General features: G+C 41.6%; 1 protein-coding gene across 1 annotated transcript; it reads right to left on the bottom strand.

Moving 5' to 3' along the window:
• Positions 1-42,656: 42,656 nt before the first annotated feature.
• On the bottom strand, positions 42,657-116,620 carry LRRC8C (leucine rich repeat containing 8 VRAC subunit C). The gene is made up of 3 exons (XM_081145567.1): positions 116,350-116,620; positions 78,676-78,817; positions 42,657-45,104 (listed from the first exon to the last, which is right to left on the bottom strand). Exons 2-3 carry the CDS (start codon positions 78,811-78,813, stop codon positions 42,831-42,833), a joined length of 2,412 nt encoding a protein of 803 aa, XP_081001693.1. The 5' UTR covers positions 78,814-78,817; positions 116,350-116,620; the 3' UTR covers positions 42,657-42,830.
• Between the last annotated feature and the right edge of the window lie 27,559 nt (positions 116,621-144,179).

Here is a 144,179-nt window from a genome sequence, read left to right as displayed (position 1 = left end):
CCTGGGATCCAGGAGATTGGGGTTCGATTCCTGGTCAGGGCACATGCCCAGGTTTTGGGTTGATCCCCAGGGGGGGCATGCAAGAGGCAGCTGATCAATGACTCTCTCTCATCATTGGTGTTTCTGTCTCTCCCTTCCTCTCTCTGAAATCAATAAAAACATATTAAAAAAAGAGAGACAGAGATGGTTGCCACAGTTGCACACATCATTCGTCCAAAGACAGAGACCTGCGGGCAACGAGAGAGAGAGAGTGCCTTTCTCCTTTTAGCAATGAGGAGAAATCTTTTCTAAACAATTTCCTATCAGAATTCCTCCTTAGATCTTACTGGTCACACTAGGCACATGGGCACCCCTAGGTGCAAGGGGGAATTGGGAAAGTGGGTGTTGGTCAAGGGGGCATGGGAGCTGCATGATTGGCTTAGTCATGTTTCATCTTTCTGTGCTGGGCATATGGCTTCTCTGAACAAAAACATGGACTCTAGCAAGAATAGAGAAAAGGGCAATAGCTTTTGGGAAGCAACTAGTGGTATATGCAACTGGAAGTTTTGGGTTGAATATCAACAAAACTATTCTTGACTTATCAATTATTAATAAGGTAACATGAATTGAGAGTATACATGAATCCAAACCATCAGTTATTTAGCCAGTGCTCTGCCAGGAACTGGTGCTCGATACTGTATGTTAGATACTATGCATTACCTGTGATCAGCCCAGCCCTGCAAGACAGATATAATTGTTATTTTCAGAGATATTAGGTTACCTCCCCATTAGGGAAATCAGTAACTTTATTCTGACTTCTATTGTTAAAGTCTTTGCCTTTTTTGAACTTTAAATCAGTTAAATCATATAAAATGTTCTCTTTTGTTTCTGAACTCTCTTGCTCAATATTAAGTCTATGATCCATTTGTGTTAAGGATGCCAGTTATTCTTTTATTTCTTCTTCTGTGTATTATTCCATTGTTTGAAATATCACTATTAAAAATATAAAGAAATATCACTATTTATTTATCCATTGAACTATAGATTGATAGTTGGGTTGTTTCCAGTTTGGAGATATTATGAATAAAATAGCTATTAACATTCTTCTATGTGTCTTTCGATGAGTAAAAGTGCTACTTTCTGTTGGGTTTACATGCAGGAGTAGAATAAGGCATTTAGCTTTAGTGGATCCTCTAAAAGATTTCCAAAGTGGTTGAACCAAGTTATGAGAGAACCATCCAGCAGTCTATGAGAGAACCATCGTCAATGTTTGGTTTTGTTATACGGAAGGTAGTAGGAGGTAAGGAAAAAGAAGAGTTGGGCAAGACAAAGGGAGTTATTAACACTGGGGAAAAGTGGAGCAGGTTGAAATTTTAAGTACAGTGGCCAGGATTTAGGCTTTTTAATTTATTTATTTGAAAAGGCAACATTCAAGCAAAGTCATTTCATACAGGAACGAGCAAAGCAGGCATATGAGGAAAATGTTCTAGGCGGGGGGAAGAGCCAGTGCAAAGGCCGAAATGCCTGGGGTGTTGAAGTCAGTGTCAGGTCAATGTGGAAGAAGGGAGTGAGCGAGGTGGGAAGGAAGAGAAGGTGATGAGACAGGCAAGTAGAGGCAGAGCATTCAGGGTCACTTAGGACACGGAGAAGACTTGGGCTTTTACTCTGAGTAAAATGGGAGCTATAGCAGGTCTTTAAGCAGAGGCCTGACATAATCTAACTTACATTTTAAAGAGACTATTCTGGTTGCTGGGCTGGGAATAGACTGCAGGGTAGGAGCAAGACCAGTTAGTAAGCTATTGCAGGAGGTGACGGTGACTTTGACCAGGACGGCGGCAGTGGACATGTCCAGACTGGTTAAATTCTGGAAAGTCATCATTATTATAGGCATCACCAGCTTTATTATTAGCAATTCTATGCTAATAATGGTAGTTACCATTTCTGACCTCCTACTATGTTCATACTTTGTGTTTTACTATCCTCATGAGCTAAAGTTCAAAGATGCTCAGCAACCTCCTGAAGGACATACAGTTCCTAAGGGCTAAAGCAGGGGCTCAATTTCAGCTTTAGCAGGTTTCAAAGCTAATGCTCTATCACTAGGTTCAGTTTCCTGTTTGCCCAGCCCAGTGCCTTGTACATAATAGGTGAGCAATATCTTTATTTAAATGAATGATACCACTTACCTTTCCTGGACTTGCTGAATTTAATTAAACTATGTGCTTGCTTCTGAGGTTTAAAAAAATTATTAATTATTTTATTTTTATATTAACTTTACTATTTTGGTATATAGCTCTCTGAGTTTTAACACGCACATACATTTGTGTAACCACTATCACAATCAGGATACAAAATGTTTCATCACCCTGCCTCCCAGCCCCAATTTTCTCTCTCACGTTGCACCTTTGCAGTCAAACTCTTCCCCAAACTCTAATTCCTGGCAACCACCAATCTGGATCTGTTCTTCGTCAAAGGGGAAGCTCTGAAAATTCTTAAATAGAGAACATAGACAATAACAATGAGTGTCTGGAGGACAAATTTGGCAGCAAGGCGCAGAATGGATTAGACACAGGAGTTGGGGGCAGAGTCCAGGGAACAGGCTACAGCAGCACAACTACGCGTCGGTGATAAGGCCTGAGCTGGGGCAGGGGCAAGGCAGAGGAGCTAACTGGACACGGCGGAGTCCCTGAGCCCCAAAGCCTGTTATCACACCACCCAAGGCCACTAGAGGGCTTCACGGCCTTGTCTGGAGCCCGGGCTGCTTCCCACCCCGGGAGGGCCGTGCTGCCGTTTAAAATCCAAGTCAGGCTAGTGCCTGGAGCGCTTCATCGAGCTTGGGCTCAGAACAGTTGAGCTTCACTGGAAGGTCTCCCACTCAACTGACAGCAGAGGGAACAGGGCCTACGATGTAGGAATGAATGACAGAGCGGGTGCCCAGGGGGCCTGGGGAGCAGGAGGGCGGGAGGGCCAAATAGCTGCCTGCAAACCAGCAGCAACTGGGAGCTGTCCTGGCCCCAGGCAACTGAGGTCCCAAAGATCCTGAACATCATTTCTCTGCTTGCCGTAGGTGACTCAGTTGGTCCAGCAGTTGTTTATGTCTCTCTCCCAGTCCCAGGTTTGAATGGAAAAAGGAGATATAGATGCTGCTAGTCAGCTGAACCCCATCCCCTGGCTGGAGCAGGTGTGTGTGAGTATGTGCGTAAATGTGTGTTTGGGTTTTTTAAGTGTGTGTGCTTATAGGTGGTGTGTGTTCATGGGTGAGTGTACGTGTTTGTGCATGTGTGGATGCATATGTGTGTGCATGAAGGTGTACACTGAGTGAATACACGTGTACATGTGTGAGTATGTGTACATGTGTGCATGCCTCTGAGAGTGTGGTACATGGGTTCAGGCTTCAGTGTGTGTGTGTGTGTGTGTGTGTGTGTGTGTGTTTGTCTGCTCTGCAGGGGGAATGTTAATGTTTGTTGCTTGACTTCAGCCTGAAAGAAAAACAAATAACGAGGTGAAGGGAAGGGAACTGGAGACTCTGCCTCCATGCCAATTAGCCCGCATCCGTTTTGATGGAGAGGAGATACGACAGATAGACATGAGCAAAGGCTGAACATCCCAGGGACCTGGGTTGTGCAGGGTGCTGGGAAGCCATTTGGGAGGCCCGTTGGGCAGGAAAGGCCAGCTCAGAAGCCCAGGCGCCTGGGTCAGGGGCGGGGGTCATTCCTTTCCCTCAGACAAAGGCCTGTGCGTCATCCCAGCCCGGCGGCATCTCTTTAGGGCGGTCTTACACGACAGGCCACTTCACTCGCTGAGGGGGTGACAGTCCCTCGCTCGCTCTCCCGGGCAGTTTTCTTGTCCGCATTCCTCGGAGCACTCAGGGCGCCCACTCGCCAGCTGCTCAGACAGCCCCGGCTGCCCCCCGGCTGCCCTCAGCGGCGCTGCCCTGTGCGCCGGCCCCGCTTGGCTCCCTGGATGCTTGGAGCAGCGTGGTGAAGGCAGAAGCACAAACTGCTCGGAAGCTTGGTGAGAAGGGGCTGCTTCCTCACCTCCAAACCTGTGTGCGTATTCTGTGTGAGTGGGGGGGAGGCGGTAGGAGAAAGTGACGGGAGAGACCCCCGAGGCAGGCCGTCGCCCGTCAGCAACAGTGGGAGTCCCTGCCTGTGGGTTCTCCACAGGCCAACTTACATGGGCTCCAAAGATGCGGGGTCAGTAGTGGAATGATTGTCCCCCAAATTGCCAAATTCCATGCCCTGCTCTTAGAGAATAGGGTCTCTCTTGGCCTCCCACACCCCCTTGTGAACCTGTCCTAGGGGCACCACACCCTTCAGGCAGCATGGCTCTGAGGACTCTTTAGAAATCTCTCCACACACAGCAAGTTCTTCTCACACTTGTGTACCTGAGTGTGAGCGTGTGTGTGTGTGTGTGTGTGTGTGTGTGAGGTTATCATTTTATTCATATCCTAATAAATCCAAAGAGCGGCGGCTTCTTAGAAAACGCTGCTTAATTACATTCAGGTTCATTGATCGTCCCTGTTCTTGTTTGTCCCTCAGGACACTAGTGGTCCAGTCCCAGTTTTCTTTCTGATATGGCTATTTCTTACAGTTTGCTATATTAAACAGCAGTGGGAGTCCTCAAACTTTAGTAAAAAAACAAGTCTCCCAAGGACTTGTTTTAAATGCAGATTTCTCAGGACCCACTCAGATCAGAATTTCTGTAGCGAAGCACGGGAATTTGCACTTCCCAGTCCCTCCCCTGTCCCATCTCTGTCCCTCCCCATCCAAGGTCCTCCGTCAGGTGGTCCACAGCACATATAAGCACAATGCTGAAGGAAGCCTTGGATCCATTTTTTTATAATTTTGAATTTTGAAAGTTTTTATATATTCTAGACTCAGACCTTTGTTGGATATGTGATTTGTGAATATTTTCTCGCAGTCTATAATTCATCTTTTCATTCTTTTTACAGGGTCTTTTACAGAGCAAACGTTTTCATTTCGATGAGGTCCAATTTATAAATTTTTCCTGTTATGGATCATGCTTTTGGTATCAAGTCTAAGAACTCTGCCTAGTCCTAGATCATAGAGATGTTCTCCTATGATTTTTTTCTAGTTTTATGTTTACATGTGAGTCTATGATCCATTTCAAGTTAATTTTTGTATTAGGTGTCAGGTTCAGGTCTAATACCATTGAAAAAGCTATTTGTACACCATTGGGTTGCTTTTACTCCATTGTCAAAAATTAATTGGGCATGCCCTGGCCCGGTAGCTTAGTTGGTTGAAGCATTGTCCTGATACACTAAGGTTATGGGTCTATCCCTGGTCAGGGCACATACAAGAATCAACCAATGACTGCATAAATAAGTGGAAAAACAAAAATCTCTCTCTCTAATCAATCAATAAATAAAAATTAAAATTAATCGGGCCTATTTGTGTGATTCTATGTCTGGGTTCTTATTCTGATCACTGGTCTGTGTGCCTGTTGCTTGCATCAGTACTACACTGTCTTTGTTTTCTTTAATCCTTGCCCAAGGATACGTTTTTATTGATTTTTTGAGCGAGAGGAAGAGAGAGAGAAAGAGAGAGACAGGGAGAAACATCGAACCCAAGACCTAGGTAAGTGCTGATCGGTGTATGGGATGACACTCCAACTAACTGAGCCACCCAGCCAGGACAGTACCACACTGTCTTGCTACTGCGGTTTGATATTAGGCTTTAACATCAGGAAGAGTGTCTCATCCCAATTCTTGTTTCTCAAAATTATTTTGGCTATTCTAGAGGCCTTTCGCTTTCCATATAAATTTTAGAATAAGTTTGTCTAGGCCTGCAAAGAAACTTGCTGAGATTTCTATAGGAGCTGCACAAATATAAATCAGTTTTAAGAAAAGACTTTTTTTTTTTCTTGCAGTAGAATTTTTGGGGAGCAAGGTTTAATCAAAGCAGTTCTAAAGTCTTACCTTGTTAAAGGTTTGTTGCCTGGGATATATTTTTTCTTCCCTCCAGCTCAACCTTTTTTCTGGTTACAGAGGAGAAACTCTCTGTGGAAAGTTAGGCAGCTGGAGTTGGTGTAAGATTCACTGATAAACTTTGTTCCATCTAGAATCCTGGAATCTAAGGAGACTCGATGCTCTAAGTTGGCCCCTTTGGGGCCCACTGTAGCTTTTGGGGATTCATATACTTTTTTTTAGGAAAACAAAATAGAGATGTCTTGAGAGAAGTAGGCTGTTATTTCTTGAGTCTGTGAGAACCAAATGTTTCCTTCAGTAAAATTCTCTCTACTTGGCAGAGGAGAAAGATTCCATGAACCTGAGCGATTATTGACACGCGCCTCCCACCAGCGCCGTAAGGAGTCCTCCTGGCCGCGGGGAAAGAAGAGGCGATGGTGCGACAGCTGGGCTGCTGCGGGTGCCCAAGCCCCCTCCCCGCTCTTCGGTCTCCTTTTCTGTTCTCTTCATATTTCTTATCCAGGAGGGAACACGCTCTCAACACTAGTGCCTCCTGCTTTTGAGTCCTTTTTGTCAGTGTCACTACTTCCTCCTAGTCACCCCCTTTTCAGTTCTCCAATCTGCTGTCCTTTTTTTAGTCAGTGACCCGGATGTCTGGCATGTTGACCTTCATTTCAGTTAACACCAGATGAAGTAAATCCAGTTTCACATCTGTTCTCATCCAAAGTTGGCCCCAAATTAGTTTTTAAAAAAAAAATCTCTGAATTCTTCTCTAAACTACATGTGCCCCTTTAGTGATCTGCTTTATGCTGGCTTTTGTGATGGGTGTCACATCCCGATAGCTGCATTGTTAAAGGATCATTTGATAAGAGGGACTAACTATTTACCTGGAGCTTGCCCTCAGAACAGGGAATCTTGACTTCCCGTGAGAGTTTTGTGTATCTCCCTGATGCTTTAAAGGCTATTTAATTCTGAATTTTATAGAGGCACTAAAAAGATTTGTTGAGAACGACAAACCCCACATGTGGAATGAGAACTCTATCCAGGTAACTGAACACTTAATTGCACCAGTTCACATTTAAATGTGTTATCTACACAACAGACTTCGAGTAGCATCCTGTGTGTTGTAACTAAGACACTTTCATATTAGGGAATTAGCGATACCCTTTAGTCAGAGCTGGCTAAAGAAATGGCTTTACCCAAGCTCGGAGAAGGCCTCTCACCCCAAGTCCTCCCCCCATTATCTTTATTCCATGTTGTTTACCTATCCTCTTCTGTGTCCTCTGAGTGTTGTTCTTGAATGGTTCCTTCTAGACGCAATCTGTAGCTGATAGGGTCACTGGGCCCATTGTCTCCCAAGAGCTCACTCTCAATGAGAGGCATATGCAGGGCCTGAACGCTGAACCCAATGACAAGGGGGTGGAGAGTTGCTGGTGGCTGAGTGGAGCTAGAAGCAAGATATTCTCCCTATATTCTCTCCTTAGACCCCGAGAGCAACCAGCTGACTTGCTTGGGGATTACAGAAGCTTGTAGGGCAGGACTCAGGACTACAAAAACAAACCCATGGGATTAAGGCATGTACTGTCTGTTCTTTGTTAAATGTGCTCCCATCGCCAAAGCAAAAATCGTGGTCATCCTCCCCCGCACCACCACCATTTCTGTCCCGATCAATCACCTCCTCGTCCGTCCCCTGAACTCTCCTCACATTTGCTGGAGGAAGAAGGGATCTGTTTTTGTGTGCACAGAGGAATGAGTGCTAAGCTTTCCAGATGCGCCATCCTGTCCTTCCTTTTCCCAAGCTCCACTACTAATCGCAGAGTTCCCTGTTCATGGGGGCTTGCTGCTTTCACGGCTTGTTCTCTGCAGAAACTGGCCCAGCTGCTATTTGGGGGAATGGAAACTCCCACTGAGATCTGCATGGACGCCAACCCTGTCCCGGTGGTGGGGTGGTGGGCTGCTGGGATGAGAGTGGTTTTGAAGACCCTGGCTTTTTGGTAGAGAGTGAGAAGCTTTCAGATTGAGTGTAAGCTAAAAACAGGTTTTCCCCTCTGAACAGAAATCATGGAGACTTCCTTGTTGCGAGAACAAACACCTCCTACCTGCTGCCTAATATGGGTTTTTGGCTGTTTAACACCTTCAGGCTCACTTGGGAGATAGGTGGAGCTAGCAGGGTGGGAGGGGGAGCTTCACTTGCACACAGGCTCCATCTACAGGGCCCTTTCTACAAACCCCTTCCTGCTTCTGCAGCCTGGGTCTCACCGAGCTGCCCTGATCCCTCTTTGGGGAGCCCTGCCTGTGCTCAGCACGTCCTTTGCCCTCTCACTTCCCTCTTCCTTACAAAATCCAGCTGCCTGTTGAGGCTTCTTGGCCTGTGTTTACAGCTGTCTAATCAGCTGGTAATTTATTTGCAATCGGTGCCAGATTGTGTTCCTGAGATGCAAATCTCCACTTTCACTTGGTGAAGAAATGACTGCCTTCCCTCTGTACCATTCGTTTTACATCTGAGCTGCCATGCTGTGCTGATTAAATAGTTTGTTGAATGTGAAGATATAACCCAGCAGTTCAAGAGAGCATTTGTCCAAATGTCAGACTTATATCACAGTCAAGCCCAATGCCTGGGACTGGAGGAGAGTCTTGTGCTCAGTCTGATGCCCGGTGTCTTCAGTTCTTCAGTTGTCAGTGTGACATCTAGATTTCTAGAAGCCCTTTGTTATTTCATTCTAGACAAGAATTAGTTTCCCTGAAGGCTGCCTATAAGATCTTCCTGAATGTTTAGGGCTGATGAAAGGGCGATGCAGGGCTGTGCCAAAGGTTCTGTCCTTAAGACTGGAGCTGCGCCCAGCCGGGTGTGGCTCAGCGATTGAGCGTCGACCTAGGATCCAGGCCATCGAGGTTCGATTCCCGGTCAGGGCACATGCCCGGGTTGCGGGCTCACAGCCGATCAATGACTCTCTCATCATTGATGTTTCTATCCCTCCCTCTCCTTCTCCCTTCCTCTCTCTGAAATCAATAAAGATATATTAAAAAAAAAAAAAAAAAAGACTGGAGCTGCATCAGTTTGAAAAGTCTGCCTGATAAAACCTGAAAAACTGCAGTCCAAGAATAAGATTAAGTTTGTGGCTTGTGCAGCTGGTTGAGTTGAGCAGAAGACAAATTGGGGAGATGAAGAGAGGGCAGGTGAGAGCAGAAAGTCAGAGACTGAACGAGGGACAGATGGCTGAGGGTCAGTGGCAGCTCACCCACCCAGGCTTTGTCCTCATGCACATCTGGGGATGCTTCACTGGCCAGGGCACGTGTTCTCAAACAGGACTGAGATTAGGAACCTGTCAACTTTTCGCCTCTTCTGAGAAGGATTCTCCTAGTGGGACAGGATCAAGGCTGGGGAACCCTTGACCTCTAACCACCCCTTTAGCTGCTTGTTCTTGCCAGAAACCACCATACTCACTGTGGCTTTCGGGCCTCCCAAAAAGAGCTCTCCCTCCTCCCAATCCCCAGCACCTCCTGCCTTTGTTTGGCTCATCTCCAAGGGCACTCAGAAATCTCTCTGGAGCAAGGGCTTAACGGTGGCCCTGTGTTGAAAGCAGGTGGGTAAAGTGATGCTAAAGGACCTGTTTCCAAGTTGCCTGGCATAGTGGGAAAACTTGCAAGAAAGGCGGGATAACAGCGCGGATCTTGCAAGCAGACTGCCTGAGTTCAAGTCCCAGCAGCACCACTTAACTTGGTGACCCTGGACAAGGTTCTTAACCTCTGTGTACCTCTGTTCCCCACATATGAACCTAGGGTAACAATAATACCTACCATACAGGGTTCTCATGATGATTAAATGACTAAGTGACTATTAAGTGCTTAGAACTGCATTTGGTATTTGTTGAATATTGGTTAAAGTTACTTTTTAATTTTAATAGCTTAGCATGGAGAGAGGAAAACGATGGAAATTTTGGGAAAGATACAGTTACTCCAAAGCACCTCTAGTGGTGCCTCTGCTAGACTCTCTTGTGTGTGTGCGCGTGTGTGTGTGGTCTCAGTGTTCAATGGGAGATTCTCCAGGCTATTCTCCCTGCCTCCCGCACCTCCAGGCCCTGCGTTAGGTGCTCCACCTTTACGCCCCTAGAACCTTGTGCTCATAGTTACTCGTGTCCGTGTACCTTTTTGTATCTCCCATTAGATCGTAAACTTAATGTGAAAACCAGGAGGGATGTATCTTAGTCATTGCCATGTACCCAGCACATTGCACAATGTTCCTGCAGATAGGTGTTGAGCCTGGCTATGGACATGCAATCAGGTTGGTGCAAACAGTGTCTGGAGGTCAGGAAAGCGCTCTTCTTGAGTCAGGTACCAGTTTCTGAAGATATTTCCTGACTAGAGTGTCCTGGTGGGAAATTGAAGGTAGGGGGTGCTAAGGAAAAGGTAAGTGAGCAGTCATTTGGGAGACCTGTTCTCAGAGCTTAATGTCTCAGCCACCAGACTGGGGTCTAGTGTCAAGGCTCCTCTCTGGGGAAGGACTGGCAAGGGTGTGAGGGAACAGCAGGGCCCCAGCTAGACCTGGTCCTGGGAATGGCACCTGGACAACACCAGACAACACCAGAGCCCACTGGCTGCCACTGGGGTACTGGATCCCGGCTGAGGTTAGCAGCAGAAGTGTGTCCATCAGCTATTAGATACTGTGCCAAGGCCTTGGGTCCAGGAAGGAGACTAAACTACACAAAGTCAATTAAATCCTTCCTGCTTCTCATGCTTCAGAATTGCCTCTAGTGCTTAATAATAATCAGATTCCTAGGCTCTACCTTGGAGTTACTGAAATAAAAATATCTGGAGTTTAGGTCTGAAGTCTGAGAATCTTTAGTGAGATAATAATAGGCTCTGATGTGAGGAGCTAGAGCAGGCAGAACCAGGAGAAATGAGGTGAAATTCATATTGGAATCAGCCTGCAGTTTCACATCTTTGGACTAATTCTGACTTTTAGTTTGGTAGGGCTGCGGCAACAAAGTACCACAAACTAGGTGACTTACACAACAGGAATTTATTGCTTCACAGTTGTGGAGGCTCGAAGTTCAAGATTGAGGTGTCAGGAGGGTTGTTGTCCTCTGCAAACTGGGAGGGAGATCTGTGCCATGCCTCTCCCCTAGCTTCTGCTGGTTTGCTCCCAATCTTTGGCATTTATTGGCCTACAGGTATATCACATCCATCTCTGTTTTCATGTTCACATGGTGGTCTCTTTATGGTCTTTGTGTCCAAATTTCTCTTCTTATAAAGACACTAGTTATAATGGATTAGAACCTGCCCTTATGACCTCATTTTAACTTGATTGCCTCTGTAATAACCTTATTTCCAAATAATGTTACATTCTGAGTTACAGAGGGTTAGGGATTTCAACATATCTTTTTGTGGGACATAATTCAACCTATAATGCTGACCACGTGGGAGAACTGGTTGGGTAAGAGGGGGAGTGAAGTCTCATCTGAGAGTCCAAAATTGCTGAGGGGGGATATCTCAGCTGCTTTTGACATGCTCTCAAAACTTTAACGATAAAATTTGAAAATTCCAGAAAAAGAAAAACTCATAGAGTTATAATCTGAAGATCCAATCATTAAATATAAGTAACTTTCAAAAATTAAATTCTAATAACACCAGTGGAAATAATCCTGAAGAAAAAAAGTACAGTGGCTGCAAAGAGACCCCTGTGGTGAGTTCTTGTCCTAGAGGATCATACAGAACTGTTATCTTCAAGAAAGAATGTAACCTGCAGAAGGAAGCTGAGAGTGCAACCCATCTTATAAAAATTCTAAGATGAGCTTTCTAAAAACAAATTTCTGTCCTAGGCACCTCATTTCCACTTTTGTTGGTGTTGCTGGGTTGGTATGTAAGAGAAATGATGAAGCCCATATTCCCGACCCTGGCTCCTACCTGCCACTCAGCTTTGACCTGCCCCAGGTTCCTTCTTCTCTCCTGTAGCCACTTGTTTTGCCGTTTACTTCAGTGTCTTGAGGATTCTCTCTGATGCTGGGCTTTTGCACAAGCTCTTTCTTCTGTTTAGGATGCTTTCCCACCCTGTCCCTGTTTCCAGGCTAATTCCTCAAACATTTAATCTCGGTTTTCTTAGGGAGGACTCCCCTGACCCCCTAAACAGAGTTAGATCCCCTTGCTTAAATACCGCGTGCCCCATGCCCTCCCGCTTGCAGACACTCAACACCCCTGCAATCGCTTCTTACAAGAGCCCTTTCCCTTTCCTTTGAGACTAAAAAATTCCTTGAGGCAAAAGCAATGTCTGCTGTGCTTACCACTGAGAACTTAGAACAGTATGAAGTAGGTGTTCAAATAATATATGTTGACTAGAATTGTGTAATAATAATGTTCCGGTGCTCACCTAAGTGGGCTGCAGATTTTCAAGGCCCCCTCTTTGTCTTCTGCCCTTTGCAGATTCTGGGGACTTCCTCCCTGCTGCGGGGCTCCTCAGAGGCGACCTGCAGTTAGTCTTTGTTGCAACAGCAAGTTCTTTCCGTAGTCTGAGATTGGCATTGCTTTAATGCCGGGATCTCCAGCTACAGCCCCGCCCAAAGTTAGCGAGCTGCCTGTCTTTGTAAATAAAGTTTTATCGGAACACATTCACACCTATTCATTTCCAAATTATCAATGGCTGCTTTCACACTAGAAAAGCAGAGTTGAATAGTTGAAGCCAAAATCGTATGGTCCATAAAGCCTAAAATATCACCTTTAGAGAAAAATTTGCCAAGCCCTGGTCCAGTATAAATACTTGAACTTGTTTATGTGATTTTTTTCTATCATCGCATTTGTATGTGGCTTCTTTTCCTCCTTACCAATCTTTTATTGGCCTTAACAACTGAAAATTTTCTTCTATGTTTATTGCTGCATTATTTACAATGGCCAAAATTTGGAAGCAGCCCACGTGCTGCTTAGATGAGTGGATAAAAAAGATGTGGGACATTTATACAACTTGGCCATAAAAAAAGAAGGAAATCTCACCTTTTGCAACAGCATGAATAGATCTGGAGAGTATTATACTAAGTGAAATAAGCCAGTCAGAGAAAGACAAATACCATATGATTTCACTTATATGTGGAATCTAATGAACAAAATAAACTAACAAACAAAGTAGAGAAACAAACTTATACATATAGAGAACAGACTGACAGCTGCCAGAGGGGAGGGGCGTGGAGGCGCTGGGTGGAAAGGTGAAGGGATTAAGAAAACAACAACAACTTAGAGACAGACAATAGTATGGCATTTACCAGAGGGAAAGTGGGGGTAGAAAAGGGCAAAGGGGGGGTAAATGGTGACAAAAGGAGACTTGACTTGGCGTGTTAAACACACAATACAATATACAGATGATGTATTATAGGATTGTACACCTGAAAACCTATATAATTTTATTAACCAATATCACCCCAATAAATTTGATAAAAATAAAAATAAAATGAAATTTATTCTTTCTAATAAAGAATTAAGAACAAAACAGACAGCTGCTGCCTACTGTCACCTGCTGACAAATATCTTTTGCCTCATGCAGTGTCTCTTCCACATTTGTTTTTTTTATAATAAAGATCATTTGTTAAAAATAAAAATTGATGTTTTATTTTTTTAGCTATTGGAAGAACATTTTCTTTTCTCTTCCAGTTTTATTGCAATATAATTGACATATCACATTGTATTTACTTTAGGTATACAACAAAATGATAGATAGATAATAGTTAGATAGTTAGATAGATAGATAATTACCATAATAAGTTTAATTAATATCATTACCTCTTCCACATGTGTTCTCCTTGCTCTACAGATGTATAACAAAGCCCATTTTATCGGCCTTAGAATTTTTATAAGATGGGTTGCACTCTCAGCTTCCTTCTGCAGGTTACATTCTTTCTTGAAGATAACAGTTCTGTATGATCCTTGATTTTGCCACTGACCTACCTTCCGCAGAGCAAGGGCAGCTAACGAGTCTTCCTTTGCCTTCTCCTGCCTGGTGTCCCATACCACCAAAGGGAGCCTAGGACGTCGGGCCAGCTAGAGAGGAAGAAGGAAGCAGCATTCGCCAAGGAGCAGTGCAACGCCGACGGCTCAGGCGGTGAAACCATGGCTTTGGGCTCCTTGGCCCTTTGAGCTAACCAAGATTCAACAACCTGTGAAGGCTTTCAGGGAGGAAAATATGGCCACGGTTGAGCTGACTCCAGAATGATTCAATTCCAGTAGAAAATAGCAGAAAGCTAGGACCCTGACCCACAGATGTCCTGTATAATGGCTTCACCCCTTCATGGTGATCTTAGAAAAAACACACACCCAAATCATATCACTCCACCAATGCTCTCCGACTGTAATTATAATAATATCCAAACTCCACGCCATGGCTTAAATGGTCTGAATCCTGCCTGTTTCTCCAACCTCATCCCATATATTTATTCTCATATTTATTTCTTGAGGGCAGAAACCTTTTCTTGTGTCAGGCATCTGCAATGTTGAGAACAGTACTTGGCACATGCTTTAAGAACTATTTGTTGAATAAATGAACCCAGACTTGACTTCCGAAGAACTTTTCTAAGTTCATATAATGGAACCTCTCATCACTAAATTCTTAAGAAGAATCCCGCTTTAGAAGTTCTCTCCCCATATCCCCATCATGCTTTGGAGGTGAAAAGCATTAGTTTGATTAATAAGAGGATAGCTGAAGAAGTGAAGGATAATGTCATGTCCAGTTCACACCCCTTGGGAGAATTTGCTTGGGAGAATGGAATTACCCAACTTGGACTCTGCCCAGAACACCAGGCCTAAGTTTTTGGGTAAGAGTACATTAGAAAAATGAATTTGGCAGCTGACAAAATATTTTCTTTAAGTGGAAGTAAGTAACCTTGGATTTAATTTCTTTTAAAGGCTGGCTTTCTCTGGCAAGGGCGAGAGAAGATACTCCGAAGGAGCCGGGGTTTTGGAATGACAGCAGCAGTGCCAGGAAGCCTGCGGGTGGCTGTCGAGCGCCCAGTTCTCAGCATCCATTAGCATAGGCCGGAGGCATGCGGTGGACCAAACACGCTTTCTGTTTGCCAGTGTTTGGCCTTTTCGTTTGGAGAATCATCCACGATTATAGCTGACTGTATTCCAAGATTTATGAACTTTGGCACCTGAATCAGATCCTCATGGACAAAAAGGAAACCATTTATGTATTCCTTTCTTCTTTCTCTTTTTTTCCTTCCCCATTTAACTGTCCCAGATTATTAACGAATGAGTCGAATGTCAATATCTTTTCCACAGAAACGGACTTTGGAAAAGCTAACAGAGTCCATCGTACCGTCTCTCAGTTCATCGTGACATTCTGGGATTTTGAAGACATTTTCTTCCGTGTCAAACCGTCCTAGGGTAGCTCACACCCCTTCGTTTGTTTTTGACAAGATAGATGGAAGGCAGAGAGATAACACAGCAGGATTGGAGGGAGATAGGGGTTGGATGAAGGGGGCGCGCATGACATGGGGGTGGGGGGTGGAGCTGAGGCAGCGAGTGGTGAGAGGCCTTCTTGCCTGAATAGCCCTGATTCCAGCAGGTCCCTAAAACTGAGAATTTTATCAGTGAAGGCCTTCTTTAAGGTATTTGTATTCTTGGCTAATAAGGTAATAAATAATCGCCTCTATTGTGAATCCAAATAGAGTATATGATGCCAGTGGGATTTGGAGGAAAACATCCCCCAAATACTACCCCATCAGTCTCCTGCCTACAAGCTCTACTCACATCCTTTTTTTCACATAAAAGCCCTGCCTCTCAAAGACCCTGAGAAACTGCTGGTATGTCACCTGGGGGGTGGGGAGGTGGGGGAGCAGCAGCCATTGCTCTCAGTGGAGAGCTCTGGGGAGGCAAGAACAGCAATAAAAGACACCTGTTTGGGGAGCCAGCAGGGGAGCCAGCAGAGTGGTGGCAACGCATGTGAGCTGCACAATGGCTATGACTTCACTCCTCCCCTTCAAATCTCGTCCAAGAACATCTTTTATGGCAATACTAACCAGAAATGATCAGGGAAGGGAATTCTGGGAAGTGCAGTTTGGTCTTGCCAAGTTGACACTTACCAAGCCACCGTTCTAGGTCAGCTGATTCCATATCCTGTGGCCTTTCCACGACACCACATTGCCCGTCTCCAAACGGCCTTTTAAGTTAACCCATAAGAGGCATTCTTCTGAGTTCAACCTGATTTAAGTATTAACAGCACAGGCCTCCGGCAGGGCTGGCTAATGGCTAGGGGGCAGCATGGAGGGGAAGGACTAGTAGATGAGCACCTTCTAGAGGAGATATTGAACCCCAACTAAAAAGGAAAAGGGGCTCATCCTTGGGGTGTATACAGTAGGGGTCAGGCTTTTTTCTCTCTCATGTATTCCTGGACCTCCAATACCTCGGTCTCACACAGCCAGGCACCAGGTAGAGTTATGCGGTTTCTGTCCCGCACAAAGAGGTCCAGCCCAGGGGGAGGGATGAGAACAGGCTGACATATAGCCCTGCTTCTCTCACCAGGCTCAGAGATGCTTCGGACTCGGGGAATGCAAACTCAGCATTTAGGGCGTCAGTTTTTGTTTTTTAAGTATGTCTTTATTGATTTCAGAGAGAGGAAGGGAGAGAGAGAGAAGGAGAGAGAAACATCAATGATGAGAGAGTCGTCATTGATCGGCTGCCTCCTGCATGCCCCCCACTGGGGATCGAGCCCGCAACCGGGGCATGTGCCCTGACAGGGAATCAAACCTCGGTCTCTTGGATCCTAGGTCAATGCTCAACCACTGAGCCACACCCGGCCGGGCTAGGGTATCAGATTTTATGTTCCTGGATCCTCACTAAATCTCTCTTCTCTGCATGCCTTTCTCTCCTCTCTGGAACTTCAACATTCTTCCTTTTAATAATTTTGCGGCGTGGAACAATACAAATGGTAAAAGTTAACGTGTAATATAGTATACACTTGGCACAAACCAACCATTGTGCTGAACACTTGACATGAATTATTTATTCAATAAATATTTACTTAGGACTGATTCTATATTAGACAGTGTTCCAGGTGCTCGGGATATAGAATAAAGCAAAAAAAATCCTTGCCTTCTTGGGATTTACATTCCAAAGGGAGACAAAGAGAATTTGAAAAGTAAACTGTATGATGTGGAGATGATGATAAATGTGTTGTAGAAAAATAAAATAAGAAAGGGTGCTAGGATGTACTCGTGAGGCTTGAGGAGGGGAAGGTGTAGCTATTTTTAAATTGGGTGGATGCTGAAAATTTCACTGAAAACAGATCTATATGACAGCTCTGTAAGACAGATAAAATTGTTATCTGGTGGTGGTGGGAGCAGTGCCAGATGTTAGCCCCGAGGGGTCAGACTGGACCTGGGTTCAGCACCCTCAGTACTTGGGTTCTGGCTAAGAAAGAATTCAGAAGTAAGACCCAAACTATAAGAGAACATTTATTTATAAAATCACAGAGGTAGAAGAAATAATTCGTAGAAGAAATCAGCTTTGGAAACAAGTTATAGAGGTAAAGAAAGGGCCCTAGGAGCTTGGGAGTGAGGAAGGTAATGGTAATGCGTTGGGGGGGGGGGGGGCGTGGGGCATGCTCTCTGGAGGGAGAGCGCCCTGGGTCCTCCATCCTAAGGGTTTTAAAGGTGGAGATTTTAGGGGAGGTCCCAGGGGAAGATCTCAATAGAAGATTCAGCAGCTTTCCAGGTGTGTCCTTTCAGGGTCTAGGTCTCCACTAATTGATTGTTTAGCACCAGTCAGGGAATCATTATCCAGCTGGTCCTGAGGTCAGCCATGGGGTCACTGGTCTGGTTTTACTGCTTTTCTGGGCCTGGAGCTGCAATACAGCTGAGGCCTAGATGTTATCTCCAGGAAGGAAAGGTCAGGGTGTCCAAACCGAATGACCGGTGATATGCTGGGGGGGGGGGGTGTCACCCTAGGGGCAAGCCTACATTTGTCCTTTGCTAGGCACCAGGGCTTTCCACTCCAGTGACCTTCTGTACTTGGCCCATTGTCCTTGGTCTGCTCATGTCTGTCTAATGCCTACCACACATCCTCATTTAACAGATGAAGAAACTGAGGCTTAGAATATAAAAACTTTTCCCCAAGAATAGATCTCTTAGCTATTCATATGCTAGAATCTATCTCTCCCAGAACTATTTGCTATAAGTTTATTCCTCACTGTAGCGTTAGAAGGAATTGTACACACTTAAGGAATTGTAAGACCACTGGATATGCCTAAGGAGTGAGGAAGAGGAAAGGTCATGACAATCATGACGGCTCAGTAGGCCTGCTGACCTGGCCTCCCTCGTGAGCTAGAACAAACCTCAAGATTCTGTGTTGGGTTTCATAGCCATAGGACAGACTTAAAAAAAAATCTCAGCCCTGGCTGGTGTGGTTAGAGCTTTGGCCTGTGCACCCAAGTGTTGAGGGTTCGATTCCCAGTCAAGGGTTCGTACCTGGGTTGCATGTTCAATCTCCGCCTGCTCATGGTAAGCAACCAATTGATGTGTCTCTCTCACTTTGATGTTTTTCTCTCCATCTCTCTTTTTTGTCTCCCTCCCTCCCTCCCTCCCTTCCACTCTCTCTAAAATATCAATGGATAAAATATATCCTCAGGTGAGAATTAACAAAAAAAAAGAAAGAAAATCTCAGTTAATTTTTTTTTTAAATAGACTATTTTTTAGAGCAGTTTTATGTTTATATACACAGCCTCCCCCACTACTGACATCCCGTTAAACTTTCTATTTACAGGGTTAACTTCTTTCCTGTCCTGCTCCTTTCTCGTGAATCCAATCTGGGCTACAGATGCAAATAGCATCGTTCCCTGGAGGCTGAGTCCCCCCGCGCACACCTGGGACCTGCTGTTCTGTTCTCCCTTTTACAGATGGAGGAGCCGGAGCCTGCAAAGGACCTGCAGGGCACCCTGCGCAGGTGGCGGGGTTCTGAGTGCTTGCAGGGTGGTGCGCAGCTGCGGGTCTGCGGCCATCCCCGCCCAGCAGCCCTGCCACCCGAGCAGCGTTGTCCTCCCAGCCAAAGCTATACATTCTTTTCTAGGAATGTCTCAAGCCTGGATTTCCCCTTTTGCTTTTTAGTTTATCATCCTGAGTTGGCTCATCTTGCCCTCCAGGCTTGCCGAAAAACTCCTTATTTAATATTGAACCTTGAATAAATATGTTCGTTACTGCGCTGAGTCACAGTTTGTCACTCGTCACTGGCTCTGAGTGCCTTTTAAGCCAGAGGGCTTGCCCTGAGGCTAAGAGGAAACAGTGTCCAGCCAGACGCCCACACCTACGGCACAGCGGCTTCTGAGAAGCAGTCTGGATGCAAATGTGTCATCCGCCAGGCGGGCGGAAGAGAGACAAGGGGGGGCCGGGGGAGATGGGCAGTGACATCAAGCCCGATCTTGCTGGATTTGAGGGGAGATCATGCTCGACCTTGACTTTTGAAGGAAAAGGAAATGAAGTCATCGATGAGCCCTCTTTACTTGAGATTTAAGGGGTGAGGTCACACCTGGCTCTGTCTTCTTTGGGAGAAGAAAGAATGAGAGCACGGTTTCCCTTATTTGGGGTCCGTAAGGACAGAGAATATACGTTACTAGGATGTGCCTTTTTTAAGAGGCTGGGGGAGCAGGGAGCCCTTCTGCCTCCGCACACAGGGGTGCGTTCCTCCCGCAGAGCTTGCTGTTCTCTGGGAAGGTGCTGGAGGGCTCGGCCCCTCCCAGGCCCGCAGCAGGCTGGGCTAATGTTGCCATTCTGCCCAGGACACCCAGGGCCACACTGTGACATTCAAAGGCCCTGGTCGTTTTTTTCCTTCATGAGCTCCTTTCTCCAGAAATAAATAAATAAAAATCAGAGCTTACAATTGTGTTGACATAATGATGACTATCATCTAGGCTGGAATCATGATTACATAAGCATTATTATATCCACTTTTTTATTTTAAAAGAAATTAACATTAAAACATTGTTGTGGGCCTCTGAAAGTAACATGGGCCTGAGGTCCTCTGTGCCTGATTGATTAATTGGCTCTGAGTCCAGGGACCTCCTCACCTTCAGAATGGAATTGGGCTGGAGGGAGAGAGAGCGCCCCCCCCAGATGCTCGGCCAGGGACTAGACTGGGCTGAGGGAGTGGCTCCGAGCGGCAGCCTGCCTCCTTGCACAGACAGAGGGCACTGTGCAGAAGCAGGACGGTCCAGCAGACTGAAGGCTTGCTTAACAGGACTGACTTCAGGTGAAGTCCCCTTTCAGGCTAAGGAATTCATCCAAGGGCAGATACTAGCCATTTCCCCACGCAAGGGCAGAGTCAGAGCACCGCTTGGAAACTCAGTGTCATATGTGATCAACCAGTGTCAAAAAACAATAGAAGGTAGTAGTGATCATATAAATTATTCACATTCATTCATTCATTCAACATATATTTATTGACTATCAGTTATGTGCTGAGCACTAGGCCTTATGGGATACAAATTCTTGCTTTCATGGAACTTACATAAATATTAGACACTGTACATTTGAATTTTCCAAGTTATCTGTTTATAGCCACCAATAGGAAAAGGGGGAGGGAGGAAACAGAATTAAATTGTTAGAAGTCTTATCCTATTATATGCCGGCACCTGACAGGCATTATGTCACCGGATCCTCCTAACCACCCTAGGAAGCAGGAATTCTTTTTCTCTTTGATGGGTGAGGCTCATAGAAGTTAAGAAACATGGCCATGATCACACAGTCTCAAGTGTGGGAGGGAAAGCAGTTCTCACTCATTCCAAAGCTTGTGATCTTTCCACTCGCCCACTCTGTCTCACTAGTTATTTATGTTAAACAGATATTTGATTTACTAATAGTTTTCCAAGACTATTTATCATGCAAAGTTAAGTATATACCCTTTTTGCAAAGGTAAGGGTCAGTTATCTAAAAAAAAAAATATTAAGTTCAGAAAAGAGCCTATATTAGGAGTGCAGGGAAGGCAGAACCTTCTTGGTTCATCTGGGCAGTAGTGTGTGAAACTGAGGCGATGGGGTCCCCAATGTTTGGGGAAGAACACCATAGTCAGATAGAGCAGTAAGCAGTCACTGAAATTTGGGGAGATATGCATTTTTATATAATAAGTATCCGTTAAGGTGTATCCGGTTAAGATATGTGCAGTAGTGACTATGAGTGCCAAATTTCCAGTGTGATTGCCTCACTAAGATACAAACAGCAACTGAGCACAGTAGCCAGAAAAGCATTAGGAGCCTGCTGGGCAGGAGAGTTCTGCAAACAGAAGTCAAGTTTCAAAAAACAAACCTAACCGGAGTCACAATCCTGGAATGTAAAGACAAGACATTTCAGATCAGCTGAGTCTTCTTCTTTTAAATTTATCTTTATTGTTGAAAGTATTACAGGTATCTCCCCACCCCCCGTTGATCCTCTCCACCCTGTGTCTGCCTTCCCCCCAGGCCTTCCCCAGACTTGTTTGTGTCCCTGGGCTATGCACATATGCATATATGTTCTTTGATTAATCTCTCCCCACCCACCCACCCCTGCCTTCCCTCTGAGATTCGTAAATCTGTTCCATGTTTCTATGTCTTTGGGTCTATTTTGTTCCTTAGTTTATTTTGCTCGTTAGATTCCACATATGAGTGAGATCATGCGATACTTGTCTTTCTCGGACTGGCTTATTAAACTTAGCATAATACTTTCCAGGTGCATCCATGCTGTTCCAGCCGAGTCCTCTGAAGGTGGACACCAAGGATTTGGGCACACATGGCCCAGAATCAGTCAGAAACAGCTCCAGAGACCTGGACGCAGAGGTGAATACCAGTCCTAGGGCTGGTGCTGTTTGCTCTTGACTTACTTTTGCCACATGCTAGTAGTGTGCATGTGCTGGTGTGCATGGGGCACATCAGCTAGGGGGGACAGGGAACTGGGTTCCACGTAGTGACAGGAGCCAGGGATCTAGCCTCCGGATGAAACCTGCTGCCCTCTGAGGTAGGGTTAGATTTACTGTGTTGACCTCTTGAGAATGGGAAATAGTTCATTCATTTTACACTACCTCTGCTACAGTGTCTACTGATCACAAATATTTAAAATGTAAAAATAGTAAAAGTAGACAGATTTCTTCGCAGGCCTCTTATACTGTTCTTGTTTTTTCTTATATGCTGAGATTCATATATAACCCAGGCCTGACCCACATAGACTTGACCACAAAACAGTAACTCTTACAGATTAATCTGCTGAGGCCCTTTGTTGCGATCATCTGTCCATCTGTTTACCTCTATTTCTACTTCTGAGCCAAAATTCCATGACCCACCCAAGTCACTTTAGAAAGAGAAGATTATTTTTTCTTCTTTCCCTTCTATCTGCTCAAACCATGAGGATATAAGGGGAAGTCATTGTTAATTCATGAAGTTTTCAAATGCTAAACAAAAACCATTCTTGTCGCTCACTAAACACAACTGGAAATGAAATGTATGAGCAGAACTGCCTAGACCGTTCTTCAGGAAGATCGTCAAGGTTGATCCGTGAGCAGAGAAAGTCTCCTGCTGTGATGCTAAGGCAGGGGAAGTGACTGGCACAGGAGGAATGGTGACAGATTCGCCTTGGAATGTCTGAACCTACAAGCTGGAGGAGGGATGCATGTGAGAGCAGGGCTCTCCCCAAGGGAAATACCAGACAGAGTATGACACAGTGGCCCCCCTTATCCATGGTTTGCTTTCTGTGTTTCAGTTACCTGTCTTCAACCTCAATCTGAAAATATTAAATGGAAAATTCAAGAAATAAACAATTTGTAAGTTTCCAATAGCACTCTGTTTTGAGAAGCATGATGAAATCTTGCGCTGTCCCAGCCTGAGTTGTGAATCATCCCTTTGTCCAGCATATCTATGCGCTGCCTCCTGTTAATCACTTAGTAATCATCTCTGTTATTAGATTAATTATTAGAGAGAAGGTGTGAGAGAGAGAGGTCACATAACATTTATTACAGTTTATTGTTCTAATTTTTTGTTTTATTATTAATTGTTGTTAGTTTATTATGGTGCCTAATTTATAAATTAGACTTCATCATAAGTATATATGTATAGGAAAATACATCGTATATGCAGGGCTTGGTACGATCTGCAGTTTCAAGCTTCCACGGGGGGTATTGAAAGGTATCCCCAACAGACAAGGGGGGACTACTGTGCTGGACATTTGACCAAGGTACACAGAGGTGTAACAGACCCTTGGAAGCCAGATCTCTGATGCTGACATGTGAGTCTTTGGACACAGTCACTCTCCCTCTCTTTCTCCCTCTCTCCCTTCATTCATTTTTTTCATTCCTTCCTACATTCCTGCTGCCTTCTTCGTAGTAAGTAAAGTATATAGAACGTACTTTAATCTATTTTAATAATAAAAATCCTTTTGGAATTTCAGATTCACCATTGGAAATTATTTTTATTGGAAGAATATATTGATATAGAAGTTTGCAGACTAGCCTGAACTGGTAAAACCTTGAAAACTATCTGAATGTTGGTTATGAGTAATTCTTAATTCAGAGTCACTTTCTTGAAATTTCTCATTGTCTCCTAAAAATCAAAGGCAGGAGGATTTCTGATTGGCTGAAATTTCTGGTTGTTTGGTCTCTGGTTAAAGCCCTCCTTTCCACTCACTTCTTTTCCAAATACATCTGAGTTAAAATATTAGAAAGAACCTAACAAGGGGAAACTTCCTTCTATTTATATAAACCATCTGCATATCTGGCTGCAAGATCCTTCTCACATACGTAATTATCTCTGGTTGAAAACACTTTATCTTGATTCAGTAAAGCACTTCTGTTGCTACCAACAGCAGGGAAGAGTTTCTGAAAAGGACTCTGAAGTCACTTAGCCTCTTTAAAAACTCTACTGTCCACTGTCTAGACTAGCAAATGCCTGCCACCAACCACTTCAATTATTATATGCAGTGTAGCAGCAGTGTGGCAATTATACACTTCTGTATACTTCCAATTACTTCTGTCACAGTTAAACACTGTTGCCATACTTAACAACCTCAACTTAAAAAGATGCTTTTCTATTTTAAAAGTCATAGATTTTCACTGTGAAAAATACAGAGAAAAATAAAGAAGAAAATAAAGATCACCTACTATCACAGTACTAAATGATAAACACCATTAACATTTTGGTAAATATCCATCAAGTATTTTTTTCTATTCCTCCATTTTTTCTTTTAATATTCAACTGAATTTTTACATTCTAATAGCAATTTGATTTTTTTGCCACTAAAAATAGATATCACACACATTTCCCCCATGTAGTTAAGTATTCATGCGCAACATGACATTTAATGGCTGTGTAGTATTCAGTAGTGTAGATGTATCATAATTTATTTAATAAATCTGTTGGGCCCTCGCCAGTTTGGGCCAGTGGTTAGAGTGCTGGCCCTGGGGCTGAAGGGTCTTAGAGGTTGGTTCTGGTAAAGGGCATGCACCTCAGTTGCAGGCTCGATCCCTGGCTCAGTGGGGGCAAGCGTGGGAAGCAACCGATTGATGTGTCTCTCTCACATAGATGTTTCTCTCTCGCTCTCTGAAAATCAATGGAAAAGATATCCTCCGGTAAGGAAAAATCAATCAATCAATCAATCAATTGGGAACCACAGTTAGGTGGTTGTCATTTAATGGGGTTCAGAACAGACCTCCCCAAGATGTGCTCCTTTGGTATGTGGATTATTTTGAGCTGAAGGAAATTGAGAGCATGTGGGCTTAAGAGTAACTTCTGCGTCCACCCCACCAACTACCTAGAAGAATTTAAATTAGGAGCCTGGCCCATAATAAGAGTTATTACTAGAGACAACATTTTATGACTTATCTATATAGCAGGGCAAACACCTTATTATTGAACTTCTGCTCTTACTCTCCTGGCCTCTGAAGCCACGAGGTGCCTTGCCTCATTCCTTAGCTCAGGATGTCATATATACCTCACTTAACCTTTCTGTCTCTGAACTCTCACGTATGTGGGGGGTCTCTGAATCTCTCATATACATGGGGTTCCTGTGCCTGCATATGTGATTACATTTGGTTATTTTTCTCTTATTACTCTGTCTCATGTCAACTTAATTATTAGACCAGCTGAAAGAACCTAGAAGGGTAGGAGAAAGTTTCTTCCTCCCCTCTCCCCCTCCCTTTACTGTATGCTGTAGGTAATTTAGACATGAACAGCCTTGTGCAACAATCCTCAATGACTCCTTTATGGGAAATTCCCAGAAATGGAATAGCTGGCTGGCAGGACTTAAATATTTTCAAGTCCTTGGCTAAAATATTGCCAAACCTGCCTCCAGGAAAGATGTACCAATTTATTCTCTTAAAGACACTTAAGAGAGTGACTTTATCTATATCCTCAACAATATACCATGTTGAAAGTAAAACTAATTTGGTTGTTGCAAAGTGGGACTCTCACTGTCATTGAAACCTCTTTTTTGAATACTAGAGAGGTTGAACACTGTTTTACCTGCTTAATTGGCCATTTGTCTGTGGGTTCTAGGGAATGGTTCATTAATGCCATCTACTCAGTTTCCTTCTGTGATAGCTATCTTTTACTTATTGGTGTGTAGTTAGCTAATTGGTCATTTCCACTATCAGATCATTTCCAATGGTGATTTTTATGGCAATGTTTGTTTTATATGTGTCTTTTTTTCACCTTCTCTAAGAAGGTCATGAAAAGTGAGGGCATGTTGCAGGTTAAAAACTGGCCAAATTACTTTGCTTTCAAATTTGCAAGAAATATTCCTTCTAAGTTTACTCATGTAATCATTCTGTTTTGAAATTTTGCTGGGACTCCTTTTCACCTTTAAAATGAAAACAAAAGTTACTAGCAAAAAACGTCTATGATCTAGCAGCTGATCCCATCTAGAGCTGTGCTATGCAATGCTGTAGCCACAGTAGGTCTTCTGTTAGGTGTTCTTATCACACACAAAAATAATCAGACTTAAAGAGGGCAAGAGGAAACTCTTGATAGAGATGTTTATGGCGTAGATGTGGTGATTATTTTACAGGTAAAATACCTGTCTCCAAACTCATCAAGTTGAATACATCAATTATGTACCCTTTTTGTATGTCAATTATACCTCAATATATGGTTTAAAAAACTACAGGAACTAGTGGTCATATGTGGCTATTTAAATTTAAACTTAAAAGATAAAATAAAATTAAAATTTCAGTTTCTCGGTTGTTCAATAGCCACTGTTTTGGAGAGCACTTTTTCATCATTGCAGATAGTTCTGGACAACACTGATCAACAGATTTAACTTTTTCTAACCCTTGGATCTGCTTTCTTTTCCATCTCCTAGCCTCTGCTTAGATGCCCTTCTCATTCCCACACAGCCTTCAACATACAGCTCAAATGTCACTTACTCTGGGGAGGCATCTCCTAACCACTCATGGCCCCCAAACTGTACTGATGCCCTCTGTGGCCCAGTGGAGCCACTGTAGTCAACTGCAGACATCAGTTCTCTGGTCCTTGCCTCCTTCTGATTCACTGAGGGAAGAGGAGGTGTCTTCAACATCTGATTCCCCAAGACCCAGCTTAGTTTCCAAAAAATGGGCAAAGCTTAGTGTATGTTGAATAAAAGGATTGTCCACCATTCGCCTCACCCTGTACAAACGCAATTGATTTATTCTTTAAAATTCTCAAGAACTAAAAAGCATAACAAAAGAAGTATTCAAGGGGCGACATATTTATTTTAGGAACAGTAAAGTAATGGAATACATGGGCATGCTGGATGAGCTGCCTCACAAAAGATAGTTGGAATAGCAATACTATAAATTCTTTCTTGTTAGAGATATAGACATACCGCCTTATCCTTCAACAAATATAATCATTTGGAAAAATTACAAAACATATCCTCTTAATAATTTTCACCCCAAATAAAAGCCTATAAAAGTTTATCTGTTATCCTTAGTCTTCCAGAGTCTCCTTGGGGTCTTCATCTCATTTCCCTTCTAAAGTTACAGCATGTTGCTGGCCAAAAGAGCATTTGCAAGCACCAGGTCCAGGATACTTTTATCTTTTAAATAATAATTTTAAATATCACTATAATATATATTTTATAAAGGAAAAAATTAAATACTAGTAGATATAAAGAATAAAGGAGGCCCTTGCTGGTGTAGTTCAGTTGGTTGGAGTGTCGTCCCTGTACACCAAGAGGTTTTGGGTTCAGCTCCTGGTCAGGGCTCATACCCAGGTTACAGGTTCAATCCTCGGTTGGGGTGCATGCGGGAAGCAATAGATTGATGTTTCTCTTTCTCTCTCTTAAAAAATATCAATATAAAAAATTTTTTAAAAAAGAATAAAGGTAAACTCATAATCCTACTTCCAAAGGACAACCTCTGTTTGCATTTGGTGTGTAACTTCCTCCAATTTCTCTATACAAAGGTACATATATACTATATATATATATTATATATATCTTTGGCTAATTCCCACACATCCCTCAACGTACATTCAAATGTCACTTACTCTGGGGAATACATAGATATTTGTTTCTTGCAAAAGTGAGATCATACTGTACTTAGTTTTAATTTCTTTTCAATTAACATTATTAATAAGTGCATGTCAATAAATATGTCTATAATATTTTTAATGTGTATCTAGTACTTTGCTGTAAAAACATATCATTTATTAAAAAATGCTCCATTGTTTCTGAAGTGTAGGCTGTTTCCATCTTTTTCCTTCCTCTTCTTGGTAGTGCTGCGATGGCTCTCCTTCTGAATCAGTGTTTTCCACAGGTCTGTAGGTCTGAAACTGTTCGCCTTCAGCACAGAAACAAGGACTGACCTTTGGGGCTTTTAGAAGGTGTGGGGATAGGCGGTTATAAACCTGCTTAGGCCAACTCAGGAACAAACCAATCCCATTAATGGGTCCCAAGTGTTATTCTGAGGTCAGAGGGTCTCTGAGTCCGGATTCCCCAGAAGACTGTCTGCGGCAAAGCTTACCTGCTACTGCTTCTTTGGAAAGTGCAATGGCAGGGTTGGAAAAAAGAGACTGAAGGAAATCAAGGCAGGGAAGGAGGAAAAGTGAAAACTTGTTAACAAATTGATCATAGCTTCACAATAAAACACAGCTGGTTTCTTGGTGACACGGGCCATCCCTGGCAGGACATGCCAAGCCAATGATTCACAGGAGGGAGGGAAAGGAGTAGAATGTACTGGCCAGCACCCTTGGGTCTCCTTGCCCTCTTTGGTCCGAGTTCACCCAGTGGGGCCTGAACTTCCCTTCACTTCAGGTTGTGTTACCTGGTCCCTCCTGACAGCCAGCGTGGGGCAGCCTCCAACTCAGAGGGGCAGCGCTTGCTTTGTGTTTGACGGTGGCTGGAAGAGTGACGAGTCCCTGCGCTTAGTCAGGGTGAACTTGGGGGACAGAGGTGTTCCCACCATGCTGGGCTTGCCGGTGTCCTGCCAGAATCTGAACGTCCCCCTGGGGGAGGCAGGGAGTGCATAACACATTAAGAAATGATACCATCAGGGGAGGGGGAGGACCCCAGCTTTTCAACCTGTGCTTTTCCCAGTAGGCGCATGAAAGCCCTTGGCTTTGAGATAAAAGGGATTCCACAGAGTGCTGTTCATAGAAAACACCAAGTGCCAGTCTCCCCCGGAGGTAGGACAGGAATGCAGTGTCATAAAGAATGGAAAAGAGAAATTAAGTTCTGTGGCAGGAAAGCTCCACCTTTCCTATGGGGACAGAAAAAGAGCAAGAGGTCAGGCAGGGACACTTGGCTGAGCTACGCTACACCCTCCTCCGCACCTTCTGGTCTGAACCGCGCAGCCGCATGACTCAAGCGGGCGGCCTGGGCGCACCCAGGAGCCGGCTTCCGAGGGGACGGGCAGACGCAAACCGCGGGCATCCTCGTGCGCCCTGAGCCAGTGGCACCACCAAATGAGCACCCCAACACCACAAGGGGCAGGCCCAGAGGGAGGAGGAGAGCTTTGCCCTGAGAAAGGCACTCAGAGTTCAGTGCAATTGAGTGGTTTCCTTTATGACTTTCCAGACTCTAAACAGGGCAAATTTCCCACAATCAGCTGGACTATTAAAAAAAAAATTAAAAATGGCAGCAAAGCAAAGGAAGAAACTAGGGTGTGAAAAAAAGAGGAAGAGGCAGGCACAAAGGAGAATGAGTCTGCTGGATGGTTTCCCCGAGGTGTCCTAACGCCAAGGACAAGTTAAAGCAACACACTCCTGCCGGTGCGTCTCATTAAGCGCGGCCAAGTTCACCCTGGGCATTGTCGGTCTGCCTACTCTGGCCTGCTCGCTGCAGCCTTTAGTTCTCTGGCAAGACCAGATTTTTTTTTTTCTTTTTACAAGGATTTTAAAGCAGAAAGGAAGGTCTTAAACAAACTCTAAGATTATCCAGGCTTTGAATGTAACTGAGGACGGGCCTAAATTCCTTCCCATTCCCACTGCCTGAAGGAAAAATTAACGAGCTCTCTGATGAGAGCCGTGCATACGGGACACCCTCAAGCTGACCTAGTATGTCTGTCCATCTTCACCTCCCATTACAGTGGCTCCTGGTCCTTCCCTGACCCCAAACCCTCCACTGATACCACGTGGTCTTTCAGGCCTCAGTGTTCACTCCCTGCAGTCCTCTCATTTCTGTCTGGGGTTCACCTGCATCAAGACTCAGCTCAGGCTCACCTCCTGAAACCTCCCCTATTGCCAGGTGAACCTGCACAAAGCCTCCCTGTGTTCGTGTGTAGTGTGAACAGACTTCTAGGTGAGCTCCCGGAACACACATAGCTATTGAATGCACGGCTGTCTTTTCCTATTAGACTGTGAACTGTTTGAAAACACAGATCATATTCAACTTTGATTCTTTAGGACTTAGAACAGTGTCTGTTACCTGGAATATGCTCAGAAAATGCTGGTTGGTGGACAAGGCACCTGTGTTTCTAGAGCACTGGATTTACACGCTTGCTATTCCGCTCATCTTGCTTCCCAACGATAAATGCTCCCCCGTGACTGCCCTGGGATGCTCCACCTCCTTGAGGGGAAAGGTACAAGCTTGCTGCTTCCAAAGCAAGGCCCAACACATTCTCAGTGTTAATGAAGTAAGTGTTGCCTTAGAAAAATGTGCGATATTTTAAGCCACTTTTTCCATTATCCAGAGCTCAGTCCATAGTCATCACAATACTAGAAAATTACTTTTCCTTAATTTTTATTTTTCAATTACAATTGACATTCGATATTATCTTAGTTTCAGATGTCGAGCATATGGTTAGACATTTATACAACTTATAAAGTGATTCCTTGGGTAAGTCTTGCACCCACATGGCACCATACATAGTTATCACAATGTTATTGACTATATTCCCTAAGTTGTACTTATATCCCCATGACTGCCCATTTTTTAACTGCCAATTTGTACTTCTTAATCCCTTCACATTTTGCACCCGGCCCCCCAACTCCCCTCCCCTCCCCTGTGTCAACCATCAGTTCGTTCCCTGTATCCATGAGTTTACTAGTAAATTTGTTGAGTGCAAACACTGAGCTAGGATGTCATATACATCACACCACCACTCATCACAACAGCCCTTTAGATAGGTACTCCTGACCATTTTATAGATAAGGAGACTGTGACTGAAGGAGCTCAGAGATTTGTTCCACAACACACACCCAGACAGTGGCAGAGATGAGATGTATACTCTGGTTTGACTTCAGACGCTATCAGGCAGCCAGAGTTTGGGCTCTAGCCCTAAATCCCTGTATCTCCAGTTACCAGTCAGCATTTGAGCTTTGGAGAGAAGGGAACAAGCCATCCTTCCCTAACTCCACTCCCGTCTCCTCATAGCCTCTCTGACGCAGCTTCATGATATAGCAAACCATCTGCTTGGCTGACTGTATATAATATTACATTGTCACTTTCTTTTATTTTCTTGCTATCAAACCTTAGGTTCCATCAGAGAGAACTTGCAGATATCCCTGACTGTGGCGTAGGATGCAGGTCGAAATTCAAGAGTACAGGTAATCTTTACCTTGATTAAAACCAGAACTGGTGAGAAGAAATTTACAATTTAGTAAGGACAGAATTGGGGTGGTGCCAGTATTAAAATATTTAACATTTTAGTACTTTCTGGGAAGTTGCCAAAATATGAATGTCTTTAGCATAAGCAGGGGCCAGAGAGTTTACATTAATCACCCCAAGTTCACACATCAGGCAAATGGATAGTGAGGATTTGAATCCACTTTTGACTCCAGGGCCTGGGCTGGAAACCCAGGTCGGGCCTAGATTGTGGTGGATCTTGAAAGGCAGGTTTCTGAGCAGAGAGCAATAAAATCAGAGTTACATGTTGGAGAACTGGTCTAACAATAGAGGAGAAGAGGGAGCGAGGGTGGCAGGATGGGGGGTTTGTGGGAGACCATGTAGGCCAGGAGGCCATTGCCTTTACAATAGTTATGCTCTCAGCGCACTGAGCTTGAGATGATAGAAAAGTGGGACTGCACAGAAGACAGCTGGTAGTGAGAGGCCGAGAAGCGTAATTAGAGGCAGAGATCCGGGAGTCAGCACAGAAAGGCTGCAGACACAGCTCTGAAAATAAACGAGGTCAGTAAGGGCTGGGGCAGGGACAACGGAAGACAGAGGGCTGGGGGTTAAACTTGGAGTTTTGGCATGTTCACGGGGAAAAGAAAGGCAGGGGGGTTGAAGAAGACAGGACAAAGAGAGAAATGCAGGTCAGAGCATCAACTTGTAACAAATAGGCTAATAAAACATTTTAACCGTAGACACAGATTTCCTCTTAGGGGATGGAAGTGTGTTGAGAAAAACTTTGATAAGCTGCCTGGGTGAAAGAGGCGAGAGTGAGGAGGTAGAGAGCAGGGACCAGGAGACAAGAGGAGGCTAAATGGCCCTGCACCAGGAGTGAGGAATTTGAGATTGGGGTGGTGGAGCAGGGAAATGACAGGCGGCTGCGACAGGGAGGAGGGGGTGCTGAGTAGCTGTGGGCGGCCTGAAGGGCTTGTACCACATGGGGCCTGCATGGCGATCGTGAATGTTCTGCTGTCTCTCCAAAGCTTCATTCAAGTCCCTAAAATGCACAAACGCCTGGTGTGGGTGGCGGAAATCAAGGAACTGGGTGGACTCGTCTTTCAGGTATAGAACAGGGATCTAACGTGGAATGGTGAGGTGATGAGTGGAAGACGTTTCGTGGAAACAGGAGTTCAGAGCCAACAGCCTGAAAGCATGAGCACACCAGAAATTGTGAAAGCTTGGGAGGGTACTGGACTTCCAAAGGGCATGGGATGGGGCAGGGTGTAGCCAATGTCATTTAAATCTTAAGAGACATTCAGACTCCAGCTGACATCTGTGGTTAAAACCTTATGATGGAAGATGTGCTATTATTAAATTTTTATTCTTTCTGAATGAGCTAAATATGTGGGTGGATTTTATAAGAGTGAACATGAGGGCGGGGAGCCCTCCATGAATTGGTTTGAAGATTTATGAGGCTGGAGGGAGAACACAGATCTTAATGCAGCATTACATAGATTCAGTTCACATGAGCTGTCCTAGGGCAGGCTGCCCAGCCACGAGTCATTCATTTAAATGGTTTGCTGGAGAATATCTCTGGGACTTTTCTGGTCCCTTGGCCTGTGAGTAATTGTTTCCTAGAAAACTTTTCCCAACTCCCAAATGTTCTTCCTGAGCTAGAAGGATGGGACCTACCAGAGAAGGCTGCGGCAAAGCAAGGGGCCTGTCCTCCAGTCACTGTGAGGGTGTGTCAGGCTGGGGAGCGTGCAGGGAGCTGGGGCACTGGGCAGACTCCTCAGCCTGGATTAGAACAGAAAGAAGCTGAGAGGCTTGGCTAAGGTGCTACCCCAAGTCTCTTCACTTTCAACCACAGACACTGATGAGACTTTTCCTCTTATTAATTTGTGTAAGGCACAGACCAGGGTGTATGCATGTACACTTGCGTCTCTGAGCAACTCAGGGAATTTTGGCTGACATTGGAGAAGCATATGATAGTCAAAAATTTGTGAAAGCACTAGTCAAAAAGTTGATGATTTTGAAAATGTGATTCAGTAAAATGAAATGATGGCTTTCTTCCCATTATTTCATAATAGAAGTTGTGCAAAAGTCTCCAAGCTTGTCCAAAGAAATTAAAAACAAAGAAAACAGGTGAAGAAAAACACTAGCTTTCTCAATTTTCTGGTTTTCTACAATAATCACTGGAAATGCAAAAGACAGTGTGAAATTTATGAGTGTTACTTGGCCTTCGTGGATCCTGTATTTCTTTTCTTTTCTTTTTTTTTTTTTTTTAAATACATCTTTATTGATTTCAGAGAGAGGAAAGGAGAGGGAGAGAGAGATAGAAACATCAATGATGAGAGAGTCATTGATCGAGCCCTCTACCCGGGCATGTGCCCTGACTGGGAATCCAACCCCAATTGCCTGGATCCTAGGTCGACACTCAACCGCTGAGCCATGCCCGGCCAGGCGATCCTGTATTTCTTATCTACAATCGCCAGTAAATATTAAAGAGTCAGGGAGAGGCGCTGCCCAATGGTTGGAGGTTGGTGTGGACAGTGTGACAGATTGTATTTTTCACAGATGACCACAACAATATTTTCTGTTCCACACATTCTTCTTACAATGTACCATTGGCACTCCTCCCATTAAAAGGTGAGGTCAATACAGTAAGTCTAACCTGAGCTGGGTAAGATTTATGACTGCTTCAACAAATTGAGTATGGCAGAAGTGATGTATGTGACTTTCGAGGCGAGGTCAAAAGGTGACGCAGCATCTTCTCTGTCTGCAGGAATGGTTGCTTCAAAGCTGTAAATTATCATGTACGATCTTTTTATCTCTCTCTTGAAACCACCATGCTGTTAGAAAGCCAGGCTGTATGGAGATGCCCAGCTGAGGATCCAGCACACAGCTAGAATCAAATGCCAGACGTAGGAGTAAAGATGTCTCTAGATGATTCCAGCTCTCAGCCATCGAATCTTCCCAACTGAGGTCCCAGGCATTGTGGAGCAGAGATGATAAATTTTTTGCTGTGTCCTGTCTAAATTCCTTATCCACAGAATCTGAGAGCATAATAAAATAGTTTTACCCTACTAAGTTTTGAGGTGGTTTGTTACATGGCAATTGTAATTGGAACAGATATGAATTCAGGAGTGTCCCTGAGTCCTCCTGAGATACTTTGTTGGAAAGTTAGAGCTTCTTGGAAAACTATTTGAAAACCTCTGGACTAGCCAATATTCTAGGGCTAAAAATTCTATGTTTCTAATAAATCTGGAATGTAATATCTTCATCAAAAAAGAGAAGCATCTTATCCAGTGTTATGAATTGAACTGTGTCCAACAAAGATGTTGAAGTACTAAGCCCTAGAACCTGTGAATGTAACCTTATTTGGAGATAAGGTCTGCAGATTATCAAGTTAAGATGAAGTCATTAGGGTGGGCCCTACTCCAATATGACTGTGTACTTATAAAACGGGAAGTTTGGACATAGAGCTAGACATACACAGGGAGAATGCTGTATCAACACGAAGACAGAGATCTGGGGTGATGCATCTACAAGCCAAGGACTGCCAAGGATTGCCAACCAACCACCGAAAGAAAGGAGAGAGTCCTGGAACAGATTCTCCCTCACGGCCCTCGGAATGAATCAACCCCAATGACACCTTGATCTAGAACAGATCAAGGCTTACTGTTTGTAAGCCACCCAGTGTATGTCACATTGTTATTGCAGCCTTAGAAAAATAATATATCCAGAAACCAGTTTGAACAGAGATGAGTGTTCAAACTCACAGTTCCAAGACATTCAGTTCATAGAGTTAGATCTCTGGATTGATTCAGCAGTATTTTTTCAGGGCCCATTTTGTATAAGTCACAATGGGAAACACTTTAGAGAAACAAAGATAAATGAGTGTTGGTTTCTGCACTTTATTGGGCCTCCAACTCTGGAAGGAGAAATAATGATAAGTCCTAAAACAACCATAGTACAAGTGATATGTGCCCTAAATACATAGGCAGGTAGAAAGTGTTAGAGAAATTCAAAAGAAATCTTAATATTCTTTAAAAAGTCTTAGGGATCTTAATATAAGAGCCAAAATTCTATTTGAAAGGGCAGAACTGAAGATAGAAGGGGGTATTTCTATGACTATCTAATACTCTATGGGTTCTTGTCTAATCAATTCAAATAAAACAGATAAAGTATAACTCCTTTATTGCCTGGCCTATTTGGAGCATTATAGAGTCCCAGATAAAATGTTGTGTAATTTTTTTTCCTCTCTGTACACATAAGAAACAAATGTTTGTGATCCTGAATATTAAAAATTTTTAAAATATATATCTTTATTGATTTCAGAGAGAGGAAAGGAGAGGGAGAGAGAGATAGAAACACCCATGATGAGAGAGTCATTGGGGATCGAGCCCGCAACCCGGGAATGTGTCCTGACCAGGAATCAAACCTCGATCTGCCCGATCCTAGGTCAACACTCAACGGCTGAGCCACGCCCAGCTGGGCATCCTAAACATTTTAAAACCACCCAGAATGCAAATCTGTCTTACAATTGTTTACTATGATATAGTTAGTGCTATTAAGAATGATGTTATCGGCATTTAACTAAGGTTTTGGAATCAACTTTCAAACATTTTTGATGCAAGTTCTTGATCAGATTTATAATTAAAGCACTCAATAGTTGCCAGAAGTTTCTAAGAGTGCTTTTATTTATTTTTATATTTTAGCAGTTTTATATTTTGTGAGTTAGGGAAAGCTATTTGAAAATAATTGTCTAGCTGGTTTGCCATACTGAGATTTGATTGTCTTAACATTGTTGTTGGTAGAATTTAAAGGGCAACTCAGCCTGGATTTTAGGAAGTGTATGGCGCACCCTTTATCAGGAGGCTCCCTGCTCAGTGTAGGGGTCCAGACCTAGTTTCCCCAGAAAGTACCACTGTGGCATGTAGATTATTTCAAGCTGAAAACAACTGAAGCCCAACAAACTCAAAAAGAGTTTGTGTGTGTGTGTACCTCCCCCTCACCCACCTAAGAAATTCCAACAGAAAAACCTCCTCTGGGAAGGGAGCCTCGGCAGTCACCTAGCATATATGGATTAAACATGGCAGACAGGAAGAAACCAAGCAAAATCTGTTTGTTAGATTCCCCTCTGTGTCCCATTCTTTCTAGTTGGTCAAGTAAGAATTTGTTTACCATGTTTGCTCTCTCTCACCTACCTGCAACCTGCCTGCTTTCCCTTGGAAATTCCAGATTCCTGCCCCCGCTTCCTTAGTCCAGACGGGCCTGTGTCAACCGCCTACTGTGTCCCGGGTCTCATAATCTATGGAACCCCTGTATGTACATACGTTAATAAATTTGGTCATTTTCTTCTGTTAATCTGTCTCATGTTCATTTGATTGTTAGTCCAGCCAGAATTTAGAAGGGTAGAAGAAACATTACTTTTCTTCTCCCACACTTCCATTTCCTTGCTCCCTCAATAAACAAAAGTTTTATGTAATATAAATCAGGTATATAATTCCTGTGGCATTCTTTCCATTTCCCATTTGACACAGATTACTTGGATTTAACAAAATATTTATGTAGCTAAACGGTTAGACTGAGCAGCTCTGACTGAAGCTCAATCTCAAGTTTTCAGTTTCAAGCATGAACTTTTTTTAAACACTTTCTCATAAACTAAAGGCTGTCAACATCCTGTCTTTGTTTCTGGACACATGGAACAACTGAATCTGTTATCATGCTGATATTGTTAAGGCTCAGAAAGCGACTACCCAGAAAACCTGAGTCACACCACCGGAGGCTAGAACCTGAGGAGAGTTAAGAAAAAATCCTGAAAAAAGTCTTTCTTGCCATTTTAACCAATGTCAAAATAATTTTTTTTTTCTTTAACATCACTTAGAGATCATTGATGTATGTGACCTTTCAGGTTTTTGCTGAGATTGGTTACACTCCAAAGTATTTTTCATAAAGCAAATTTCAATTACTAAGAATTATAATTTCTACATATAAGTCAATAGGAACAAATGGAACTCATCAACTATTTCATAAACTTGTGGACATTTATTCTTCAAGCCTACAGTGAGTATGCCTTCATGTTTCTGCACTGGTTTGAATTATTGAGTAAATTAACCTGAGATGTTCACAACTGTCCAAATGTTACTTAAAGTAATATTTTACAAAATTACTCCACAGTCTATGCGAAATTATAAGGGAATCCCAAGGATCTTTGCGTATCAGACTGAAGAAATGTTATACTTTTTTTCAACACCAAAATCACTACTGGGAAGTTGATTCTTTTTAGAACAACTATGGAAAAGATATAAAATGCAAAACTTACATGTTGCTTCTTTTGTGTTACTCCTCCCAAGATCTATGTTGCCTGAGACTACTAATAAGAATTCAACTAAACTTTTTTAATGGTGATATCTAGATGCAACCTAAGTTGAAACAAAATTAATTCTTTAAAGGATTGAAGAAATAAACTAAAGAGAAAGCCCATCTTCTACTTGTTCCCAAATTTTATAACCGAAGAATCCATGAATTACAATAATCAGAATGGCCAGTCTACTGAGATGTTTGGTATTAACATCTTTGCCTAATGCTGTCTTTTATGCAAAATATCCAAAAATATTCTATCATTTACGGCATCTGGATCATTTTTACACCTTGCTTTGTTCAAATATGTTTAAGTATGATACCTAAAATATAACCTGTCTTCAAAGATTGACACAAAAAATAATGCAGCTTATACACAGCTTTTCCCTTTTCCCTACTTGGATATTTAGGACGCGACATTCAAACTTAACTTCGGAAATACGCGGGCCCTGTGCTATGGCTATGTACCCCTCTGAGTCTAAAACTGGCTTTAGGGACTTCTCTCTTCGTGTACTTTTCCACCCAAACCAAAATACTTATATCTTCCTAGCCAATAATAATAAATAACTGAATCAATTTATTTAATTTCAGTGTTTATTTCAATATTCTATATAAATAAAAGGACTGAAAGATGCAGCAGTGGATAGAATCTTACGTGCAGGTTGCACTGAAATTACCAGATGTGCCTGCCTTTTGCATTCCTCAGTTGTGGTCTGAGAGCCCGCACACTGCCTTCGCAGTGTCCAATACACACTCACATGGCCTCTTTCACCACACTCAATCCTCTGCATCCCCACAGTCCTTCTTCAAAGGACTATAAGCTGATTATCAGTGAAATAACTGAGCTGTGACTGTAAAAAAATACGTAAAGTCACAATTTAGCTTCAAAAGTTACCAATCTCCAATTTTGATGCATAAATGGTACAAGATTTCTTATAAAAGGCTTCCCTAAGCCTGGGGTGTATGTGGTTCACCAGGGGAGTCCTCCTCGCTGTGCGGAACCATTCTGATTCCTTTAAGTAACCACAGTCATTACCACCAGGAATTTACTGAAAGCTGGGCTGGCTGGACAGCAACTGGACAATCTGACCTGGCAAATGTACAGAAATTGCACTCCAGATTCCGTATTAAGGCACTAATTACCCAAATGAAACTCCAGGGGCACCTTGGGTAGACGCGGTGCAGTGAATTAAGGAAGGAAATAATTAGTCACAATTGCAGAAACTGGCTAAACACAAAGTGAAAGAATGCATGCAGCCCATTTCCTGGAGTTCAGGGAGGCTCAGTAATGGAATATGCAAAAATACAACACAAATACAAAGAAAACAGGAGCTCTCCAACGGAGTAAGAAAGGGACAAATCCCAATTTTAAATTACAAAAATGACTTTATTTAAGTTACTTTCTGTTCCTATGTACTACATAGCCAAATAACATTAAGACGTTTTACCATGAATTTGCGCGATGACAAATCAACTTTCAAGCATTTTTTGATAGTCTTAGAGGTTTTGCCAGCATTTGACACAATCTGAACACAGACAGACAGCGAGAGGAAACAAGAGGGAAAACTGAGTGAACACATAAGGCCTTGGATTTCAAACCCAGTAAAAATATTCATTAAAAAGGCAGAATCGGGTGGGAAGGGGAATGGTATTTAGCGGACAGCAAATTTATACCACATTAAAAACCATGCATAGGGACTATTTAATATGGCCAAGAAATTAAGTTCAAAATTATGTTCCCCTTTTCAAGATCTTCTGAATGAAAAATAACTTCCTTTGGGTGAGAGCAGACCCTCTTCCCTCTCCCCAAAATTAGCTTAGGGATGTTACCTGTATCAGTGAATGGCTTGGGAAAATGAAATAAGAGTGGATCCCTAGTTTGAAATTGTATTAGAAACACGTCACTGAGGCCTAAATCTGAAAAATCAGTAACAGGTTTTCTTACAATGTGTCTGAATACTCAAGGAAAGGTCTAAAATCTTAGACCTCTGAGGCATCCCCCCACTAACAACTGTGTTGTTTCGCTAATCTGTTTGCTAACCTAAGGTTAGTACGGAACCCTACCCTGAGTTACTGAGATCCTACCCAAATGTGGTCTGAGTAACATGATCACATTCAGAATTAACAGAATGCAAATTGAATCTTAATTTAGTCTAAACATAAATTGAAATTATACCAAATTTTACCTATTCACTACTAAGTCCTGCTGACAGTTTGCATAAAGATGGATCATGAATGTTCACTGTTCAAGTAAGTATGTCGTTACTATTGATCAGGTATTTGGCATGAAATTACAGAGTAAAATGAACTACTTTAAAATGAACTTTTCTTACAGTAGGATTAGGAAAATAGGTAACGGCACAACTCCTCCTGGGGGAAATGACAAGAGATGTAAAGATTTTTTCTCTTTTTTAATATCAGAGATCATATTGCAAGAACTTAAACTTTCTTCATCCCAAGTAACCCAAGGAAGATCCAGGTTGTTTAAGCCCCTCTCTACAAAGATGGCTTGAGAGAAAGGTAAGGAGCCACCTCTAAATGAACAAAACACCCACTGTGGACATATTTTCCATGCCCTTCTGGAAGCAGGATGCCATGTAAATTGTTAGAACTCATTACAATAGCAATATGGGGAATGTGTGGCAGGGAAAAAGGTGGGTGAACAATTTAAAACGTTTTACAATTGTAAATAACAGGTTTCATTGTATCAAGAACCTTTATATTAAAAGTGCTGTTAAAAACAGAACAAAAGGAAAACTCAACACATAACTAGTTTTCTGAGGTGTGGTCTTCTTAGGTGAGTTCCACTGGGATATACTTATATGATCTGTTTCAACCAGACCATCAGCCAGACTGTTCTAGACTTAACCATTAAAACAGACCCAAAAGAGTACCGTTATGGGCTTCAAGCACCCATAGGAGTTATGAGTACATATGGTGCTTTTTTATTTACATAAGCAGTTTCCCATGAATCCTATAGAGGTTGGAGAAATAGAGCTAGCTGTTCTGTTTTAGCAAGAGCACTTGTAAAATATGGAAAAAAGAGTAGGTAAACATCCCTTTTACATGAAGTTGATCTGTTAAAGGACTTTAGAAAAGTCAGCAGTTTAGTTACCTGAGTTTCCCATTTAAAGACTAAATAGTAATTGAGTGCTTTTTTTAAATTTAAGAATGTGAACAAAAATCTACAATATTAAAAAGGGCAAGAGTCAAAAATTTCGATTCGAGATAAAGTTTGAGAATTTTGAATTTTTATAAAATCTAATAGAAACATCTGTGAATTTTCCTTTTTAGTGAAAACATAAAGTTATGGAACTACACTGATTTATTGAATGTTATTCAGAACTTAGGCAAAGGGTCAACTTGCGAAATCATTAAGAAAGCAAATCAAATTCTTTTGGAATTTCGAGCAAATTGTTATAAGTGATAAAATAATTATTAGTTACTTACTTAAGTTATGAACCCATATGAGATTCTGAGTTAATATCAGATAAAGGCTTTAGCATAAACATGATTTTTAACCTGAATAGATCCCCTTTGAAGGGTGATACAGAAAATAACCATAAATTGTTTACAGAAAAATAATGCACCCAGTGTTTTAACAGTAGCTCTTGAAGTTTGCCTTTCAACAGGGTATTTTTGTCACGCTCAGCTATGGACAATCTTCCAGGTTTTTTGTTTGTTGAAAACAGGTCTATGTCTCTAAATACAGCACATTGTTTATAATCAGGATCCTACCAATATTCTGGGATTGAATATTTTATCCTACAAGAAATATAACCAGTTACTATTTTAAGCATATTGTTTCAATTACAGGTAGAAATAAATCAGCTATATAAAATCACCATTCTAACCCTTTAACATAGAGCAGAAATAGTGAAGCACTTTGGTCTACCTGATTAGATTATCAAATAAATGAAAAGCATCTCTTTTGCAAATTCTTCACCCCATGATGTACTGTAACATTAAGAAAAGGACTGAGGTCCATGTATCTGCTGAGTAGTCCCTGCAGTTGTGTTTCATGACTCACAGTAGCACTGAGCAAAGTCACCAAGATCAAGGAGTGAATTTTAAAGGCAGCATTTTGAAACCCCAAATCATCTTCCTACTTTCTCTCATTGTTAGGTCACAGAATTTTCTTAGAGAAGACCAAGGCTTGGAAAATGGTCAAGGTGATTTGGTAAATAAACAGAATTCCATGATCAATAGTACTGGTCCTGGACTGAGGGCACAAATAGTGTTTTCATTTTCCTGTTCCACACAGCTTAACAGTTAGTGAAAAATTTTGCCTAAGACCTACATATACCATGTTGGATTTTAAAGTGCAAAGAGACATGAGAGTTCTATTGATCATCAGGCAAAATTGTTGCTAGGTGACATCCAATTAGCAATTTATTCACATTTCGGAAAACAGTAACAGAACCAATCTACATGAGATACATGTTTTAAGCCAAAGAGAGCAGAACAGGTTCCTGTGCTTGCATCACTAGCATTCACAGCAAGGGCAGACTTGAGGGAAATTGATTAAATATATAATATATATAAATATGTGGATTATTTTGTGCAACAGGCAGGATTTGAATAGATTCCACTGCCATACTGCCTGGAGGAACCAGTGGGCCTGGCTGGCGTGCACCAGCTCTTTAGCAGAGTGCTTTAGTAGTGAAATATTTTTCCATTTGATGTATCTACATATCAAGATATCAAAGATGATTAAATTACTCAAAAACCAGGCTTCTAATTCTATGATTTTTAAATTTAATTACCTGTTTTAATTAAAATAAATCTAGCTTCTCTAAGGTTGCTTACCAGTACTATGTAGCTATATTGAGATTAAAGGGGGGAGCCTCCGTTTTTAGTTTTTGAATATTTTTAAACGTTGGTAAAAGTGGAAATTGATTAAATTATAAATGACCAATGCTAGCATGCCAACTATGAAAGATTACTATCTTCACTTGCTTAAAAATCCTTATCTAAGGATACCTTTAACTGTCAAGTATATGAAATAACATAACTTAGGGTTCTCTTGGAGATGGGGGATAATTTAAAAATAATAGTCTGCGACAATGCACTTATGTGAATTTAAACTCCAGAAAAGAGTGCTCTATAGAATAACAGGCTTGGCCAACGGAGAAGGCAGCTGGTAGTAAAATAACAGCACAGATTCCTTGGTATACACACAATGACAACAGGAGCAAGGAACTGCACAGGTGTAAACAAGCTAACAATGACCTTGGCAAAGTATCTTCATCTATTTAAAAAAATACCAAAAAGCATGCAACTTAAGATTCTCTCCCTTTCACAAGAATTAACCGGAAAACAACAAAACAAAACAAAACAACAGATGGAACCATCAGTTTCTGTTAGTAGAAAACAGGAATAGGTACATTAGGGCCCAGGACAAATAAAACTTTAAAATATTAATATTGAAAAAATACAATTAAAATTTTATTAAAAAATACATACTCCTTACTCAATCTGTGTACATTTTGTTTCGTGTGAAAAGAAAAAAAACAAAACCATAAAATAGGAAAGGCATTAAGACTACCTAATTATTTATACTGTATTTGGTAGAAGCAAGTTTCAGTCAAACTTGAAACAAAAATAAGTTATTCTGTTTTCATTTGCTCCCGGACATCAGAAGGCAGAGTTTCAAACAGAGCATCTTCCACAACTAAACCAGCTCTCTTCAGAGCTCGGCAGTCGCCCAGCTCCGGAGGGAGGATTTCAAAGTGATTGCCTTTAACATCTAAGTAGGAAAGAAACTGTAAATTTCCAATTTTTGGTGAAAGTACTGATAGGCTGTTTTTCCCGATCTTCAGAGTTTTAAGTTTCTTGCAGAAGTAGAGTTCATCTGGAAGGTTCTCCACTTTGTTACAAGTGATGGAAAAATACTGTAAACTTTGTAGAACTCCGATTTCAGGCGGGATAAAACGAATGTCATTGTAGGACAGGTCCAAGTATCGGATTTTGTTGCATAGGAAGAGGTGGGAAGGCAGCACCTCGATTTTGTTGTGGCTGAAGGACAGACGCTCCAGGCTGGTGAGTTTCTTTATATGCTCGGGGATGTAGGTGATGCTGTTATGCCACAGTTTTAACACTGTCAGCTTCCGCAGGTGCTGGAAGCTAACGATTTCTTCTATAGATTTCAGGTTGTTTTCCTTGAGGTCCAGTTCCTGGAGGCTGAGCAGGCTGAACACGGCGTGCGGGATGCGCTCCAGGTCACAGTGGACCAGCTCCAGCTCTGTGAGGTTGGTCATCTTCTTCAGGTTGTTGAGCATCACCAGCTTGGTGCCATCGTTATGGATGCACATCTTCTGGAGATGGCTGGACACGTCCACCACGGCCTGAGGGATTTTGGAAACGTTGCTTTTGATAGAGAGCATTTTAAGGCTTTTGAGATCCCGCAGAGACTCAAGGGCGACATTTTTGGAAATATCGTGACTTAGCGAGCCAACCAGGTAGAGCTCCTCCAGATTCCGGAGCCCATACATCCAGGGGGGCAGCTCCCTCATATCATCAAACTTGACGCTCAAGACCTTGAGGTTTTCCTTCAGGAAAGAGAGGGCCGCGCTGTGGATTTTGACCGAGCACTGGTGGAGAGAGAGCTCCTGGAGGTTCTCCAGCTGGGCGATGGTGGCCGGTATCATGACGTTCTTAATGATCTCCAGCTTTAGAGACTGCAACTCCGTAATCTCGAAAACGGTGTCTGGAAGGCCGGAGAGCATAATGAGAGGCAGTTCCAGGCGGTTGTGGGCATTGGTCTGCAGCTTCTGCCGCAGCTTATCGGGCGTCCACTCGTTATTTAAGTTCAGCTGCTTTAATTTGTTCTCGCTCACTTCAGACAGGAACACTGCAAATCTCTTGGAATACAGAGGGTCATACTGATCTATCATATGAAGCATAAAAGCAAAGTCATTTTTCACATCTGGAATATCATCGATCCCAGTCTCCTGCCGGACATACTCAAAAGAGTACTCTCTCAGGGAACGGTAGAAGAGCCAGTACAAGGTATAGAGGCACGTCAAGCCGTAGATGCTTACAAAGCACAGGTAGCAAAAGGAGAGCTTGGAGAACAAGTGGGCCATGGTGTGATTGCAAGAAAAGTTCTTATAGCCAGTCATGTCCTGAATGTCAACGTTACAGTCCACCGTAAACTGGACCTTGGAGACCAGGGCACTGTTATACGCAATGATGATGAGGAATTTGATAACCTTGAGCACGGTCTGGCGAACATACATGGCATAGAGAATATCCCCTTCTTCCACGTGCAGCCTGAACTTCTTCACCTTCTCGAATAAGGCCTTCGCTTGCTCCCCCTCTTTCTTGTCAAGAGCCCCCGCAGTGGACTTGTCAACCACGAACTTCTCCGGGATTGACTTTAACGACTGCGAGTTGACCAGGTTGCCTTCCTGGGCAGACTGCACGGTGTTGGACCTGCTCAGGTTGTTCTTCCTGTTGTCTTTCTCTTCCGAGTCCTCCCCGGACACCTCCGATAAGGCCCGTGTGGTCCAGGGCGAGTCGAAACACTTCCCCAGGATGGAGATGAAATGTTCGATTTTGGAACTGGAGCCGGGGAATTTGAACCAAAAGTTGCTGCAGAGCATGAAGATCAGGGTATGAATGAGAACAAGGTAAGGGAAATACTTGGCATACCAGTGCAGGGCCCGCTCATAGCACATCTGGTTTATGAAACTGTACTGCTGCAGGTCCAGGTCTGTCTTCAGTCCTTTCATTTCCACCGTGACCGGGCTGGTCGAAGACGGTTTAGGTGGAGGCAGTGGGGTGGTTCCGGCAACTGCTTGAGAGACATTCAAAACGGAAGAGTGGTTCTGAGACGGCTGAACCCGTTTCGGAAGGCAAATGATCTTGTCTTGCATGACCTAAAACGCAGAAATAATATTTTCAAATTATATTATTCAAAGAGCTTTCATAATGTCATTAGTGCAAAGAAAGCAGCAATAACATCCAATAAATGCCCATTTCCTTTGTCTGGAGAATACAATGTTCAATTCCAGTGTAAGGTTTTATCCTTAATCCACATGTTGGAAAAATGAAATATATGACCTTGTTAATCACATCTAAGTTAGGAAAGAAAACAGCAGTTTTGTTAAGACAGAATGATTCACAACAAAATAAATCTTTAAAGAATGGTAATGTATTTTTTAAATATTGCTTTCCCCCCCCCCAAACCGGGACCTGGGAGAACCAGTCATTGGTCTGGGAAACACACCCTCTATCGGGCTCAACCTTGAACCAGGCTCCTAAGATTAGATTCACTTGTGTATGAGAACAAAAAGGACTGAAAGGAGAAAATAGGGAAGAAATTCCCATCACGATCACTTCCTTATTCTTTCTACCCGTATCCTGGACTACACGCACAGACGAATGTGAATGGCTTTAATACAGCGGGGATTCCCTAAGCTTTTATAAAAACCATTTCTTCAGAGAGAGGTGAAAGGATACACAGCTGTTCATTGGTTAAATTAATGTTTAAACTTGCTGGCTTTTCACACAAAATATTACACTGAGAACTTCTATCCCTCTACCAACACTTCAATTTGTTGAAAAGAATATTAAGCCAGCAGCCCAGCCGGGGTGGCTCAGCGGTTGAGCATCAGCCTAGGATCCAGGAGATTGCAGCTTGATTCCCAGTCAGGGCACATGCCTGGGTTTCGGGCTTGATCCCCGGCGGGGGGCGTGCAGGAGGCAGTCGATCAATGACTCTCTCATCATTGATGTTTCTATCTCTCTCTCTCTCCCTTCCTCTCTCTGAAATCAATAAAATAAAATAAAATAAAATAAAAATGCCCAGCAGTCCCATAAGATTGCAATTTGGGTAAGAGAGAATGTGTCCTTTGTGAAGATGATTAGGTAGTATCAGGCAGAATACACCTTGAATCAATCTGGGGGAATCACTGCCAGAGAGAAACACACGTAAGTGGGAACAACAGGCAAACAGTTCAGAGGAGGAGTAATGACCAAGGAACTGACAGCAATAATATGTGGAATTAATAATGCAGGGAAAGTCCATTTGTACCTTAAAGTATCAAATGGCTAGAAATCCATAGTGTTTAGTAATTCTGCAACAGCAAAATGTTTAGTAATTTTGCAACAGCAGAGTCCTTTATATTGATTAGAGAAAGAGAAACGGGATCCATTGCAAAGTGCACAAGACAGAAGTACAAGGTTTGTCAACAGAGTGGAGCATCGAATACTTAGAAGAGGGCCTGATACAGGGAAGACCACCAGTATGCATTTGCTGAGCAAGTGACTGAATCCAGAACTGATGCTAGTCCTTCCAGTTCGCAGTGGCTGTAGGCCTGGATGGGGCCATACCTCTCGTAGAGATGAAGGTAAGGATGGTGGTTATAGTAATGACAGCAGCAAACGTCTGTTGTATTTAGTATGCAACTGACCTTGTTTAACAATGTCAAAGGTATTAATTATTTTGTCACCTTAACCTGATGAGGTAGGCACTCCTATTATTCCCATTTCACAGGTGAGGAGACCAAAACACAGCAGAGTTAAGCCACTTGCTAATGTCATCTACCTCAGGCCACCTGGACCCAGAGCCCACATTCTTATTTTATTTTACTGAAGTTCTAGGAGTAGGCAGAAGGTGGGGGCACGGGACCAGCAGGGAGAAGAGAGTGCTTCCCTGAGCAACGACTCCAAGAGTGACACCTTTGAGCTAATATGCTAATATGACATTGTTAGTGGTGTGATGAAAACACAGAAGAATCAGTGTGAAAGCAAGATCAGTTAGAAGAAGGTAAAAAGGCAGGCACTTTTTTAAGGTGCTAAAACCCTGCTAAGCAACCAGGCAGACCCATTACTGTTCCCCTGCGCAGCCCTTCCCCGGGCTTGCTCCTAATGATGGAAGGTGATAGGCTTCCGACCTTCGTTGGATAGGTTTCAGGTTACATGCTGCACCACGGTGCCCAGCTAAGGGGCAAGATGGGCTGAAATCCTGCTTGGCTCACCTTCCTTGGCTGTGACCACACACACAGTAGGAATCATTTTTTATATTCTGCACAAGGGCACCTGGTTAGTGCCTCTGCCATGCTAGGGAGGCAGGTCATATTCTCCCTATTCTACAGAAGAAATCGACCAAGGAACTTAGGTACATACTTGTCCAAGTTCACATAGCTAGAAAACAATAAAGCAGAAATTTAAACCTGTCTTTTCTACAACCTACTATCCTTCCACCACTCCACAGTCTCCTCACTTCGCCAAGCTTCTGCTAGGATGCCAGGTGTAGAAGGGTAATTAATACAGAGACGGTCTCCAGAAGTTCCTTTCAGCCTGACATCGTATTTCTTTTTCAATCTTCACAAAGATATAATTTTTTTAAAATAATAGTTTATTGATTTTTAGAGAGAGAGGAAGGGAGAGAGAAACATTGATATGAGAGCCCAACATGGATCGGCTGCCTCCTGCAGGCCCCCAGTGGGGATGGAGCCCGCAACCTGGGCATGTGTCCTTGACCCAGAATCCAACTGGCAACCTCCTGGTGCACAGGATGCCGCCCAACCAACTGAGCCACAAAGACATAACTTTTAAAATATGCCCACTTAAATCCCAGGAGGGTAAAAAAACAGTGGTCTATTTTCCAGAAGCCATTAACTTCTGAGAACTGAGCACAGAGTAGAAAAAATACTGGAATTTATTCACAAAGAACAGTAACTGCTCATGCTGCTAAGAGAATATATCCTAAGGAGGCTCCAGCAGAGACACAGCTCAGAGTAGAATTCTCAAGGAAGGCGATGGCAAGTTGTCCAAACCAAAAGGATGAAAGGAGCAGGGCAGGTGAAGGAGCTCGACAGTAAAGAGTGTGAAGAGTTAAACAATAGAATAACCAAGAGAGAGAAGTTACCCTCCATGCTTAATGGAAACTGTATTTCTGAACACTACAACTTTGAGAAGAACTCAGAAAAGGATCAGTATTTTCAAAAGCATAGTAAAGAGAAGGGAGACAAAAAAAATGAGGCAGGATTTGTAAAAAAAAAGAGAATAAAGGGTGTTTTGTGGTATTTTTGTAAATAACAGCAGTGTGTAAGTACTTGAAAGTTCTTGTTTCATCTTTTCTGCTCCTTTGAGAAGATTACCTAATACCACGTATATAGCAGGTCTTCACATAAGGTTGCTCACTCAATGTCCTGTTTCTTTCTTTTTAAAAATTTTGTCTTTGTTTCAGGTGTACAGCACAGTGGTTAAATAATCATATAATTTACAAAGCGATCCCTCCCCCCCAATATTTCAAGTACCCACCTGGCAACTGTACAGTTATTAAAATACTATTGACTATATTCCCTTATGCTGTAATTTACACTCTCATAACTATTTTTTAACTACCAATTTGTACTTCTTAACCCTTTACCTTTTTCACCCAGCTTCCCAACCCCCTCCCCTCTGGCAGACATCAGTTTGTTCTCTGAATATATGTGTCTGTTTCTGTTTTGTTTGTTCATCTTTAGATTCTGCATGTAAGTGAAGTTATATGGTATTTGTCTCTCTCTGACTGATTTATTTCACTTAGCATAATACCCTCTAGGTCTAACCATGCTGTCGCCAATAAGATTTCATTCTTTTTAATGACCAAGTAATATTCCATTGCATATATGTACCAATTCTTCTTTATCCATTCATCTATTGATGGGCACTTTGGTTGCTTCCATATATCTTGGCTATTGTAAATAACACTGCAATAAATACAGGGGTACGTTTATCCCTTTGAATTAGTGTATTGGGTTTCTTTGGATATATACCTGAAATCGATGGGTCAGAAAGCAGTTCCAGTTTTAATTTTTTGAGGCACTTCCATACTGCTTTCCATCACGGCTGCACCAATTTGCATTCCCAGCAACAGTGCACTATGGTTCCTTTTTCTCCACATTCTCACCAACACTTGTTGTTGGTTGATTTATTGATGATAACCATTCTGACAGGTATGAGGTAATATTTCATTGTGGTTTTAAATTGGATTTCTCTGAAGATTAGTGATGTCGAGTATTTTTCATGTTTATTGGTCATCTCTATGTCCTCTTTGGAGAAATGTCTATTCAGGTCTTCTGCCCATTTTTATTTTATGGTTTCAAGTCTTACATTTAACTATTTAATCCATTTTGAATTTATTTTTGTATGGTGTAAGAAGGTGGTCTAGTTTCATTTTTTTGCATGATCTGTCCAATTTCCCCAATGCTATTTATTGAATAGACTCTCTTTTAAAAAAAAAATGTTTTTATTGATTTCAGAGAGAAGAAGGGAGAGGGAGAGAGACAGAGAAACATCAAAGATGAGAGAGTGTCATTGATCGGCTACCTCCTGTAGTCCCCCTACTGGGGATTGAGCCCGCAACCCAGCATGTGGCCCACCTGTGAATTGAGCTGTGACCTCCTGGTTCATGGGTTGACACTCAACCACTGAGCCACGCCACGCAGGCTGAATAGACTGTCTTTACCCCACTGTATGTTCTTGTCTCCTTTGTCAAATATTAATTGGCTATATAGGCATGGGTTTATTTCTGGACTCTCTATTCTGGTCCATTGATCTACGTGCCTGTTTTTATGTCAATACAACGCTATTTGATTACAACAGCCTTGTAGTATAGCTTAATATCAGGTTGATACCACCATTTTGTTCTTCAGTCTCAAGATGGCTATGTCTATGCAGAGTCTTTTGTGGTTACACAAAAAATTTTGGGTTATTTGTTCTAGTTCTGTGAAAAATGCCATTGGTATTTTAAATAGGAATTGCGCTGAATCTATAGATTGCTTTGGGTAGTATGGACACTTTAGTGATGTTAATTCTTCCTATCCACGAACACTATATATATGTTTCCATTTATCTGTGTCTTCTTCAAGTTCTTCAATGTCTTATAATCTTCCGAGTACAGATTTTTTACCTCCTTGGTGTGTTTTTTTGTTTTTGGTGCAATTTTAAATGGAACTGATTTCTTAATTTCTCTTTCTGATAGTTCAGAAAAATGCAACTGATTTTTGAATATTTATTTTGCATCCTGCCACCTACTTTACTGATTTCATTGATCAGTTCTGGTAGTTTTTTGGTGGGATCTTTAGGGTTCTCTGTATACAGTATCCAGTCATCTGCAAATAATGACAGTTTTACATTTCCTGTTCTAATATGGATGACTTTTATTTCTTCTGGTTGTCTCACTGCTGTGGCAAAACTTTCAATACTATGTTAAATAAAAGTGGTGAAAGTGGACATCCGCGTCCTGGCCCTGATTTTAAGGAAAATACTTTTAGTTTTTTTCCTACTGAAAATAATATTGGCTGTGAATTTGCCATATATATGTTCAGGTATGTACTCTCTATCCCCACTTTATTGAGTTTTTATCCTAAACCGGGTGCTGGATTTTGTATAATGTTTTTGTGCATCCATAAATATGATCATATAATTTTTAGCCTTCATTTTATTTGTGGTTTATTCACGTTGATTTTTGAAATCCCCATTTGATCACAGTTTATGATCTTTTAAATGTATTTCTGAATTGGTTTGCTAATATTTTGTTGAAGATTTTTGCCTCTATATTCATCAGGGATACAGGCCTATAATTTTCTCTCTTTGTGATGATTTTACCTGGTTTTGGAATCAGGATAAGGCTGGTCATGTAAAATGAGCTTGGGAGCCTTCCCTCCTCTTAAATTTTTTGGAATAGTCTGAAAAGGATAAACGTTAATTCTTCTTTGAGTGTTTGGTAAAGTTTATCTGGGAAGCTGTCCAGTTCAGGGCCTTTGTTTGTTGGGAATTTTTTTATTATTGCTTAGATTTTGTTAGTTATAACTGGTCTATTCAGATTTTCTGTTTCTTCTTGATTCACTCTTAGAAGATTATATGTTTCTAGGAATATATCCATTTCTTCCATATTGTCCAATTGTTGGCATATAATTCTTCATATTTTCTTATAATCCTTTGTATTTCTGTGGTGTCAGCTGTCATTTCTCCTTTTACATTTTTATTTTACTTGAGTCCTCATTTTTTCTATTTTTAAAATGGACTTTTAGAGAGAGAGGAAAGAGAAGAGAGGAAGGGAGAGAGGAAGAGAGAAAGAAACATCAATTTGTTGTTCCACTTACTTATACATTCATTGGTTGCTTCTTGTATGTGCCCTGACAGGAGATCAAACCTACAACCTTGGCATATCGGGATGATGATCTCACCAACTGGGCTACCCGGCCAGGGCTTTCTTTATTTCTTGATGAATATGGTCAATGGTTTATCAATCTTATTTATCTTTTCAAAGAACCAGCTCTTGATTTAACGGATTTTTTGGTATTGTTTTTATTTTTACTCTATTTTATCTTTGCTCTGATCTTTATTAATAATTTCCTTCCTTCTATTCACTTTGAGCTTTGTTTGTTGTTCTTTTTATAGTTCCTTTAGGTGTACGGTTAGATTGTGATATATGTATTTTTTTGTTCCTTGAGGTAGGTCTGTATTGCTGTGAATTTACCTCTTAGAACTGCTTTCACTGTGTCCATTAAGTTTTGGGTGGCTGTATTTTCATTTTATTTGTTTCAAGGTATCTTTTGATTTCTTCCTTTGATTTTGCATACCCATTCATTGTTTACTAATACATTATTTAGCCTCCATGTGTTTGTGTGTCCTTCAGTTTTTTTCTTGTGATTGATTTCTAGTTTCATACCATTGTGGTCAGAGAATATACTTGATATGATTTCAGTCTTCTCAAATTTATTGATTTGTTTTGTGGCCTAACACATGGTGTATCCTGGAAAATGTTCCATGTGCACCTGAAAAGAATGAATATTCTGTGGCTTGGGGTGAAATGCTTTGAAAATATCAATTAAATCCATCAGGTCTAATGTGTCATTTAAGGCCTCTGTTCCCTTGTCGATTTTCTGTCTAGAAAATCTATCCATTGATGTTAATGGGGTGTTAAAGTCACCTACTATGACTGTATTACTGTCACTCTCTACCATTACCCATTATGTCCATCAATATTTGCTTTAGACATTTAGGTGCTCCTATTTTGAGTGTATAAATGTTTATAAGGGTTATACCCACTTGTTAGATCAATCCCCTTTTCAATATGAAATGTCCTTCTTTGTCTCTTTTTATGGCCTTTGTTTTAAAGTCTCTTTTGTCTGATGTAAGTATTGCTACCCCAGCTTTCTTTTTTTCCATTTCCATGAACTATCTTTTTCCATCCCTTTATTTTCAGTCTGTGTGTCTTTTATTCTGAGGCAGGTCTCTTATAGACAGCATATATATATATGGGTCTTGTTTTTTTATCCCTTCAGCTACCTTGTGTCTTTTGATTGGAGCATTTAATTCATTTACATTTAAAATTATCATTTTTAGGTACACAGTTATTGCCATTTTATTATTCATATTTATGCCCCTCCCTCCTCATAATAAAGTTCCTTTAACATTTCTTGTAATACTTGTTTGGTGGTGATGAACTCTTTTAGCTTTTTCTTGTCTGGGAAACTCTTTATATCTCCTTCCATTTTAAATGATAGCCTTGTGGATGCAGTACTTTTGGATGTAGGTCCTTGCTTTTTATCATTTTGAATATTTTGTGCCAATCCCTCTGGTCTGAAAAGTTTTTTGTTTGTTTTTTTTTGTTTTGAACAGTCAACTGACATTCTCATGGGAGCTCCCTAGTAGGTGACTATCTTTCTCCTGCTGTTTTTAAGATTCTCTCTTTGTCTTTAACCTTGGCGATTTTAATTATAATGTTTTGGTGTGGGCTTCTTTGGGTTCATCTTGTTTGGGACTCTCTGTGCTTCTTGGGACTTGTGTGTCTTTTTCCTTCATCAGGTTAGGGAAGTTTTCAGTCCTTGTTTCTTCAATATATTCTCAATCCCTTGCTCTCTCTTCTCCTTCTGATAACCCTATATTGGGGGTACTGTTATGCTTGATGTTGTCCCAGAGGTCCCTTAAATTATTCTCATTTTTAAAGTTCTTTTTTCTTTTTGTTGCTCTGACTGGGTGTTTTCTGCTACCTTGTCTTCCAAATCACGGATTCGATCCTCTGCTTCGTTTACTCTGCTATCAATTCCTTCCAGTGCTACCAATCTGCTACCAATTCCTTCCTTCATTTTGGATACTGTATTCTTCACTTTTGATTGTTTCTTTTTTATGGTTTCTATGCCATTTTTTATGCTGTTGAAATTCTAAGTTTCTTGAGCATCCTTATAAACGTTCAGAAATTTTTACCCAGCCGTTTGCTGGCCTCCACTTTTTAGTTCTTTTTTTGGAGATTTCTTCTATTCTTTTATTTGGGACATGTTTCTTTGTCTCCCTATTTTGGCTGCTGCTCTGTGTTTGTTTCTACTTATTAGGTAGATCTGCTATGTGCCCCAGGCTTGACTTTATACAGTAGGTCTTCTGGGTGGCCCAGTGGTGCAGTCTCCCTGATCACCCAAGCCTGGTGCCCCAGGAGTTTTTCTTATGAGGGTTACATGTGCCTTCCTGTTGTAGTTGAGCCCTGATTACAATTGGCATGTCTGGGTGGGTGGACCTTCAGGCTGGCAAGGTATAAGAACTGGCCACAACCACAGCGTATGAGCTGCTGTGCAAGGGCTGATCCCATGGAGCTGAATTTGCCCCAGCATGCTCTGGTTCCTGCTGAGACCTCTGTTTGGGTGTGCTGCTTTTGAAGCCAATCAGGTAGTGCTATGTTGCGATCTGAAGCCAGATCTGCCTGTGTTGTCTCAGGGGGCCTCTTGGGAGGGAATGTAGTGCAGGTCAACGTCAGGCGCTGCCTGTGACTGGCCCAGGGCTACTTGTTAAGAGTTACAAAGTGATCCACCCTTGGTAGTTCCCTGTGCTTGGCCTGGGTGCATGTGGGAGGGGCCAAGCTGCATACTGAGGCTGGCTGTCACCAGTACCGGAACCAGGGAAGGTCAGTAAAAAGCCCAAGGCATTCTCAGATCTGCCTCCACCTGCTGGCTACCTGTGAGGCTCAGTCACTGAAAGAGCCTTGGACAGTAATGTAAGTTCTGTGAGGAAGGTCCCCTGGGAGTCATCAGGTAAAGGCAAGTGGCATTTACCAGATTAATACAGATTCAAACTCAGCACCAGTGCTGGGTCTCAGGCTTCAGCAAAAGTCTTGGTTACACTGAGGCCAGCTGCTACCCATCGGGAGCCTGGGGACCTTTGCAGTGGGGCTGGTTTCAGGGAGTTGTCAGGGTGGAGCTGGTAGAGTTCAACAAGCTAAAGGAGGGAGGGCTTAACACAGGAAAGGTGGTACCTGTAGAGTGTGCAGGAAGATGACCTCGCCCTAAAGCCACACAACTCAGTTTCTCCCTATGTGTCTCTGGCATACCCAGAATTCCTTGAGAATATTTTAGGAAAGACTGCAATGCAGGCCCAAGCTGGCAAAGCCTACAGCTGTGTGTAAGTTGGGTAGGGCGAGGCCTCAGGGTTGATAAGGGTGGAGCTTATGGAGCTCCCCAGGCTAATGCCATGTGGGGGAAGTGCATATCCCAAGGAACATGGCATCCTTGGGCTGTGTGGGAGAGGGACTCTACACAGGAACATTGGCAGTTGTCCATCCATCCCTTTTCCTGACGCCACACAACTCGGTATCTCTCTGTATGACTTTGGCATACTCTTAGCCACAGTCCCTTTACCAGGGCGCAGGGTGAGTGCCTGAGAGTGAGAGTTTTTGTATGTAGGCCCTTTAAGAGGACACCTGGGGCCCAGGCCAGTGTGGCTCAGTTGGTAGAGTGCTTTCTCATGCACAGACAGGTTGTAGGTTTGATTCCCGGTGAGGGCACATGCCCAGGTTGTGGGCTCGATCTTCAGCAGAGGGTGTACAGAAGGCAGCCGATTGATGCTTCTCTCTCATTGATGTTTCGCTCTCTCTCCCTTTCTGCCTTCTCTAAAATCAATGAGAAAAAGCATATTAAAAATAAAAATAAAAAAAGAGGACACCTTGGTTTCCAGCAGCCTTCCATCTCATCTGTGTGGACAGAATCCCTGCTGATTTTTATAGCCAGATGTTATGTGGGCTCTTCTCAGCACTGTTGCTCCAGGCTGGGGAGCCCGGTATAGGTGTCTGGCCTGGGGTTGTGACACCTAAGTCCTCAAGAGTGACCTCTGCAGCTGAGATATCCGTCCAATTTTCCACCGCCACATGTGGGAGTGAGGCCAGCCCACTTAACATCTCTGCCCCTCCTACCAGTCTCAATGTGGCTTCTTCTGTAAATCCCTAGTTATAAGACATCTGTTCATCTACTCTTCAGATGGTTATCCAGATTGACAATCCTATAATTTAGTTGTAATTTTGATGTGGTAAAGGAAGGAAGTGAATGCAGTTCCACCTACTCTGCCATCTTTGATCAAATCTCAATGTCCTGTTTTGTTCAATGTCATTTCATTATAACCTTGATAAGACCCTGTAGGCACTTAACCCTTGTTTGTATCAATGAGCCTATGGTAAAATTGGTTTCATTATACGTCATTTCATTTAAAGTCACAGAACCCATGGAACCACATTAAGTGAGAATTTACTGTAACTAATTTCTTTTTACCTTTATCCAGTAACTTAAGGCTGCAAAACAAATTTTGAAGGAATAATTGTAAGGTTGCAGACTGCTGGTGCAGGACCAAGAGAATGCTTGGGGAAGGAGCAGGGAGAACCCCCCCCACCCACCCCATTCTATAGAACACTGAGGCTCAGACCATCACCAGCTCACACACACACATCACAATGTGGAGGAATCCCACGGTTTTCTTCTAGGGGCAACCCTGGGGGAGGGGGGGATGCTTGATACTGGAGCTACACAGAGTGTTTGTGTAGTGGGAAGGAGAGAAGGGGGAGAAGAAATTGGGGAGGGGAAGAGAAAAACATTAAAAAAGCAAGCTGAACAATAGAATCTGACCCAAAATATAGGAAGGTGAGAAAGTTATTATCCTAAAAGTGGATATGAGAATATTCTTGAATTAATCATCTATGCTAAGGAAAATATCTAAGTTACTTTGGGAATGAGGAGACATACAAAAGGATATTGAGTCACAGAGAGCAAAGATCACGTGAAGCCAAGGCAACAAAGAAGGCTAAAGTATCTTCTTTATGTTGGGACTAACAGGCGTGGAGGTAGGAGAAGGTGAGTCGGCAGAGCAGAGAGGGGTTAGGATTGAAGAAAATAGGTCAGGCAACGTGGTAGGTATACACTCGTTATTTCTATTTTGAGATGTAAACACCTTTTGATATTCCTCAAACCTTTGGCAAAATCCACTACACACACCTGTACCTTTTATGAGTGAATTTTCTAGAAATTACAGCAAAACAGGACTAAATTTCATGCTTGAATCAAACTGTACAGACAAGGAGAGTTCCCCTAGGATGGTAAAAATCTATAATCTAAACTGTTTCCATGGAAGAGGAAACTGAGACCATGAGAACCCAATCCCTCCAGGAGTCTACCAGAACTTGGGATGGGCTATGGTCTGGAATGTGACCGAATATTTTCTAGATCCTAAGGAGGAGCTGACATCTAGGTGACAGAAGTGTACAAAATGCTCCCATAGTCTTTACAATTAAAGTCCCCGGGAGAATAAAAATCTACATGTAAATCTGTTCCATGATTGTGATAATATCTATGTAATATGTTGCAGGGATTAGAGAAATGGCCTCTTTGTTGCCTTGGCTTCATGTGATCTTTGCTCTCAGGGATTAGAGAAATGGGCTCAATAAAATTAGGATTTATAAATTTCTCATTTTGCAAATTATTTGGAGATAATACAACTGTTTTGGGCATGCTGGGGAGAGGAACTCAGCTTCCTTAATTCTAAGGTCAGTGAAAAAATTGAATTTCTTGCTTTTGTTTTCTACAGGGAGATGTTTTCAAGAAAAATGGTGTGAAAACTCAAGCTTCCTTAAAGCTTGCCCTGAAATGCTGCTCAGATCTAGGAAAATAAAGCAAATATTTTAAATTGTAATTATAAAATTTATACAAGCAAAGAGATGCATTTTTAAGTGGCGTATGTTCAAACTTTATGTCATACTGAATTATCCTGCATAGACAATGCACTCTTAGGGCCTTTTAATAGAATTTTCACCATTTTAAATCATTAATGTTCATGATCTTTGATTGTATGATATATATTTGATGACTATTATTTGATTCTCAGTCCTTTGTTAGAATGGTAACACCATTACAATGTAAAAAAATAAGATCCACTTAATTTAGCCAGTTTCCAGACAAGCAGTGCAATGAAAAACAGGACCAGGGTACCAAGTTGAAAAAGTACCATATTTGCGTAAATGAGCTTAAAACAAAACAAAACAAAACAAAAAACAAAACCACTTAGCTTCAGCACAACTTCTTGAAATAACAAACACAGAGCAACATAAGGGCCAGCTTACCTGCCAGAGACACAAATGGCATGAACGGGAGTGGAGTAGGACCATGTAGAAGGTAAGTACTGAGTCGTCCTGAGTGCGCCCTCAGGAAAAGTCAACCATTTTGGAGGCTCTACCATAGATCAGCTGTTATGTTAGCAATACCAAGAAAGACAAGCTCTTCAAGGTCAAGCACATGAGGAAGACAACCTCTGTAATTAGTGTGATAAGTGCTCAAACATGGGCTTGTCTATCACAATGAACTTTAAAATCAACTTACCTAGACCCAGAAAAAAAACACGCATTGGTGGTACTTTTATTGGGATTACACTACATCTATAAATTAATTTATGAAGAACTAACATCTTTAGGGTGTTGATTCCTCTCCATGCTATGTGTTTCTACTTGTTCACATCTAATTTTGTATTTTTCAGGAGTGTTTTATAACTTTCCTGACATAGATTTTGGATATTTATTGTTAAATTGTGCCTAAATATTTTTTTTCCTAACATAAATCTGTTTTTCTTAAAAAGACACTTTTTAACCAAAAGGTAGAGTCCTCCCTTCACCTTTCCCTCCTCCTATGCTGACTCTTAGAAAGCCCTGATGAGTCTACTGTATGCTCTTCCAGAGCTATACCTGTGCATTTACATATATATGATTAGAAACACACGAGACCTCGCTATATGTATTGTTCCTGCACCCAGAGCTCTTCATTCTCACAGCGTGTCTTGGAGACCTTAACACATTGGCATACAGGGATCTATTTCATTCTAAGGACAGCAGAATCACAGTGTGGACTCGCTGTAACTTATTAATCACGTCCCATGATGATGTGCACTTAGGCAATTTTTCTACTGAAACCAGTGCTGGTCTCAAAAAAAATCACATGCTGTCTGGTTTTACATGGTATCCTACAAAGTAGAACAGAGAACAGATCAGCAGTTGCCAGAGGTTCACTGCACAGGTTCAGCACCAGGGGATTCCATGCAGTGTTGAGATTCTTTTGTATCACTTTTGTGGGTGGTGGTTACAAGAATTTGGGCATGTTTTAAAATTCAAATATATATCTTGTCTTGCTGAAGAGTGCATTCTTGACGATGGAGGGCTAAGTGCTGTCTAATACTAATAGTGATCCTCCAGCTATTTTGTTCATTTGTTCATACTATTCTTTAATTTTTTAGCTATTTCAATTTAAAAAAATTCAAACTAATCACTTCTTTCTTTTCACAAGTGAACTTAATCCATTATTTTGCCCATTTATATTTACTAATATTTACTAATTTAAAAAATTTTTCTAAATACCTTTCCTTCCTTTTTCCTGTTGTCTGTTGCATTGATAACACTTTCCATATAGAATTTCCCAGCCCACCTCTGCTGGTTAGGAAGGTGTCAACTCTATTTCTATAATGCAGACTGTACTTCTACAACAGGTTATCTACAATTTCTTTTTTTTTTTTTTTTTAAATATATCTTTATTGACTTCAGAGAGAGGAGAGGGAGAGAGAGAGAAACATCAATGATGAGAGAGTCATTGATCGGCTGCCTCCTGGATGCCCCCGACTGGGGATGGAGCCCACAGCCCGGGCATGTGCCCTGACCAGGAATTGAACCACGATCTCCTGGATCCTAGGTCGATGCTCAACTGCTGAGCCACGTCCAGCCGGGCTCTATCTACTTTTTAATGTATGTCTTCATTCTTTGGCCATTAAAAATATATCTATTTTAACTTCATTGTTTGTTTCAAAACTTAGTTTCATTTTAAGTGAATCAATATTTCAACTGCTAATTTTGTTGAGAGCCTTTCTGAGCATAGTTTTCTTCATGTGCTCTGGGTGTGAGGCCTGTTCTGAGAAGGAAATTGTTTTCCACCACCTCTCATACGCTCTTTTGTGGTTTCCTGCACCCAACCCCCCGCCCCCGAATCCACCCTTAGGTCTTATCGTGGTATTCTGATGCTCCACTATAATGTCAGGATCTCACGAACCCACTCAGGGAGGCAGTGGCAGGCTGACTCAGTTCCTGGCTGGGAGGCATCCCAGATGCACAGTTTCCTCTAAGGCACCAGATCCAGCATCCAGTCAATCGCCATTCTTTTCAGCTTCCTTTTGGAAATGGGGGCCTTTGGCTTCAGTGAACAGGCTCCAGTCTCTTATCTCGCCCGGGGCATTTTTAGTTCCCTTTACTGGCAGGAGCTAAGCTCCTGGCTGCTACTGCCTACTTTTGGATGAGAGCCCAGCAGTTGCTAAGCCCCACTCAGTATTTCATTCTTACTGGACAGAAACGTGTATCTTGTTTTTGAGGCCACGCATGTACTTTCGTTATCTCTCTATACTTTATCTATCATGGCTATATTCGTTGAACAGAGGGAGTATTTTGAAGTGTAACACTTGTTTCACTATCTTTTCCAGAACAGAAAGTGTGGGTGTGGGCGTCTTAACATAAAAATAGGTCTCTGGACTAACATGAAAAATCAGCATTCCTTGGGTACTGCCAAACAAGGTGAATCTGTAATGCCAAATCCGCGCCCCCTCCAAAACAGGCTGAGTGTCTTTACACATCTCCCACTAACAGCATATGACAGTACTGATTGTCCTACCACCTCAACAATGAAGCCCATTAATCTTTTTCTATGAACGATAACCCAACAATTTCCCCAGTGTAGACTTTACATCATTAATTATGACTCTATTATCACTGAAAGAAGTGAGACAATTTGCTGAGTATGATAAAAAAAAACACAGGTGTCATTCCACTATGTTAACTCGTGATCCAGGGATATTTTTTATATTGCGGTCTGTTCTTTAGACAGTGCTTTCATTTGTTAGGGCAAGTTTGATAAAAACAGGTAGACTGGAACCACAGAAAGGCCTGTCAGTCAATATAAAGGGAATGTTATCCTTTACCCTCTCTCCACTCCATAGACTCAAATTCAGATGGTTCCTGAGGGTTCTACCCTGAAGCGGATCATCCAGATTTGCCCCCAATCTGGTAACAAAACAAGTTATCTCTGGGGACCTCAGAATGACCTAGCAAAACAGATTGCAAAGACCTACGCCCCAGGATTTGTTCATCCATACTAAGGACAGACTACCCTTTATCAACTAAAACTTATTGAATATCTACTGTATGCTAAGCATTACAGGAAAATCAAGGAAGCAAAACCAATGTTTGCTATTCTGAAAGCACACACAATCTTGCTGGAGGAACATAAATAGCCATATAAAAAGTCAAACAGGAGTGCTAACAAGGCTATCGACAGACACATCAAGTGAACAGTGTGGTAAACAGAGTAAGAGCTCTGGCTTGGAGTGAGCAGGGAAGGCTTTAGGGATTAGGAGCAACTTCACTGGGGCCTCAAAGCTACTTGGACAGGTCACTGGGGAAGTGTAAGGTCAGAACCTTGTGGGTTCCAGAGACAGCAACAAAGAGCTATATTTGGGAAGAGCAAGGAAAAAGATAAAAAAGATGGACTGTTGATCTTCCTTTCTAAGGTAGACCCATTTCTTCTAGGAAAAGGGGTGGAGATATAAGGGAAGAGAATTAATCTTCCTAAGTTATCGGTTAACGTAAAATCTTAATCTTGCTCTCGCAGAAACTAGGTGCCAGAAGATAAAGCATCTATCCTCAAGAAACACGAGATTCACCTCTATCAGTATAGAGTCAACTCTGAAAAGGCAAATTTTGTTTCAAGGCCAACCAGGCCCTGAAAATATTTTAAGTCCAAAAAAATCTTGGTGGGAAAGAAAAGGAATTGAAAAGGCAGAGAAGATGGTTCCAGAGGAGTGAACATCTACATGCTTTCATTTTCAGCAAATGTCTTATTCCTGAGTCTTGCTATTCTCCAAATTCAGTCCGTGGATACTCAAGGGCAATCACCACTGGAGCATGAAAACACATCCACGGACACTGCATCGCCGTCTCCAGCACAAACCAGGTCCCTGTCCCCAGGGAGATGGAAAAGCATAACTGCAAGGGTGTGGCACCATCATTTCCTGCCTGCTGTGCACGAGGCCTCTTTCTTGTTAATGATGTTTAAAACATATATGATGGGCAGGAAGTAACACACTGTCTATGGACAAAGTTTAGAGCCAGATCCTAAAGAGAGAGAAAAAGCAGTCTAAAGCAGATTGCCAAATTTGAAAGTGTTTATTAATAGATCCAAGGGCTGCTGTTTTTATTGGTTGCCTATTTCCCCAATAGCAGCAGAGAAAGGAGAGGGGAAAAAATCATAGCCGTGCAGCTCTGAGGCATGGGGTGGATGTCCTCAGAAAAATATCCAAGGGAGTAGAAGGATGAGATGATTAAAACTTGAATTTTTTAAGTTATGAATTCTCTCCGTGGTAAGGTATAACAACAGTACACTTGCTATAGGGTTCATCTGTACAGGATTAAAACCAGACATGAAGCACGTCTTGTTAAGCAGTGTCAGAAATTTCTATGCCTGAGGAACATAAAATGCCACTAGTCTGGTAGAAGAATTAAGCACTGAAAAACTAAGACCATAATTTCCAGAGTCATTACTATACATAACAAGAATATATAGTTAAACAGAACTGGGACCAATTTTTTACATCCTGATTCTTCCTCTATCACAACACCTAAGAAAACACAGTGTAATTATCTATCATTTTACCTATTGTACCAGTAAGCTCTTAAAGGTAGGCTCCATCCTTCTTGACGTTGCCTGGCACAAAGTAGGTATACAATAAATAAATACTGTGCCCCCCTCCCCAAAGGAAAACAAAGCACAACAATAGCAAGTACACACATTTATAAAATCAGATGTCAGTGAACATCTGGAAATCTTTGCCTTCTAGCTACTTTCCTCTGAGATGAAACAATTCATTTCACACATCCTCCAAATTGGCAAGTGATGTCAGCCTAGTGAGTCCTAAAGCCAGAGCCAAGTGCTGACTCACTTAAGACACACAAAGGGTGCCAGATTAAGGAGGCACTACCCATTTATTCCTAAGTAAAAAAACCATTCAATCTACATTAGAATCATGCTTACATTTTTATATTCCCATAAAGGCAATTCTACTATCAGTGTAAATACGGACACATTGAATTCTCCACCAGTACAGATCTCTGTACATACTACGAAGTTAATTTGTTTAACCCTTGATGAGCCTGAGGCTTTCCAGCCATCAAGGATGCTTTCATTTCCTGTATCTCAGCTGCATCTTAGTTGTATTTACTTTCTTCTTTTGAGGAAAACTGCTCCATGACACAAAAGCATTTAGAGGGGAAAAAAAATCATCAAAAATGAGGTAGTGAATGAGCTTCAAAAACTGTTTTCATTTTGTTTCTTAGCATTTTTCCACAAGCCAAGTCAATGAGTGAATTATCTGACCCATGGCAATCTAAGACTCAAGTGCAAAGCACTCATGTCAAAGCCAAAACCATGTGAGAAAACTCAGTGGATGTACAAGAACTACTATAAACATTAGGAACATACAGTTTATGGTTCATAAGAGAGACAATCTGTTTCAGTTGTTTGAAACTTTTGAAATAGGATTTTATTTTCTAGTATCATTTTTTTTAAGTATTTGAAATTATGCTCTTGAAATAATGAAGGAAAAGCTCTGTTTGAATCAATCCCCAGGAACTGAACTCTTAGTTCTGTACTCAACTGACTAATCCCTGGACACCCTGCAGTTCACCGACAGACCCATGATTGGGAAGATAAAAGTTGGGAGAGTCCAGAGAGAAACATGTATCCCCTGGACTATCCACACACGCTGTCAAAGAGCACAAAGTTACAGAATTCTAACCACCAGAAGAATCCAAATAAATAAACAAAAAACAACTGGAACTAAATGTATATTTTAAAAAATGATCATTTATTTTAGAAATTTACCATAATAAAGAAAAATTTGCTGTAGTGCTCAACAATGAATGATGTCAACTGTCAGGCTGTGGTCCAATTCATGTAAAGGAACAGATGGCATCATTTATGAGAGACAATGAGCTGTGCCTTGCTGTGACATCATAGGTGGTTTGCAAGAGAAGCGTCATGGTGATTCTTACTCATTTAGATGTGTTGGATGGTAGGGCAATTTAGCTTTTCACTCACATACTTTGGGGACGTTGAACTATCTGGACTCCAGAAATACCATTAATTTGGATAAGAAAGGCTCCACACATTCCAGGCAAATAGGTCTTTTGCCATATAAAGTGAATTTGTTATGGATTTTCCCTTTTTTCTGACTCATGCAGATGATCTCTGCTTAGAACTGAGCACGCTTCTTCGCTCCTCCTTTCAAGGAGAAAGAGGGCTGGTAGAGACGGTGCGTCAAAGGTGCTCATAAGGGGCTACGGTTTGGAGTTCAGTGGCTGAAGGTCCATCAATCTGGTTTATCTTTTCAAAGAACCAGCTCTTGTTTTCACTGATCTTTTGTATTGCTTTTTAAGTCTCCATGTTATTTATTTCTGCTCTGATCTTTATTATTTCCTTCTACATACTCTGGGCTTTTCTTGTTCTCTTTCTAAGTCTTTAAGTTGTAGGGTTAGAGATTCTATTAGAAGTTTTTCTTGTTTTTTAAGGTAGGCCTGTAGTGCTATGAACTTCCCTCTAAGGAACTACTTTCATTGTGTCCCATAGATTTGGAGGAGTTGTGTGTTCATGTTTCCAGGAAGTTTTTTATTTCTTTCTTGATCTCTTTGGTAATCCATTCATTGTTTAAAAACATGCTCCTTAGCCTCCATGTGTTTGTTTTTTAGTGTTTTTATTGTAGTTGATTTCTAATTTTATGCCACTGTGGTCCAAGAAGATGCTTGTTGGATCAATCCCTTTAGTATTATGTAGTGACCTTTGTCTCTCATATGGTCGTCTTTTTGAACTCTATTTTATCCAATATGAGTATTGCTAACCCAGTTTTTTTTTCCATTTCCATGGAAAATTTTTTCCCACCCCTTCACTCTCATCCTGTGTGAGTCTTTTGTTCTGAGGTAGGTTTCTTATAGACAGCATATATATGGGTCATGTTTTCTTATCCATTCAGCCATCCTATGTCCATTTATTGGAGCATTTAATCCATTTACATCTAAGGTTATCATTGATACTTATTACCATTTTAATTCTTTATGCCTATGTTTCTCTCTCTCTATTTCTACTTCTAATTACAGTAGTCCCTTTAACATTTCCTGCAATGCTGGTTTGGTGGTGATAAACTCCTTTAGCCTTTTTTGTCTGGGAAGCTCTTTATTTCACCATCTATTTTGAATGATAGTCTTGCTGGATAGAGAAGTCTTGGTTTCAGATCCCTGTTTTGCATTACCTTGAATTCTTCATGCCATTCCCTTCTGGCCTGTAGAGTTTCTGATGAGAAATCAACTGACAGCCTTATGGGAGCTCCTTTGTAGGTAACATATTGCTTTTCTCTAGCTGCCTTTAAGATTCTTTGTCTTGAATTCCTAGCATTTTAATTATGATGTGTCTGGGCGTGGGCCTCTTTGGATTCTTCTTGCTTGGGACTCTCTGTGCCTCATGAATTTGTGTGAGTTTTTCCTGCACCAGGTTAGGGAAGTTTTCTGCCATCATTTCTTCAAACAGGTTCTCTAACCTTTGCTTACTTTTGACCTCTTCTGGCACTCATATGATACGAATATTGTTATGTCTCGTCCCAAAGCTCCCTTAAACTATCCTGTTTTTTAATTGTTTTTCCTTTTTGTATCTCTGATTGATTTTTCTACCCTGTCTTCTAATTCCCTGATCCGATCCTCAGCTTCCTCTAATCTGCTGTTTATTCCTTCCAATGTATTCTTTATTTCTGCTATATCATTCTTCATTTCTGACTGGTCATTTTTCAAAGTTTCCGTATCTTTTTGCATGCTGTTGAGCATCCTTACAATCGGTATTCTGAATTCTATATCTGATAGATTGCTTATCTCCATTTCATTTAGCTTTTTTTCTAGAGACTTCTCGTTTTTTCATTTGGGGCTTGTTTTTTTTTTGTCTCCCCATTCTGACTGCCTGTTTGAGTTTGTTTCCATGTATTAGGTAGATCTGCTAGGACTCTCAGTTTTTTTGGAGGGTCTCTGGTGTAGGCCAATGTCAGATGCAGTTTCTGACTGGCCCTGAGTACCCTGTTTGGAGCTATCAACAACCCTTGGCTTGAGGTCCCTCTGCTGGAGTTGGGTGTGTTTGGACAGGACCTGATGAACACCAAAGTCTACTTTTCCAAGGCCCAGGTCCAGAAGCAGAGCAGGCAAAGACTGAAAGCACTCTGAGGTCCACCTTTGCCTGCAGGCTGATTAATCTGATTCTCTTAAGGAGCCTCAGTCTGTGGAAATCCCACAAGGTAGGGTGAGCAGGTTTTCCAGCAGGGTGAGGCAATTGCTTCTCCCCAGGCAAAAGCTGCTTGGAAGATAAATGTCTGCCTGAGAAAGATATCCTCTGCGGTATGAGGGAATGACCCAGCACAGGAATCCAGACAGGTGCCTTCTGAGCTCTACCTCCAGAGCCTATAACTCTAGATTCTCCTCACACAGCTCCAGTCCAGTCTGTCTGCCCTCTGCTGGAGCCCAAGGTGAGTGGCTGGCTACACATGAAACTTTGTGCATTGGCTCTTTAACAGGGTGCTTGCATTTCCAGCCATCTTTTCCTGGTGGACAGAAACCCTGCTACTTTTCACAGCCAGATGTTACGTGGGCACCTTTTTCAGTTCTGGTGCTCTTGGCTGGGAAGCCCAGCCTGGGGTTTAGGCCCTGGAGTCTTCAGTGGGAATCCCCCACAACTGAGATCTCCCTCTGGATCTTCAGCTGCTGCCTGTGGGAGCCCAGCCAGCCCTCGCGCACCTCCGCCCTTCCTGCCAGTCTCTATGCGGTCTCCACTTTAGGTCCTTGGTTATCAGTGTGCTCTCCAGATAGTCTTCAGTTGCAGTTGACTATTCAGGATGGTTTTTCTATATTTTAGTTGTAATTCCAGTGTGGTCCCAGGAGAGTGTCAGTGTAGCTTCCACTCAGTCCACCACCATCTTTAATCTCCTAAGAATTGGGGCATTTGGTCCTTGATCTTAGACTTCTCTCAATCTGTTTGCCAGAGATGCAACTAACCACACTTATGACTATATTGGAAATGCCCCAAATGAAGACAAGGCATTTCAAGTCTATATAGTTAGAGACTAAAAATAATACTTTGTCATATTTTTCACAATAAATCTGTGAAATGAAAACAATGCCTATCCTGCTCATTTAACAAAATTGAGGCTCAGGAGAAATTCACATGTTATACCTAAAATCATATGAGAGAGTCCATGTTTTCTCTTTGAAGTTTTGGAGAAAGATTTAGCTTTTCTCTTTAAATTTATTTGACCTAGCTGAAATTATAAAAGTCAACCCAGGTTTTGTATTTCCAGTGAGCATATGAGGTCTCTTACAAGGTAAAATGATGATGTAGTTGATGGCATGTTTGTTAGACAAATGATTTGTGGCTGACAATGCAGAATTTCTAAAACTAGAAAATTAAGTCTCTAATCAATACAACTATGCACAAAGTAACCCGGAGGGAGTATTTCTACAATGTCTTCTTATCATGCATTATGTATTTTCTGAATCCAGTATCTAACACCTACATTTTAAAAGTCAATATCAACATCCCAAAATATAAGCTAACATATTTGAACTTAAGGTTACATACCCTTAGCTTTAGGTATCAATGCAAAGAATCTCAGCAGCTCTGAAGGACTAAGTAGGGAGACATCAAGTGAATTTATAAAATAGTTGACCCTAACATTGCCAGTCAGCCTAGTTTTCTTCTTAGTAAAGATAATGTCTTGAATTTGCTACATGATGAAAGGTCATTATGTGCATTCAAAAGCCTTTATTCCTTTAGTCTTAGAAAGAGGAAGTGCTATTACATCAAAGAAGCTGAACATCTTTATTTGCTAAAAACTTCCAAGTGGATATTTATTAAACTTTACTTTGCCTCAGAAGTCTTAGTCTTTGTAAAACACCATACACTTTTTCCCCCCAGGAATATAATTGAAACCACCTTATATACAATATCGAGAAACTTGAATTCCCCAGGTAGACTTAATTGTTCTTCTTTCTTCACAGCCACTGCGATATTTCGTCATTACAATATGAACACACACACAAATACACACACACACTGTAGCAGTTATGTTTTAGAAGGATGTGTATGAATGTCTATCTTTGCAACAGTTTAAACATCTTTGGGGTCAACAGCAAGTTTTGTGTTGTCAGAACTCAGCATAGGGCCTAGAACACAGCATACAGAATAAATTGGTTCAATGAATGAATAAATGAATGTGTCATTTTTGCCCTTCCAACTACTTCTTGAGCTCTTTTGGAGCACAGATGAAATCTTAAATTATTTTACATTCTCCATATTACCTAACACAGTGCTGGGAACCTAGTTAAACTTGATAAATAAGCACTAATTTATTTGCAGTTAAACAGAACATGTCTCCCTAACCCAGATATATGCAAACCCAGATATATGCAAACCCAGATATAAGCTAGATAGTAATCTGTCAAGAATGTTATAAAAGAGATTTTTTACATTAAATGGGAACTTATAATCACTTCTAAATTCTGTTCCAATTTTGAAATTGTGTTATGTCTATATGTATGTGTGTGTGTGTGTGTGTGTGTGTATAAATAAAATATATCTTTATTGATTTGAGAGAGAGGAAGGGAGAGGGAGAGAGAGAGATAGAAACATCAATGATGACAGAATCATCATTGATCGGCTGCCTCCTGCACACCCCCGACTGGGGATTGAGCCCCCAACCCGGGCATGTGCCCTGACCAGGAATCAAACTGCAATCTTCTGGATCCTAAATTGATGCTCAACCACTGAACCACGCCCGGCTGGGCTATAGTTTTAAAGAAATTTAACTAGCACAGGACTATAACCTTCATGAATTAGAATAAACCAGTGTCATAAAAATATCAACATTACTCAAGAATCACTAAATTTAAATGAATTTTTAAAAATCCCTAAAAGACTAAAGTACATTAAATAGTTAATAAACATAAGCAAGTCCTTAAAAGTTTACTTGAAAATTGGTTGGTTAGAATAAAGGAACCATTTTCCCACAAAACAACATGGAGGTTTTTAGACTCTCAGGGCAGCTCATAAAGTCCAATGCAGAATACAAATACTAATACTGCTATAGAACTTCATCACTCATAATGTGGTTTACTCTAGGATGCTGGCAATGTACTTCACACAACACCCGTATGGAAGGGCAGTCATCGGGTAAGGAAAACCTGTTCTTCACCATGGCAGTGAGCCAAAATTTTATTATAAAACCACCACATATGGCCAAAATATAACAAAATCTCAGTTTTGTAAAATATAGGGTGGGGCAAGAGTAGGTTTACAGTTGTGAGTACGAGAAACACAGAGTTTATTCTTGCATTATTTATTAATTATTGTATTATCTGCCAATATGAACAACTGTAAACCTACTTTTGTCCCCACCCTGTATACTCCATGGGTCTCACTGAGAAAACTCTGTGACTTGGTCTATGAGGTGCCTCAATTTCTGTAGCCTCTTAAGTTTCTTTGCTTTATAAGAGCATGATTTCTTTTTCTACACAAATATTAGCTATAGCTTTCCAACATATGAGGGCACACAGCCACATAGGAATCAGGATTTATCTTATTGATACTATTACAGTACATGCTCAAAGGGCTTTTTTCCCCAAGTTTACTGCACAAACATAAGGCCCTGTCTCATTTCTTTGGCACTGGATTTATGCTAATTAGTCTAAGGATGATGATCTGCAGAAGGCCACGGTTAATCTTTGATAATATTAAAGAAAAATCCTTTTGCTACTGGCTACTTCTTATACTTTTTTCGAGAAATCTGATTTTTATTACCCTCTCATTAATTACTCCACACACAGCTTTCCTCTATCAGTTTATAATGCAGTTTTAAACTGCATTTGTATAATTATTATTATTAATCCTCACCTGAGGGTATGTTTTATTGATTTGAGAGAGAGAGGAAGGGAGAGAAACATTTATTGGTTGCCTCCCTTACACACCCAGACCGAGGATTGAACCTGCAAACTTTTTGGTGTACAGGACAATGCTCCAACCAAATGAGCCACCCAGCCAGGGCAGTATAATTATTTTTATTAAGACAATGAATTCTCAGAGATACTGAACCACATTAATGCATTCACTCAACACATTTCTTGGGTGCATGTTCGGTCTAAGACAAGCAGGCGAATAAAGGTGAACCAGACACAAATCCTGGCAGCTTGAAGTCCTGTAGCCACAATGATATACGCTCTTAACATTTTCTGCCACACTGTGGCCAATTAAGTGTCAACCAAGAGGTAATGCTAATTGCTTTGGCAGTTCACAGGTCCCAGGCTCCAAACACTGTAGGATTAAATCCTTTGTCCTAACTCTAAGTCAGATTTAAAGCTGGGAGCTTAAATCTAAGACACTTGATATTTGTGGAAGCACAAGTGCTCTGAGACACTAGTGGTGATGTTCAGTTTAGGGCAATGATGATGTCACGCCTTACAGAGTGGATCCGAGCAAGAAACGCCGAAAGGGGCCACTCTCCCACATGCTCCTTCTGTACCTGCCACATTGGCTTCTTCTATGTCCTTTGCCTGGAACGCTATTCCTCCGGGTACCCACAGACCCCCCCCCCCCTCTCAGTTCCTTTAGTTCTGCTCAAATGCCACCTTTTCAGAGAGAATTTCCTTGACCACCCTATTTAAATTAGGGCCTCTGTCACTCTCTCTCCTTACACTGCTTTATTTTTCTCAAAGCACTTTTATCTGACATTGTATTTTAAATGTTTTTTGGGTGGTTTTTTTTTTTTTTTTTTTTTGGCAGGGTCTTGTCATTTTTATCACAGCCTGACTCCACTGCCTAGAACTATTTATTATATGTAAAGAACAAATGAAAATGGTTCTAATGACACATGGATTCTCCTTGTAGCCTCCTCTCCACCAGGATGGCCAGTCTCTGAAAGGGCATCTCCAATAACAGTCCCTCAGGTATCTGCTGTCTGTTCTCATGTTCCCTTCAATCTGCTCAACTTTAGGCTAAGAATACCTTCACCCAGGCCTCACATAAGGGTCTTTGGTCTTTCTCTTCTACTGCTCACAACCTCTTAAGTTATGGTGTAAAATACTAAAAAAATGAACATAGTATCTCTGTACTATGTTCAATGGTTTTAGCCCCCTTCTAAGGCCCTTAGATGGTCACTGTACATTAGCACATGGCAAAAATGTCTCATCTACACTTCTCACTCATTCACTCCATCCCACAGAACGAGTTCTGATGACCACTCACATGTGCCTACTACTTTTCTTGGTTCTGGGGATACAGAAGTAAACCCTACTGATAAGGCTTGGTCTTATAGAATTTACATCAATTAAAGATAATTCCAACAGATTTTTGGTTTTGAAACAAAAGGATGAGACATCTTACAGCCAATGATTTTCCACACTTAGGAAATTTAGAGTTCAATTTCCTGCTTATGAAATACAAAAGAGGTATTTGCAGAGATTCAGAAGCTTACAGTTGAAGAAAGGGGATGGGATTTAGATGGAGCAGATGACTCAGAGTCTATAAACTAAATTTGAATTAGTTTATATAGTCAGGGTGACGTGTGTGCGTGTGTGTGGTGGAGAGAGGGGGACCTCAAGGGTGGAAGGTTGAATTATCTATGTTACTCAGTGCACAGTGTAATACCAGTTCCTGTAAAGCCCCTTCCTTCCCTTCTACCCTCTCCTCTTCTTTCTCTCTTTCCTTCTTTCTTCCCTCCCCCCCCCTTCCTTCCCCTCATCCTCTTATACCATTCTATTCCCCTTCATAACCATAAATGAGCACTCTTCATATAAATTTTGATTTAAGTTTATCAAGTTTCTCAAAAAATCAAATTAGAATTTTATAAATATTGCTTTTAATTCACAATATAATTTGTGGGGATTGGATATCTTTGTAATATCAAGTATCTTTCCATTTTTTTTCAAACTGTGTTACATGTCATTTACTAGACATTTAAAAAGTTTTCTATGAAGTTCTGTGTATGTTAGCCTAATCCTTACCACAGGGCCCTTTGTGTGGTGGCTGAGAGGAGCCAGGTTTCTCAGTGTTCTCAGTGAAATGAGAAAGCAGAATTGGAGAGGAACCAAGCGAGGGCAGAAGGGGAAGAGTGGATCTGTTTGCCTGAAAGGATTAGGTGGTTGGGGAAGACCTCAAAGTCCAGGGCCCTGATTAGAAATACAAGATCATCTCCTCCATATCATAGCAAATTTACTTAATAGAGTCCTTTAGACAGTTTTTGGTCTAAATCTCATTTGCTTCTTACAGAAAAAACCCAGTACTCTGTCAGTGTTTTGTTGAGGGAGAAGATGTACTATTAAGCAGTCAACAGGCAACATGATCATAACCACCCATACCAGAGAGATAAAAGGAAATGCTCCTCATTTTCACTGACTGGCATTGGGTGGCATGAGATGATCTAAGAAAGGCATTTAGATTCATGCTCTGTGTTAAGCCCAAGAGGGTGAGGTGAAAGGCACTCATATATTATTCTTGTGGCCAGGAATTCACTGCACATTAAATTGTCAGAGTGATAAATGACAAGAGGTAAAGTTCAAGGGAAGATCAAAAGTATCCGTTTGAATAAACCACCATAACAAGGAAGTCCTAACTAAGGCATATTTTTGGTACTAGATGTAACAGGGATTTTGAAATAGTTTTTCATTTAAAACATCTGCCACTATCCCTACAGATGTGAGAAAGGCCATTCTTTAAAATTACTTTCACCATCAAATGACTTTTGTTTCAAATTCACCAAAGACCCAAGTAAAATGGTGGGTGACATGTGGGTACACAGGTACTATAAAACAGATGAGGTCTTCATTATAAGCTTACCAATGCCTATCAGCTATTTCATCAGTATTCTGAGTTTCACCTTAAACAACAGGTTAATCTAAGTAAGAATTTCTGAGCTTTGATCTCTAAATTCAGATTTGGCAAAAGAGAAAGATCTATTAGAAATCCAGACAGTATGGGACAGAGGATGATGAAGGGAGATAGAAGCAAGAATTCAGGGCACATTATCAAAGTAAACGTCTCTGAAATCACTCTGGGGTCTCTATAATTTACCAACTACACTTCCCAGTGAACTGTTTGTGAGCATTTTCTCCTGAAGGCCACTGGCCATGGAGTTGGCACTAATGGCTCTAAATCAGAGAAGCAGAAGTTAACTTCAGTATGTACCAAAAATCAAAGTGGGGATCAACTCCGACCAACAAGCTCAGATGTCCCAAACTCTTTTATAGTATGACCCTGCTGGCCATTTTGCTCCTGGCGATTGGGTTAAGTCTGCAAGGATATTATGTAGGTGGTTTCAAGCCATTGAAATCACCCCCCCCCCCCACACACACACACACACATATACAATTCAGAAAGCAGGAAATGTCTTTCCTGTGAAACAGTCACAGAGTCACAGAGCAGTCCCCTAGGGCTTCCAGGGGCTTGTATCTTCCAGTTCCTGTTTCTGGTTTCTAACTGCTCACTCTATATTTGGTAATGGCCTGCCTGTGGGCTGTTTTGGATTTGGTCATAATAAGATAACCTGGAGTCACTGAGCAGAGATTTAAAGCAATCTTATTTTTTCAGGAAGCCACATATTGACCTTTCACGATTTGGTCTATTTTATTGAGTGTGTTGAGTTTTTGAATAGTGTTGTTTATAATGCAGAGTTGGGTGTTTACACTATTGGCCCTTAAGGGTGTATGACTGTACAGGAACAGGATACTATGTACACTCTCCTACTTTACAAGGAGTTTATTTGTTTCTTATGTGGGCAGATGTAATTTAAGCAGTGCTCTTCCATGGCAGCCTTGAAAATAGCTACTTGCTCAGAAATGAACAAATATTTGTCAGATGAGTGAGACAAGAGCATTGATTCTAATTCTTTTACATCAGGGCAAGAAAGAATCAACACTATTGGCAAATAATAGCTTCCCCTTTCCCCCAGTATTTTCAAAGCTGCGTAGTATTAAACCTTTATGAACACAGTCTTTCAGGAGTAAACAGATAATCAACAATTATTTGCCATTGGAAGAAGTCATTTAGGAAACAGTCAAAAAGCTACTGGCTTACCATTTTATCACCAATATGGGCTCTTCTCACCCTACCTTAGGTTTTGGTTTGTCCTGTTTTCGAACCTTGAGTTAACTTGTTTTGTAAATAACATGAATTACTGCATTTTCATTTTACAAAGGGAAAATCAAGTCATGAAAACATATAATAAGCATTGTAATATCACCCTTGAAATGGGAAAGAAATTTGAGTTTCACAGAGAACCTTTATTTATGAAGTTATCAATCAATAAGTAAAATTCAGAGGATTATCATAGTAGGGCTAAAATAAGAACCTAAATCTTCCTAGGGAACATTAATTTGTTATATGGATACTGGGTGGTTTTACTTTCTTTAGTTATTTATGTTATATTTTACTTCCTGTTTCCTTAATGTTTACTATAGTTAGTTGAAAGTTTTCCTTTTTAATGGCTGGTGAATAATCTTTTAAATAATCTAAACTGTAAATCAGAAAATACATTGCTTATGTATTTCTATGCTCTTTAGACTATGAGCAACCTGACGGCAGGAGCTGTACTGTTTCCCTTTCAGTGTCTAGAGCCCCACACAGTGCCTGCCGTATGGCTGGTGCTCAGAGATGTTTGTTGAATACAATGGCCCACTCCATAAATTTTCTGAGCCTGGTAGGCTTTTTATTCTGATGCAATATTTCTGTGGGGTGTCTCTCTCTTCTCAGAACCTGGACACCTCAGACTACACTTCCTGTACCCAGTCAATGGGCATCCATTTTCTTTATAAAGGCTGGAAGGCTGAAATAGGCCTGTGTGTGAAGGGGCCACGTTAGGTCATGTATCTGAGGAGTGGGCAATGGACGTGGGAGGTGGTGCTGGTGGTGCTGGGCGGATGCTAAGCGGAGAGAGAGTAAAGAGCTTCTGTGCTGCAGAGACCCACGACGGCAGCTGTGCCCCGGGAAGGTGATCCTGGCCGTGGTACAAAAAAAGATGCTGAAGTTGTGCCTGAGTCCCTTCCTGCACTCACTGCGGGCACATCTCTTTCCTGCATTTCCTCCTGCCCTGGAATATGTGCACAGAGAAAGGACTCTCATGCTTACGGCGGGCTAGGTAACAAAGGCAGGCTGATGTGGGGCCTTCCTGCTATCTCCCAAACTGGCCATTCCAAATCGTTGCCTTTTACTCTCCTCCGCTACCTTCCTTGTCACCATGTCCTGCCTTCCTTACCCTCACAATCTCTCAGCACGTGTCACTTGCTACTTCACAGCAGCCACGAGGCATACGCTCCTGTCTCTCTGTGCCTCTCTCCTCCCTCCGCCCCAATAAAATGCTTCTATAGCCACCATTCTCATACTGGTGGGAGATGCTCCCTCCGCCAAATCAAGGGTACTCCTTCCCCCGGGTCCATCACCTCCTTCCTCCTGAGACGACCATTCTTCCCTTCTCTGTTCTCCTGGGTCTTGTATCCAACTGCTTAACATCTCTACTTGGGTATCCTGCACACATCTCAAACTTAACATGCTCAGAAACTTTTTCCAGTTGCTCAGACCTAACACTGTCAAGTCATTTTTTATTTCTCTCTCTCACACCTCACATTCAATTAAACAAATCTTAGTGATTTTCCTGTAAAATATATCCAGAACCACCACTTTAATCCTGGTCTAAGCCATCTAATTCATGGCTTGCCTGGATTATTATAGTAGCCTTCTAAAAAATTCCCCGCTTCTGTCCTTGCCCCCGCGCTGTACTCTCAGCAGCTAGTGGTCTTGTTCAAACCTAATCACAAACTGACTACTCTCTGCTCAAAATCCTCCAAACATGTCCCATCTCACTCAGAGCACAGCCAAAACCACTGTAGTGGCCAGAAGGCTCTACCTCCTCCGGCACCTCTCGGGCTTCATTCTCCTTCCCTCCACTCGCCCTCTCCTCTCCAGCACACTGGCCTCCAGGCTGTTCCTTCAACAAGCCAGGGATGCCCCTGCTTCAGGCCTGTAACATCACCACCAGGGATCTTTCTGGGTTCACTTCCACGTTCAGCGTTACAAAATTATCACAAACCTCACTTGGCACCAGAATTACTTAGAAAGATACAGGATGGGGTCACAGCTTGCCAGCAAGGCAGCATCAGGCCTTCCCCTTTGGGGGATCTTCACAACTGTGTAGTGGTCCACACTGCTGCCCAGGAGCTAGGCTCTCCCGGAGCCTCTCCTCCCCAATCATCTCAGGTGCAAGGAAAAGAGATCCACTGTAGGCAGACTCGGGATTTATCCCGGCTTAAAAGCCTTATGTTCCAAAGGAGCCCATATCTCCTGTAACCCAACAGATACCTCTCCCATGTGTCAAAGAACATGCCTAGTTACAAGTGTCACCACAATCCTGGAATCCTATGGCGTGGCTTCCTACCAGCCCAGATGCAGCTGACCAATCAGCAGTCATTTACATCATAAGCAGTGTTGCCTAGCAACGCTGTAACATTCTACCTTTATCAGGTCTGCGGAGAGACAGGGTTAGAAAGTTGAGAAAGTTAAATGTCAAAGTCTCCTCCGTTCCCTCTGCCTGGAAGGCGCCTCCCCGCATCTGCATGGCCTGCTTCTGCACCTCCTTCAATTCCTTGGTCAAAGCCACCTTCCCGACGAGGCCTTCTCAGGCCACCCTATTTGAGAATTGCAACTCCACTCCTAATCTCAGCTGCTGGGACCTCCCACCATCCTCGTATGTTTTCTTTTCTTTTCCGTTGCCTTTACTACCTTCTAACATATATAATTTACTAATTGATTTTCCTTCTGCTGCTGGTTTTTCCCAGGGAATTTAAGCTCCATAAGGTGAGTACATTTGTCTTTCCACCCCCCTCCTGTATTGATCATTCATGGCTCCTAGAACAGTGCCTGGCACATAGTAGGTTCTTCTACAATTATTTGTTTTATTTATGGATGAATTTATGTCTTATCTCTTTCAAACTCTAGTTTTTCATTGCATTGTTGTAGTTTTTTAAGAAAGGGGGAAGGGCAAATTTTTTCAGCTAACAAATAAAAGGCAGCATGGTGTTAGGGATTAACAGAGAATTTGAGGCCAAGCTGCCTAGGTTTGAATAAGAGCTTTGCCATCTACTTTGGGAGGTTGCTCTAAACTCTCTGTGTCTCAGTTGTCTTGTCTGTGAATGGGGATAACAGTACCTCAGTCTTAGGGCTGCCTTGAGGCTGAAATGAGTTAAAATACATGTAACATGTTCAGAATCACGCCTGACACAGAGGAAGCACTACATGTTAACTAGTATTAAAACCTACTTTAAAAGGCCTTTATTATTACTCGGCACCACTTCTGGTTATTTTTCTCTCTTCCAAGCTCCTCTTCCTCTCAGCTGTTTTACCTGAAAGTCACATCTACCCCACAGCCTTTTTTCAATGACAGTTCACATTCAGTATTGTTTTGTATTAGTTTCAGGTGTACAGCATGGGTGTTGGACAATCATATACTTTACAAAGTGTTCCCCTGCTATTTCAAGTCCCCACCTGGCACCATACATAGTTATTACAGTCTCACTGACTATATGCCCTATGCTGTAATCGACATCCCTGTGACTGTTCTGTAACTACCAATTTGCACTTCTGGGTGAAAAAGGTGAAGGGATTATGGAGTATCTACCCCATAGCCTTTACTTTAACTTCCATTCACTTTTGGACCCACCAAAACCAAGATTTCTAATGACCCAGTTGCTACTTTTCTCTCCGTAGTCCATGAGCTAGTTGTATTGCCAGCCATCAGTAACCACACCTGTCTCTGACTTCTGAGACTCTCCTCTCCAGGTTCCATCTCTGCTTACAGCTGCCCCTTCATCTTCTTCAGAGGCACCCCTTTCTCCTTCCGTCACTTTTTGATGTTATTCCTAACATCATCTCGCTCACAGTCCCCCCGGGCTGATTCCATTCATAGGCATGGCTTCAATTCTCACACTGATGGCACCCAGTGAGAGCCAGTCCTGCCGAGTTTCCCAAAGATGCCCTGTTCTTCCTCACATCTGTAACTTAGGACTTTCTTTCCTCTTCCTGGCACCCTCTCCCTCTCCCTAACTTCAGCTGATTCTCCAAATTTTTTTTTTTTTAATATATCTTTATTGATTTCAGAGAGAGGAAAGGAGAGAGAGAGATTAACAGAAACATCAATGATGAGAGAGTCATTGATCAGCTGCCTCCTGCACACCCCTGACTGGGGATTGAGCCCATAACCTGGGCATGTGCCCTGACCGGGAATCGAACCCCGACTGCCTGGATCCCAGGTCGACGCTCAACTGCTGAGCCACGCCCGGCTGGGCTGATTCTCCAAATTTTAATACAACCATCCCCTTTTCTCCTGTTCCCAAACCAAGCACCCCTCCTCTGCACTCCCTTATTGCTTATGGATGCATCTAACATAGTATAACACAACCTTCCTGATTGCTGGTTTATTTCACTTTACCCCAGCAATAAACTGCTTATAGGTATATATGTCCCTAAAGTACAGTGCCTAGCACATAGTAGGTATGCAAAAATAATCTGGATCCAATATATGAGTACAGAGCATCTGTAAAGAATAAATTTTGATTGGGCTACACTTTAATTGAGAACTAAACAATGGGTAAAATTAATAATGGCATCTCATCAAAATGTTCTTCTGAAAAATCTTATCAGGGGTTAGTTTATGAGGTAAAGAAAAGAGTTCCACTTTGGCAATAAAAATGGTGCTGTGGATATACATGCTATATTTTACTATAAAGCCAACTTTGAAAGACAAGGGACTTCCTTTAATGTTAGTGACATCAACTACTACTTGACTCCAATCAACTGCTGTTTGGGCTCAGTAAAACCTTACAAGTACCATATTTACCTTATTTGGAAAGTTCAGTAAATCAGTGCTTCAGGCTCCCTGCCATGATTATAAACACCATTCACAAGTATTGAAGCAACTAATATCTACTTGGGTAAAAATCACAGTCAGCTCTTTCAAGAGGTTCCAATGGCTGTCCCGTGGCTCCCACCTGCCATGAGTCCAGGCACCTACCTGTAAAGTACATCCGAACACACCGATCATCAGCATGGCCACGGAAAGGTAGTCGGTGAACACATCCCACCACGGTTTCAGCACCCGGAAGGCAGGCTGCTGCTCAGAGAACTGCCGGAATTCTGTCACCGGAATCATGTTTCTGAGAAAGGAGAGGTTACTGGTGAGTGGAAGGTCCTCACGCACAGCACACTCCACTGTTAACATCTGAAACGCTGCTGCAACCAATTCAGAAATAGTGGCCTGTGCTAGACTAGTAGTGATCACGGCAGCTTGGTGTTTTCATGAAATAAGGAGCCTCACAGGAAAGAGGCAAATACCTTTACTATTGTCCCATAAGCTGGTTCCCTTTGGCCCCAGGTGGATCACACAGACCATGGCAGAACAGTCTCCGGGCCCGTTATTTCCTGGGTTCTCTCTTGCCTAAACCAGAACAAGAGGACGCCAGGAAAAGCAGAGCCCAGCTTTTGAGATGTTTTTGTTACTAATCTTACTACCTTGGATTGTTGCTTTAAACTACTTTTTAAGTGTAATCCCAGCATTGGTTTGTATTATCTACTGAGCCCTACATGTAGAGTATTTTGCTTGCTCCTCGGGGAAGGCAAACAACTTTGCCATATGGTCCTTGTCTTGTAAAAGAGAAGATCTCATTGATGGTGGTGGTTGGGTGGGGATGGAGGGTGGGGTGGAGAGATCTTCATTCCGTCTTGCACCCCCCCCCCCCCCCCGCACACCCCTTTTGGTCCCTGTTCTTTTGACTTGATAGCTTTTCTCTATTTCCTGTACTTCTCATATTTTACTGTGAGCCTCAAACTAATCCTTTACCTCTTTTGAGAAATCAGCTGGTCCTGAAAACACTCATCTCTATCTAAATGACAGAAGATAAATGAATTGGGTGCAACGGAGCCTCTGGGAAAAGGGGAAACGGCCGCACCTTTTCTTGGTCTGCATTCCCCTTTCTCAGTGCTCAGTCCCACTGCCTTTATTAGATCCAGGACTGGAAATCACTCATCCCGCTACTGTGAGAAGGGATGTTCTTTCCTTATCTTCTGGCACGAGGAAAAGCGGCCAAGGAGGACTCCAAAACTGTCTCCCCTTTTGCCATCTTTGGGCCCAATACTCTAGCTCACTCTGTTTGTCCTTCTTCTTAAAGAGTCTAATTACAGAGCAGGGAAAGGCTACGCTTGGTGCTCACCCTCCTGGACCTTGCTTCCTGGGCCTGCCTTCCCTAATCCTGAATAAAAGGCTGTACAATAACCAGCCCAAAGAAAAGCCAAGACTCCTTTGAATTTACTGGTGGTTATCTTTGGAAACACTAAAATGTTATCCAACTGCCTCGCTGCTTTATCTTTTTCTTAAGCAGAAATGTGTCTTCCCTTTGGATTCGTTCCTTAACACAGTGTTGAAAATTCAGTTGCTCGGCACTGCTCTTACCTATGACCTATCTACTTGGCATCTGTGCATTGGATAAGATTTCCTTATTTAAAAAAAAAAAAAAAAGATTTCCTTATTTTACTGAAACACAACTTTCTTAACTCCATTTTGTTACTACCACTAGGCGGCCAGCTTCTTGAAGGTAGAAACTATGTTACGCACATGTTCTCAAAATATGTTATAGGCAAGCCATACAATCTAAATAAAACACTTTGTGTACTCCTAGTGCCATTAAAATGTCATGCTAGTTCAGAGTTTGACTTTTCTCACACTTCATGACCTCTTTTCTTCTCAATGAATCATTACAATCTGACTGCCCCAAGTGTTTTCTCGTCACAGTTGTTCCAGCAGCAGTCAGACAGGCACTAACTCATCTTAATTTCCAAGTTTGCTTCAGAAGCTATTGTCTTGTTCTATTTCGCATTTCCATCACTCACTGCAGTTCTAGCAAAGCAGAGGCCTTGAACACTGTCTGTTGAATACATACATGAGCGAATTCAGATGCTCGTTCACGAGGCAATGCTTGTCCAAATCACATCGGGGCTGATCCTACGCGGCCGCCGTGACAAGTCAGTACCCGTGCTCTAGTCTACCTTCTCGGACAGGCTTGGTGGCTGTACCTTTCATGAGAAGTTCCTGAACACCTTGGAAGGACTCGGGCTTGTTCTTGAAGTGGGGAACAGTTTCAGGAATAAAATGCACTAGGGTAGACCTGCGGTTCTCAAATTTTTTGATCTCAGAACTATATATTGGTGCACTCTAAAATAGAGAAGGTCCTCAAACAGCATTTAAAAAAAGACTTTTTACTGATTTTTAGAGAGAGGAAGGGAGAGAGAGAGAGAAACATCGATGTGAGAGTAAAACGTTGATCAGCTGCCTCCAGCATGCCCCCCCTACTAGGGATTGAGCCCGAAACCTGGGCACGTGCCCTGACCAGGAACTGAACCGGCAGCTTCTCCATGCACAGGACGACACCCAGCCAACTGAGCCGCACTGGCCAGGGCAAAGAGCATTTTTTTTTATGTGGGCTATACCTATCAATATTTACCATATTAGAAATTAAAACCAAGAAATTTAAAATATATATATATTAACTCATTTAAAAATAAACCCATTTCAGGTTAACATAAAATATATTATAAAAATAACTATATTCTATAAAACAAAAATAATGAGAATAATGGCATTGTTCTACATTTTTGCAAATTTCTTTAACATCTGGTTTAATAGAAGATAACTGGGTCCTTAGGTCTGCTTTAGCAGTTAATCTTTTGAGATATGTTGTATTGACTGAAATGTATGAATCAGATATGTGTTTGGAAAAGGTAGAAGTATCTTCACAGCCCTTTCATATAACTGTGGATATTCACTTTTGATAATATATCAAACTGACTTGTTTAGCTGCAATATGAAATCTGAAAACTATCAACTTTTCAAACTCCTGATATTAAAACTCATTCGTTTATCTTGCACTTTGAATGGATCTTTTACCCATGCATGCTTTGGTCATCTGGAAAATATTAGATCACTGAGTTACGCAGCTCTTCCAAATGTTGACAAATTATATTAAAAATCACATTCATTAGCATCACTACCGCTTTCATCAGAAATGCTTTTAAGTAACGTAAAGCTGTCAAACTCACGGTGGTGAGTAGAAGATTTCCAAAATTCTTATCATCACTTGAAAGTCTGAATTTCATTTCTGGCAGCAAATATAACTGTAATATCAGTTGTTCTTTTCAAAGTGTCACTTCATTCATTTTGAAAAAGTCTTCCACATTCTAAAGTCTGAATAATCAGCTGTTTTATTCAAGTAAAACTGGTGTAATATGATAAAGGAGCTAATTCAACTTACAACTCAAATAAGGACTTTCTCTTGAGACACCCATCGTACTTTAAAAGGCAGCAGAAGTACTTTAAATGTTCTTCCTTCTCACCACAGCGTATTCATACAACATGCAGCCAAGGGTTGAGTTATTAAAATAATAATTTTACAGTGAGGACTGTAATGAGGACATTAAATAAAACTGGCTTTTTTTTTTAATGAAGACTACAATCTCTACAGTACGGTCCGGTATGTCCGTCTATCTTGATTCATGAGAAGGCACCTTACCCACCACTGCTTTTGTACCATCAGTGAAAAAGGCAAAAGACATTTTCGCATTTGAAAATAATTTTGGCTCCGGCTAGGTGGCTCAGTTGGTTGGAGAGCTGTCTCATAGACCAAAAAGGGTGAAGGTTTGCTCCCTGGTCAGGGCACATACCCAGGTTGCGGATTCAATACCCAGTCAGGGCTTGTATGGGAGGCAACCGATGGATGTTTCCCTCTCATGCTGATGTTTTTCTCTCTCCCTTCCTCTCTCTAAAAATCGATAAAACGTATCCGCGGCTGAGGACTTAAAAAAATAGTAATTTTGACCCTGTGGACCCCTGAAAAGGTGGAAGCTACCAGGTTCCATGAACCACACTTGGAGAAGCACTAAGGTAGAGGCTCATGTTCCTTTACCTATGGCTCTCCTACGCAAAGCAAAGCTGCGGGCTCTCACTGCAGGTGAGGTGCCCCAAGTCTCTGGCTGAGTTGCCTTCACAGGCATCATTCTCTTAACATGGAAAGTAGTCTAAGAATCTAAGAAACTTAAATATTATCTACTGCTTCCTAATACTGGCACAGCCTACTGAAGATGGACTATAAGACTTGTTAGAAAAATAGCTGGTCAAGATGACATAGCCTTTTAGTGTTATCACTCAACTCTTAATGCCCTTAACCTCTTTCGGGGGTGTGTGTGTGTGTGTGTGTATGTACATGTCATGTATGTACGTATATACTACACATAAATGTATGTAGTTAGATGTACAATATACACACAGATGTAAATATATACACATACAGACTTTATGGTTTTAACATAGCACAAGGCTCAAAGCCAATATCTAGCACAGCATTAATCTTTGGAATAAGTTTTAATAGGGGAAAAGGGGGTGGGTGTTAAAGGGGGAGCTGAATAAAAACCTCCAAAACTGTAAAGGAATGATGGATACTTTTGATTTCAAAACTGAAAATCTTTTAGTATTCTTCTTACACAAATTTCAGCACCTCCAAAAGTCATACATTACAGTGACAACTACACTTGATTTCTTCATTATTGTTGTATTTCCATGTGATTTGTGACAATTTCATGAATTATCATCTTAAGCTGTAGGAGCCACTTCTGAATAAACTGCTGGGTTTAAATAGTTTTTCCCCCCTGAAGTTCAATCATCATTTTATTTTTACTAATTTTTGTTTTGTTTTAGAAATGCAAATGATTATCTTTATATTTCTTCTAACTCCAATCTCCAAGTTGTTATGTAAGATTTTAGTTTGCCTAATTAAATACTGTCTTTGGAAATATGGCATTTCAGCTTCAATCAAGAGATCCTGGTATCTTAATTAAAATATATATAAAGTTTTACATGATCTCTGCTCTGTGTCCTTTTGCAGAAATCAATGTACACTTCCTTTATTAAAAACACTTATTTTCTAAAGTCATTTTAATGGCTCTATTAGCCACAAGCCTTCACTTCTAAAGTTTATCATATCATATAATCCCTTGTTAAAGAATACTGGCAAAGTAGTTGCAAACCCAGAGTTTCTTATGTCTTTCATTTATTTGGCTCTTCCTGAAACAATCCGTCTTCATTCTCTCTCAGGAGAATTTTAATCTTATATTTTCCAGAATTAATTACGCAGAACAAATTCTACTCTATTAACCCATGACTTGAAGAATATCAAATTTACTCAACTTTGATTCAAACCTGATTGCTAACACTGCTCTTCTATGGCTATCAGGTGGTTACAGCTAACACTTGCTTTGTTCCATACTTTTTCCTGGCATCACCTTTAGATAGTACAATCATATACCATTCAAGGAAACAAGAGCCAATTCTAAGTGATAATAAGTGTCATCAGTAACATGGTGAGTGGCTCCTTAAAAGATGGGAAAAAAAATTCAATAATTCCTGAGCCCATACAATATGAATTCTACACCCCCCCCATGTATTATTCATCTATGTTGCTAAATCTAACAGCCAATTCTCAGCCCTCACCTTGTTGCTCTATCAGCTGCAGTGGCATAATATGACCCTTCTCTACTTGACTTTCAGGACACTGGGGCCATTAAGTTTTCCTCTCGGTCCCTGGCCATTCCTCCTTAAACTTCTTCGCTGTTCCCTCCTTGTCTCCCTTACTTCTGTATTTGGAGTGCCCAGTGCCTAGTCTTTGGGGCTTTCTTTTCCCTAACTCATTCATTCTCCTGGAGATCACATCTAGTCACAATGTTTTAAACAGCATCTGTACCAAACGCAAATTTGTATCAGTATCCAGACTCATGGCCCAAGTGCCTATTTGACATCTCCATCTGGAGATCCGCTAGACACATTAAACTCACTGTGTCCCAAACCAGCTCAGCTCCACTCCCCTATCCCCACCTCCCCCATTCCCAGCAAAGCCCTCCCCCTGCAGCTTTCCCATCACACGTGATGGCAACTCATCTTTCCAGCTGCCAAGGCCAAAAATCTTAAGGGTCATCCTGACTCTGCTTTGTCTCTTACACCCCCCAACCCAATCTGTCCACAAATACTTATTCTATGTTCCTGTCTGTCTCCTCCTGCAGGAATATAAGTTTTTTTTTAATATATCTTTATTGATTTCAGAGAGAGGAAAGGAGAGGGAGAGAGAGAGAAACATCAATGATGAGAGAGTCACTGATCGGCTGCAGCCCGCAACCCGGGCATGTGCCCTGACCGGGAATCGAACCCTGATCGCCTGGATCCCAGGTCGACGCTTTAACCACTGGGCCACGCCCGGCCGGGCCAGGAATATGTTTCATGAAGGCGGGGACGTGGTTAGTTCTCCTTTGCAGTGATGTACTGCCACTACCTAGAAGATACTGCTAGCCATACAGGAGGCACTCAGTATGTGCTGAATAAAAAAGTGAAGATGTAGTAATTATAATGAAGAACGGCAGGCACGATTGCGTTTAGTTTTAGAAATAATAATTGTAACGGGAAAGTGTATGTATGAGTAATGTCATGGAAGGACAACCCGCAGTGCAGGGCCAGGATACTAGTACATCTGAGGCCAGTATGGAGAAAAAGTTCTCCATAAAGGGAGAGCCCAGAAATGCCATGATTTATTTATGGGTTCTTCTCAGTTGTACCCAAAGGCTCCATTAATCAAAATAAAGTCATCAGGATATGCTCAAAACATTAATTATGAATCTACTGCTTTTCCTTTAGCTGTGCAAAGATGGAAATAAAAAAAACAGGATAAAAAGCCAAGTTTTCCAATTACATAAAAAAAAGATATCTTTCTCTCTTGGGAGAGCATGACTCTAGATTGTGTTTTACTCTGTAGCTGTGGTACATATGACAAACTATTTCTAGAAAAATCTACTGGAGCAGACCGTAATTATATGGCTCTATAAAAATGTGTTTAATTTAAAAATTATAAATGGGTTATAAAGTTGTAAAACCTGAAAGGCCACCCAGTCCATAACTCTCATTTTAGGAGTAAAAAACTTGAGCCAAGAGAGATGAGGTGACTTGTCCAAGGGACACAGGTAATGACGAGCCAGGACTTCTAACCAAAGCTTACCCCTCACTCTATTGCTCTTAGTTAACACTACCTCATGCTGATTCGAATGTAAAGAATCTAACATATACTAAGAAACAAAGAGTTTAAATAGAATATCTCCCATACTAAATTTCTCTTTTTATGTTCCTATTTGATAATATAAAATTAAAAAATAAAATGTTATTAATACATTTAAATGATTCTTAAGCTATAGTGCTCTTATATCCCCATCAATGAGAACTTTACTTAGAAGAAATAGTAAGAGGCAGGGTGAACTTGCAGCCCAACAGACTTCTGTATTATCATCTCCTTAGCTATTTCTATGATGTCATACATTAAGTTAATGGCCCGATCACATTATTTAGAAAATATTCAAATTACGCTTAACCTGTTTTTCTAAGGGAGGTGGTAGTAGGGAGCAAACAGTACTCCTCCCCAGCAATTCTCATTCCTTTTTAACCAAGGAAGATATTATACCTCTTCCTCATTATATTTTGCACTTTTTTTTTTTAATCCCTTTAATCACTCTGCTTCAAGCCACACATCTCAAGGGTCTGCTTTGTATTATAGTTTCCATGCTTATGTTTATCACATTCATAAGCCTTTGAGTCCACTAAAAATTTGTTACAAACGATCAGCAGCTGATTTTTCTCTCTCACGAGCATAGAGGACTCTCATTTACTCATGCGCATGCTATAAATAATTGTGAGTGTAATATATGTCAGGTACTGTGCTAGACCCTGGGGAAATGAAAGTTAACAAAGGACCTACCCTTGCTCATATACATTCTCATAGGAGGATGTGTATTAAAGAAATTCCTGTAAAAGCATGAATTGTAGCTGATCTTCTTTTTTGTTCATGTGGTTATTGTTTTCTGTGCCAAGGGTGCATTTAAAGAGGTGGTTGTTTTTATTTCACTGAGAACAGGGTTTATATCTTGTTTATCTTAGTATCTTCGAGAATTTGCCACCATGCCTTAGAATAGAGCCTCAAGAAATATTTGCTAAATTGAATTAGACCTAAACATACACCCACACTCACAAACAGATGCACCTACCCAATCAAGCATTTTGTAGTAAAGACCAAACTCTTCTATTATGGTATTATCCTGGATGACACTACAATAAATAAAAGAGCGACTATTACTGTTTAGCTTCACACTGTAAATAATGATTATTCAAAGAACACCCACTACTAAAGAGAATGCCTGAGAAGAGGAAAGGAGTCAGGAATAATTTATAATTTCAAAGTTAAGGTTCGTTCACTGGTATTTTAATGCACAATGTTCTGTCACTAGTTATAAAGAGGATGTGTCGATCAATGATGACTTCTTAGGTCTCAGCTTGTACCCAGTGGCTCAATTTTGTGACACCCTTATCAGAACATTACCTTGTTAAGAAACAAGTGACAGAAAACAAATTGAAACACAGAAGTCTTGTTTATAATGGTTTGGAATGTTGCATTTATACATCTGTACAGTGCTAATAATTATTTAATGCTTATTTCATATATTTTAAGTAAATTTAAATTCAGAAATCTTTTCTGAAATGAGGCTAAAGTGTGATCTAATAGTCTTTTAAAAACTAACCAGAAATGATGATCACCAGATGTCACTTATTCCCTCTCTCATCTCTGTTCTCCTGAATATACCTAAAGTCCCTTTGAGACATGGCTTCAGCTCTTTGCATCCCACTGGTCTTCTTGGTCACCTCTTCATTCCATATTGTTTCTCTCTCTTTGAAATCAGGTACAATTTTCCAGAAGGTAGAGTGTATAGTTACCCACCCCTCCCCCAAAGGAACCTAAATCCTTGGAACGACTGTGTATTTCCCCTCTAACTCTCGATATCATTCAAATGTGACTTGGAAAAGGTTTCCGTTCTTATCAATCTCAACATCCAAAAACAAAGCCTAGAATTCAATTGAGGAAATCTGTAATGATTGTTTTTTTGAAGGTCATGTCTCCCTCCAAAGGCTAAAAAGAGACTGTGATTTATCTCCAACCTAGTTTTCCCCCTTGAGCAAAGGAAGTCCCATAGTTCTAAGCAGCAGACACAACACGATCATACATGTATGTACAGGCCAGAAAATCCAAACCGAGCAAGTTCGGAGAGTCTGTGTGGAGGGCTCCTTTCTTCTTGAGAAGGATCCAAGGAGAGGAACGTGGAGAAGGCAGTAAGAGTCCTGCCCTTCAAAACATTCAAGCTAATGTTTCCTTATTTATTTTTCACCTTCTAGAGTCTAGAATATTCTGAAAAAGCAGGGGTCACCTTTTATTTCTTACTGCTAGTTCCATGGCCTAAAATGCTCAATAGTTTGTTGAGTTAAATTCCAAATGATTCTATGTGGGGAAAGTTTTCTGTTGTTCCAGCAGGAAGTTTGATGTGTTTTACAAATACCTTTTCACAAATATAGATAGACTGGTACTTAGGAAAGCACAGTCAACCAAAAGTGTGTCAAGGAAGCTATAGCAATGTATCAAAACTTTCCCACTAAGCTTTTTCTTTTTAATGGGGTAAAATTTTAAAATTTCCAGCTATGTTAAATACAACAAATAGGAAACAAAGTAACACTGCTCAGGGAACAAGAGATTGGTGTTTAAAGTGAGAGACTAAAAGGCTAATGGATTTATAGTAGAATCAATTTATTGTTCTTTTTATTAAACTCATTTTACAGGAACCTACCATTTAAAATTTCCCTTTTAAGATCAGGGATCATAGAAGGGTTCTTAATAGCAAGAAAACTAATTGCTGAATAATTCTGTTTGAGGCTTTTCATTCGTAGGAAATCAGCTCTTTGACTCTCCCCTTGGATGTGTTCAGTAAAATGATGGAAGAAAGAAGTTTGGGTCTTCAAGCCTCCATGAAAAACACCCCGAACTCTGCAGGAAGAAGCAACAACTACCAGACTTTTTTTTTGTCAGAATATTAAAACTGAAATCAATAAAGATATATTTTTTAAAAAAGAATATTAAAACTGACGTGAAAATTAGAATATTTGGTTTTTGTTCATCCAACGAATAAACATTTAATTGAAGGTTTTGTGCTTACAAGAAAAATATTTTTGGGGTTCAGTTCTAAATTTAACACACTGATTTAATGGCCATCTTTTCCAAAGCTAGACATTACATGAGTTCCCTCTTCCAACCCTTATTTCTCACTGCAAAGCTAAATACAATCTAACATGATATCTGATAGTCCTAGAGTCTTGGATTCTAGAATCTGAGGGAGGACATAAAGGTTTCTTTATACGGAGGCTCTAGAATAGGTCAAAGGCTACTTGCCTCTCAGACCTAGACTGTGCCAAAATTCTAAATGAAAGAAATGCTTGGAATATATGAATCATTCATTAAAATACACCTGTTTTGGAAGCTATGTTATTTAGATTAAAAACAAACAAACAAAAAGAGCACAAAATCTATCACAATGGAAACAGTGAAACTAGTGATGTACGTGACATAATTACAAAGGTCGAGTGATGTGTGTGGCTCTGAAAAAGTCACTATAAAGGAGATCTAAGCAATTGTAGCAGGGCCTTGTGGTGCTAATACTGTAACTGGAATGTTCTTTCCATCCCCCTTTGTTTTGCAGACTCCTACACAGCCTGCAGAGCTCCGCCCAGCGCCACCTGCTCATGGAGCCATCCCTGATCTCCTGACAAGGTCGACTTCAGCACTAGCAGCTCCCACAGCACGGCGGACGTCCCTTGATGGGCCCTGTCACAGACACCACTCTCCATTCGAGTGGTTCTTGGATTAATGCTGGTCTCCACTGTTTTCCCAGCACCTAACAGTCCTTGGCACATAATAGGTGCTCAGCATACAGTCATCAAATAAATGAATAATTGATTAAAAACAAAGTTACGAGAACAGTGTAAGTGTGAGATCTCAGACTTACTCATTTGAATACTTTGTCAGCAAAAAGAAAATAGAGCAAAAAAATTTGAAGTCCATAAGCTAATTTGGAGTAACACCCAACTCAGTGCCATCTTTATAATAAACTGTATAGTATTTTTGAAACTGTTTACTTGCAGTTGCTATTACTAATAAGAAAGATGGCTTGGAGCCCGATAAAGTCTTCCTGAGAAAACTATTTCAAAGATACTGAGAACCCTGACAAATTTATGTTTAAAAATGGTTGAGACGCAGAAAACAGGATACTGAAGCCAAGAAATATACCAGCCTGCACGGTGACACCTAGTTATCTGAAGACAGTTTCAGAAGTGGAGTTTTTTTCTAGTAACTTCAACAGTGGGGTGAAAAGGTGGGCAGGGGATGCTTGAAAGGAGCAAAACTGATTCAAGAGTTCTTAATCTGGGGGGGTTAAGTATTAATCACAAATCCTAAAAAATCAAAAATTGTGTAGCAAGGTCAAAGAAACTTAAAACATTAGCTTTCGTAGGAAAAACTAAGGAAGAAACAAGAAAACTTAACTTTTAAAAGTCAAACATTTCAAAACAGATATGCTGGAAGTTCTGAAGTAAAGTGGGGATTTAGGAATGAGTGGAGGATCTTCTGGGTGGCTTAGGGTCAAGGGAAGAGAAGGTTTATGGAACAACTGTGGGGTTTGTTTTTAGTTGTTTAATGTTGATACTATTTTCAGATGATCTATGTTAAAAACTGTTTTTTTCCACGTTAAAAACTTAACAGACCAATGTCCTAGGGACCTAAAAAATGGTTACACAGACATAAATTCAAATGTTTCCGCAAAAACAAAATACATTTCCACTGAACAAAGAAACAGATATCAGCGGAAAGGCACGTTGGTTCACTTCTACTCAGTGTCCTTAGTTACAAACCAGGGCAGTGTTGGGATTCTTGTGGGAAAGAAGTGGGATTTGGGAAAGTGAGGCAGAGAAAACCATAGGACCTTCATTCACCTGGGTCCCTTCTGGAGGCCGAGAGAGGCTAAATCATTGGCGATTGCTACTGCAAGTGCACAAAGTTTCTCAAGGATAAATGCAGTGGCATCGAACATCTTTATATCCCTAGCACCTACCACAGTGCCTGGAAGCACTATTCATGCTTTCTACAAGTACTAGAGTAGCTCATCTGCAAGATACTGAGCTCAGCAATGTGGATGTGCCAATGAGTAAGAGAGACATAACCCGTCCTTATGAACCTTACATTGCGGTGGAAAGACAGAGTAAATAATTACACAAGCCATTCGATCATAATTGTGACAGGTATGGTGAACTGGAAGTTTAGGATACCCTGATAGCATACTGAGGGGCTCAGCTGCTGGGGGTGAGCAAGTGATGCCCCCATGGACATATGAAGTACAGGTAGGAATTGTTATCTCAGGAAAGCTGGAGGCCAGAGCCAGGAGACCATTCCTGCAGAAAGGTCTGCAGTGTGGTTTTGTGTCCCCGCTCTGAGACGTATCATTTTGTGCTCCATCACTCACTATAAATATTTTGTTTTTGTTTACTTTGAATAAGGTTGGGCCTCGTGTTTTCTGTCTCTGGAGACACAGGGTCAGTGTAGCCTGAACTGGTCCTGATTCCACGAGACCAAGAGGGCCACGAGTTACATGTCCTCAGGCTGAAATGGCAAAAAGCCACCAAGACTCACCAAGAGTCTTTATTTACCGTGTTTATGAAAATTTACCCCAAGCAAGCTTTTTGTAGAAGCCTGTAGACTGCAGCAGTTCTACCTGCTAAGCCACGTGAGCCAAACTCCACTGCGCCTCCTGGGTCCCCCGCGTGACGCCCCAACTCCTGTTCATCCAGAGCGGAGATGCCCACAGTCCTGGCTGAGTAGCCCATACTTGGTACTGAATTCACAAAATTCTCATCACAAATAGGGAAGGTTGTTTCAGAATCTCGGGGGCCAGTCAGACCAGTGATTTCCTGGGACTAAACACGAGTAGCAACCGTGAGGTCCAAACGCGGTGCGGTGGAGACCCTGCGCTCAAAATCCAGGGGCTGGCTTCCGAGTTACATGCAGGAAATTCAGTCTTTGGTCTGTTTTTAATTTTCTTTTTTGTTCCCTCTGATATCCTTATTTCTTCCTCTCTCCCTCCCTCTTTCCTTCCTCCCTCACTCTTTCAACATTTGTTATCCAACTATACATGTCAAGTATTGGGGATAAAAGATAAATAAGAAGCTGTAGTCAAATACGTGGGCAAGAGACCCGTAAACAAGGAGACTCAAAGCGAGTTATCCCTTCTCTTTACTCCTCAGTTCTCTGTATGGATTCAAACCCCACGGATTTGTGTGAGCCAGACCAACACACATGACGACCGGCAGAGCTGTAAAACTTAGCATGAGATTGCCCCGGGATGGAGTAAAAAATGAAAGCAGCAATCAACAGGTATCTTAACTTTCACAGCCTGAACTCAGAAACAGAATAGTCTGGGATAGATTTTTTTGGAAAAATCCCCTGCTATCCAAACTCCTGCAGCTTGCTATTCAAAACTCAAGAACCAAATGGATTAGAATAAGAGGTACCACTAGGTACTATTTATTCAATATTTCCATCCATTATTTCTTTTTTTAATTGACACTCAACATTGCATTAGCTTTAGGTATACAACATAATGATTTGATATATGTATATATTGTGAAATGATTAGCAGAATAAGTTTAGTTAATATCCATCACCACACACAGTTAACAATTTGTTTTTCTTGCGATGAAAACTTTTAAGGTCTACTCTCTTATCAACTTTGAAATATACAATAGAGTATTGTTAACTATAGTCACCATGCTCTACATTATATCTTCAGGATTTATTTATCTTATAATGAAGTTCGTACCTTTTGATGACTACCTTACCCATTTCATACCTCCTCCCTGCTTCTTGTAACCACCAATCTGTTCTCTATATCTATGAGTTCAGTTTTTTTGAGAGTCCACATGTACATGAGATCACATAGTATTTGTCTTTTTCTCACTTATTTCATTTACCTTAATGCTTTCATGTTGCATAAGGCCCATCCACGTTGTTGCAAATGGCAGGATTTCTATCTTTTTTAATGGCTGAATTATATACATATATATTTGCTTGATCTGTTCATCCACTGATGAACACTTAGGTTGTTTCCATATCTTGGCTATTGTAATAATGCTCCAATGAACGTGGGGGCGCAGGTACATTTGCAAGTTAGCGTTTTCATTTCCTTTGGATAAATACCTAGAAGTAGAATTTCTGGATCATATGGTAGTTCTACTTTTAGTCTTTTGAGGAACCTCCATACTGTTTTCCACAGTGGCTGCACCAGTATACATTCCCACAAAGAGTGCACATGGATCCCCTTTTCTCCACAGCCTCCCCAACACTTGCTATTTCTTATGTTTCTTGTAATAAACACTCTAACAGGTATGAGGTGAAATCTCCTTGTGGTTCTGATTTGCATCTCCCTGATTAGTGATCCTGAGCACCTTTCCATGCAGCTGTTGGCCATCTGTATGTCTTCTTTGCAAAAATATCTATTTAGATCCTCTACCTGTTTTTTAAACCAAATTACTTTTTTTTTTCCTATTGAGCTGTATGAGTTCTTTTTCTATTTTGAATATTAACCTCTTATCAGATGTAATTTCCAAATATTTTCTCCCATTCCACAGGCTGCCTTTTCATTTTGTTGATGGCTTCTCTGCTGTACAGAAGCTTTTCAGTTTGCCGTAGTCCCATCCATTTATTTTTGCTTTTGTTGCCTTTGCTTTTGTCTCAAATCCAAAAAATATTGCCAAGACCAATGTCAAAAATCTGAGCCGTGTGTATTCTTCTAGGAGTGTTATGGTTTCAGGTTTTAAGTTCAAGTCTTTAATCCATGTTGAGTTGATTTTTGTGTCTGGTGTAAGATTGTGGTCCTGTCTCATTTTTTTGCTTGTGGCTGTCCAATTTTCCAAACATCATTTATTGAAAAGACAATGCCTTCCCCACTGTATCTTTACCTATTATTTCTTAAACTGGCATTATTTTCCTGGTGAGAAGGTCCACAGAACTTTTTTAATCCTTGGTGGGATTTGTAACCCCCCAAAACATTATACCAGCAGTACGTCAGCTATTATGGCTACAGAAAAGCAGAAAACATCTGTGTAAAGAAAGTAGTTACAGGAATTAAACTAGGAAAAAAAAACAACAAAACCATAAGAACATGAGTGAGTCAGCGTGAGTGCAGAACAGCTATAAAGGTATCAGCTTCAAAGAAAAATGAAATTATTTGGGTTGCCTTGGTAACAGCGAGATAAAATGTGGAAGTGAAAATGTGGGACTTGACATTAAGAAAACTTTCTTCAGCATAAGGTCTCTCACATTGTGGAATGAGCTTTACACCATGGCGACAGGAAAAAAAAACATATAAACGGATTAAAGAAAGAATATCCAAGGGAGTGGAGGCATAGTAACAAGAACTAAGCTGAATTAATAAATATTCTGTACCTTTCTTTTCTTTAGCTCATGTTATTAAATAGGGGAGAGCAAAGCATCTGCAGTGATCAAATAAGACTTTCTTCAGCGACATGTGATCATAAATGATGTTAAATGTTCAGCTTTTGTATTGCTTCTACCCACTCACTTTTCCCCAAATGGAACAGAACTTCCACTCCTCCTAGAACTCTGGTTTTATTAATAAGAAAGGGCAAAAGAAGAAACAGACATAAGGAACAGGTTATATTTTCCATGCTCAATCTCTACTTTTTTTGGAAGCGATAATCTCCGGTAATTAAGACAAGACCAGACATTCGTATTAATACAGTATTACTCTGATGTTATAGTGGTTGGGGACACTAAATCCTTCTGTTTCCTCGCCTTTAAAATGGGGAAAAGGGTATAGCTTCTTTCGCAGAGTTGTAAAGTGTGTAAGAGACAACTGTGTAGTGCTGGGTAGGAAATTAGTACTCAAGATACTATCAACAAAGCTAATAATCAAACTTGATAAGTGTGAAATGGAGTTTACTATTAAGAGTAAGAATTCCTTGGTGTTCGCAGCCTCTAGTTCTAACTTGAGGTATCACCAAAAAATAATTCTTTATAAAAACACAAGAAACAAACTTTGAAAGAATCATTTTTGTGAAATGGGAAAAGAAAGGTATAACAATGAAGATTTATATTATTGCGCCTATTAATTGCCTGCATTAAGCATGTTATCTGTTGAGCTTTTTTTTTTTTTTAACTTCCATGTTAAACCCATGAGGTAGGTAATATCTTGGCTCGACAGTAGAGGAAATGTGCAGAGAGAGATTAAATGACTCCTCCAAGGTTACAAAGCCTGTGAATGGCACAGCTAAACTTCCCACTCAGGTCCGTCAGATCCCAGTGCCCAAGCTCAGTCCATCTCACGAGAGAAATAATTTTTGTCTCTAACAACCTCCTTTATTGGAAATTGAGCTCTGTCATCCATTGGCAAAAACATCTATTTGGGGGGTTTGCTATCTGAGGAGTGAAGCCAGGGCACATTTGCAATGTGCACACTCTGGCCTAAAATCTGGCACTGGGAGAGACCATTCTGAGGAAAGATTTTTTTAAAGGTCAGAAAGGACTCAGGTCTCTCTATAAAGGAATTATGGTATGACACTCACTCTTTTATTGCAAATAGCTAGAAAAACAGAACATTACCACAGCCACAGGAGGCCTTCATGCTGTACTCTTGGATATACCTATATTTTTTTAATTGATTTTAGAGAAAGAGGGAGAGGGAGACAGAGAGAAACATTGACTGGCTGCCTTCCACATGGCCACCCACCAGGCCTGTGTCCTGACCAGGAATCAAACCAGGGACCTATGGGTGAATTGGTTGACCACTGAGCCACACTGGCCGGGCTTGAATATACCTATATTTTGTTTGGTGCTAAGCCCTTGGGTGGAGGATGCAATTCCCAAATTTTACACTGTTCCGATCTCCTTCAGGGGGATATGCGTGTGATTTCTAGGAACTCAGTGTAGCAAAACAGCAAGATCCTCCTGTCCTGGGAATTTGAATACTGGGAAACGTACACCAAGTTAAAATAGGCCAGTGTCTACTTACTTCCTTCTCATTGTTCTTGTTCTAATTCATTTGGCCAACACAGTTATTAACCACCTCTTGCCCCTAGAATATGATTAGAATTTCCCTTCCCTGATGTTTCAGTAAAGTGTTTTTGCTTTATCACAGATACGCCACAAAGAGGATTCGTTTCTTTTTTTTTTTTTTTAAAAAAAAAAAAAAAAGCTTCAAATGTTCACTGCTTTAATTAAAGAACTTACACGCATAAGTGCATAACCCATGGACACAGACAATAGTGTGGGGAAGGCCTGGGGAGTGGGGCGGGGGCGGACACAGGGTGGAGGGGATCAACGGGGGGGGAGACATCTGTAATACTTTCAACAATAATGATAAATTAAAATAAAATAATAAATAAATAGAATAAAAATTATGACTCTGAAAAAAAAAAAAAATTTATGACTCTGCGTTTCTGGCTTCCCCATCCAGGTCCCACAGTGCTTTCAGAGGTATGGGATAGAAAATGCTCTCAGTGGACTTTATGAAAAGAATTCCCAAGGGTACCTAATGTCTCTTTCCAATCCATGGCACTACAGCCTTAGTTCTGCCAACTAATTCTTGATGGGAAGACATATCCACACAACATATGGGGCAACTCTGAAGCTGTAGCTCTTTTAGGGGAATCTGACTTATGATGTGATTTCACACCAACCTGAGTTCCACAGCTCACGCTCCCTTAGCTTCAGTTTTCTTCATATCGTCCAATACCACCTTTCAGATACTTCTACTACTGCTCTACTTTGTATTTTACCTCAATTCTTCATCCGAGCTCCCCAAGTTCCTCCTTTTCTAGTTTTTCCCAATGTAAGGAACACAACCTACCTGATGGATCAATGTGCGGTTTGAGGCAGAGGGAGATGACACCAAGATTTCTGACTCTGAGAATCAGAAAGGATGGTTCTGCCATTTACTAAAAGGAGAGTGAAGCTACAGAAGGAACAGATGCGGGGAGGGCATGGGGAGAGTTTTGTCAGAGACATGTTACATCTACAATGTCAGACATCCAAGTGGAGGGGCTCCACAAACAGCTGGATGTATTGGGCTAGAGTTGGGAAAAATATCTGTCCTGAAGCTGTAAATTTGGGAATCATTAGGGTATTGGAAGTAGTTAAAGCCAAGGGACAGAATGAAGTTACTTTGGAAATATAGAGAGAGAAGAAAACTACCTAAGGACTGTCAGCAGCAAGGGGCCTTTTCCAACCAGATGTGGGACGTGGATCACTCTCTCACTTCCTGTAGGTTTCTGCACAAATGTCATATCAGAGAGACCTTCTCTGGTCACCGTATTTAAAATACTAACTTGTCACCACCAGTAGCACACCATCCCGGCATTCCCTTTCATTCTCCTAAGTTACTCTTCTCAACAGCATTATCGTAATTAGATATTACATATGTGCTTACGTGTCTTTAGTTCTGTCTCCCGGCTTACAAGGTAAATTCCATTAGAAACCGGGCCTTTGTTTTGTTTGCTCTTGTCTCCCAGTATGCAGAACAGTGCCTGGCACATTAAAAAAAAAAAAGTACTCAAGAGTTGCTGAATGAGTGAATGAATGAATGAAAAATGAGTGCATACTAATTCTGAAATCCTCCCAGCTGTGAAACATATATAACAGAAACATTTCTGTGAACACCAGACTTTAGACTTAGGTGACTTGGCTTTGGGGGAGGAGAACCACCAGATTTCTTTTGTGACTCTGCATTTTTTCATAATATCTATATTATGCCTAGGGGTACAGTGGAAGCAAAGAAGGCACACAAGGCCTCTTAGGAGATCTACGTGGAGGCTGAAAAGGAAAATCTTCTTTCTTTGCCTTGTTTGGGGAGTTGGGCGAGGGAAGATAAGAGTGAGAAAAGAGGTGTTTTCAGCCTGATTTATTTTGAACCTTGGGCTCCTTTATGACATTCCCAGTATCATATTCTTTCCCCACTCTCAGAGACTGCCTCAGTGACATTCTCCCGACGATACAATAAGGTAAAGACCACAAGAAGAGAAGGACAGGTGTTTTCTAAGCAACAGCAGTGCAGTAGTGACCATTGATGACTTGGGTCAAGATACTCAACGGCAAGTGACGAGAAACACACAAGCGCAGAAAAATGGGACAGTGAGGACTGTGGAAAGGGATGGTGAATCAGAAGTGGGACAAATTAACAATACTGTCATTCTTTTAAAAACCATATGATACTGAATTTGTGATATTCAAGAGTCAGACAGTTAATCGTTTGTTAGAACTAGCATTATTCGGGTCCCTTACTAGACTTCGAGGCTCTATCTTTTAACAGGAATAGACGAAAATATTAGACATTTATATAAAAGCAACAGACTCTACCTCTAAAAATGCATCCAGACTGCAATCCCTTCTGACTCGCCTCTATCACTATCATGCTGGTCCACGCCATCATCTTTCAACTAGATTATTGCAATAGCCTCATAAACTGGTTTCCTTGCTTCCACCATGTAGATTAGTCTCAACTGAGCAGCCAGCATGATACTATTAAATTATTGAGTTTATCCTCTGCTAAACACCATTTCTCAGAGAAAAAGCCAAAAATCTGTACAAAAGTCCCAGAAGGCCCTATGTACTCTGCACTCCCTGCAACCCCAAGACCAGTGGCAGAGCCCTCTCTTCACTCCAGCCACACTGGTCCTTCTTAACTTTCTTGAAGATCCGGGTTCACTTCTGCCTCAGGGCCTTTGCATTTCCAGCACACTCTGCCTGGAATTCTCCTCTTCTCAGTATCTGAGTATCTCAGTCCTGGCTTTCTTCAAGACTTGCTGAAACGTATCCAGATTCCAACCACATTTCACCATCTCTGACACTGTCGCTCTGGTCGAAGCTTTCACCAGCCTTTGCTTCAGTAATAATGCAAATCCTATGTAATATTACAACCCCATCCACAGACCCAGGACTCCCTTTCCTCCTGTCCTGCCTTATTTTTCTCCATAGCATTTAGCACCTTTGAACATACTACATACTTTAATTACTAATGCATTTCTTGTATGTCTCCTCCCACTTGAATGTAAGTCCAAGGAAGGCGGGAATTTTTACTGATTTGGACATTCCTTTGACTCTAATGTCCAGGAGAGTGCCTGGCACATATTTGTCATTCAACAGATGTTTGTTGAATGAAAGAGCAAAATGGTAGAAACAAAATCTATACAGAAACATTACATAAATTGAAATAAGCAAAAGAAATACACAAGTCTCACTGATGAGTCAAGAGCATGGAAGTATATGGACAGACTGACATACCAAATACAAAATGCTTCAACTTCATCTATAAAAACAGGCTTCAAACAGCTGCATGAGAGATTCAGGGTATACAGGAAGAACCTGTTAAATGACTGAATAGAAGGTTCTAGAACAAAACCTGTGGGTTGGTCATGCCAGAGAGATATGAGAAAACAGGACAGTGAATTATGTTTTGAGGGTGAGACTTGCTCTCTGAAGGCACAGTGCTAGCAGAGAACACTCCCCACTGCTCTGCCCAGAGCCTCAGATGAGTGTTTCTTCAGGAATCAACATCACTTACTGAAACAGCAGAAAGTGCCACGTGTTTCCAAAGGGAGAACACATGGACTGATGTTAAACTAGGAACTGCCAGCTGGAAAACCTGCTGACAGAATCTGGGCTGAGCTAGTCTCCTGAAATTTATTAAAGCATCTTGGAGGAAACAAAACCACGTGTAGGTAGAACGGTGACTCTCAACACTGCCTGCACATCAGAATCAGCTGGGAAGCTTTCAAAGTACTAATGCCTGGGGCAGGACAAGCCTGAGGTTTCTCTTTAAAACTTCCCAGGTAATTCCAACATGCAGACGGGGTCAAGACCTATTTTCCCTAGAAACATCTTATTTCCTCTTCTTACGATAAAAAGTCAACCTAAGCACCAGCTGCGGTCTTCAGGAAAAAACAGAGCTTTATCTAGACCTCCCAAAGTAGAGCTCATGTACTTAAAATTATGTCAGTACTCTATGAGTTGACCGTTTAATCAAATAAGGAATAGGTTAATCATATCTTTAGTACGTACCTCAGACCCCACCTCTCCCCAGATCACCACGTCAAGGCCGACAGGCCCCCCCAGGCAGCCCACTCTCCCATGGGAAGAGCATGCTGCTGGAACACCTGAAAGGGTCTGAGACCGTAACTGTGCTGTTCTATTTTGGAAGCCTGTGGCTGGGTATTTTCATATGCAGTCCAAGATCAACACTTGCCTACCTGCTCTGTTCACTCCTTCACTCCCCTGTGTTATTTATATACTCATGTCTCCCCTCCCCGACTCTGAACTCTGCAAGGGCAGAGGCGGCCTGTTCATTTGGGCACTCCCAGCCTCTGGCCTGGTTGTCTGAGCATTAAGTTTTACATGACAAGGCGGGTCACATGTATAGCAATGACAGCCCTCCAGAATTTTCTGAATATAGAAAATGCTCTGAACATTAGAAGTGTAGTTCTGGTGGGGTCCATTTTTATTAATCTTACCCAGCAAAGATCTCTTTGCAGATAAAGGAAAACCCCACCTCCATTACAACGCGAGCTAAGGTTTACTACGTACCTAGACGGTGTCAGTCACTTCACGTGTATCATTACCTAATCTCCAAACACCGATCCCTAGGCTCTAGGCACTATTAGCTTACTCCTACAGAAGAGATGGAGACCTCAGAAGGTTAATTCTCCTGCCTGGGGTTACACAGCAGCAAGTAGAGAAATCCAAGTACAACCCAGGTAATCTGTTTTAAAGCCAATTATTCGAAGTCACTAAACCTAACATTTCATGGACAACAATAAGAACAAAATTGAAAACCGAATTCCTTCTTGATTTAATTTGGGAATTAGCAGGAAAGAGTACTTTCCTTTACAGAATGATTTCTTAGGAACTGGGAGTGATACTACTTAAAATTTCCTATTAACTTACATTATAACATTAGAGATGCTCTCTTTTAAATTAATATTATACTCAGAGTGTAATTATATTAGAGATGTTTTCTTTTAAATTTCTGTTAGTATGTCCTAACTCTCTGGCTTTGAATCTCTTAGCTCGTCATTTCCTTGGTCAAGCAGTTAATAACTTTAAAGAATTTAAAGGGTAAAATCTACTTCATCCAAGAGCTAAGTGAGAGTACAGAGAGTCCATTTTCCTGTTGGAAAAGTGCCCATTTTCAGCATACTGTGCGTTCATACATTTAATATTTCATAGTTTATCGCTTGAGGATACACAGGTTCAATTTTTATACCAACAGCTTAGTTTTAGAAAGGGAATGAGGATTTCCTGTTCATAGGCGATTCCAATATAAAAACAGTGATGGTGCTTTGGTATAATCCTTCTAAAAATGAGGACATAGCTGTCTATTTTTAAAATACTGTGTTTCGGCTGCCTTCCCCACTTCCACTAAATAAATGCCTTAGTTGGAGTATGAGATGTCAAGAGATGGGGAATGACTCTATTTCAAAATGTTATGAAAGTCAAATATTTTCTAACTCACTTTCATATTATATTCTAAAAACAAATATATTCTAAAACAGGTTTCATTCCAAGTTTCCAAGCAAATACACGCAAATAGATTAATTAATATATCAGAGCTTTAGACTGTTTTCAAGTGCTATACTTACACTGCTTATGATGTCACGCAAGTCATTTTGATTCAGTCTGAATATGTCAACAGGAAGAGGTCTGGCAGAAACATAAAAATTCTAAGCAAACTAATTCTGAGACTCAAGCAATTCCATTACCAGAAACGTTAGTTAAACCAAACAGTCGTGTGGCCAAAGAACACCAAGGAACACCACCGTTTTCAAGATCTGTGGTTTCCTCTTATAAGGGACCTATTCTGCTCTTATTTGGATGTGGCACAAGGGAGCTTTCTGAAAGCATGGTATATTTCAATTAAAAGAAAAATCTCATTACAGCTGAGTAAATGGAGAGATGTTCTCAGTCATACACTTACATCCTTAAAATCCTCTATAAATATATCTGCGGCTTAACATTAATAACACACTTTACTGCCTCACCTAAAACATTTTTGTTTTTGCGTATAAAATTCTCTAATGCGATATGGTCCTATGTGCACAGCTCCAGTGTGGGTCTAAAAATCTTTTCACTTCTGTTGAAAATTAGGTCCCCTGAAAATTTTGCAGAAACAGAATGTCATCATACCAAGCATCTTTCTTCTAAACCACAATGGCCACTGCTTACTGAGGCCACTATCACATATAGACGGACCATTCATAACCATGGGATATGCTCCTACTTAGGGCACGGACACTTTAATACAAAATTCAAAGGTAAGGTGTGCAAATTCTCTTCTCTATGAAGTGATTACAGTTGTTTTGTACATTCAAGGTGATATGAAGTCCTTCGTCCAAAAGACTATATGCCAAGAGTAAAATGAATAAAAATACCCATTATTACCTTGTATGTATATATTACCTCACTGAACATCTGCACTCCCCAGACTCTAAGTTTAGTCATAAGCAGTCACAATCTAAAAAATAAAAATAAAAGTCACCTCCACTCACCATTTTGTACAACATAATGTGGTAGTTACGATGCAGATTTTATAGCCAGAAAGACCTCGGTTTGAAATCTAGCTCTGTGCCAACCTCTTTAAGTGATGTACACTTGGAAAAGTACCTGGCAGTAAATGACAATTATCAAGCTCATTATTTAATTAAGAAAACAGGAGCAAGGCTTCTCTCCTGGGAAGCTTCTGGATTCTGAAAAATACCATTTACTGCATGTTCCTCTATATTTACTATTCATGGAAAGTGCCTAAAAGTAACCCACATAAAGCTTTTCAGGGTCTTCAATAATTTTTTAAGAGTGCAAAGGCCCTGCCCTGGCTGAGGAGCCCAGCTGGTTAGAGCATGGCCCCGATACACCAAGGCTGCAGGTTTGATCCCGTCAGGGCATCAATGAAGCAACCAATGAATGCGTAAATAAGTGGAAAACGAATCAACGTTTCTCTCTCTCTTTCTTCCCTCCCTCTCTCTCTAAAATCAACAAATAGAAATGAAAAAGAAAAAAAAAGAATAGAAAGGCCCTGAAGCTAAAAAGTTGGCTAATGGTTTCTCTACACTGCAGCCAAAGCGATCCTTTGAAAACTCAAGTCAGATTATGAATCTCACTTGCTCAGAACCCTGTAATGGAACTTCCTCTCGCTCAGCATAGAGGCAGACAAATCACTTAATGAGCCCAGCACACCCTCTCTAAATAATGACTACTCTTGCCCTCGCTCAGGGCCCTCCACCCACTCTGGCCTTCGGGCCTTCTTGCTGTTCCTCCCCCATGCCAGGGATATGCCTTTTTACTAGTGTTCCCTCTGCTTGGATCTCTCTTTCCTCACATATAAATGGCTCCTTCCCCTCCTCCAGATCTTTGCCTTATGAGCCATATTTTTAATTGTTTTCCTCTCCAGATATTGAAATACTTGCACATATTTTCCCTGTTCTCCTTATCTTTGTCACCTGTATATTTGCTTACCCTAACCTCTCTATCACAGTTAAGTCCCAGGGACAGTGGCTGGTTTCTAGTATCAAAGGACAGCCTATCTGGTGGTACTCTGCAGCCTGTATGGTCCTGAATTAAAAAACATGTCTCATCTCAAGGGGTTACCTGGCTCAACCTTTAGGCAAGATCATACTCAACCCACGGCAGAGAGCACCAACTCTACCGTGGCTTTGAAATCTCCCAGAGACTCAGCCTCTATGAAAATTTGTGGAAAGGCTGATGACTTGATGTCAGATAATTCTTCTTTTTAAATCCTTAGGCCACAGGTGAAACTTCTCTTTTCAGAAGAGATGTACAATCACAATATTCAGTTGGAGAGCCCTTCATACCCTTGGAAGTAATTATGAAACTTCACCTTGTTCTCATCTTAGCCGAAACATGCCAATGTTTTCCATTTGTCCCACACAGATGCAATTTTCCAATGCTCTGATCCTCTGTGATGGTCTTCTCTCTCTCTCCCAAGTTTTTCACCTCCCTATTAGTTATGTAGCCTTAAATTAAACTGTAAGAGTTAGTGTGGCATCAGAAGATCCCTAGAGTCTGCTTTTCTTTTACTGCATTCCAGTGTATGCTTTTAAAATATACTAACAGATTACTTACATTACAAAAGAAAAAAGTGTCCCAAATCTGTATAACTTGCAACCTCCTCTCAGAAAGAAATCAGTGTTCCTGATACATGCCTAAGTAATTGAGTCTCATGAACTTTAATGACATCAAGAAACTGGGAAATTAGTTATCACTCAGGCAGTTGGCCAGCTGTCAACCAGGAGTTCAATGGCCTTTAACCAAATATTATTTTCTTTTGATGTCAAATCTAACATTTTTCTAACCATTCTCTTTTCCTATAAAATGTTCCTACCAAGAGAAAATCTTTGAATTAGCCTACTAGAGAGCTTTTACCTTACAAGAAATTTGCTATAAAACTTTGATACATGCTAATGACACAGCTATCAATGTTGTTTTTAAATGCAGGATCAGTGGACTTGTTCTATAAAGGGAGAGATAGTAAATATTTAGGCCTTACAGGTCACATCTGGTCTACGTTGCATATTCTTTTAAAAATATTTTAAACCCTTCAAAAATTTAAAAACCAATCTCAGCAAGTGGGCCATACAAAAACACACTGGAGGCCCAAACTACCTGGGCCACGGTTGGCCAATCCCTGTTGTGGTGGTTCTTGGAGGTCCCGTGGGGAGTTACTCATCTCAAAAGGAACAGAAGCTGTTGGCAGCCTCTGGATCAAGGAACTTCAGGGCATTTAAGCTATTGAGATCCTCTGTGTATCTCTCCTACTCTTGGATTTTTTAATTTTTTTTTGCTGATCCACAGCTATTTGAGCGCTTGAATGTCAAAGTCTAATGGTCATCTGAAAGGACTCTTGTTCTGCTGGGTTTAAGATGATTTACCATCTAAGTTGATAGCTTGGGCCCTAAAATTGAATAAACTTGGGGTTGGAGTTAAAACAGAACCCCTTCCCAGGAGGAGATTAAAGAGGTATTTTGATAACTGAGTGACATAAGGGATGCCCAGAAAAGAAAGTCAAGCACAGAACCCAAAGTTTCTGTCCCATGTTTTAAGTTTGAGAACTCCCATGGCCAGTGTTTCATATTTGGCACATTCCACAACTAAATGTCTGTTATATTACTAAGAAACAACCAAAGCCCTTAAAAGGAAACTTTAGAATGAGCAAGCATGCATTGTTAAGAAAAATGGTGTCTAAAACGGGAATGAGGCAAAGGAAAGGCAGACTATCCTTTCATTGTAATACTGAAGAACTGTTTTACTGGCCCCTCCAAGGATGATTTAGGGAAATATACTTTTCTTTAACTTGCTAATTACTACTGATTAAATCGACTTGTCTTTTGTCCAGTGAGTAAGCAAACCCAAAACATTATGTTTTTCACTGGCCTGAAGGACATTGCTTAGTTTTGTATCTAACCTAGCAGTGTTGTTCTAAGTTTTTCAAATAATTCCTGAACGCTCTTGGAACCCACTTTGCCACCCCGCCAGCTCCTTCATCAAGGAACTGAGTAGCTCTTTGACATGTCATTTTATATTTAAGAGTCATGCGTAACTTTCTGAAAATTACCCTTTGACAGCATTCACAAGTCTCAAGTCGCTTTGTGTTTTGCTTGCACCGAGTTTGTGCACATTTCTGCATTTGTATTTGCATTTGCCTTACAGTTAAAGTTGCATGTAGGAATTGGTTCAGAGGTTTTCTATTTGCCTGTGTCTGTAAGTGGTTATTTATAGTGTTGTGCTGTTGCGGTCAGTGAGTTCCTGGGCCCCCTACTAGACCTACAGCTTCTCAGTGGCTTAGAACACCTCTAAGAGTGAAGGCTAAGTGCTCACAGGAATTTGTCCTTTGTGTGCTAAGAGAACACCTTCTGAAACAAGTGGATTCCATTGAAGTGAAAAAAATAAGGGAAAATATGCCTGGATGATTTCATAAGGAGTTAAGAGAAATTAAGGGAAAATTTTGCCAGGTCTTGGTCTGATGGTGAATTAAAAGAATAGTTCTAAATAGACCAAAACAGATAGAAATCTACAGTTTATCGAGATAGTCCCTCCATCACCATCCCAGGCAACAGAACCAACGAAAGATGTTTTACTTTTAAAGGTGCCTTGCCTCTTTCCAGAGAGAAATTAACAGGATTCTAAAGCCTCAAATGAATGGAGTTCACACATCCCAGGCAGAAGCTAATAAATACTTATAAATATCTAGAATAAGGGAATATGAAAAATATTTATTGCCCCAGTGTCCCCCAACAAAAAAAGGGAAATCAATTCACAAAAGGGAAACTTGGAGTTTATGGGTAGTATTCAGGTCACTAAGAATAAGGAACCAAAAAATATGCAAATAGCTATCTGGTTAGCCTTCATCTGCCCTTTCTAGATTTCTTAACCAGAACTTTAATCCATGGTAATTTAGTAGTGCTTTAATAGTACTTTGCAAAGTACAATGGAATTATATAAAATTCAGTGTTCGGTTGATGTTCCTGATAATGAGGAATACCGGGACAAATCAAATAATTTTGTTTAAATGTCTTAGCTTTGACTTTATTCTAGTTGGAGAGATGATGCAAAAATTATACCTCATTTACATCAAAATGGTAAACACAGAGATACCATATGATCCAGCTATTCCACTTTTATACATATTTATCCAAAGGAAATGAAAACATATGTCCACAAAAAAAACTTGTATCTGAATGTTATTAGGGGAACTATTCCTCAAAGCCCCAAAGTGGAAACAACCTGTGTCCACCAATTAATGAATGGATAAAGAAAATACAGTATATCCATAAAATGGAATATTACCTGGCAATGAAAAGGAATAACATATTGATACATGGTATAACTTGACACATGGATAAACCTTGAATATGTGCTACGTGAAAGAAGCAAGTTACAAAAAAGGTCACATATTGTATGATATCACTTATATAAAATGTCTAGAATAGACAAAGCTATAGATTCAGAATATAGATTAGAGGCTGTCTAGTGCTTGGGTGAAGTCAAGAGTATAGTGAGTAGTGATAGCTAATGGGTACAATCTTTTTTTAGGGCAATGAAAATATTTCAAAATTAAATTATGGTAACGATTGCAAAATTCTATAATTACACTAAAAAGTATTTAATTGTATTCTTTAAACAGATCAGTGTTATAGTAAGTAAATTATATCTCAATAAAGCTGTTAAAATGTATTTTAGTTCATGCATGACTAAGCGTTCTCTAATAGGATGTCTATTTAAGGGAAGTTACTAAATTCCTTATATTTGTCTCATAAGTCAGATCATTATTTACACTAAAAATTTAAGTTTCTGTAGATATGTTCAACACATTGAATCATAACTAGTTATAATTAGCCTGTTTCTTTAATGGTTGTATATTTCAGGCACTGCTGCAGTAAGTGAAACCATGAATGTCACAGTTCTCTTTTAAGTGACAATGTAAATTGTAATTCAAGATAATTAATTTTAAGACCTGGGATTAACATTAAAATTAAGTAATTATGAATACTATTGGCAAAATACTATCATGTGATAATTTAAACCTATGTATCATATCTCTATACATAAATATATTTTATTCTTTTTAACACTCAAATAAGAGTATAATCACATACTTTATAAAATGTTATCTTGAAAACTGAAGTTTAACACTATGTCATCCACCATTGTTTAGCTTATGTGATTTATATAATAAGTAGCACATATTGATAAAATTTAAAGTAGCTTAATAGAATAGATAACTGGTAACTCAGAAAGAAAAATTATTTTTGAGATGGCCCTTTCTCAATATGAAGCTATAAATTATTTACTTACTGTATATTCTACCCAGATGACAAAAGTTATTTCCTCACCCAATCCAAATGTGTTCTTTCAGAAGGGACAATTAACTTTCTTGTTTTTGTGTTTTTTGATATTTCAAATTTATAAATAACTGAGAGCAAAAAGCAAAATAAGAGATTCTTGGCCTCTAGAGAAATTAAAATTCTGAGATTTCTTAAGTACCATCTGATTTAGTTGTTTCTAGTTAATAAGCCAACCACCAGTATGACCTTTCATTATCACTGGGCATCTATATTGTTATCCAAAGACATTTAAAAATGTTGCTTTAAGATTATGTTCTAAATTTGGAGCAATAAAAAAGGTTTTTTTTTATATTCAAAACATTTAATACACGCTAAATAGCCATGTTTCTGCTCCCCACATTATAATCCCGGATGTGGAACTAACAAGTAAAAGGGATGCTGGAAATAATTAGTTTTAATTGATTTACTCCTAATTATTTAATTAGGTCAACAGTAGGCTGTTCTGTTTGTTGCATTCACATTTATGGGGAAAGCTCTCAAGTTAAAAAAAAAAGTTAATGTGATTATATTATTAATGTGATTATATTATTAGGTACCCTTTCAAGATAAGTAAAATCTTCACATTTATGTACAAGGGCGGACTAAAACAGACTTACTTCTAATATTTTGTTTGTAAATTTTAAATAGCCGGATGTCAATCAAAGAGGAGTGTGGCACTTATTTTTAGTCGTTGCTTTGCAGACTCTTTAGGATGCGTGGTATGTGTAGCTGAGTTGGCCCCAACTCCTGGTGACTCAATCAATGAGTGATGTCCATAAAGTTCTGTCCTCAACAGCCCTGCTCAGCTGCTGTAGACTCCTATCTGGTTTTTCTCTTTTCCTGTTCCCTTCTATTTTTCATTATTGCTTTTTCTAAAGAACTCTGCCTTCTCATAATGTGCCCTAGGTAGGACAGCTTCAGTTGTGTCATTTTTGCCTCCAGCAAAGTTTCAGGCTTAATTTGTTCTGAGACCCACCTGTTTGTCTTTCTGGTTCAGGATAGAGGTCTCTTTCAACACCAAATTTCAAATAAATCAGTTTTTTTCTGTCAGTCTTCTTCACTGTCCTTAGGATGTAGAATCCTAATTTCTAATCCTAAGTTTATAAAAAGGGATATTTTTAGTTCTTCCTTTGCAATATTTATGTCGTGTGTGTCCCCCCCCCCCCCCCGTTTATTGCACTAGCTAGCCTCCTGTATAATGTTGACTGGGGATAAGACTTGCCAGTGGAAACCAGTTAAAGAGACACCAAGTCAATTGTCAACTGCAGTCAAGAGTCTAGTGACCTTGAACCCACATTTTTATCTAGTCTAACAATGATATCTAACTATCCACTATTCCTATAAAATGTCCCTAGTATGAATGAATTTTTGAACTGGAGTATTAGAAACCTTTCCTCTTTTATATAAGACTGAAATAAAACTTTAACATATCCTCATAAATGATTTGTCCCAAAAGTTTTTTCTAACAGTCAATTCAGTCTACTAGTTATTTACCATCATCTTCTTAAGAATAATTTTACTTTTGCGTTCATGGCATATAGTTAGCCTTTCTCTATCTTGTGCTTCATTCATTTATTCATTAAACAAATATTCACTGATCCTTTGCTACATATTAGGTATTATTCTAAATATCAGTGATACAGAAATGAACCAAACAAAACAAACAAAAATCTAGTATATTTGTATGGTTGGTTTATTTGTTTTTCTTCCAGGTACAACCCTGTACTTACCTTAAATGAATTTCATTGCTTAGTTTTCACTATTTCCTTTTTAATTATTTTATTTTCTTTCATTTCATTTTGCCAAGCTCATTTCCAATCCTTGCTTCCACACCATGTTGCTCTCTCTGCCATGGAGCCAGGTATAGAAATACCAGATACATGTTTTCTATTATGCAACCAGACCCTTAGATAAAATGCTAAACACGCAACTCAGGTCCAAACCCTAGACATACCTCCAGTTGCCAGCTTCTCAACTTTAACTACTTTCTGGTTAGGGATCCACATGATTGTGCATTAACTAGAATGTTGTATGTGCAGGACAATAATTCCTAACTTTGCTGAAAAGAACATTAAGGATATAACCTTGCTAATGTCAAGGGAGATAATATGAATTAGCCTGACAGTGTTTTCCTAATGAAGCTAACCTCATATTTATTTTTAAAATACAAGGTGTTATTAGCTAAATAATTTTCTATAGTATTTTCCACAAGCAAGATCTATAGGTTATATCTTTCCCATTTTTAAAAAAGATATTTGAACCTGTTTCTAATTTTCATAAATCTCTAAGATATTTGAGAAAGACTAGTTAGTAATTTTTAATGATTTGACAAATTCTTCAGATACACAGGGAAAACTCACAGGACCCATGAGTTTCCATATATTTAGCTTATTTAGTGACTTTTCCATAGGATTTACTTTGCTGTCCTGACTTTATATTTTATAAAATACCTGTCCCTAATTTCTAATCACATATAGAAATATCTTTGTATATATATTTCATGACTCTACTAAGAAGGACAACTTCTAATTGCAATGTCAAATTTCATTACCAGAATTAAAAATAACAGAAAAGGAAATGGATACAGCCCAAAATGGTAGGTTAGAAACGTTACTATAAAATATATCATTAATATCATTAATATTTAATCCACAACTCTTTCTTGAGTAGCTATGTCCCAGGCACCGTGCAGGTGCTGTGCACACAGAAGTAAGACAGACAGACAGATACGGCCAATACGGCCTCTGCCCTCATGGAAGTTCACTGCAGCTCTTAAAATCAAACTAAGGAAAAAGATGCTGAAAAGCAAAGACACTTCTGAAGTGTGGGGTAAAGGAAAGGGAGAAGGTCAATTTGATTAAGATAAAACCTGGAGGATAAGATGAGCTGTTTTAGGGGGAAGGGAGGAAGCAAGAGGCAGCAGGCTCCAACCGCTGAAAGGAGCCCGTATAGTGCAGAGAAACCGGGCTCCTCTAGCCCTCACGCCGCCCGAGCTTAGACAGCAGGGCCCAGGCTGATGCTCCCCCGGGACCCGAAGCACGGAACCGAAAATGAAAAGCTCCGAATGACTTCAGAAGCCCCACCCTCCCCAAATATCTACTTGTTATGAGCGAAAATCCCTTTGATAGGAAACATACTGTTTCGCATTTATAAATAAGTGGCTTAAAATATAAATGCTCTAATAAGGACAAACTCACTTATATTTATATAATTGACCAGTCACATGAATGGCTAATATCAGAGTCTTCCCAGCATAAGACAAGTAAATAAAGGATGTTGAGCATTTAAAGTCTGGGGAAGGCTTCCCGTCCTGGAAAAATAAGAATGTGGGTAGAGGAGGCTTGGGAAGATAACTTTATGAATTTAATAATTTTGCCAAGGTACAACCGGGACAATAAGAAGCCTTATATTTTTCACATATGTATTTCAGCTTAAGAGCCAATAATGTATGCCTTTTTATAAGGCAAATAAAAGCAATCTAATTCCAGAGAATTTGTTAATGAATGTATCATATGCATCCATACAAATATATATACTATTCTTCATGTCTTTTACTCCATATGGCTCTTTGGGGAGTTTCTAACAATACAGAATCAGGTTACACCAATAGGGGGGTGATCTTGCCTGTGCGGAAAACTGGTTCTGGGGAGCAGGGTAAAAAGCTCTTAAATAATGGTTTGTAGCCTGCCCTAAGACCACATTACATAAACAGATATGTAATGTATCTATGACATTCTAATTCATCTAAAATAGGCTTGGGGAGGGAGAGCAATCATGAAAGAAAGGTTGAAAAGCACTTTTCTACGAGCTCCATTATATTCTTTCCAGGGTTGCAAGCCATTGGGGCAGTTTTTTGGTTTAGCACAAGGAAGTCTCCTCTTGGCTCTACCTTCCTACCCTTGTCCAGTATGGGAATAGCTTTTTTTCTTCTTTTTTCTTCTGAGTCCTTAGAGCATTTCTTTAAAGAACATATAGTTCTCCTGGATTCCTTTGACTCAAAAGACTTCAGTCATTTGAAACCCTTTCAGCTACTTCCCTAAGCTTTAAATCATTTCGCTTAAAAATTTTTAATTTTGCCAATTCTCCCTTTTCTTTTCTGAACTCTATTCACTTTCTGAACCCATACTGTCATTTCTCTACCAACTGCCATTCACAGTTAGATACACTGTAAACTACAGAACCATATTTTAAAAGGACACCCATCCAACACCAGAGAATAATCCTAAATTCACTCTTAGAATCTGTGACAGTGTGTTAGACTTCTATGGTAGCCTGGGTTATTTGTTTCATGCCTGATATTGGAAAAGAGTTCAGTTATTCTCTACCTTTGACTATTAAGAAAACTTTCAATATGCTTTTGACAAACTACTTTAAGCAAAGCTCTGAAATTACCCCTCCGGTCCGTCTGTGCCAGCCCTGGAATCAAATGGGAGTACATTACTGTACTAGAAGTTCAAGGCCACACTAGTTTCTCTTGCCCACCTTGACCCCCCAGTCTCTTTCCTATTTCTTCTCTTTTTGTTTTTAATATGTTTTTATTGATTTCAGAGACAGAAAGGGAGAGGGAGAGCTAGAAACATCAATGTTGAGAGTCATGCATGCCCCCTACCTCCTATTTCTATAGTCCGAGAATGAGCAACATCAAGCAGGCCTGCCATATGGTACTACAGTCGTGCTTCACTGCTTTTAACTCCTCCTTCTTATTTCTTTCACCTCTCATATTTGTGGTGAGACTGTCTGGGTCTTTTCTCTGTGCTAATTCTCTCATTAAGGTCACTTCTGGTTGTAGCCAACACACTGTGCCACTGTTAATTTTATTTCCAAGCAAAGGGGTTTGAAATCCTCCTTTCTTATTCTCTCAACCTTCTAAGGTAAATGTTCCTTCAGATAAATCTGATTCCTAATTAAAGAGGTCCATCTGGACTGTTAGCCCATCTAAAAGGCCAAACACTCAAACATTGTTGGCGTGCTCAATATACCTACATCTAAGGCAGTTATCGTATCATCATGGGAGCAATTTACTCATGAAAATGCACCATCTTACATGGTACCTAATGGCCAAGGCTTTGTTTAAGAACTATGCCCTTCCAGTAAATGGAATGCCAGTCACACTGGTGGAGAAGGCTGCGATGGACAAGTCTCAAAATAAAGAGGAGGGTGCCACTAACAATCATGTACCAGAGATAAATAATTTGAGTGTCTTTCCTAATTACTTTAAGAATCTCTCTCAGAAGATCTGACTCATCTTTCGGTCAGGAAGTAGAAACCATATAAGTTTTATACAAAGCAGAAGTTGTAAAGAAATAGAAAAATGTCCTTGTCCTCAGAGTTTATAGTCTTTCATAGGATATTCCTTAGGCAAATCACTAAAAAAGCAAAACAAAACAAAAATTGTTTTAATGCATGAGGGGTACATGTTGTTGCCTGAATTAAAAGTGAAAAAAGAACTTAAAATGCAAGGTGCATGAGCTCAGATAGGATGTAGCATTTAGGGTGGGCCTCGAGGGAGATGCAGAATTTCAGCCAGTAGAGGTTCAGTTAAGGGTGGGGTGTGTGGTGGGCAGACTCTGGGTTTGTCATGGTGCCTTCCACAAGAGATAAGCAAGGCTGAGAAATCAGGAGAGGCAGAAAACAGGAAAGTGTTTTTGCCAAAAAATACAAATTCCAACCGATTGAAACACGGCTAGTAAAGTTCTAAAAAATGTGCAGAGTGGAACAAAGGAAAAACTACAAAAGGTGAGTAAACATGTATAAGTCAGTACTATGAAAAAAGAATGTGATTCAAAAGTCAAAGATGCTAAAAACCGGATAAGACCTTTCTGCAGCCATATGAAGAGTGAATCACAGACAGCAGTGACGAATCACTATATACACATGAAATATACAAAAAGTGAAATACAGCAGAAATTTCAATTAGGACTAACCAGGATACAGGGGTATTCATCCGTCCCACTTACTAAGCACCTACGAGGTGACAGGAACTGCTTTTTTATGCAATATTACATTTAATCCTAACAATGATCCCACCAGGTAGGCTTTATGAATCCCATTACATATGAGGAAACTGGGGCTCGTAGAAATTGAATAGTGTGAATTAGCTGGCACTGCGACCATGCAGTAAAGCCAGAATTTGATATCAGCTTTTCTTATCTTGAGACTATGCTCTTTACCCCATGCCAATCTAGGATGATTTATATTTTAAGATAAAGTGGATTCAAGGATGCCTCCACAGTAATTTTACCCTTGCTGTTTGCAACATGCTTTCATAAGTGATCCAGGGGTGGAGATACAGCTAGTCTTTGAAAGTGTAATGTATATAGTCCATCAGTCCATCACTGTCATGTGAATGAGAACAGCTGATGAGCAGAAGTGACATGTCCATTAGGTTAAGCTCTTAATCGGTCATTTAATAGAGATCAGTGGCAAGGTTTGGGAAACAGATGGCCCTGATTCCAAATATGAATTCTGCTATATACTAGTTACATGAAAAATCCTGGACAGGTGACTTTACTTCCTTGACCTCGGTTTTTTTCATACAGCCATAATGTTAACAATACAGTTATGTAGGAAAAAGAAAGAGGGAGCTTTGGATAATGGAAAAGTACATCATTAAGGCTAAAAAGGCTTGGCTTCATTCAAGCATTAATTTAGCTGAATGGTCTTGGGCAAGTCACACACTCTGAGCCTCTTTATTATGTGAAATGTGGATGGCATCATCTACCTTAAGGGTTTGTTGTGAGTCTGCGATAATGTGTGTCAGGTACCTAGAGCAGCTAGACTATATTATAGTACCATATTAAATCATTAACACAATGCTGCACAAAATAGTTATAAATTTCCACCCATTTTTTAAACTTGCGCTTTATTAAAATGCTATTGGTGACTATAACTTAAAAATACTACACACCATTTAAAAACCATAACGACAATTTGGTAAAAACTGGATGGATATCTTAGAAGTTAAAATATGGCTAACTTTGCATTCTTTTTAAAAGATAAACTGATAAACTTCATATAAGTGGAAAATGATTCATTCTTTTCTCTTACAGTCCGTGTACTTTTTTTCACTAAAAGCATCGTCTTCTAAAAACACATTGCATTAAGTGCTTAGTCAATCTGAGGAATAAGGAATTAGTACCATTAACAAAGGCTTTGATAATTCTATTACTAAGAAAACTGTTAAACATGCTCTCTGATATGACTGCTGTCAGTGGGCCCTATCCATGGTCAACATCTCTTCCCTGAACCATAAAACATATCCATCCTTGCAGGCCTGCCCCATCTTCCCCTCAAAAACAAACAAACGAGCTAACCTAGAGTGTTTAAGTTAATGACTCCCAAGTAAAGCAAACCAGGGTTCCTACACCCCTATTTCAACAAGTGGAAGAGAAATGCAAACATCACAGATTACAGCTGTATACATCTAGTCCGTTAATCTATGTCTACACGTCCAACCCATGGAACTTCACAAAAGCTGAGCAAATTTTGTGAAGTCCAACTTTCACTTGGAGTTTACACAAATCATTTAAAACACAGGGAGAGAATGTGCACGTCCTGTAAAGACTGGCCCTGGCGACGGTTCAGTGTGGTGCCCACCTAAAGGGGGACCCCTGCTTCTGCTCTCTCACCTCGAGGGCATTGTGAAGGACCTGTCTGTGGAGAAGTCTTGTGCACGCCTTAGGAGACGAGTGCACAGACCAGGCCCGAGTGTGGCCCGTGCGGAGGCTGCATGGGCCCCATCTGGGAGGGCTGGCGAGGAGCGTGCGGCTCGGGCAGGGCTGCCATTTTCTCCACCTATACCTCCGGCCACGGAGCCTCCCTCCACCCGCGCCAGCGCTCCCGCAGGACGGGCGGGTGCCTCTTTCTCACTTTAGGGAGCACAGGGACTTGGGAGGGGTTCCCCACTGGTTTGCTGGGAGTTTTCAATGCTTTAAAAGAATCTGAAACCAGGTGCAGTTCGGCCCTAACCCTGAGCCACCCGTCCTCGGATGCGGGCTGGGCGCCTCTGTTCCGAAGGAACCGGAGTCGGAGGCGCACCGGCCGGCGGGGGGGGCGGGGGGGGGGACCGGGCCGAGGGAGGGAAGAAAGAAATGAGCGCCCACGGAGCGCATCCCGAGGTTGCCGCGGTGCCCGCTGCATCCCTGAGCGCCTCGTTCCCGGGAACCGGCTGGAGAGGGGAAAGGCCAGCGCGCCCGGTCGGGGCTCCCGCAGCGCCCTGGCCTCAGCCCCGGGCCTAGACACCTGGCCCGCGGGGCCCGCCGCGGCTCAGCCCGGTCTCCCCTCGGGTCCTGCCAGGCGGCGGCATCACGCTCTCGGTCCCTTCGGGGACCTTCAAATTCCTCTGCCACCAAAGTGTTACTTCGGGGGCTCGGGGGTGGCAAGGGGACAGCACACCAGAAGGGGCAGGCCCCGGGGTCTCCGGGATTTTTAAGATCGTAAAGAACCACGATCGTGCCCGCCGCGGCCCCGTTTTCCCCTGTCCCCCACCCCCACCCCCCGAGTCCGCAGACCTGCGGCGGCCGCGCTGCGCTCGGCGCCAGGCGGGGGACCCGCGCCCGGAAGCCCGGGATGGGTGGGGGAGGGGTTGGCGGGTCCCCGAGCCCTAGCTGGCAGCGCGGGGCTCCAGGGACCACACGCCGGGCAGGCGACCGCGCTCCGCCCGCCGAGCGCCGGGGCAGGCAGGGACCAGGCGGGGGGAGCCTTGGCCCCGGCGCACCTAGCGGACCGAGCCCCGCGGTCCCCTGCGGGCCGCCCTTCTCCATCCCTCCGCGGTCCCGCCCTTACCTCTGGGCGCGAGGGTGTCGGCCGCCGAGGGTGCTGGGGCGCCGCGAGGTGCCTCCCGGCCGGGCTCAGCGGCGGCCAGCGACAGCGGGGTCGCCCGCGGGGCCGCTGCTCATGGCTCGTCGCGCCCGGAGCACTGCGGCCGCGGCCACGGCGGCGCCTCCCTCTCGCCCTCTTCGCGGGCTCGGAGCCGGGACGCAGCTAACGCCCCTGCCCCGCAGCCCTCCTCCTCTCCGCCTCCGGGGCGCGGACCGAGCCGCCTCCAGCGCCGCCCCGCGCGCAGCCGGGCCAGCGGCAGCCAGCGCCGCCCAGCGCCCGGCCCCGGGGTCGCCGCGGCCGCGCCAGCCCACCGCGCGGTCCCAGCCCCCCTGTGACGCAGCCGCCGCGCCCGGGAACTTCCTCCCGCAGAGACCACCCCGCGCCCGCCGCCGGCCGGGGAGCGCCGCGCCCGCCGCCGGGCACTTTCTTCGGGATGTGGGGAGAAAAACCCTCCCGCCGCTTCCCCGCGGGGCCCCTCGGGCCTCGGACCCGCCCACCTGGCGGCTCAGCCCCGGGAACGGGCCGGGTCCGCGGATCCCCCGCCGTCCCTGACAATGCGCGGAGAGCCCGAGGCTTCCCTGCGCGCGGCGGCCGCGGCGGCCCCGCAGCTCCGCCCGGGGCGGCTGGAGCGCGCGGCTACCACTAAAAATAGCCCCTCTGGGGGCTCCGGGGGAGAACCCGGGTCGCGGGAGAGGTAACCCCGCCTCCTGACTGCCCTCCACCCCCGTGAACCCAAGGGTGGGAGTGGTCGTGGGACGCGTAGAGGTAGACGCAGAAAGAGGGGGGCTAAAGCTAATTTCCCTGGACCTTGAAGCCCATCAGCCCTTTGACAATGAAGTCTCCTCTCCGGCAGGAGCCCCCATGATCCAGGACACTGACAGCCGGGCTCCCCGATCTTCTCAGCAGCAGGTCCCTGGGACCCTGGAATGGAATGCGCGCCGCCTGCAATTCCAGGCAGTGCGTGAAGGAGTTGACCGTGCAGGTCCAAACCACCTGTTGTTTAAGAGTATGGGGGGGGGGGTCTTTCTTATTGATCTGAACCATGCTTTTCTTCTCCACACTCCCCTACCCAATTTCAGGATGAAAATGCAAACTCTGTTTTCCGGAAAGCTGACAGCATTCTATACGGAAAATCTGCCCAGTGAAAAAATGTACAGACAAGATTACTAAGTAATACAGTCATCTGGGATGCCTTATCAACACCAGCTATTCTACAAGCACCAAAAGTTAAACAATTGTTCTGTCCCGGCAGCCTGGAAAAAGACTGATGTATGTTAATAGAGCAATTAATAGACAACTAATATTCTTTCACTGGCTGGTTTCTTCTTACACATCAGGCCTTAAGAAGGTAGGCACCTCCGTTTACCCCATTTCTGTTTCCAAGTCATAATGAAAATTTGTCCAAAGGTGTTCTCTTGGGCTTTATCTGCCTTCCCCCAGCTCACCTGGCAAACTCCTACACTTTTGCAATTCCAGCACTGTTTTGGGGTTTCCCTCCCAGAAGACTACCTTAAATCCTTTTAGCCCTTAGGAGATGGCTCCACTACCAACATTAATTAACCTCAATCAAGACAAAAATCTAGGGTGGGGCCTTCCTCCTAGACAGCAGGTGGGAAAATTCCTGGAGAGTTCCTAGGGAAAAGGCAGAGGCTGACTTCAGAAATTTGCTAAAATTTTCAAGTACTTTGCAACTAGGTACTAGCTGAAGTAGGATCAGCTGTTAAATATATTTAATTGCTCCATGAGGCAAGTACTAAGGGCACAGACCACCTGTGGTGGGCCTCATCCTGCCAATGCTTTCTGAGCACACCTCTGTCCTTCTTGTACTATGGGCACCCAGACCTCAAGCTTAGGCATCCCCAAAATGCTCCCTTGCTACCCAGTGTCAAGGAACCATTCAACCCGAGACTTTGGTCTCAGATGAACCAAAAATACTACTCTTCCAGTGTAAAAGTAAAGGAGTAACTGCTACTTTTTTTTTTTTAATCATCAGTGATCTAATTACTGTAGGGTACTATTGAGAATTAGATAACATACTTAAAGCAGCAAGAACAGTGCCAAGCACTTTATAAGTATTCAATCAGGGTAGCTGCTATGTACCTTTACTGTTCCTCATTGCCCGGAAAGCAAAGGGACTGGGAACAGCAAGAAGGTTTGGAAATGGGATATGAACCCCACAAGTTGAGTCTTTTTACTCCCCTCCTCCACTTGCTTATTTGTAATACTTTTGTCTACTTTGTGCCTGCTTTCTAAATCGGGTGAACTGGATAGTTCTATGTGTAATCAGGTAATTCACATACACACTAAAGTCTGAGGGGCACTAGTCTGAAACCACTATGTAATACTGCTTGGGTCGCTATTTTTTTTTAATTTAATTTTGTAGCATGTAAACCTTAAGTCTAGTCATCTCGTCTCAGTCAACCTAACTCAAGTCAACTTTCACATTTAGCAAGCCCTCAGGAAAGCACCAGGTGAATCGGCAATCAGTCAGCCAACTGCTGTGAATGCTGGACCCTGAGAGGCTCGAGGTATAAGGCTTACCCTCACTTCAGGGTGTTCACAGAGCATGGCACATGAATCGCATAAACCATTTCAAACTAAATATAATTGAAGTTCAGAGAAATGAGAGGGCATTGTGGGCTAGGGGTCTATGCAGAGCCACCACCTTGACCTTTCACAGAATACTCAATTCTTCAGGCCGAAGTCAGACATTCTAGATGGGCTTCCAGGATGAGTTCCCACACTTAGAATCCACGTTGTTACAAGCTAACCATGTACTGGCTGGCAGTAGGGAGCGAAGTAGACTTTTTCTGGGGAGTACAGGGCCATGGTGAGAGATTTAGAATGATACAGAAAGATGTGGGCTCCAATCCTGGGTCCACAACTCACTAGCTCTGTGGCTCTGAGCTTCTTAATCTTTGGACCCCAGCCCCCATCTGTCTATCGGAACGCAGATACCTACCTTTTAAGGTTCTAGGAAAAATATCTGCAACCCCGCTAGTCGGTCCTATGGAAATGGTAATTATATTTACATTGTTTGTTGTTAGCTAGAATGCAGGCTGGGTTATATCATTTCTTGAAGGTTTATTTCAAAAGTGGCCTTTTCTGTGAAGTCTCTGCAGGCTCCAGACAAGTGTAATTCTCCCGCCCTTGGGCTCCCACAGCACTTGCTTTTGAACCTCTATTTTAACACTTACCATGGTGTGCTGCCATTTATCTCTACATTTCTGCTCTACTACTGTATCTTTATTCATCTCTATGCCAACACCTAGCATAGAGCCTGGTATTAAATGTTGAAAGAATGAGTTTTGAAGTGTTCTACTGGTCCTGACTTTCAGTGTATACTTGTATTAAACTAAAGCCTCGAATGAATCCGTTAGCTCATAAAGACTTTATATTAAAATAAACTGTTAAGTACATGTGTCTGCTTAAGCCTTGATTTTTCAGTGCTGGGCTTGTTCTTTAAGACCAACCTGCCATTCTTGCTTTGTTTCGTATTTGATGGCAGTTGATCCTGCCTAGTAATAGTGAAAGTAAAATCTAAATTCTAAACCAAAACCACCAGCATTCTCTGTCACTCTGTGCACATCTGCTCCCCAGACCATTTCTGAGCTTTGTGGGAAGGATCCTAAGCTAACAGAAAGTATTGTTGTTTTAAGTTTCAGCTGTTAACACTGTTGCAACCATTAGCACTTTCTGAATTAAGAGCTGCAAGATAAAACCCACCCTTAGCAATAATTTTGAAATCCTTGACTCTAGGCCATTCAAAATGCTGGGACAGGGAGAATTAAACTTCCCCTAGAAAATGTCTTGTGAGACAATTGTCTAAGAGGTGATACGGTCAAATGTGGTCTTGACCCTAAAATGGCAGTTGACTTTATGCCAGAGGGGAGGGTGGTGGTGCTGAGAACCTAAAAACAGGATACTAAAAACTTTAGGTCAAATTCTTCTAAAATCAGCCCTTCATATTTTATACCACCCTACCCCACCCCTCCTCCTCAACAAACACGATAGAAGTAGTTGGTCCCCCTAACTTGTGAGATATTCTTCGGAAATAATGAGTCAGCACTTATTAGGTACACACTATGTGCTCAGTATGTATTACCTTTATATATCTTGTTTAATCACCGTAGCTATCCACTAGGTAGGCAGTGCTATTTTCTCCTATTGACAGAGGAGGAAACTGAGGCACATTATAATCAAGTAACTAGACAAAGGTCATGTGACCAATGAGTGGAAGAGGCAGGATTTGTACCCAGGTAAGTCTAATTTCAGAGTTCTCATGCTTAACTACTACTCAGTCACAGGGCAAAGGTACAGTTATTTTAAAATTGAATCAAAGTGTATTCAATACTGTTAATGATTTTTTTCAGTCATTTTTGAAATTGCATTTGTTTGTGCTTGCCCAGTAGTGTACTCACACCCTAAGAGTGCCTTCGTGAGGTGATTTTACAGCTCAGCTTTAACTCAAAAGCATTTTACGACTGGAAAAAAAAACCTTTTTAATGAAAGATCATGAAGTGTCTGTGGCTCTGAGTTTAGGCAATGTAAAGTATACCAGGCAGAGAGCCTCATTCTTGGAATTATTGTTCACATGGGCCAATGATAAATAGGTCACTCAATAGATATGCAGGGTAACTTTAAAGTAAAAAATGAGTTTGACATTCTCAGCAGAGATTTTTCTGTACCCACATACCGCTGCTATAACTGTATTACGAAATAATATTTGCTTGCTACCATTAAGCACGCGCAGCCACTGAACTGGGAACTTTCATGTATTATTAACTCATTAATTAAGTCTACAAATGACTGGCTCTAGCCGTGAACTGAATTATTCTAATGATAATGAAATACTCTTAAGGGGTTTAGAACTTGCTTACTTATTAAAAAACAAATTAAAAACACGGCTCCTAAGGAAGGTAACTCATTTTTCACAGGACTCAAAAATTTCAGCCATTTCTTAACACCGTATCATATTGTGCATATGGAATGTACCATAGAACATCTCAGATCCGGTTTAACATCGACTCGCTTCAAATTTCAGTGACATCAGCCCTGACCAAGCACATAATTTCAAGCCTGAGGAATTGCTTTTTCCCTTTGACTAAGAAACTTCTCTTTTTCTGAGGCATAAAGACCAAGGGCTCAGGAAACCCTATCAGAGTAGTGAAACTGAAGATGCTCTTGTTACTCACGTGACTCTTTCTTTGGAAAAGTATCGCGGACGGTGCTTTGTACACTTAGAAAACGCTATAACCACGCCCAGACGCCCTCTTCTTAAAGACACCGCCCCGTAGTGACACAAGATGCATGTTCATGAGCCTTTTTGGAGTTCATTTATTAATTTCCTGAATTGACTCACGTTGTTTACCTCTCTGGAGGGTAGGTGGAGGGCAAGAAGAAGGCCTGGTTTGCCTTCTCAGTATCAATGATAGGGACCATTAATGGTCACTTTTATTGCTATTTGTGAAAAGATCATAAACTGGGATTGATGAGACCTGGATTCCAGGCATGGCTCTGCTATTGACTAACTTTGGGACTTGGGATAAGTCTCTTAATATCATTGGATCATCAGTCTCTTTGAGGTGAAGGGGTTAAAATAGGCAATTTCTTAGGATGTGTTCAATGTTAAAACTTCACATCAGTCTTAAAATGATACATATTTATCTTTCCTAGATTTCAGTCAGTGATGGGTACAATCACCACCATGTAATCAAGGAAGCAGAAAGGCGTCCATTTCTGCTCTCTATGGGAAATCTGTCTAAAGCAGGGTATATTAGTCAGGCAACATCTTCCCATAGCACCTTTGTCTTCCGCCATCCGTTGTCAGTGAGATGGAGCCATTCCTCTACTGAGACATTTCCAAGCAGATTTCTGTAGGACTCTACCCTTTGAGCACCCTGTGGTCAAATTCATTTGGGGTACACTATATCCCTCTTAGAGATCCACAATGCATATTAACATGCTTAATGCTCTGAGAAGTCCTGCATTAAAAATACTTGTTAACTTGGCTGAACCTAGCACTTTTCTAACTTCATTTGATTATGGAACTCAGAATAGAATGCCTGAATTATTATCCTAGAGTTAAAGACTGCAGAACCTTCATAAGACATTTTTTTTAAAAAGAGAAGGAAAACGATATGCCCTATTAACTCATCTAATGAATGTACCAAGAGAAGCCCTCTTGGAAGATGTTTTCTGCAGCTATTTTCCTTACAAACATCAGCCATAATGGAGTGCCTGTCATCTTTAATAGGACAAATAGCATCCATTCTCACTGGTAATAGTGTAGCACTATGTGGTTTTTTTTACCCTGAGGAAATTTCCTCGTATTTACATATTCTTATTAGCCTCTGGGTTCTTTGACATCCTTTTAGAAATAGTTAAAACCAATGTAAGACAAACACATACAATCTGAGCACTCAAACGGCTAGCATAGGATAGTTTATTAGTGACTGTTGGGAGACAATTTTCCACGGGTCTCTAATATTTCTGCACATCTCACACACAGTGAGCAAGGCACGACATGTCTTGTGAGCAAAGGGCAAGCATACTTCCTATCCAGTATCATAAAGTGTCTCTCCAGGGCAAAGCACAGGCAACTCACACTCATTATAGAAGGTTCTCATTCCCCAAGCTCACGGTTCCTCTCCTATAACACAACCTACTGTTACTGTGTTGGGGCTCCAGGAACTGATACAAAAACGCTGGTGCTCTGGCTACAGCTACTGTTGTCATAAACTTTCTTTTTTTTAAAAAAAAAAAAATCTATTGATTTCAGAGAGAGGAAAGGAGAGGGAGAGAGAGACAGAAACATCAATGATGAGAGAGTCATTGATCAAGCCCACAACTGGGCATGTGCCCTGACCGGGAATCGAACCCTGACCGCCTGGATCCCAGGTCAACGCTCAACCGCTGAGCCACGCCCAGCCAGGCTGTAATAAACTTTCTTTCCTCTCTCATTCAGGAGTTGCATGTCTTCTTCCAGCATCCAAGAAGCCATGTCAGGCTAGTTTTTCAGTTTGCAAGGAATGAAGTCTTAGGTCTTTCACAGCTTTTTATAATAACTGGCTTTTTCCTCCCTGTGAATTGAACATTGGGAGAATAACTATATCTTTAGGTGTTCTCCCTCCCTGGAGCATTCCTGGCCTTGTGAAGATTCCCTCCTAGAATGCTTCTCTAGGTTTGTCCAAGCATTTGTAGCCACCCACTCCTGTTTCTGGGGAACATTCAATAGAGGCGTAGTATTAGTGATGCAGTTTGATTATGGAATATCAAAGAAAGGCACTATGAATTTCTGTCCTGCATGATAGCATTTCGTTAAAACGATTACAAAATATTTTACAATTATCTTGTTTTTTTCAAAGGAATTTCAAAATTAATCCTCAATGAAAATGAAGTACTCTCTTACAGTAAAGATATGTGGGGAGTGGAAGAAGTACTTCTGAGTTAATTGTACTGATTGCTTCCAAGAACAACATAGAAAGAGGAAAAGACTGGAGTTTAGATAAGATAAATTGCTTCTGTGACCAAAGGGAGAATCATTTTACCACAAAATGAAAACAACTGTGGTTACATTTAGAAGAATGAAAGCATCCAGATTTCTTGAATGTCAACAATATTCTTCAGCTTGTAAAATGCTCCTGACAGCAGTCTATTTACATCTGATCCGATATCATTTCACATTAACTGATTTCATTGGCTAAACCCAAACTCAAAATTATGCTTTCTGTAATTATGCTGTTCACCAGTTGCTTTGAAACAAACATTTTCTGCTTGAAAGGTTTTCAAGGACTTTAGAATATAACAATAATCAGGTTGGGAGCAACCTGGCCTGGAAGTTTGTAGAGGCAGGCTGCTAACTTGCGACAGTGAATCAATGGAATACCACAACAGGGTAATTAACATTTGTTGAGTAGTCTCTGCAAGGTGTGGCTTAAAGCATTTTACTTGTATTGTTTAATTTAATCCCTGTATCAGCGCTATGAAGTAGGTATATCATTGTCTCCATTTCACAGATGCAGAGTTTGAGGCACGGATTGGTAATGTGCCTTGCCCAAGGCCATGCTGCTTGTCAGTGCCAGAGCCTGGGATGGAATCCAGGCACCCTGGCTCCAAAGCCCACACTCTTACCACCACCTGTCTGCCTTATAACATCAGAATTTTTTAAACTGCTAGAAAATGTGATTTCCCCGCCTCCCCCCCCCCCCCGAAATGCTTAAGAAATAAATATCAATTTTCTTGCTGCTTTGGAGTTTTATCTCTAGACTATTATCTTCCCAGATATACTGTTCTGTTCTTCATTTCTCTATAAGGAAAGTATTTCAGGACCATGAAAGGTTAATTATGTCGATCATCAGCCCATGTTAACAGAGAAGGTAAATATTGCGCAGCTCATTTTGAGTAAGGAGACACTCCAGTTAAGGACACTCTAATCACATTTCCATCTCGAAATGTTCCACATAAGGTTTTAATGTATCTCAAACTCCTAACATAAGATGCATTTGAAAAATTATTAACTAATCTAAAATAAATCATGATGTTTGTCTTTAAGTCTGTATCCGGAGAAGGGGGAAAAGGCAACAATATTTTTTTAATGTTATTAGTTTTTCCCTTGGGCAAGCATTAATTTAAAAAATATATATGTTTTTATTCATTTAGAGAGAGAGGAAGGGAAAGGGAGAGAGAGATAGAAATGTCGATGAGAGAAAAATATCGATCAGTTGCCTCCTGTGGATCAAGCCTGCAACCCGGGCATGTGCCCTGACTGGGACTCGAACCCGTGTCCTCTGGTGCATGGACCGATGCTCAACCAACTGAGCCACACCGGCCAGGCAGCAGGCTTTCATTTTTCATGATCAGGAGTGGTATTATTACCAGTCCCCAAGTCACCCACAATTGCCAGTCCCCAGATGGGCACATTGTGACCCTGTCTAGACTAATAATCCCATCACAATGCTTTTCCTCAAATCAGACTGGCAGCTCACCCTAGCCAGTCTCCCAAAGAGCATGTAAGTGGGAAACAGTGGGTGGGACTTTGAGGACTTTAAGGGGAAAAAGAACTTTAAAATCTTGGCTTGACTATTCCTTAGAATGAGGAGGAAATCACTGAATATGCAGAATTTGTAGATTGCTGCCCAGCCTCTGAAACTGCAAAGGGATTTCTGAAAACTAGTGATAGGAAGGTTTCACACAGAACTCCCTGCGATGTTAGATCTGTGCAGTGTGCCGGCCACTGAAGACGAACAGGGTGGGACAAGTCTCACATGCGAGGGCAGGATGCACTTCTACATCCGCTGCCACCGTTTTCACAAGCAAATGAAGGGATCAGCCTGGTTTTTGCTGCACGACTTTTGTGGAGCTTGGTGGTTCTTTTTCTCTCTCCCTGGTAAGGCCTGGAAGAGCCAAGTGGTGAGCGGAATTTTCTGCCTTCCTGCATCTCAAATCTAGAGTGAACCTAGAGGTGTAAGAGAAGCAAGTATGAATCCGTCTCCTGATCTTTGTGAGACCGCAAGTAGCTGCGCAGAAGCAGTGTAATTCCTTAACTAAAAGGATTTGCATTTATCTGGATTTGCATTTATTTTTAAGTCTATTGCATGTTTTTGTAACTTATATGATAACTGAATGCCTACGGACCCAACGTTTTTTGGCAAAATCACTTTTCTAAATGTTGCACTTGTTTACTGAGGGGACACTCTAATCAAATTTGCACCTGCCTTTGGTGGCTTTATTGCTCTTTCCTACCTCCTTGGTTTTGTGCATGTCTTCACACCATCTTCCAATTTCTTACTTCCCTTTTCTCATCTCGCCACTCCTCTCAACTTCCATCAGTCTTTAAATGTCCTATTCAAATCCTGTTTCTATGATGTTTTTCTAACACTTTCATTACTGTAAACTCTTACAGTAATTAATCATCATTTTATCTTTCATAACTGTGAGAACTTGGATAAGTTACTTAACCTCTCTGAGCCTCAGTTTCTTCATAGGTAAATGAGGAACATTATAGTATCTACTGTATAGTGTGGTTGTCAGGATTAATTTAATACATGTGCCTTAGCACAGTGCCTGATACATTATAAACGTGCAATAAATGTTAATTTTTATTAAAATTAAACAGGTAATTATACCTCCTTTTTTTTTAACACTTTACTTTTTTTCCCCCCCCCACATAGTTAAGGTTCAAAAATATTTGTTGATTTAATTATTTGAATATAATGTCAAAGGAGTGGTCTATTCTTCAAGATTTTTTAAAGGATATTGACAAACATGAAGAGCAGCTAGTTGCCAATTTTCTTAAAAATCAGCATCTTATAACTTGATATATAATAATTTTTAAGTAAACATAATGAGTTCTTACTGCCTGAATAAACTATATATTTTTTACTATTTCACTTGTATTTAAATTTTACTATACCCATGATACATTAAAATAATCATAATTGCCCTAGCTGTTGAGTGACTTAGTTGGTTAAACTTTGTCCCATGCACCAAGAGATCACCAATTTGATTCCAGGTCAGGGCACATGCCTATGTTTTGGGTTCGATCCCCAGTAGGGGGCATGTATGAGGCAGCCAATCCAGGGTTCTCTCTCATCAGTGTTTCTATTTGTCTCTCCCTCTCCTATCCTCTCTCTCTAAAATCAATAAAAACATATTTTAAAAAAATAACCATAATTTATATTTCCCCCCATTTAAACCCATGAAATTATTATTTTTAAAAAATCTAAAGTACCTGTCATATTGCAGAACTTATGGATATGAATGGTTCACTGTTTAAGTTACTATCATGAAAAAAGAGTACACACTGAGAATTCCGAGATTACTTTTATTGTTAACTGAAATCTGCTTGCAGAAAGAAATAGCTAGTTTTAACACTGCAGTGTCACAGGTTCTCTTACACAGGACTTATGCAGGGATACATCCCACATCCCCCAGCCCCTTCATGAATGTCTGATCTACAAGGGGAGGAAGGACCTTGTACTCAAAAATGAACAAATTTTAAAAGGCTGTTTGAAAGGTAAAAAATGACAACATTTATTTTAAAACAGAAACAGGTCTTCCATTTAAAAACAAGGGGAGTCAACATTTTTGTTCAGAAGAACCATTGGGAATATGACATTAATAAAGGACAGGGGCTCTAAAGTTTGTTCAAGAGGTAAAATATTAAGATCTTTAATGTTACTTTTTTAAAAAAATTATCTTTACTGTTGAAAGTATTACAGATGTCCCTCTTTCCCCCCCCATGACCCCTCTCCACTCCGCTCCTGCCCGCCCCTGCCCCCCAGGCCTTCACCACACTATTGTCTGTATTGTCTGGGTTATGCGTATATGCATATAAATTCTTTGGTTAATCTCTTCCCACACCCATCCCTTCCCTCTGAGATTCATCACGTTTAAAATACAAAGTTCTGTTAATCACCGAGGAGCCACTTTCTCTCTATTACTTGGATGTCTTTAGAAAGTAGTTGAACTCTTCAGGTAGTTTTAACTTCTCGACCCATGATTAGTATTTTGTAAAGGACACAACACTTTAAATAAAAAATCTCCCTCAAGTCTCCCTTTCCATTTCCACTTCTGTGCCCCTAGTTTAGCTCTCACTTTGTGGTTACACAGGGCTACTGCCTCCTTCTCAGTCTTCCCCAGTCTTAGCTTCATCCAGGCCACCCTCCACGCAATCCTCTAATTTATCTTCCAAAAGTACAGCTCTCAACACATCTATTAGGAATGGCTGGCCCACAGCAGCTGCTCAATAAATGATCATTTCAACGTGCCTTAAGTGACCCCCCACTGCCCAAAGGATAAAGCTTAAACTTAAAATCCCTGATGATTTTTAAATGATAATAGGAGACCATAGTATAGTAAAAAACAGCTTTGTCCCTAGTTCCTGGTATAGAGCTCTTGAAATGTTTGGAATTTCCTGAGTGATGGGGATGTCTTTGTTAAACTAATGAGGCGACTCAAGTGAACCTCTGTATAACTTCAGGATGGGGGCTGGACATCAGAAAGACCAACAGTGTGAGTAGAGTGCTGGAACTTTGGGTCAATTTGACCTCCCCAGGGAAGGGTTGGGGGGCTGGATATTGAGTTCAATCTTGTGGCCAGTGATTTAATCAACCATGTCTGTGTAATGAAACCCCAATAAAAACTCTGGATACTGAGGCTCAGTGGAGCTTCTTGGTTGGTGAGCTCATAGATATGCCCAGAGGGTAATATGCCCTGACCCCACAGGAAGAGTATGCAGAAGCTCTGCGATTTCTTTTGGGCCTGGCCCTGGGCATCCCATTTCGCTGCTCTTGAATTGTATCATTTATAATAAAGCTGTGATCATGAGTATAGCACTTGCATGAACTCTGAGTCATTCTAGTGAATTATAAAATCTGAGTGTGTCATGGAACCCTTGAATTTGTAGCCAGTTGGCCAGAAATGTGGGTGGCCTGGGGACCTCCCAAGACTTGTGGCTAGCATCTGAAGTGGGGGCAGTCCTATGGAGATCTTTGCCCTTAACCTGTGGAGTCTGCACCAACTCTGGGTAGTCCGTGTCTGAATTGGGTTGGAGTAAAAACAGCAGAGATGTATCGAGTAGCTATTGCTAGAGTCTATAGTCACAAAAGCATGATTTTGATATATTATAACTATTATATATGGGCTGATTTACTATAAGTCTCCCCAGGGCCATAAAATTATAATGCTGCTTCCTCTAATTTGGCTTACATACAACTATTAGGATGACTTAACACTAAAGAATCACGCCTGTGAGTCACTTGAAGATAAGAGGAGTCAAAATGTTTTGACTAGCCCAAGGCAAGGCATTGTGACCTATGGTCTTAATTCAAGGAGGCTCTACCAATAGTTTATTTTTGCAGAAGATAATGTGTCCTTCCCCACTTCCTTTCTTTGAAAACCATTCCTCCTAGGCAAGGCAATTAATCCTAGCTGAAGTGTTACAAGTAAATGGGTATGTTATGTGCAAAGATTTGGAATCTTCTCCACTGCCTGCAACCTCTGTAGCAATTCTGAGAATTAAGCTGCTGGTGCTGGTAACGCTACTGGTTATGGGAGGGAAGTTTGTCTACTTATTGCTCACCAAGCTGTCTGTTTTCCAGTTTGGCTGTAAAACAGCAACAGAGAGAAAGAAAAGAGAAGCCATGAGGCACTGAGTACCTGTTGTCCGCTGGGCTTGGTGTGAGTGCTTTAGGTTAAGTTAGCTTATTTCATCTTCATAGCCTTCTTGAGGAGGAGACTGTCATCCAGCTCTGCAGATACTCAAACCGTGGCTCTGAGTTCCCCAAGGTCTCATAGCTAGTAAGCTAGAGAACAAGCTGTCTCATTCCAGATTAAAACTCTGCACTCGACTGTAGGGCTGAGTGTCCAGGTTTGGGTCCCACCCTGGCATGCCCAAATCACAATCTGGGGTAAGAAAGCGGAGAAAAGTTATCTTTTCCCCTCAATTAGTGGGGGTGGGTGGCACGGGTGGCTGAGTTAATCAACCCTCAACTTAGGGTAGAGTAAGCTACTGAACAAATTTTCCCCAGACAAGTCAGAGATTGCCACTGGCAAGGCAACCCTGAACTCTCTCTGCAGCTTTTTCTCTCTGCATTCTCTCTTTTAGGCAAATTGGTGCTAATTCTGGGGCAGGCGGGAACCAGTAATCATCACAGCCTCCTAGAGACATTCTTGACGAAGCTGCCCGGAGCACACTTGGCTGTGTTCACAGAACCTTCCCCCCACTCCCCTGAGTTAATTTTGTCTAGTTTCTAGTAGCCAGCAGTGACTCTTCCAGCAAGAATCCTTTATTGTGCATCTCTCTGTCCACCAGAAGGTCACCTAGAAGATTCAAAATGTGCTGAAACCATGCTGGGAGGAAGAGGCTGGGCCCTGCATTGCTAAGTGTCTATTTGTCACTAAAGGTGCTCCTTGCTCCTCGCATGGTTGGCCGAGGACCTACCACTCCAAGGCCTGGAGTGTAGAGCCCTGCCTCGTGGTGGTGGACGCTGAAAGGAGTAGGGTAAGATGTGCTGAACTTTACAGGGTTTCTTGCCACCAGCAGGGTGGGCAGCCTCGCATTTTGCACAGCTGGGGACTGGAGGCTGGACAGCAGGCAGAGTGCCTCCCCTCGCCGGAGGACACCTCGCGCGGAACCCGCCCTCCCTCCCATATCCTAAGGTTTCGTGGCAGTTGCTTTTCCATGGAAACAAGCAGAAATCTGTTTTCATCGTGGGGCATTTTTAGTTTCCTAATCTGTGTGGGAACCTGGAGATACAGACATGTGGTACATTCATTATCCCAGAAAGCGACAGCTGAAAGAAAAATAGTTAAAGCCAGTCCTAAAACTGGAAAGCGTCATCATACGCCTTCAAATTACTTTCCTTAATCTCAGAGACTGTCATCCACGCCGCCAAGAGTGGTTTCTGTTCCAGCTCAGGGCTTCTGGCGGCATTTACATCTGAACCTGGGTGTGCTTCCCCGCTGCACAGCACAGCTGGCCAGCTCCCATGGCTGGAGAAGGAGCCCTCTCATCTCCTGAACCAGCTGAGGGAGTGAAATGAGCAGGGCCTGAGTTCTAATCCTGACCCTTGATTTTACTAGTCCTGTGACCTTGGCCTAAAACCGAGCTTCTCTGTACCTCATCTGAAAATTTTATTCAGTCATTAACAATGATTCATTGACCATCTGTTTTGCGGCAGACATTGTTCTAAAAACTGAGATGATAGCAGTGAATAAAATAGGATCCCCACCTTTGTGGAGTTAAGATCCTATTTGGGGAAATTAACAAAACAAATGAGTAGAAGGTGTAATATGTTCACTGGCAATAAGAATTATGAAGAAAAATAAAGCAGAGGAAGGGAGTATCTGGGCAGGGCAATTTCAAATTTAAAATGCCCTGGCCAAGGAATCCTCGCTGGAGAGGAGGCAGGTGAGGAAAGTCCTGAAAGAGGGTTGAGAGTGGGCCAGGCAGATAGTAGGAGAAGAGCAATTGGGATGAAGGCCTCGAACTTGGAGAGGACTCACTGTTTTGAGGAATAGCAAGAAGTCCACTATGGCTGAAGTCCATGACTATGGGGCTTTGGGAACCATCAAAGACGTTTGACTGTGGTCACTGTCATAGTGGAGGGTTTTGGGCAGAGGAGATATGATCTAAGTTGCGTTAGGGTTACTTTGGCTGCTGTATTGATAGTAGACTGAAGGGGGGAAAAGTTAGACCACTGCGGTCATTGAAGAGAGGGGAGGCCCTGTGATGTTGGGAGGTGGCATTTGGTGGTGAGAATTGGTTAAATACTAGCTACTAACGCTATTTTGAAGGTAGAGCGACCAGGCTGACAGATTGGCTGAAAGGATAAGAGGAGTGGAAGTTTCCTCCACGGTGTTTAGCCCGGTTGCAGGCTGAAGGGAGTGTCCGTTTTCTGAGCCGGGGATAGTGGAAGGGGCGCAGGCGGGGAGGAACGGCAAGTCTGGAATTCAGCTTCCAACGTGCAAACTTTGAGATGCCAGCTAGAAAAGCAAATGGATGAGATGAAAACCTGCTACTTACCAAACAACAGCACTTACCAAGTGAAATAAATCTAAAAGAACACTTGCTTTGTCTTCAAGAAAAATAAGAGTAACCTCTGCTGATGCAATATGATGAGAAGCCGAGATGACTGAGAAGTAAATAATTCAGCTTCTATGCTTTCTTAGCATTATTATTACTATTATTATTATTTTATTATTATTTCCTTGCAGTTAGTTATCACATAGGATTTCAAAGGTTCACAAATTTAAAAGTGAAGAAAGGTCTTATCCCTGGAACGGACAATAAAGAAACACACATCCACCTGCCTATTTACTTGGTCCCTTTGAGAAAGTTACACAGTGCTTGAGTCTGAATGCTTGTGTTCCCCCAAAATTCATATATAGAAATTGTAATGCCCAACGTGATGGTATTAGGAGGTGGGGCCTTTGGGAAGTGATTAGGTTGTGGGGGTGGAGCCTGTGTGAATGGGATTAATGCTCTTATAAAAGCGACTCCAGAGAGCTCCCTGCTGTCCCACGGTGAGAACACAGTGAGAAGTCAGCAGCCTGTGACCCAGGAGAAGTCCTTCACCAGAATCCGACTGTGCTGGCGCCATGATCTTGGACTTTGCAGCTTCCAGAATCATGAGAAATAAATGTTTGTTGTTTATAAGCAACCCTATCCATGGTATTTTGTTACAGCAGCTAGAATGGACAAAAACACAGGTTAGAGTAGGAAAGAGGGTATTTATGAAGAAAGGTGTAGAAGGATCGTGGAGAAGAGAATGCCTATGCTTATATCAGTTTCAAGAAACTACACCCCCACCCCAACACCTTTTTCTTTTTCAAGAGAGAGCTTGAAGCTGGAGTCCAGTTGTGTAGTGGAAATGATAATATCTAGCTGGCAAGGATGCCCAGGGCCTGGTACAACTAGGACTCAGTGAATCTTAGTTCCTTCCCTTTCTTTTTCTTAAGGAGAAGAACTCTGTATTATTAGTCTTTGTACTCTTAGTAAGTACAGAATCAATGCACTTATTTCTAGATTTGAATTTAGTCACTTTATATATTACTGTTTCTAAGGTACAGGAGACTTAAGTATCAGATCAAGGAAAAGTTAAGACTTTAATCTAGAGCAGCGCTACCAAGTGGAAATATAATGCAAGCCACATGGGTAATTTTAATTTTTCTAGTATCCACATTTTTAAAAATAAAAATAAAGCTATGAAATTGATTGTAATTATGTTACTTAACCCAATATAGCCAAAGTATTACCTTTCAACATGTAATCAATATAAAAATACTGATACAGTTTGTTCTGTTTTTAACTAATTCTTTGAAATCCAGCATGTATTTTATGCCTATAGAACATCTCAGTTCAAACTAGCCCCGTTTCAAGAGCTTACTAGCCACATGTGACGAGTGGCTAGCATATTGGCCAGTGCCGTTCTGGTGTCAATCGGGAGCTATTTCCCTCTCTTGCTTTATGTTTTTGCAAGCCTGACACTCGCCTGCAGAAACATGGTGTATTTTCAGGCAGGCAGGCTCAGATAGTACTCGTTCCTTCGCTTTATATAGCAGGCAGCTATGTGGTTGCTATTCTTGTGCACGCTGGGAACAGAGGATCTCAGCGGGTCTTGATGCACTGAGCACTTGGAATGGTGAGCTGCCCTGCAGGGCCCCGCTTCGCCTGCTCTCTCCTCCCACAGGTAGAAACACAACCCAGGGAAAACCATGAAGGGAAGATCCAGTAACAGCATTTCTGCTTGGGTGAGTGGTCAATCCCAATGGCTACGTTTTAAAATGTCACTTTTTTAAATTGACCTAGGATCCAGGAGATAGAGGTTCCATTCCCCTTCAGGTTGCGGGTCCAAACCCCAGTCGGGGGCGTGCAGGAGGCAGCCCATCAATGACTCTTTCATCATTGATGTTTCTATCTCTCTCTCTCCCTCTCTTTTCCTCTCTCTGACATCAATAAAGATATATTTAAAATAAAATAAAATGTTACTTTTCTCTGATTTTATGTTAAAAATCTCTGTGATGGAAAAACATAAAAATGTTGGGCAGGGGGGACACAACTTAAAACTGGTGGCAGGAGGTCTTCTGGGAAATGGTACACATAGGAAATAAACACAAAGGAAAAACTATCTTGAAAAAGATAGAGCTCTTAGTCACAGAATAAATGGGACCTTAACTTACATTTCAGCTTATTAAAATGGGTCCACACACTTTTGCTGACTCGATCATATTTCTAACCTACAAATTTCCTCCCTGTCTCCAGAATATTAATGTTGGTCCTTAATGGGGAGGGTTACTCCAAATAATACTGGTTCTAAGCACTTTAAGTGTATTAATTTATTTACTCCTTGTACCAGTCCTGTGATCCTTATAATAAACCTATAACAGGTTTGGACTGAAAAAACAACAAACCCCAAAACCCCAGAAACAACAGCAACTACAAAAAACCCTAACCCACCAGGGATTAAAACTGTGGTTACCAGGGGATAAGATTGATGATATTTAAGGGTACAAATTTATGGCAAGTAGTAAATAAGCCATAGAGCTCTAATGTACAGTATAATGAATATAGACAATATTGTATTATGACTGTGTAATGTGATAAATGTCACTACAATGGCAATCATACAACAATATGTAAATGTATCAAAATAGCAGGCTATACACCTTAAATTTACAGAGTGTTGTATGCTAAATTTTAAAAAATATTTTAAATTGTTCAATAAATAATTGTAAAAAGAAACAAAAGAGCATAATAGGTTTGAATCTCAGCTCTCACTAGCTAGTTAGGATGGTGTCAGCAGCTCAATTTTATAATATGTAAAATAAGAATAACAATGATTTGCCCGGCCGGGCGTGGCTCAGTGGTTAAGCGTTGACCTAGGATCCAGGCGATCGGGGTTCGATTCCCGATCAGGGCATATGCCCGGGTTGGGGGCTCGATCAATGACTCTCTCATCATTGATGTTTGTATCTCTCTCTCTCCCTCTCCTTTCCTCTCTCTGAAATCAATAAAGATATATTTTAAAAAAAAATTTTTTTAAAACAGGAAGAGAAAAAAAAGAATAACAATGATTCACTCATAAGATTGTTGTGGAAATTAACCTGAATTGATGTGTGAAATGTACATTGAACAGTGCTTGGTTGCTTTACAAATCTTGAGGAAAAGTTTTCAAGATATTCTATGGCAAAGTAGCCACAGGATTAGAATCTTTTCTTCTGGCTATTAATAGACAGTGGTTTTCAGCTTCAAAAGCCACAATTTCCCTTGTCTATATATTAGAAAGTTTTAGAAGCTATACCAACCTTCAAAGTATTAGAGAACTCTGGAGTATTTAAATCAAGAACTTATTCCAACATCACTGAAATTTTGAAGTAATTTTTGAACAGCTAATATATGCACAATACAAAATGAAAAGAAAATACAAAAAGAAATGAGAAGAGTACACAGTTACCAGTTTTTTATGCAAACACCCGAGATAATCCGTGATTATTCAAGGGCTCCCTCTCTCCTCTCCTCTCTACCTCATCCTCTCTCACCTATAAACTTTCAAATGCTCAATTTAGCAAGTATATTCAATAGGCATCTATTGTTTTTACTGAGATACTCCAAAGCCCCAAGTGTTTGTAAAGACTTCAAGCAAGAGTTTTAATTAGGAATATTGATCAGAGTTTCCCCAGGGACACTTTCTTACAGACTCACACAATAGCTATCGGCTCTGTTAGGGGTCATCTCACCCAAGGCTCAGAGAGGTGTCAATAATCAGGTATCATGAGCAAGAAATGGTAAGAAGAGAGTTTAAGGAAAGAAAGGTGAAGCTGGTGAGTACCCACTGGGTGCCAGATATGACTTTAAAAATGTTAAATGTACTGTCTTATTTAAATTTCCCAACAACTCTGGGAAATGGTTATTATCCTTTCCCATTTTGCAGATAAGAGAACTGAGGTTATAGAAAAGTTAAGTGACTTGCCCAAGGTAACACAGCTAGAAAGTTGAGAAGGTAGGATTCAAACTTAAGTCTGGCTGACATCAGAGTCCCAAGCCCAACAACTTCCACCCTTGGAGAAAGGCAGAAGGGATTAGATATCCAGGAAGGTGAAGAGTAGTTGCATTGCTAGTTGTTTTAAATGCTCTAGGAAGGGGTGGGAGGTGAAATCTGAAAAACTAACAATTAAAACATTAAAAACAGCACCCAGAGGCTATAGTAAAAAACACTTCTTTGTCTCGGCACTGCTTCAGACACAGAGTCTCTGACCAGGACATATTTTAAATGTTCACAGAGGTCAGTCTAAGACCAGCGTAAAGAGATGGTGATCTTTTATTGCAGAAGGTAAGCGATCCAACCCCTTAGCGCATCTCCAGAATCCTCACAACTATGGCTAAGTGGAAATCAGTTATAATCACTGAGAACATAAGATTTTTGTAAACAAAAATTCCTGGATTAAAAAAAAAAAAATTCAGTTTTGGTGGTGGTATTGTCTTCGTCAGTTCAGGCTGCTATAACAAAATACCACAGACTGGGTGGCTTAAACAACAAGCATTTATTTCTCAGAGTTCTAAAGGCTGGAATCCAAGATCTTGGTTTCCTCTGATTTCATCGGGGTTCCACCCTTATGGCCTCATCTAAACTTAATTACCTCCCAAGGCCCAAGCTCCTAAGAACATCACATTGGGGTTTAGGTTTCAACATATGCATTTTGGGAGGACATTCAGTCCATATACTGACAATAACAAAATAATGCACTCATACAGAGTTTAACAGTTGGCAAAGTTCACACAAATCACCTCATTTGCACCTCAGGGTTGGTTAGTTAGCAATTTTTATTTTCTGTGTTCTACAGATGAGGAAGCTGAGTTGAGAAAGATCCAGTGATTTCCCCAAGGTCACACAACTAGGAAGCGGTAGGGGGTGGAGCGCAAATTCTGGTTCTCTCAGCCGCATCGGGAATCAGGCCACTCTGCCTGCAGCATTAACAACAGGTGTTCCCAAAGCAGGCAGAACAATTGATGTTTATTTAGCGCTTTACTATGTGCCAGTCTCCTTGAAAACATTGTCTCCTGGGGCAGGTACTATTACTGTCCATTTTATGTCTCTGAGAGAGCCTGAAATTATCAGGGTTAAATCATTTTCCAGATCACACAGCTAGTACATGACAGAACAAGTCCTTGAACCAGGTCTAGCTGATCCCAGAGATTATGTTCTTATTAAACGCTGTGCTCCAGTGGCCTTTGAAATCCTCTTTGAAAAGCACTGTGTGAAACATAGAGGGAATAAATGGTGGTGGAAAAAACAAAAATAAACAAACAGAAAACAAAACAAAAAATAAAACGAAAAGCAGTGCGTAAGATGAAAATATTTTGTTAGACACGTTTATTGAGATTTTAGCGAGAAATGCATTTCTTGCCCTTTAAAAGCATTCGTGTCCTACAATGTGCTCCATTGAAAGTCCTATTTTTTAGGCACGCAGATGGAGGACAGATGTTCTTTTATGCTCTGAAAGGTCCACTCTGTAGCTGACCATAATGAGATTGTATCTTGTTCTGAATGTTTCAGAAAAATGGCAATGGGCAGATCATTCCACATAAAGCCAAATCAAAGCGGCTGCTGCATAGATTTAATGAAAACAACAACAGGATGTTACTCAGTGGTTCGGATGGGAACTTCTCATCTCAGACTTCATTCTGAGCCACACGGACGTTTCCAGAGAGGCATTCTACCCTAAAATTCAGCCTGAGTCAGAGAATTGCATGATTGAGGCTGATGTGATGGGTGGGGTGCTACAGGTGTGGGTAGAGCACTGATGAACTTCATTTCAGTGTGATACAGAATTCCAGGCAGGTAAAGGCCCTGGGGCCACGGGGAGCGAGCGGAAACTGCTGTGACTTCAGCATGACTCTTCAGATAAACAGACACTTTCTGGGGGTGCAGCAGTTGTACTCCAGTGCCTGAGCGTATTTTAAATGCCCATTTGGGAAGAAGGCTAATAATGCTAAGATAGTATTACACAGCCTTTCTTGTGTTTTGGAGTCATGATTACAACCCGTGAAAAAGTTTTTAGGGTCAATACACAAGTGCACTTATGTTTGACTGAGCTGATTTCCAGGTGGGGAAGCCCATTTGTATTCTACAGAGAACCACAGAGACTAAAATTGGCCTTGCAGTCACCTAGCTCACTGTTCCTCATTTTATTTTTATTTTTATTTTAAAGAATTTTAAATATGTTTTTATTGATTTTAGAGAGAGAGGAAGGGAGAGGGAGAAAGAAACATCAATGATGAGGGAGTCATCGATCGGCTGCCTCCTGCAGGCCTCCTACTGGGGATCGAGCCGGAAACCCAGGCCTGTGCCCTGACTGGGAATTGAACCAGTGACCTCTTGGTGCATGGGATGACACTCAACTGACTGAGCCACACTGGCGAGGCACTCGCTGTTCCTCATTTTTTTGAAGAGGGAACTGAGGTGGGACTAGTGAGGGTTAGTGACATTCTGGAGTCAAACTTAGCACAGCTGGGAGAGCACTCCCTGAAGACCTAAAGCACCCTGTTCCTAGTGGAGTTTGCAGATTTGGTGGAGTTTTCACGTAGTATCTAAGAGTACAAACTCTGAGATCAGATCTGGACTCTAAACCAAATTTCTTTGCTTAGTAGCTGTGTGTTTTGGTAAAACATTTAACTTCTTAATGCTTCAGTTTTCTCATTTATAGAATGGGCACAAGATTTTCACCCTTTAACCTCACTACACCCATTAAACCCTCAGATAATGTACCCACAATTCTACTTCCTCATGCTGTTTCCTTGCAGACAAGCCTCTAACGACTTCTCGTTGTTTTAACAGTTTGTCCACAAAAGTACCCACTGGTAGTTCCTGGCACATCCACTTGCTCTTAGGCATTCTGGCTGACCCACTGGTCCCAGGACACCGTTTGTCAATGCCTGGCTTCCTGTCTTTCACTCATTCTGCACCTACAATATGCTAGGCGCTATGCTAGGTGAAGGGGATTACAAGGACAAGGTTCCTGTCATCGATTTAGTGAGAAGGAAATGTATAAATAACCTCACTACATTGTTGGAAGGGTTAGGAATGAAAGCAGCTAATTCCAACTTGGGGGAAGGTAGGTGGTTAGAGAAAGTGTTAGAGACAAATATTTCATCTTAGTTTTGAAGAATAAATGGAGGTCTGATGATAGATGATAGATAGATAGATAGATAGATAGATAGATAGATAGATAGATAGATGATAGATAGATAGATGATAGATAGATAGATAGATAGATAGATAGATAGATAGATAGATAGATAGATGATAGATAGATAGATGATAGATAGATAGATAGAGATAGATAGATAGATGATAGATAGATAGATAGATAGATAGATAGATAGATAGATAGATAGATAGATAGATAGATAGATAGATAGATAGATAGATATAGCTGATAGATAGATCTTCCATATTTCAATGAAAGGAAGGGACTTCTGATTGAGAGAACAGCATGGGCATAGGTGTGATGGTTTGGAAAGGCGGGACACGGGGGACCGCCATGCAGTTCCATATGGAAGGCCTGCAGGAATGCACATGGAAGTCCAGCACTGCCCAGAGGACTTGGATTCTGGCCAATAGAAAACCACTGGAGTCAGGTCACATGGCTGCTTCGTTAAGTCCCACAGGGACAGAAGAGCAAGAACATCTAACATTTCCAGTGAGTCCCATGTAAATGACTGTGTTTGCCTAGGTCTCCTTCTCAAGGTACTGAGGCACCTAGAGGCTGGGGCATCTTTTATAGGGGGTGATAGAGTGAAAAGTCAACATGATTCTCTTTCTGCCACTGACATCATTCAGGTTATGTGGCTTTGGATTTCACTTTTCAAGCTGCTTCTATTTACAATGATAAGAAACAACACTTTTTCCTTTAGATCATGCTTCCTGGCTGTGGGAGAATAGGCGAGGGTGTGACTCCTATGGCCCTGTTCTCAGCAGAGCCCTGAGTGGTAATGGATAAATGCTTGTTAACAGTGGGGAACCCAACATGCCATCCTTTGCACTTGACTTGGCCACCTGCTTGCTTCCAAGGAGGTGTGAGGCTGCCCAGAGTGTGGCTTGTTTTTTCAATCATCTCTTGGCTGTCCCTCCTTTTCATATAAGGGGAAAAGAGGGGGGAAATAAAGGGCCCATGTGCTCCTGATGGGCCCGATTCTCTTCTTTCTGGTCCAGTGCACTTTTTTCATTCAGAGGGGAACATCTCCTTCACATATCAGCTGGTTGGATGGTCAGATATTTATGGAGAATCTCAAAGGCAGGTGCCCAGACTTCAGTAGACATGGACTGTAACCACACCAGGTTTACAGCATTAAACAAGTAGTAATATCCAAAGTGATGGAGAACTCAAAGTAGAGTTCCGGTTGCCATGATAATGCACAACAGAGGACCTGGTCAGGGAGGTGCTACACTGAGGAAGCGACCATTTAACCTGAGAAATGGATGAACATGGGTTAGCTAAGCAAAGGGAGCAAGAAAGAGTCTTCCAGACAGAGAGAAACACATGTGCAAAGACTGAGGTGGGATAGGGCATGTTTCAAAAGGTTGTCTACCGTCTTTGGAAGGAGGAAAACTCATTAGAGCTAACACGCAGTGAGCACCCACCAGGGTCAGACAAGATGCCAAGCATTTTACATGATCTCATGGCATCCTCCTAAGACCATGTGAGATTTGTTTCCACAAGGGCAGGTCCTGTTTATCTTGTCCCCATTGGTCCCACCGTATCTTCAGTACCTAAGGCAGCACCTGTGTAGGAGTAGGCACTCAATATTTGTAGAATAGAGTTTATATTTTGCAGAAGAGGAAGCTGAGGCTCAGAGAGATAAGGTTACTCAAGTGTTACTGCTGGAGATAGGACTCCAAGCCAGGGTGAAGTTGAGTGCCTTCCCAGCAAGCAACTGGCAGTGCAGTTCTGTCTAGGACAATGGTCTTGCTTTCTCTTGCAGACACAGCAGAGCCCAAGTCTAGGCTGGAGCAGCCCTGAGCTGGGCACCAGAACACAGAGTTGTTGCACAGCACACAGCTCCAGCACAGCCCACTGCGGGTCAGCGGAGCCTCATGGATGCACAGTTGGCCCTTGGAGCTGGCACCCAGTTGGGGTGGTACCCTAAAAGCAGGGAGGAGCTGACATTTCTCAGTGCACCAAGCCTGGAGGTGTGTCTCTCCAACTGGGAGCCTGTTAGCTGACTGGACAGTCAGGCCCATAGTTCTATGAACCAGAAACCTGAGAACTGAAAACTTGGAGGCATCCGTTGGTCCAGGTCAGACTCTGGGCTGCACATGTCAGTGGTGATGGATCAGCCTCAGATTTCAAGGTTTGGTGTAAAAGCTCAAGAGAGCTGAGTACTTCACAGGTCACCTCTTTACCTGTGCAACCTCAGGACAGTTCTCCATACTGGGAACTGTAACCTGAGCGCAACGCAGGATCTCCTGGGAGTGCTCCTCTCTGCCGGCCCTGGGGAGCTCCTCTTTGCTGTGCGCCCAGCTCTCCCGATGCCGAGGTGCTGCAGGACAGACCGAAAAGTCGTCCCATCCTTCTGCACTGGCTTGTATGCCTTAGGTTCTTTAGTAAATAGAAGTCTTCTTCATATGTCATCGAAGCGAGTCATTTCAAAAACTGATAAATGAGTGTATGACATGCTCAAGCTCTTAAGAAAATTACTCAATATTAACCCCGATCAACACTTCCCACTCGCTGTGCATCTCATGTAGATCAGAATAACGGAGTGGGAAGGCACCCTAGGGAGCAGCTCGGCTCTCACGAGGCTCAGGAAGGCCAGGGCCTTGAGCACGCTGACATGCACAGATCACCTTAGAAACGGGAGCACCACGAGGGCCAGTGCTGAATCCCAGATGTCACAAGGACCCCACTGTGAGCCAGGGCCTTGGGCATCCTCAACAGAGCCAATTCCCTGAGACACAGGCCCCCGCCACCCCCGAGCAAGAAGCGTGTTAATTTCTTGCAGGTCCACCTGGGCTCAGCCAGGGCCCCTGCTGATGGTCTGAGGCAGCCCCAAAGCCATTTGGCTCATTTCCAGCCTTGCAAGAAAATGCTCTGCAGGCACTCTTTTCTAAGCTGGAGGAGTCTGACTCAGCACCAGAAAGAAAAAAGGGAAGAGGCCTCTTCAGGAAGAATATAGAAAGCAAATGCAACTGTGCAAAGTCGCTTGGTAAGCCCTTGTCCCTTCGTTAGCAGGGTTCAGAGGGCGAGGGAGCGAGAGGACATTTGAGAGCTGCAGTCCCACTGTGTGAATGGGCCTTGGAGACCGCTGATCAGGGTCACTCACAGTGGGTCTGGTACGCCACTGGCCTTGAAGGGCAGGCATTTTGAAGCATCCAAGGGGAAATGCCAAGCGAATGAGTGCTGCAGGAAGGGGGCTCTCAGAGCTTGGGGAAGGCTTTCTTCAATCTTAGCAGTGCGTTCAGCCAAAAGCCAAAGCCAGGGAGGGACATACCGTCAGCTTCTTGTCTGGAGCATGGCATGCATTCAGTAAGGGCAGCATAGCCCATCCCTCCTCCTCACTCTGCAAACATCTAAATCAGCAGGACGAATTTAGAATGAATTTAGCCTGAACTGGGATTGGTGGTGATTTTGCAAGTCTAAAACGTCTGCCAGCATTTCCCTATAACAAATCTGGACTCTCAGGGAGCTAAGCCGACTGTGAGCCTCCTCTGCACCTTAAAACAAAAACCACAGTGCTAACGACCCTCTTTAGCAGGGTGGGGGCCTGCTAAACATCCAACATCTCCCATAGGGTCCGACATTCTGAACGGCACTCCATTCTTCTAATGAGAGCAAATGTGCTCATGGTTTACGTTAGGGTATTAAAATAAAAACTGTATTTTCACAAAAATAACCACAAAGCTTAAAAGTACACTGGTCCTTTGGATTAAATGATTTATTGATACTATAGGGTATTTAAAACTGTTTGTGCGTGTCTGAATGTATATCAGTCTTCTTTAGCCTATTTAGAACCCGCACATTATAAAGGAGAGAATAGTGAATTAGATGTCGAAATCCTAGGCTGTGATCACAAATCATCATTCTCTTGCCATATGATCTTGGCAGAGTGTACGATACAAAAAACAGAGAGCCCGGCCGGGCGTGGCTCAATGGTTGAGCATCGACCTAGGATCCAGGAGATCGGGGTTCGATTCCCGGTCAGGGCACATGCCCGGGTTGCGGGCTAGGCGGCCGATCAGTGGCCCTCTCATCATTGATGTTTGTATCTCTCCCTCTCCCCCTCCTTTCTTCTCTCTGAAATCAATAAAGATATGTTAAAAAACACACCAAAAAACACACAAGAGATTTGGTGCTACAGTTTTAAACCTGGCTCTGCCATATACTAGCTGTGTCATCTAATATATAACCTAAAATGTCATTTAACCTGCCTGGACCAATTTCTTTTTTCTATGAGATGGAGATAATGCCTACCTTAATATGTCTTAAGCATTAGAGATGTTTACAAAGTAGACAGCGGAGGACCCGGGGTAGGGAGGAGGCCTTGGCTCTTCCACCAGGCTTCGGTTTCATGTAGGTGATCTGGGTCCCGAGAGCCAGCCCAGAAGAGGGAAAGGAGCTCTCAACGGCTGCGCAGACTTGGGTGCCATCTCTCAGACATGGGTTTGCGACCGGGAGCTAGGGACTCAGGCTTTCCCCCACAGAGAAGCCCAGGGTTCTTTCCCACTGGGAAGTCCTGAAATTCTAGACTGACATCAGGGATGGGGGCGGGGGTGGCTGGAGATGGCCAGAGCGTGGCTCCCTGGCTCAGGAGAAGACAAACCAGGATAGACGCGGGGCGGGAGGAAGCAGGGGACTTACGGCCGAGGGGCAGAGCTCAGCGAACAGGGCGCCACCGTGAGCCCTCCCGACACCGACACCGTGTGGGAGGGAAGATGAAGCGCTGTGCTAGGCGGTTTCCCTAAACCTCTGCAAGCAAACTGTTCAGACCTGTAGGCTGAACATGATTCCTCTTCTGAACAGTCATGAGGCCTCGGGAGTGAACATGTCTAAGTTTCTGTACAATGGGAGTAACGCACCAAGTGAAGTTGTCGGATGGGCTGAGATAACACCTGGCATGATTAAATTTTTTATCTTTTCTTTTTGACGTCGTTAATGAGGCTCTGCCCAGGTATCACAAGTCCAACATATTTTCCTAATGCCTCTTAATGCCCCTTGGTTAGTACTTCAGCCTTTCCCTTCCCACCGAGCAATTGCCTGAGCCTGGCTGTCTGTTATGAAAAAGATGACAG

The sequence above is a fragment of the Miniopterus schreibersii genome (assembly GCF_964146895.1).
Source record: "Miniopterus schreibersii genome assembly, chromosome: 8".
NCBI lineage: Eukaryota > Metazoa > Chordata > Mammalia > Chiroptera > Miniopteridae > Miniopterus > Miniopterus schreibersii.
The sequence above is the reverse complement of the archived record's forward strand: the minus strand, read 5'-3'. Positions and strand labels throughout refer to the sequence as shown.

Coding starts and splice junctions, on each gene's coding strand:
- LRRC8C (XM_081145567.1), bottom strand. CDS start 78,813: ATGATTCCGGTGACAGAATTCCGGCAGTTCTCTGAGCAGCAGCCTGCC. Junction 45,105..78,675: donor TGTTCGGATGTACTTTACAG/GTAGGTGCCTGG, acceptor TCTGCGTTTTAG/GTCATGCAAGACAAGATCAT.